Here is a 144,179-nt window from a genome sequence, read left to right on the forward strand (position 1 = left end):
GTTGCCCTGAGGAGGGGAGTGTGACCTCCTAACAAAATTTCGAATTACTGAAATTGAAACAGAGAGTGCTACTCTTGTTTAGACATAAGATTCTTGAAGCAAGTAACAGCAAATACCGTCCTAATCTTACGAAAAATCAATAGGACTCATAAACGCTTGTGGTAAAAGATTTGGTATTCATTACCGTTTTTACTTTTACTGTTGTACTTAATTGATATTGCTTCGCTTTAATTTTTTGAAAATCCTTACTGTTTCTCTGTATTGGACACCATTGTTCTGTTTTTAAGTTTCCCTAAGTGAGAAAAACAGTCAAAGATAATAATTAATTAAACGGAGAATTTTGTCGACTGCGCATCCAAAGACAGTTGATCAGCTCTCCATCCTTGTTCCGTCATCGTAATGAATACCTAAACCGTACAAAAGAATAATGCGTGCAATATGCAACAATAAAATATTCATATTAGAATAACTTGGTGTATACGTTTATTTCTTACTCTCTTTTGGGGGAATTTTGGGCTTCATAATTTAGTTCAACCAGAAGTTTAGGTAAATTTAATTGCCGATTACTAAGAGTTTTTGTAAATGTTTTTTATCCCTTCTTAATTGAATATGATGATGTTAGATAAGGGTATAATCTGTCATTTGCCATCAGAGAGAGTTATGACTGAGTTTTCGTATTAAATAAAAATAGTGCACATTTCCTATCCAGCAATGCATTTTAGACACAATTCAATGAATAGATAATGGCCATTTTATTTTTGTGTAATTCACTGACTGAACTTGATTAGTTGGTTATGATTTATTTTTGTCTTGATTTCTTCCTGCCTTTGTTCGCAAACGCTGTTTCTTTTCATTTTAGTTCATTCAATTCGAATAAAATGATATGATGATAAAGTTCAATATGACTATGCTATCACGCTCATTTTGGAGATTTAGAATAAAAGCTAATAAATTATATATATGAAATTCAAATTCTAAATTTGTTCTGGTTTTTGCACTTTATTTTGTCAAATCTTGTTTTGAGAAACGAAATGTAATGTGTTTAACTATTGTGTTTTTTCAGATAGTGTTGTAACAAAAATTGATTAAATCATAAGGGTGATTATTTTATTATTGGATATTGATGATAGCAAGTTTTCAAGTGCGCTCTGACTTTGTCTTTTAAAGAGTGCTAAACTTGTGTGAAAAGAGTTACTTCACTGGTCAAGTTAATGACCAATCAGAATGAGAGTTCGGCCGGTGGCACTGTAATTGAACAGCAGAAGGACGGAATTCTGGCCAATGGGATCAAACCGTCAGATCCCCACGAGTTGGGCGACACAAATTTGAGTGTTCTGCCTCGCGAGGAAAAACTGTCGAATGATTCAATCAAAAGAAGGGATGTTGATGTTACAGAAGATGCTCAGGCAAAACAAATTATATCGAACAACGTGGATTTTGATAGTGCACTTGATGTACCAACAAATACTCTCAATAAAGGTGAGTTATACGTTCTTTTATTGCTCTCAAGCGTTTCTTGCTATTTTGGTTCCTGCTGGCCATTTATGCAATATCTTGTCTGATCGATTTGAAATTTTTGTTTAAAAAGGGGGTAAAATGGTACGCTTTGTAGTTTTTCAGCTGCAAAGCTTTTGATGGTTTTGTTTAATAGCCGCACAGCGATAGCTGGTACTATTATTGGCCGTCTCTTGATTTTTCACAATCCCAAGAATTTGGATTGTATTGGTGTGCTGTGTTTTCTAGTATCCAAAAATTGTATTGTATTGGTGCTCTGTCTTTTTAAAGATGTTTTCACACCTTTTTTCATGACTTTGAGCTTCCAAAACGGGATAAACAGGTACAGCTCAGCGGGCATCAATTTTCATTCGATGCCCTTAGCCACGATTAGTAGTGATTCAAGTGCTTAGAGTGGTGAAGCTACTGGGAAGACCTCTTTTTAAAGGTCAGTTTAAGGAGGATTTGAGCCCAAAATGCTGCAATTATTCGCGTTTTTTCATCTTTTTTTTGTTGGACCAGTCTAAAATTGAGGTTTGTAAAAGTGAATTAAGGTCTTTTGCAAGACATAATTAATTTTTATAGCGTTTGATTATAGGATACTGCATACTTTCGGGTAGTAATGAAATGGTTTCAACTATATAACATCACGAATTTTAGCAATTTTTTGGTAAAACTTGCAATTTTTTCAAATTTATCGAAAACTTTCGTTTTTTTAAGGTTTCTCTAGCCTAAAGGGCAAAGGAACCTTCTCTAAGGGTGGGTGACAGGTTATTGCTTAGTTTCTAGTGGTAATGGAATCTTTTGTTCAAGATTTTGATAGCAGGAATTTTGGCCTGTTTTTAAAAAGAATTACAATATTTCAATGTTTCTTGAAATTATTATCTTATTCCAAGTTTATCGATCTTTGTGGGCCAGTGAAACTATTCAACGCTTGAAATAGGGAGTCTTGATAGTCTTTGGAGATAATTAAATAGTTCTGAAGGTATTAATATCACGAATTGTAGCAAGGTTTTGTTAATTTTTGGAATTACATCTAAGATGAGAGAACTCCATAGTCAAAAAATGGTTTTGAACATCTTTTCCAGCGAAATTTGGAAACTTTCTTTAAATTTTGCACGTTTCAGTTTTCTTGAAGCATTTTTCATTTTTCTCGAGTTTATCTACATTTAATGGAACGTTGACCCTTCTCAGCGCTTGTGCTTGAGTTAATGAGTATAGTGAATTGTGTCATATTCGGCCTTCTGGGTAAAAACTGAGTTTTAGCAATGATTTTTTTAGTTTGTTTGTTTCTGTTGAGTTTTGAGTTTTTATCTTTTGGGCTGGGATTGCTCAATTGATCTGCTGGTCAGGTATATTAGTTTTGGTTTTTTCATTCAATTGGTCGGATTGTATTTCAGTACTTGTCCTGCTATGTTTTTTTAAAGATGTTTTCAAACTTTTTTAATATTTAGCTTTCGAAACGGGATAAACTGGTAAAGCTCCGCGGGCCTTAGAGACCCTCAGCGGAGTTCAGTAGTCGTTTAAGTGTTTAATGTACCGAACGTAGCAGCGTATAATTTCAAGGTGAAAAGTCCCTTTTTGGAGTTTATGAACACAAAATTGTCCTGCATTTCATACTTTTTTGTCTATTTTTAAGTTTTTTTTCACAAACGATTGTTCAATTGACATTGTTTAAAGCTCCTAGTAGTCTTCTGTCAGCTGGAAATTTTCTGTTTTGGTAATCCGTTGTGATGCATCTGTTTTGGTGATGTATCTGTTTTAATTACAAAAATTTTTAGTGATTTTTGCAATTTTTACAAATTTGTCTGGAATTTTTTGGCATTCTTCATGTTTTTCGATCTTTAGGCTCCAAAGCATCTTTTTTTAAAGGTGACAACAATTTAAATTTGATGATTTCAATATGAGGATTTTTAGCAAGTTTTCATTTAAAATTGCAGTTTTCTGGATATATTTTTGTAACAATTTTTTTTGAAGATATGAATCTGAGGAATTTTAGCAGTTTTTTTATTAAAATTTGCCAATTTTGTTTTTTTTAAAAAAAAATGTTTGTCATTTTTTGAGTATGTCGGTCTCTAGGGACCAATGAAGTTTTTCATGGTTTGAATATGGTTAATGGGTATTTTTTGTGACAACTAAATTGTTTTGAAGATATTAATTTGAGGAATTTTAGCGAACTTTTATTAAAAATGCCAATTTCTGCATGTTTTTTTGAAAATGTTTCGCGTTTTTTGAGTGCTTTGGTCTCTGGCGGCCAATGAAGTTTTTCATGGATTTTAAGATGATTACTGGTTGGTTTTTGTGACAACTAAATAGTTTTGAAAATAAAGTCTTCTCGTTTGATCGCACATGAAGGCGACAGTTTTGTCAAAATTTTGGGAGTTTCCATCGAATTTTAGTCCAATAGCCAGACTTTCAAAGTTCTTGATTACATTTCAGGGCTTGTCCTGCTTTTTAATTGAGAAGTGATTTATTGCAAGGTTGAAGAGTTCGGTCTTCTGAACGTGTCATTTGAAACTATTTTTTATCTTTTGCGTTACTGTCTCCCAGTTGACTTGATCACCCCTCTTTGTAATTTTCGTATCGTCATATAGCAGTTACTGTTGCTCATGCTGTAGAGGATTGCAAATGGTATGAACCAGATGACGAAAAGATCTCTGCCTTTATTACCTCTAATTGATCAATGTCAATGTTTCACTTTGGCTGCTCATCGCCTTATTTTAGCTCTGCCATGACTCTATTCAGTTCTACGCTATGACACTTCTGAGACTAACTTTTCTTCTCAAATTTTGCGTACGATATGCACGTGCTATGTTAGACTATAGCTGAAAATTTTCTGAATATCTTAGGCAGGTTATTCCAGGTTCAGGTGCTTCTACCTTAATTTTTTTTTCGTAAATCAACTTGAAAAGTTCAGGTAAAAACGCTTGACGCTGGAGAAATTGCCTAACTGTTCATGATTTTTTCAGACATATTCAGGTTAAAGTCCGGCCGGTGAGGCGTCAAAATTTCGGGTATCATTCAGGTAGCTTCGGGTAAATTTACTTTGACTTTTATTCAGGAGTCGTGATTTATCATTTGCATGAGAAGTGGGATAATATACACATTATTTCGTGTATTTTGTCAAAAAAATAACTGTATGTAATATTCCAGCGGCGAGACCTGTATGATTAATAATTAAAACAGCTTAGATGAGGGAAAAAGTATTCGCCCCACAAGGCACTCGAAACCTCGACCGTTGGATTAAAAGTCCAACGCTCAACCAACTGAGCTAGCAGGGCTCGAGAAGCTTAATCTCCGCCGTATCGTTTTGATCCCCGGTCTTTGCATGAGGTATTGGGCATTTGATACGCTTTGGTCGCTTTAGGGATGCAACAAATTGTGCAATCAAACTTAAATGCAAACAACTCAGTGGAATCAGAGAAGGGAGATGGACTTCAAGACGACCTACAGAAGCAGAACGCAACAACTCAGCCAACCATGGGCACAACAAAAGAAGCTGAAAAGAAGGTAACAATTAAGTTGAACTTTAAACGTAAAAATGTTTCATAAGTATTCAAAAAACAATTAAGCCACATATAGCTATAGCTGTATATGCTGTACTTCGGCTAAACATAATAAAAATGGACCTATATTAGTGGTTGTTAATTGTAATGGCTTAGCCCCCTCTTATCGGGCTATACAAACATAATTAGTTCGATGGGAGGCATTCTTTTGTTCAGACACGGCCATGAGAATAATTTTGTCTTTGGTAAAAGGTAAGCAATTCCGTCTTCAATTTCATCGGCCTAAAGAAACGAAAACGGATTCTCGAGGAGCTGAAAAGTTTACTCCGTGCTAATTGTACGATACATGTAACGAAAGCATAGGAATTAATAGATCCACCAAAAATTTTAGTATGAGTCAGAATTTTTCAGTTCAACTGATTTTTATGTAATAGCTCTGAAGACGCTATTATTTGTTTTAATCATTATGCACCAAATTTTATTAGAATAGAGTAAAATGGATCAACTAGGATTTATTCACAATATAGTCAAAGTTCTGGTAGTCAGCATCGGAAACCGTTAATCTGATAATGTCAATCATAATACACATTGCTGATTGTATTAAACGAGCGATAAAATATACTCCTTGATATCCTTGATCACAGTGTTGAGAAAAAATGGCAGCAGTACTTTACGTTCAGAAAATTTTAAACTTTTTCAGCGCAGCTCAGAATAATAGCACTCATTAGACGGCTCGATACTGTGCGTATGCACATGATTTCCGAACCCTATCCACATTTTGACTTCATTGACTACTAATCAAGGAAGAGATGGGGAACGTTTCAAAATTCACATGCTGTTCGAATACAATTGGTGTATATATAAAACTAAACTCAAACCAGTAAGTGATTAAGTAATGCCGCATTAGGTATATAGCGTCAGATGTAATACCGAAACTTAAAAAAATGAACTTGTACTTCACTACAAATTAGTTGGGACCTGTCCATAATGAGACTAGGTAACAAGTCGACAAAAAGAATAACAGTAGAGGCAGAGTTCAAAAGTGCATTGAACTTGTTGAGACTAAATAACTTAGTCATAGCAACAACCAATAGAAAAATTACCAGGTAATTTTGCATATAACTCCTTAAGAATCCAATGGGAGCTGTCTGTTTTGAAATTGAGTCGAAAGATTGACTACCAAATATCAACATGTAGGCAGGAGTAAAAAAATTACAAGTGATTTACGAAAAAACGGTGCTGAAGCCGTTGAAACAGCAAGCTATTCAGTGAAAAGAAATATAGGTTTAGATGGGCCGTTTTTGAACATCAATAGTTATATGTTTCCATACTGTCTTTGTGAAAAGACAACAAAAAGTAAATATTGACCAGTATCAAAAACTCGACAATTGTCATAAAAACTCAGTGTCAAAGTTATGAACGGATCGGTCACACCACAAAAGCAGATGGAATGAATGCTTCTGTGCTAAGAAAGTGACCTGTCATTGATGGGACTAAGTTGGAAGTTGACATTAAAAGAACAAAAGGGACAGAGCTCAAAATTTAATCGGTTTTTGAATGATTTCGAAATCAATAAAAGCATTAGCTACAAACTGAACTGGTGTAAAATGAGTTAGCTGACTTCTCCATAAAAAGCCATTCGGACCTGTCTTTTTGTAGGTTATGTCTCGTGACCGCAAAGGAACTTAAGACTAAGTTAATCACTCTAAACTTTTTTATGTTCGAATTCTCTATATGTTAAATTGGGCTTGAGAACACCCTTTCACAATCCGAATCCTTTTTGATTGTACAATTCCACGATGATACCAAAACTGGCCTTCCAATCACTGCGTGTCTATTAAAAGCATCTAGCTAGTTGTTCCAATTCTTAGAAAAATCTAAAGATTTTTTTAAAAGATAAATTTGTTGGAATTTGCGAAAAGAGGTGGGTGAAATTAAAGGATTTTAACAAATCTTATTAATAGCCGCCTCAGCTTCTCAGTCGGCTATTATAGCGCTCCTAGTTTTTAACTTCGTCGAATAAAAATTTTTCGTTTACTATAGTTCACAGCTTGTTTAACATTTTGCTTGACTTCTCTCGGCTAGTTTCGTTCTTCTCTCATTCTACTATAAGTTTTTTGATTTTACTAGAAATGGTTAATCCATTTTACTCATAGTCCGTTCTAGGTCTAGTTTTTTGTTTTGTAAATGACTATTCTTTGAATTGTACGTCAGGACTTGTCCTGCTATTCTTTTATACTTCGTCGAATAAAAATTTTTCGCTTTACCTTAGTTCACAGCTTGTTCAACTTTTTGCGTGGTATCCTATTTGCGCTCTCCTCTCTTTCTGCTAAAAGTGTTTATAGACAGCGGTTGCTCGGCAAAGCAATTCAAATTGAACAGTCAGGATTAAAAAACCAAATCAGAAATAGAAACGGGATAAACCCATAAAGCGCGATTTTAGATGCACGTTACTCGAATTGTGTTCTTAGTTACCATCTCTAATGATTATTGGTATTTATACTAGCCCCTGTGTGGTCTCACTACGAAACGGGACTATGTTCAGCTCCAAAATGACATCAAAATAGTTTGCCTTTTAAAATTTTATGTGTACAAAGATCATTTTTTTCATTAAATTTTTATCTTGGTAATGGGAATCAACGGCGGCTATTTTCCGGCAATCTGCCGGGTATGTTTTGTCTTTTTCATTATCCTATAGCGGGACCACCACTTTGGTCCGTCTATCTTCGAAAACGACTGGGATGACTTGACGCCGACGTAAAAAGTCATCTTTTTGCCCGTAAGGGATTCGCTCCTCTTGGTTTTTCGCCAATGAAAACAAGCGGAAATTTTGACAATAATCGGCAAAGTTTTGATATACTAAGTGCTTCAAATTTTGCTATCTCAAAATCTGAATTTTTTTGAGATCTTATTGCTTATGTTTTCTGTTTGTGGTAAATGTGAAATGAGACGTAGTTCTCTTTGAACTTGAATGTATTTCAGAACTGATTGTATTTTAGGTAATTGAGTTGTCACCACATAATACAAAAAGATCGCAGTCACAAGATGCATCCGAAGACAACCACTCTCCTCTGATAGTTGAAATCGAGGGATCAGGAAGTGACGAGGGGGCGAATAACAATAATAACAGTCAGGGCAAGGCAGCAGTTGGACATTCGGAGGTGCCTGAACAGTCAGAAGGTGCTGCTGGAGCAGGAACTACAACTTCATTGTCATCATCATCACCAGAATTACCAGCAGACAAGCCGGTTAGATTCAACGCACTTGGGTTCGCCAGAAAAAAATCGAGCAAGTTATGATATAATTTAACGGAATAATGGAAATTATATAGTAGCTCAAATGATGTTCTTGTTGCTCTTTAATTGTTGCGGGGTCGGGGAGTTGAAAGGAGTTTTATTTGTGTTGTTAGGTTATATTCAACTGAGATTTTATGGTCAACGGCTATCGAGAGTTGTGGCTTGTTTGGGTATTGACTTCTTATTTTAATGCTAGAAATTCAGCAAGATTGGTTAACGACGGGGAAACGAGGTTTTGTTAAGATTAAGTGGGATGTCTTCTAAATTTTAGATACTTAAATGTCCTGAAAATTTATTTTGTTTTTTTTGTGGAGCTTAGAAGAATTTGAAGAAAAGAAGCTTATGATAGGATAATTATGCAGCACATTTTACATTGAGTCTCTCGGAAATGCCTTGAATTACACAGATCGCATTTGTAAATTGATTAGAAAAATTGGATCTCAAAATGTTTTTCCGCAAAATCTGGTAATGTTCTTCACTTTTTAAAACAAAAAACAGCATTTTTTAAATTTTATTTTCTCCCATTAATAGATCCGACTGCTTTTAATTTTGCAGCAACTGAACACAATTTGCGGCGGCTCACCGATAAATGTCGAATGAAAGTGCGCCAAAATTCCATTTTCATGCACTGCAGGCATCATTTTTAGATAAAATATCCATGTAACCCAGTATTTTGGAAAATTTCTGTCCCAAAATCTCATAATAAAGCCAATTAATTATACTGTGTTTATGATATGGATAGCTTATCTATTTCGTGCTTTCATTTTTGACTGTTGATTGTTGGCTGCCCCAAGTTTGACTAAATAGGACTCATTAACAGCAATGAGAAAAGATTTGCTGTTTTATTTATCGTTTGGTATACTTTAATGTAGTTTTGTGTGCGTGCGTGTTTTTGCAACCAATGTGTTCAAAAATACTGCTGACGTATCATTGTGAAAAGTATTTGCTGACGTATCGCATTATGCAATTAGATATGAACAGATTCTACGGCAAAATTGTTCGTCTTTTGTTGATCACGCTTGTCGTGTTTTTTCTGTTCTACAAATTTTTCGAGTATCAGTTTCCTGTTGAGGAACCAGAAAATGTCATGAAAGGCCCACATACGCCCGCGACGGAAAAGAAAAATGTCGTAGTAACTTTGAAGAAAGACATTTCTAAACCCAGAAACGTTACCAAAACTCAGGGTCCAGCAAAATGGGAAGAATGGGAGACTTCGGTAAAAACCAACAAAGGACTTACAATTGTTCGTGTTTTAAGCGCCGGCTTGCCGCCTTTAGAAAGCGTCTCGCAGACGAGCACGAACTTGAATGTAACTCTACAGCGTGAACTTGTGACACATCAAGGAGACAAAGAATCAACATTTTTTCCGATTCATAATTTTTGGGTTATTCAGTGCATGGAGGACAAGACCGAACTGGAAAGGATTCGCCAGATATTAAAATCAAATGACCAAAAATGGTCAGAAATTACAGATTGTAAAGAATCTGAGAAGTACGAGTTCCTGAAACGTATATTAGACGTCAACAATGCCAGACGTTTCGCAATTTCGGAAGCCATGCATGTGTTTAACAACGAATGGCTGTTTCTTATGGATGGTAATGGATATGTAGCAAAAGAAACAATCGCAACTTTGGTTGAATCGATATTCTTCAAAAATGAACACATCAAAGTTTACTTGGTGCCATTGTATAGAGTGGTTCATTGTCAGAAAAAAGTTGATGATGAGTTCAAAATTGAGGACATGTTCCGGGATCGAGTTGTGGGATATCAGGAATCGCCTCAATTATTGTTTAATGCTAGATTTCTGAATCCAGGAACATTGTTTGCAAATAGCGAGAAGCAGCTGAATGAAGACACGTTGAACCAGGAGATTGAAGCGATTAAAGTTGCGTTTCCGAATGAGGTGATGTCATTTGAAACGAGATGTCCACGTCAAGATTCGGACTCCAAGAAGAATTGCGCCTATATTTTGAGACTGCTGTACAGGCCCGACAAAGATGTATGTTATGAGAATCAAGAGAACCCTGCGTCTGATTCGCCCGTGAGGAACAAACACAGAAGGAAATATATGAAACAACAGTCAATTGAAATGTTGCAACGAAGGCTGGGATTGCAAATTGACTAAGTGCTTTAAACATCTTTCATTGTAATGTAAACCTATTTCAGCTTGTATATCGTGTGTGATGAACTAAGTGGCAATAGTTAGCAATTGTAATTTAACGCTATTCGGAAATCTGATTTTGGTGAGCAGCAAGGACAATTATGAACATCGGTCATATAGAATAATATTACAACAGTTGTTATCGCTATCGTTAAGTTATCAAACTATCGCTATCGTATGTTATCAAACTCCGAGGCGAAGCTGTGTGGTAAAACCGTGTGGTAATATTTTTAATTGCTCTTGAACGCAGTTCATAGCAATTATTGTAAACGTGTGTCTTTTTACGACTCGAAGAGGAGTATTGGTTTTCTCTCGGTTTTTACGACTCGAAGAGGAGTATTGGTTTTCTTAAGGTTTTTTTTTTACCGGAAGTACTATTCGTTCAGGCGATGTATTGACCTAAAAGCGAAAGTGAGTAAAATTGCCTTGTGAACTAATTTTTTTTGAGCGAGAGAAATTTTTTGATCATGCGCTGCGTTTAGTGAATGACTTTTTGACTTTGAAAAGTAGTTTTTGACTGAATGGCACATATAGATATCCGTTTTTAGCCGTTTTTTCGTCTAAGTTGCCCAGTTTTTTGCTTTTAATTTGGTTTTTTGTAGTAATGATTTTTATTCGATGCTGTATGGAATTTTAAACCTCGGAAATTAATACCAAAGTGTTTTGGAGAGCCTGAAAATGCGTTTGAAGTTCAAAATTGGCACATATTTCTTGATTTTTTAGTTAGTTTTTGACTTTTTTTCTAGTAATTTCTTCAATTTTGGATCTTTCAGCTGTGTTTTTGTCAAAAATCAGTTAACGTAGCAACTTCCCTTTGACAATTCATGTACTCAACGCCTCTTTCTACCTGGATGTAATTTTGTGTTCATAAAATTGTACATATGCTTATCCGATTTTGGTAGTTTTTTCCCAATTTTTCTGTTTTTTTGTAATTTTTTTGTCTTTTTGTGCAACATCAGAGACTTCAATAAAAATCTGTTTTTGGCAATTATTTTTTTGGCTTTAAGTTTTTGAAAAACAGTTACTTTTTTTATAAATTCAATCTCAAAAATTTATTGAACGTTTTAGTCTGCAAAATGTTTTAATATTTTGTTTGTTTAAATTCTGCTTTTTCTTTTTGTGTGTTTTGTTCAGGGGATGGATCTTTGTCTCGTTGTCTTTTGAACGTCTCGAATGCTGAACAATGAAATGTATTCGCTTTTCTTGATTTTTTGTAACAAACAATAACTTTTCTAACTTTCAAAAATCAAGAATTAGTCTTTTTGTTACGGTTTTCCTTACATTGTGTCCATATTCATCACATTCTTGTTTGTATCATTCTGGCTTTGTCCTAGCACCTTCATTTATATTCGTTATATTGATTTTTTCAGTTGTTAAAATTTGAATCATTTCAGCTTTTTCTTAGATTTTTCTCATTTCTTTGCTTTGCAAATGTTTTTCATTGAACTTATGGCAGTTCTGAGAGTTTGCTAAAAAAAACCTTTTCCAAATTTTCCACTTATTACTGTTTATTGCATTTTTCTTCCGGCCTTGGTATTACTTTAAAACGAATTTTGGCCTTTGATTATTATTCTTTTGCTTGTCTTTTCTATGATTAATTTACTTTTTGATTCAGTAAGAAATCATGTTGTCTAGAATATATACATAGAGGAAGAAGTATATGTTGTTTTTGTCTTAATTGCAGTGATTAGAGGTCCATAATTTGACCATCCTCATTATTTTGAACTTTTTTAACGTTACCAAACGTTTTCAGTAATATAAAATTTTGTTGCATTTTGTCTCTCGTGGTGGCAGTGGGTTAAATTTCACCAATTGTGAGATCAGACCTGAGGAGGTAATGAGTTAATGATTTAATATAAAAGGTTATGATTTCTGCTGCAATTAGGGTTTTCTGTGAACTTTTGATGCTTCGAGTCGCTTACGGAATTTTTCCGGCTATGTTTTTTTGCAGGAAGTAGTTTGTTCACGCGGCATTTTGACCTAAAAGCGAATATGAGAAAAGCTGTCTTGGCGAACAGATTTTCGCTAAGCGAGAGAAGGTTTTTGATCATGCGCTGCGTTTAGTGAATGACTTTTTGACTTTGAAAAGTAGTTTTTGACTGAATTGCACATATAGATAACCGTTTTTAGCCGTTTTTTCGTCTAAGTGGCCCAATTTTTACGACTCGAAGAGGAGTATTGGAGAAGTACTTTTTTTAATCAATTTTATTGGAGTGATTTTTGAAGCGGGAAATGAAACGCGTGAAAAAATTTGAAGTGATTTTGGCGCTGAATAAAAGTGAAGAGCGGAGCGAAATGAGAGTGGTTTTTGTTCATACCGCTGTTTTTGAGAGAGCGAGAAATTGATGTGTGAAAAAATTTTCTCTAAGCGAGCGAAATTTTTTTCACGTGCGGCATTTTTAAGCAGTCTTTTTCATTTATTTTGGCTCAGAGGTTTCGTTATGATTTTGTTTTAATTTTAAGATGCTTTCGGTAGTGGTTTGAAGGTTTCTGGAAATTATTATGAATTTTATGATAATTCGGAGGTTTTTAATGTATTTTGCTGATTTTCGGGCTAATTTTTGCGTTTTTTTGACGATTTTGTTTCTCGGGCTCAAATGGGTATTGAAGAAACCCCTCCTATTGAGTATTTTTATGATAACAATTGGTTACAGTTTTGTGGGTAAGAATCATTTTTTTGTTGAGAAATATGACAAAAAAATGGCGAAAATTGGAACTCTTTTTCTTAATTTTTGCAGTTTTTCGTGTTTTTTTCTGTTTTTAGCTAAGTTTCTTTGCCTATTATGACTTGCCTATTGTTTTGCGTGCATCTGGATACCCTATTTGTTGAAGGGAATTTTCTATGGGATTTATATGTTTTTTGAAGTATTAAAAAATTTAGTAACTTTTTCCAGTTTTTCAGTGAAAGTTGTTTTTAAGAGCTTTTTTTCATAATTTTTGCCTAAAGTATTTTTTCAAAGTTCAAATAAGTGGTTTTTGTAAGTACTAGTTGTTTTGATGAAGTTATTTTGGCGGAGATAGTTTTTTCGGGATCTCAATTTATAACAAAATTTGATCAGATTTTATATGATATTTTAACAGATTTGATATTATTGTTTTTGCTTTTTTGTTTCATCACTTTGTTTCAAGATAAGCATAAATTAGTGAAGGCACGTTTTGTTTACTGAGTAGTTGGTTGGCGTTTAAATGGATTTTTGCTTCGAGTCGTTTCCGGAATACTTCCGGCTATGTTTTGCTTTTAATTTAGTTCCTTCCTTGTAGAAATAAATTTTGTTCGTTGCTATGATGAAATGTTAACCTCGGAAATTGATGCCACAGTGTTTCGCAGAGCCTGAAAATGCGTTTCAAGTTGAACATTGGCACATAATTCTTGATTTTTTAGGTAATTTTTGGCTTTTTTCTTTTAATTTCTTCTTTTTTGGATCTTTTAACCGTCTTTTTGTCAAAAATCAATTAATATGACAATTTCTCTTTGATAATTCCTATACTCAAAGCTTCCTTAGACCTCGATGTAATTTTGTTCCATAAAATTGTACATATGCTAATCCGATTTTGGTAGTTTTTTCCGATTTTCTTCAGTTTTTGTTTGTATTATTGTTTTTATTGCTAGAAATAGTTCTTTTGTGGAACATGAGGGACTTCAATTTCGTTTCAATAAATATTCAATCATTTTTTGGCGTTAAGTTTTGAGAAAACAGTTAAAACTTTTTCATAAATGCAGTCTTAACTTAAAAGTAACCATTTTTTTTGCAAAATGTTTCTTATTTATGAATTCTGCTTTTTCCTATTTTTTTGGTCTTTTCAGGAGGATAGATCTTTGTATCGGATGACTAGTTATCTTTTCTCTGTCTTGAATGCTGAACAATGAAATGTATTCGTTTTTCTTGAATTTTTTAAATTGATTTCAAACTTTCAAAAATCAAGAAAGTCTTTTTGTTACGGTGTTCCTTACATTGTGCGCATATTCTTCACATTCTACTTAGTATCATTCGAGCTTTGTCCTGGCACCTACATTTATTTTCAGTATATTGATTTTTTCAGTTGTTAAAATTTAATGATTTCAGCTTTTTCCTAGATTTTCGTCATTTCTTTGGTGTGCAATTGATTTCATTCAACAAAACGCAGTACTGAGAGTTTGATAGCAAGCTTCTTCCAAATTTTCTTCTTATGACTATTTAATGCAGCTTTCTTCCGGCCCTGATGTTAATTTAAACGATTTTTTGACTTTGAATATTCTGCTGCTTATGTCTTTTCTATGATCAATTTTATTTTTGATTTAGTATGAAATCATGTTGTCTAGCTTTTGTAAAAGAAGGAACAGTATGGGTGTGTTGTTTTTTGTCTTAATCGCAGTGATTAGAAGTGTAATTATAGGTGTTTTCTGATTCCTATATTTGAGCTTTCTTTTTTGAAAAGATTTATCTTAGTTTCTAAGATTATTATCTGCCGTTTGCTTTCGCGATCTTTTTCAGATTAGAATCATGAATTATTTGAGGGCTATTGATAACCTTGCCAGCTTTTTCAGACCATCAGGTTTTTGATCACCTTTTTTGGCTTTTTTAACGTCATCAAACGTTTTCAATAATAATATTTTGCTGCATTTTGTTTCGCTTGTTGACAGTGGTTTAAGTTTCACCAATTTTTAGTGCAGACCTGTAGAGGTAGTGAGTTAATGGTTTAATACAAAAGGTAGTGGCTTCCGCTGCAATTACGGTTTTGTTAGCGAAGTTTTGACGCTTCGAGTCGCTTCCGGAATTCTTCCGGCTATGTTTTTTTATGAAATTCTTTCGCTTGACAATTTTGCGCTTTTCTTCTAGAACATTCTTTGACTTCTCAAGTGACTTTTTCACGCTTTCGTTCATTATTTTTGAGTGATCCCTAGTGCTCCGAAGTTGCTAATTTAAAATCGGTTGCGGCGTAGCAGAATTAACTGACTTGTAGCGCAGTGGATTTTGAGGGTGGGCATTGATCGAGAGGTCAGTGGTTCGAATCCCGGTGGGGTCAATATTTTTTGCACTCATAAAGAAAAATTGATCTAGGCTAGAGACCCTGATGAATTAAATTGCCTCGCCTGTCGTTCAGGTGCAATTCTTCCGAAATTTGTCGGTTTATGTTTAATCAACTCTCGTTGTAATTACAACAGCTGCATTGAATAGCCGCACTGCAACTTAAGCCGCACTGCATTTGAATAGACTTGAATCTTTTTCGGCCATCTTTTTTCGGCACTCTTCATCAACGGCGGAAATAGACACTCTAATAACAAAGCAGAATTTCGCCTCTATTTCAGATTTTTAATTTTTTTTGTTTGATGCTAAAAAGTTTTTATCAGTAAGTTACGCAACTGTTTTTATCGCTTAGAGAGCTGGTTGAGAGAATCAGGCGATTTGCTTGCGCTAAAGCTTTGAATCTGTGCATATGGACGTTCCCGTTCCGGCACTTAAAATCGCTGAGATGCGTCATGTTGTAGTATCAGTTTCAGAGGGCTTTCTGTAGATTCTTAATTGCTCTTAAACGAAGTTTAGCAATTATAGGGGTCGTGTTGGTCTTTTATGCGATTTTTTAGTTGATCCATTTTTCTTCTGATCGACTTTTATCTACTTTGTCCTTGTGAGCTAAACTGGTAAAATCTGAGGAAATTAATGAACTATGGAGCTATCTTAGTGCCTTATTAGGCTTTACGTGTAAGTCCGCAGACGCTGTTTAGGAGCCAGGACTTCATGTTGAAGAAAAATTTTGATAGGCTGTGAAATCCTGTCCCCAATTATATGCCCCTAGTTGTGCCTGCCTGGTCTAACACTAGCTGAAGCCCAAGCCAACCACTCGCCTGTTGTTTGGAAGCAATTCGTCCGAGGCTAGTCGTTTTTTGTTTTTCTCAACCGGAAACTGAGGCTAGAAGAATAACCAACGAAACTTAAATAAAGGTGAAAAGGTAGCATTTAATCTTAATTGATTGCTCTCAAACGAAATGTGGTATTTTACTGCTATCAGGCAAGCTAAGTTATTTAATTTGACTTTTAAATTACTCTCGAACAAAGTTTGGAGCAGTTATTGTAAATGTGTATGTCTGTCTACCACTCGAAGAGGAGTGTTGTCGATCAATAGGTTTTTTTGAGCTGGAGCAAGTTTTTTCGCAACTTGAATTTTTCTTTTCTTTTCGAACGTTGACCTCTGTATCAGAGACTTCTTTTCGAACACTTTTCGACTTTAATATTAGCTTAGTTTTTATGTATAGTAATAAGGAACTGCTTGTAAATATCATTTCAAGGTCAGAAGGTCAACCGTCCCGTCTCCTCGTCCAAATTACAGACGCCCCTCCCGCAAACTCCTCTTAACATACCTCCCTACCTACCTCCCTCCCTCCCGCATACCTACTCCCCCGAGCTACCTATCTATCAATTTACTTATCACTCGCCTACGTACCTCCTCCCCCCATCGCGAAGTCAGTCGGTTAAAATTTTTCTTTGCCCCCCCCCCCCGACAAACAGGCTGCAATAGATGTGCTAGTTGTTCGCGAGCTTCCGTTCGAGAGCAATTCATCGAAGATAAGTCGGGTTCTGTTCTGTATTTCATTTCTTCATATTCAGTTTGACGTGATCTGAATGGTTTTCAGAGTTCTAAGCACTAATCACATTGGCGGAAGTTTACTTTCATAAGTCAAGAAAAAATTGTTCCGAAATTCGTTTCTTTCTAAGAATTGAACGTGCATTCTGCATACAGATATATAAGAGCATGATTAACATTTGAAGCATAGAAATGCTTGAGGAGACAATTATTGATGGTTTGAAAGGTATTTTTGGACCAACTCCTTCCCACCCCCAGCTTTCATCTTTGCCCTCTGAGGCTAGCCTCCCTATGTTCAAGCTACTAACAACTAAAGCCACCCCCTCGACTTTTGTTCGAGAGCAATTAGTCTGACGACACTCAGTCTTTGTTCAGGCAATCACCGGATCATTTCCTTTTTAATGACTGGTAAAGCATTCGTTCAATGAAAAAATGAAAAGCATTCGAAGAACAAGTCCAGAACGAAAAATCTATTACTAAGTGCTACGAATATCTGTTCTTTCAAAATGTTCTGCACAGGCCTCTATAAAGTTTGTCAGCGCGCTAACATTTTTCTCAAGCTTGTTTTGAAAAAAGGACTATGATTTTAATAACCGCTAGAAGATAGTGTCAAGCGTATGCCTAAAAATGATTAGAAGATAGCTGATAATACGTCTGATTTTTTAAATAAAAGTCATAAAGATGTTTGTAATTGCTTTCATTTTGGCTTGAAAGTCTATCTGCAGTTTGGCGTTTTTGGTGCATAGAACGAGGGAACAAATAATAAATTTAGCACATTATTTCACATTTTTATTTAAGTCCCAGCTTTTTTACAATGTCGTAACATTTCTTGAACGGACTTATGGCCGTGTTATCTAAAATTTTGCTCCAAGTTCATTTGGTTTGTTGTTCCGATCCACATTAGTGGGGGGAGGAACTATATTCTCAACTGGGTTTTTTTGTTCAGTCAAATTTTGCCTATCGATATATCCATCGTACAGGATTGTGAGTGGTATCATTAGAAAGCTTGTCAAGCGTAGAATTTCAAATTTAATTTTTTTTTTGAATTTCACTTTTTTCCGAGGAATTACTGAGGTTTAAAGAAATGTGAACGTAAGCCTAACTTCCGTTGTTTTGTTCACAGCTTTCGTAATTTTTGCTTAAATTTTGAGCAATCTGATCAAAAATGTCTTTGTTCCACTTTGTCCAATTTGATCAGTAGTGGAGACAACAAAACTGCTGACACAATCTTTCTGTATTCCGATATGGACTGATGTTACCTCCGGTTCCAAAAAAGTTATCTGGAAATAAGATTTTTGCGGTCTTTCGCAAAATTAAACCGATATCTTTTTTAAAAAATGTGTAGTCGCAATAAAAAAAGATTGATTGTTTTTTGGCTCTGTCATTTTTTATTTATATTTGCAATCGTTTCATCCCAATTAAAAAAGTCTTTTTAAAAGGTTCTATTAAAAAGAGGTCCTTTTATGTATCAATTAAGTCTAATGAAAGAGTATTGTGTTTTATGAGTAAAGCTCGTAGATTTTATGGCTCCGTCAAATTGTTTTCTTAATTTTTAATTCTTAATTTTCTCTGCATCTGACGTGCTTATGACTGTGTCTAATGGATCAAATGACTAATGTAGCATCGATTAAGCTATTTAAAAAAACTAATGCTTTCAATTGACACAATGGTTTTTTTAGTAATATAACTTAATAATTATCCAAAATTCAGCATTTCTTTTCGATGTAAGGACTTTTTGGTCAAACTAGCTATTTCGGTAACATTTGGGAAGCTTTTGTTGTATTGAACAATCAACAATAACAGGATTTGTTTTGGTCTAGTTGTGGCATTTTATAGTTCAAAAATTAATCTAATGGTAATGGGGCCCTGCATATATTTTGAAATAGATTTCCCTTTGTTTTTTGTTAGTTACAGACAGAAATCAAAACCCAATTATTGGCCATTCAAATATACGTGCAAAGGCCGGTAAACATTTTCAGCGCACAGCTTTGGCTTCAACACTATTTGCTTAAAATTGTTCGTGAAATTTTGTGTTCTGCTGTATTCAGTGTTAATGTGTAATCTTTTGATTTAGTCTCAGTAACGACATGCACAATTCGTTTCCTTTGAGGTAGAAATTTGTTTTACCATTTCTAAGTTGAAAGCTTAAGGTTTTTTGCCTGCGCTTTTAATAACGTTTGTTTTCAAAACAATACTAATAATGGTATTTTGAGATTTGCGATTTTCAATCTTATTTCTCCAACTTTCCAGTGTAGACTGAGTAAATAGAGAAATTGCATTCTTCTTCAAGTGAATCCTATTGTAGTCCTGTCCTCATTGATGTTTTTATTTAGATAATGATTTTTTATCGTTGATACTACGAGTTTTCGTTATTTTCCATTTTTCGAGGGTATTTGGCTGCTTTGTCAGATCATCACATTAATGAAAAGTACTATATCAATTTAAGGGCGCTGAAATAAGGCGAAATTATTTATTTTCATAATTTTTGATGAATAGATTTTGATCTTATAGGCTTGGGCACCGTTTCCTTGCAAATTTGAAATGGCTTTTTGATCTTTGCCCGTATTTGCTCTTTTTGTATTATGACATTCTGAATAAATACAGCTCTCACTTGTTTTGTATAAAGGTATAAACGAAACCAATGATTGATTTCATTTGACAACTAATTGCTTTCTTGACTTTGAATTTAATTGGTTTCAAAAAGTGTAAACGTAGTTTTTAATTTTGCTCGGTTTGTCTTCTGTCGACTGGTTATTTATTCTCAATAAAGTCAGGTCCCGTATCTTTTCTGTTGCAATGCAATCGTTTGGTTTATATTACTTTTTGTGCGATGCTATTTTGACTTTTTCCTTCAGTTTATTTTAAGAAAAGTTAGGTACATTGAGTTTGGGTCGTAAGTAATGCTCCTTGTCTTTATTTGATTTTGTCGTTATTTTTTCATTTGTATAGTGGCTAGAGCTTAAAGTGATTTTTAATTGGATCAATACGTGATTTTAAAGTTTTCTTTTTCTTCCTGATTTGGTTGACAACTAAGTCAAAAACCTGGTTGAGACGGGTCGGAACATACGTGTGAATGCACATTACCTTATTTTCTTAATCTTGAAGCTTGAAACTTGAAAGGCTTATAAATCTCGGAACATGCCTAATTGTTGATTTTACTGTTTTGACCCTTTCCAGAATTCGGCTTGAATTTTTTATATTAAATTGGAGTTGAAAAAAAATGGAATTGACAGAAAATTGTAAACAAGTTATCAACCAAATTTCTCTACAGTCAGTGAATTTTATTAATTGCTCTCAGATGAAGAGCCTTTAGGAATTATATTATTCTTGCTGGTCTTTTTAATGCTATTTTTCGTACTGCCAACTTTTCGTCTGACCACTTGACTTTTGTCCCAATAGACTTTTCGTCTGGCCAATTGACTTTTGTCCCCCGGAGGGCATCAAGTTCTTTGAGAGCCTTACTGCTCACAAGTCTGTAAGCATGTGATTTACCCAAACTGTTTAATAGACATAAATTTATGTTGTGAAGGTAACCCCGGCGCTTACCCCACCCGCGCTTACCACCCAATCCCACCACAAGCTAAAGCTAACCTAAAGCTAAAGGGCATCAAGTTCTTTAAGAGCCTTACTGCTCACAAGTCTCTAAGCATGTGATTCATCGAAACTGTTTAAGACTAAATTTATGGTGTGAAGGCGCTTACCCCACCCGCGCTTACTACCCAATCCCCCCACAAGCTAAAGCTAACCTCCCTTAGCTGCAGCTAGCTACTGACGAAAACAACTGCTCGCCAGTCAGTTGAGAGCAGTTCGCCCGACGTTAGTCGGTTATATTTTGTTTCGGTATATCCATGTTATACTATTTGCAGTGTGGTGAACGCTTAATGAAACCTATAAAAGTTTAAACGATTGTTATCTTTCTTTTAAGAAACGTTTCATTGTGTTTTGCAGGTTCTGTGTCTGCGTCTAATCATTTCTTCTGGCTCAACAGCGGAGTTCACAGTAAACCCGGAGTGGACAGTGAGGGAAATCACTGCCCAGGTGCATGCTAACTGGCCTACCCACTGGGCAGAAGAGCAGAGGGAGGGCGGGGGAGTACCACAGGTGTCTGACCCCAGTATTCTCAGACTCATTTACCAAGGCAGATTTCTACATTCCAGCATGACACTCAAAGGTGGTTAAATGCCCCCAACAAAATTCGAAGCAATTATTATAGTAATGTGTCTTGTCTGTTTATGCTTAACCGTTTTTTTCTTGAATGCTATTTGCTGGCTCCAGCTATTTGACTTTCCGTGAGAGCGGGAAATTGACGTGTGAATTTTTTTAAGCAAGAAAAAATTTTTTGGTTAACGTGCGGCTTCTTAAGTAGTTTTTTTCGATGTCACTTTTTTTGGTTAAAATGTTTCAATGGGCTGTTTAGACAATTTTAAGTTTGCTTTGATTCTTTAAAATTTTATGGTTATAAATATCAGAGATTTTTTTCTACAAATTTTATGTTTTTCAGATGTCTTGTAATTCTCTTCGCATTTTTTTCTTTCCTTTTTAGTTGCTCTCAAACGAAGTTTGTAGCAATTATATTAGTCCTGTCGGTCTTTTTTACGACTAGAAGAGGAGTATTGAGATTCTACAGGTTTTTTTTAGCAGAAAGCAATTTTGTTCATGACTTGAATTTTGACTTCTTTCTGTTCGAGCATTTACCTCCGTTTTTGATTGTTGACTTCTGTTTTCGAACATTGGACTTCAACAGTAGCTTCGTTTGTAATGTATAGTAATTAGGAACTGCTGGTAATGTTCACGGTGAAGAGGTAATTTTGAGATTTTTTGTTCCTATATAAGTCACCCCTATTTATATAAACTACACCGCACAACCCCCCCATCACCACCTATCTACCCCCCCCCCCTCAACACCTACCCCCCACCTACCCCTACCCCCTACCTTCGCCTAGCTACCCCCACCTACCCCCCAACTACCCCAGCACTACCCACCTCCCCGACCTATCTACCCACCCGCCTACCTACCTACCTACTCCCCCCCCCCCCCCCCCCACCACCACCACCACCTACTTACCCCCGCCCTGCGGGCATTAAGTGTTTCAAGAGTCTTTCAGCTCTGTTTCAGCTCAAACTGTTTCGGAGACTTATACTTATGGTATGAAGGGTGGTTCTTAGAGGTTGAAGACACCCACATTTGACCCCCCATATTGACCCTCATCCCCCCGCGCGCTGTTGTCCCCTCCCACCCCACCCCCTCTCCCATCAGCGCGCTCCCCCCCCCCCCACCTACTACTGACGAACAACCGCTCGCTAAAAGCACGACCGCTCGCTTTATATTTTATCAGCCGTAGGTGTCGAGGCACCTCCTCTAGGTTTTAATAATAGATTACTGCATAGTTTCTAGTGGCAATGGAATGGTTTCAACATTTAAACATCACGAATTTTATCATTTTATTTGATAAAACGTGCAATTTTTTTCAAGTTTTTTGACATTTATTTTTCCCTATTCAAGTTTTTCCCGACCCTGGGACCAGAAAACATTCTAAGGGGTTTGATAATAAGTTACTGAAAAATTTTTATTGGCCATGGGATAGATTTTCAACTTTTTAAAGTCACAAGTTTTAGCAATTTTTTGATAAAAACTTGCTTTTCAATTTTTTTTGAAAATTTGTCGATTTTTAGGTTTTTCAGCCTCAAGAGCCAAGGAACCTCCTCTAGGGTTGAAAAAAGGTTACTGTAAATTTTCTTGATGTAATTGAATATCTTGCAAGATTTCAAAATTACGCGTTTTAGCATTTTTTGACAATTTGAGCAGTTTTTTCTCAATTTTTTGACATTTAGTCATTATTAACGTTTTTTGAGCCTCAAGGGTCAGAAAACCTCCGTTAGGGTTTGATAATAATTTACTGGAAAATTTTTGTTTGTTATGGATTTATTTTCAACTTCTTAGTGTCTCTTTTTAGCAAGTTTAAGCAATTATTTTTTTTATAAAACTTGCAATTTTTTTCAATTTTAAAAATTTTTCGTCATTTTTTAGGTTTCTCTAGCCTCAAGAGCCACGGAACTTCTTCTAGGGTTTGATATTATGTTCCATCAAACTTTAAAGATGTAATGCGATGTTTTACACGATTTTTATATTACGAATTTAAGCAGTTTTTTGCTATTTGCAATTTTTCATGTTTTTGAATTTTTTCCGGCACCATGGGTCCTGGGACTTCCTCCAAGATTTGATAATAAGCTGCTGAATAGTTTCTAGAGCTCATGGGATGGTGATCAATACCTTTTGACTCAACTTTTAGTAATTTTTATATAAAATTTAAATTTTTTAAATTTTTGGGAAATTTTTATGTTCGAAGTGTATGGATCTTTATGAGCAAGTGAATCTATTTCAGTCTTGAAGCAGGGATACTAAATAGTATCTTGAGACAGTGAATTGGTTCTTATGATATTAATAGCTTGAATTTTAGCAACATTTTGCGAAAATTTGCAATTGTTTGCAAAATTTTTAATTATTTTTTGTCCTTTTCTGAGTTTAACGACCATTACTGGCCAACGAAACTTTTAAGTCTCGGAGATGGGTTACTTGACAGAACTTTCGAGACACAAATTAGTTGTGAATTTTTTTGCGAATTTAACAATTTTCCTTAGTTTTGCCTTTTTCAGTTCTTTCTATATGATTAATTTACTGAAAAATCTAGAAAACTAGAAGTTGCAGAGTCGAATCACATCATGGAAAATATTCCTATCTCTTTCTCTCTGTCGGTTAGGGTTTCTTTCCTTCTCTTTCTCGTTCAAGTTTTATCTCTGTCTCTCTCACTCCATATCTCTCTTTCTGTTGTTGCCGCACTTCAGCTGTTGTTTTGTGGCGTAATGTCATCATCTCTGATCCTCATTAACACTGAGTTGTAGTTGAAATGTTTTTCATCATAAATGACTTAACAGGCACTTTTTAGGGAATCGTTGTTAATTGCTCTCAAAAGCAATTTTTAGGAAATATATTAATCCTGTTTGTTTCTTTTATGCATTTTTTCGCTAGGCCGGTTTTTCGTCTGACCCATTTGACTTTTGTCTTCAGAAACGGGATAAAGAGGTCAAGAGTGCCCATTTTGCATTAAATTCTCTTAGAGGCGTTCAACCCAATAGTCTTCAAGTATGCGATTAACGGAAACTGGTGTGGAGACTTATACTTATGGTGTGAAGGTGGTTCTTAGAAATTGATCCCACACCCCACCCTCCCACCGCCCCCACATCAGTCCCTCCAATCCATTTCTGCACCCCTGCTGCGCTCACCTTATACCCATTCAATTAAACTAAAGCTAGTCTCACCAAACCGTGCCTAGCTGCTGACTCGCTGGTCGTTTGAGAGCAATTCGCCCGACTTTAGTCGGTTTTGTTTCAAATAAGTTTGAGGTGTCAGTTTTTTGCGTTATTGATGGTATAAAAAATTATTTTGTTCGGAAAACTTGACAGAATTTAAAACTTTTGTCTATCTTTTTCTATCCTTTTTTGAAGTTTTTCACAAGTTTATTAATCTGTGTGAGACTAGTATGGCTTCCCTATTGTTGCTTGAGCTTTTTAATGATCTCGATTTGATTTAAGAAAGGTTTTCTTTTTCATATAAGGAATTAAATTTATTTTTCTGTTTGTTCATTTCGTTTTGGGCTAAAAGTTTTGTTAGTTGACTCCAGATTGGTTTTTGTTGTTCGTGAGTGGCTTCAATATGTCAAACTGTTCTGAAAGGTTTGTTTTATAGCAGAGACGACTCTTGAATCGTTTTTCGGCTATATTTATTTAAAATCTGTTCAAAATTTTTTGACTTTTTCATGTCTGAAAAGTCAAAAAGTTATAGTGGTGATTTTAATCACTCTGCGGTAGTACAGGAAACGGAGAAGCGAGTAGGCTTGAAGCTTAAGTTTGTTGTTGAAATTACCTTGAAATTGGAGCAAGATTTTGGTGTTCAGGCAAATATTCGTTTTTTAATGCCATATTTTTCACGTGTGGCAGTGGGACTTCTGTTTTTCCTGATTTTCTCTGATTTTTTAACTAATAGCTTGAAAAAGTTGTACATCTAATCTAATAGGGCAAAGTTGTAATTTTCGACTTCATCAAAGGTCAGTTATTGGTTTGTATGGCTTAAACTGTTTTTAACAAAATATCAGTGATTTTTGTTTTCCTCGTTTTGTACTGTTTTGTTCTGTTTTTTAGTTTCATTAACAACTGGCCTCATTGGCTCTCTAAAGAGGCGTAATAGGTCCTATGTCATAGTTTCAATTAATATCTCACGCTTTTCATTACTTTGTCACAACTTGTTTTCAGAATCTATCGGTAATTTTTTGCCCAGTTTTGTAGCTCGGTATTGTCTTCTCACGTAGTTTCATTAATGACACTAGCTGTTTGATAATGAGCTGTAAATGAGTAAATGAATCTTTTTGATGGTTTTTGGGTTAATAACTATTGTTTTTCTTGACTTGGAGTCTATTTGTTAAAACTTTAAGCGAATTTTTTTTTCGTGACATTTTTTTTCTCAAAAAAGTTCCAGTGAAGTTTTCAGTTGTGCCCATTTTTGTAGCTTTTGTTGTGATCTTGTCAGAAAACAGTTCGAATTGGTTCCCTAATAAAGCTAAGTTGTAACCAATTTTATATGCTTTAACCTTGAGCTATCGTTTTCATTGACTTGGGTACCGTTTATATTGGAAAAGTTTTCGGTGAATTTTTGACCTGGCCTTCATTCGTTGTTTGTCGTCCCTCTTTTCCCCTAATGGAGCTGATAATGGTGGTTTTATTAAGTTGTTTGCTTTGTATTGTGATTCGAGTCTGTGGTTTTGTTTACCATTTTTGACGCCCCCAATTTTTGAAAAGATTGTTTTTTTGCCAATGTTCTCAAGTTATTGCTTTGTCTGTTGATTTTCACAGGTTGTTATGTACTTATTCTAAAGGCGCGTATTGTCAAGATTTATAAACTGCGTTTGTTTTTAGTTTTTAAACAGATTCTTTAACTTGCGGAGAAGAAAGAGTGTCAGGTCTTTGTTTAATTGAATTTTCCGGATAGTAGTTCTGAACTTAACCTACCTTGTGTTTTTTCGCTTGAACAAATTTTCGGTCAGACCTGACTCGCCTCACGCATAGAAATGACCTTCCTTTTTCAAAATGACTTCTGCTTAATTTATTTGAAGGACTTATGATAACCTTTGCATACTAAATGAAGGTTATTTGAGGGCAGCTAATTGAAACAGCACAAACTATAAAGAATTTCTAAATCAAAATATGACGTCTCAGCTATTAGAAAAAAAGGAAAATTCTTTTTCGCTAATTGTCTTCCTTAGTATTTTGAGACAGCAGCTATATAGAGCTATCGTCTTGTTTTTCTGGCAATTTTCTAGCTACATTTTTTATTAAGCTCACTAGTCGTCGTTGTAAAAGCTGAATAGAGCACAATACTCTAACTAAAACATCGAACTAAATAAGATTCGTTTCTTACACTTTCAAAAAATGCCGTCCAGTTGTATCTGTGCGGCTTTTTATCTTTGTTTTCTTTAATATCCGCCCTCATCTTCTCAGCCGGCTATTATAGCGCTCCTATTTTTTTACGACTCGAAGAGGAGTATTGGAGAAGTCCTTTTTTTAATCAATTTTATTGGAGTAATTTTTGAACTGGGAAATGAAGCGCTTGAAAAAATTTGAAAAGTGAAGAGCGGAGCGAAAAAAGTGTGGTTTTTGTTCATACCGCTGTTTTTGAGAGAGCGACAAATTGATGTGTGAAAAAATTTTCGAAGCGAGCGAAATTTTTTTGTTCACGTGCGGCTTTTAAAAGCATTTTTTTTGCAACTTTTGATGGTTATGAGGTTTGGTTATGATATTGTATTAGTTTTAGGATTGTTTTGATGGGAATTGAAGGTTTCGAGTAGTTAATTTGAGTTTAGAACTAATCTGGAGGTTTTTGTTCAGTTTTGCTGATTTTTAGACAAAATTTTATGCTTTTTGCCTGTTTTTTTTCGCTTTTTATGCTTTAAGTGGGATTTCAATAGAAGCTTGTTACTTGAGGAATATTCAGATACCAATTAGCTATAGTTTTCTCTGTATAAATCATTTTTTTCTTAGGAAAATTGACAGAAAAACAGAAATTGCCGTAGGTGTCAAGGAACCTCCTCTAGGTTTTAATAATAGACTACTGCATAGTTTCTAGTGGTAATGGAATGGTTTCAACATTTAAACATCACGAATTTTATCATTTTATTTGACAAAACGTGCAATTTTTTTCAAGTTTTTTGACATTTATTTTTCCCTATTCAAGTCTTTCCCGGCCCTGGGACCAGAAAACATTCTAAGGGGTTTGATAATAAGTTACTGAAAAATTTTTATTGGCCATGGAATAGATTTTCAACTTTTTAAAGTCACAAGTTTTGGCAATTTTTTGATAAAAACTTGCTTTTCAATTTTTTTTAAAAAATTTTTGTCGATTTTTAGGTTTTTCAGCCTCAAGAGCCAAGGAACCTCCTCTAGGGTTGAAAAAAGGTTACTGTAAATTTTCTTGATGTAATTGAATATCTTGCAAGATTTCAAAATTACGCGTTTTAGCATTTTTTTGACAATTTGAGCAGTTTTTTCTCTATTTTTTGACATTTAGTCATTATTCACGTTTTTTGAGCCTCAAGGGTCAGAAAACCTCCGTTAGGGTTTGATAATAATTTACTGGAAAATTTTTGTTTGTTATGGATTTATTTTCAACTTCTTAGTGTCTCTTTTTAGCAAGTTTAAGCAATTATTTTTTTTATAAAACTTGCAATTTTTTTCAATTTTAAAAATTTACGGCATTTTTAGGTTTCTCTATCCTCAGGAGCCACGGAACTTCTTCTAGGGTTTGATAATATGTTCCAGCATACTTTAAAGATGTAATGCGATGTTTTACAAGATTTTTATATTACGAGTTTAAGCAATTTCTTGCTATTTGCAATTTTTCATGTTTTTGAATTTTTTTCCGGCACCATGAGCCCTGGGACCTCCTCCAAGATTCGATAATAAGCTGCTGAATAGTTTCTAGAGCTCATGGGATGGTGATCAATATCTTTTGACTCAACTTTTAGTAATTTTTATATAAATTTTTATGTTCGAAGTGTATGGATCTTTATGAGCAAGTGAATCTATTTCAGTCTTGAAGCAGGGATACTAAATAGTATCTTGAGACAATGAATCGGTTCTTATGATATTAATAGCTTGAATTTTAGCAACATTTTGCGAAAATTTGCAATTGTTTGCAAAATTTTTCATTATTTTTTGTCCTTTTCTGAGTTTAACGACCATTACTGGCCAACGAAACTTTTCAAGTCTCGGAGATGGGTTTCTTGACATAACTTTCGAGACACAAATTAGTTTTGAATTTTTTTGCGAATTTAAAAATTTTCCTTAATTTTGCCTTTTTCAGTTCTGTCTATATGATTAATTTACTGAAAAGGCTAGAAAACTAGAAGTTGCAGAGTCGAATCACATCATGGAAAATATTCCTATCTTTCTCTCTGTCGGTTAGGGTTTCTTTCCTTCTCTTTCTCGTTCAAGTTTTATCTCTGTCTCTCTCACTCTATATCTCTCTTTCTGTTGTTGCCGCACTTCAGCTGTTGTTTTGTGGCGTAATGTCATCATCTCTGATCCTCATTAACACTGAGTTGTAGTAGAAATATTTTTCATCATAAAAATTTTAACAGGCACTTTTTAGGGAATCGTTGTTAATTGCTCTCAAAAGCAATTTTTAGGAAATATATTAATCCTGTTTGTTCCTTTTATGCATTTTTTCGCTAGGCCGGTTTTTCGTCTGACCCATTTGACTTTTGTCTTCAGAAACGGGATAAAGAGGTCAAGAGTGCCCATTTTGCATTAAATTCTCTTAGAGCCGTTCAGCCCAATAGTCTTCAAGTATGCGATTAACGGAAACTGGTTTGGAGACTTATACTTATGGTGTGAAGGTGGTTCTTAGAAATTGATCCCACATCCCACCCACCCACCGCCCCCACATCAGTCCCCCCAATCCATTTAGTCTCACCAAACCGTGGCTAGCTGCTGATTCGCTGATCGTTTGAGAGCAATTCGCCCGACTTTAGTCGGTTTTGTTTCAAATAATTTTGAGGTGTCAGTTTTTTGCGTTATTGATGGTATAAAAAATTATTTTGTTCGAAAAATTTGACAGAATTTAAAACTTATTAATCTTTATTAATAATTTAAAACTTTATTAATCTGTGTCAGACTAGTATGGCTTCCCTATTGTTGCTTGAGCTTTTTAATGAGCTCAATTTGATTTAAGAAAGGTTTTATTTTTCATATAAGGAATTAAATTTATTTTTCTGTTAGTTCATTTCGGTTTGGGCTAAAAGTTTTGTTAGTTGACTCCAGATTGGTTTTTGTTGTTCGTGAGTGGCTTCAATATGTCAAACTGTTCTGAAAGGTTTGTTTTATAGCAGAAACGACTCTTGAATTGTTTTTCCGGCTATATTTATTTAAAATCTGTTCAAAATTTTTTGACTTTTTTATGTCTGATGATTTTAATCACTCTGCGGTAGTACAGGAAACGAAGCGAGTAGGCTTGAAGCTTAAGTTTGTTGTTGAAATTACCTTAAAATTGGAGCAAGAATTTGGTGTTCAGGCAAATATTCGTTTTTTAATGCCATATTTTTCACGTGTGGCAGTGGGACTTCTGTTTTTCCTGTTTTTCTCTGATTTTTTAACTAATAGCTTGAAAAAGTTGTACATCTAATCTAATAGGGCAAAGTTGTAATTTTCGACTTCATCAAAGGTCAGTTATTGGTTTGTATGGCTTAAACTGTTTTTAACAAAATATCAGTGATTTTTGTTTTCCTCGTTTTGTACTGTTTTGTTCTGTTTTTTAGTTTCACTAACAACTGGCCTCATTGGCTCTCTAATGAGGCGTAATAGGTCCTATGTAACAGTTTCAATTAATATCTCACGGTTTTCATTACTTTGTCCCAACTTGTTTTCAGAATCTATCGGTAATTTTTTGCCCAGTTTTGTAGCTCGGTATTGTCTTCTCACGTAGTTTCATTAATGACACTAGCCGTTTGATAATGAGCTGTAAATGAGTAAATGAATCTGTTTGATGGTTTTTGGGTTAATAACTATTGTTTTTCTTGACTTGGAGTCTATTTGTTAAAACTTTAAGCGAATTTTTTGTTTTCGTGACATTTTTTTTCTCAAAAAAGTTCCAGTGAAGTTTTCAGTTGTGCCCATTTTTGTAGCTTTTGTTGTGATCTTGTCAGAAAACAGTTCGAATTGGATCTCTAATACAGCTAAGTTGTAGCCAATTTTATATGCTTTAACCTTGAGCTATCGTTTTCATTGACTTGGGTACCGTTTATATTGGAAAAGTTTTCGGTGAATTTTTGATCTGGCCTTCATTCGTTGTTTGTCGTCCCTCTTTTCCCCTAATGGAGCTGATAATGGTGGTTTTATTAAGTTGTTTGCTTTGTATTGTGATTCGAGTCTGTGGTTTTGTTTACCATCTTTGACGCCTCCAATTTTCGAAAAGATTGTTTTTTTGCCAATGTTCTCAAGTTATTGCTTTGTCTGTTGATTTTCACAGGTTGTTATGTTTTGTACTTATTCTAAAATCGCGTATTGTCAAGATTTATCAACTGCGTTGTTTTTAGTTTTTAACCAGATTCTTTAACTTGCGGAGAAGAAAGAGTGTCAGGTCTTTATTTAATTGAATTTTCCGGATAGTAGTTCTGGACTTAACCTACCTTGTTTTTTTCGCTTGAACAAGTTTTTGGTCAGACCTGACTCGCCTCACTCTTAGAAATGACCTTCCTTTTTCAAAATGACTTCTGCTTAATTTATTTGAAGGACTTATGATAACCTTTGCATACTAAATGAAGGTTATTTGAGGGCAGCTAATTGAAACAGCACAAACTATAAAGAATTTCTAAATCAAAATATGACGTCTCAGCTATTAGAAAAAAGGAAAATTCTTTTTCGCTAATTGTCTTCCTTAGTATTTTGAGACAGCAGCTATATAGAGCTATCGTCTTGTTTTTCTGGCAATTTTCTAGCTACATTTTTTATTAAGCTCACTAGTCGTCGTTGTAAAAGCTGAATAGAGCACAATACTCTAACTAAAACATCGAACTAAATAAGATTCGTTTCTTACACTTTCAAAAAATGCCGTCCAGTTGTATCTGTGCGGCTTTTTATCTTTGTTTTCTTTAATATCCGCCCTCATCTTCTCAGCCGGCTATTATAGCGCTCCTATTTTTTTACGACTCGAAGAGGAGTATTGGAGAAGTCCTTTTTTTAATCAATTTTATTGGAGTAATTTTTGAACTGGGAAATGAAGCGCTTGAAAAAATTTGGAGTGATTTTGGTGCTGAACAAAAGTGAAGAGCGGAGCGAAAAAAGTGTGGTTTTTGTTCATACCGCTGTTTTTGAGAGAGCGACAAATTGATGTGTGAAAAAATTTTCGAAGCGAGCGAAATTTTTTTGTTCACGTGCGGCTTTTAAAAGCAGTTTTTTTTTGCAACTTTTGATGGTTATGAGGTTTGGTTATGATATTGTATTAGTTTTAGGATTGTTTTGATGGGAATTGAAGGTTTCGAGTAGTTAATTTGAGTTTAGAACTAATCTGGAGGTTTTTGTTCAGTTTTGCTGATTTTTAGACAAAATTTTATGCTTTTTGCCTGTTTTTTTTTCGCTTTTTATGCTTTAAGTGGGATTTGAATAGAAGCTTGTTACTTGAGGAATATTCAGATACCAATTAGCTATAGTTTTCTCTGTATAAATCATTTTTTTCTTAGGAAAATTGACAGAAAAACAGAAATTGCCGTAGGTGTCAAGGAACCTCCTCTAGGTTTTAATAATAGACTACTGCATAGTTTCTAGTGGTAATGGAATGGTTTCAACATTTAAACATCACGAATTTTATCATTTTATTTGACAAAACGTGCAATTTTTTTCAAGTTTTTTGACATTTATTTTTCCCTATTCAAGTCTTTTCCGACCCTGGGACCAGAAAACATTCTAAGGGGTTTGATAATAAGTTACTGAAAAATTTTTATTGGCCAGTAACTTAAAAAACAGAAATTTTAAACCATTTTTCTTATTTTTTTTGCAGTTTTTCTTTTTTTAAATCTTGGACAAGTTTCTTAGCCTACTATGAGTTGCCCATTGTTTTGCAAGCTTTTCATTGCTTTAATGGCAAAGGAACTTTGTTCGGCTTTATGTTTCCTTTATGTTTCCTTTATGTACTATTAAAAAAGTCATTCTATTTTTTTGTAGTTTTTTTGTAGTCGAACAAAAAAGTGTTTCGCTTTACCTCATTTTGCCGCTTTTTCAACATTTTATGTGAAATCTTTTTGACTTCTCTAGGCTAGTTTCACTCTTCTGTCATTCTGCTAAAAGTGAATTTGAACATCAGTTGCTAAGCAAAGCAATTCAAAATGAACAGAGTCGGTATAAAAAATTGAAGTCAGAAATAGAAACGGGATAAACCCATAAAGCCCAATTTTAGATGCCCGCTATTTGAACGTCGTTCCTAAGTCTTAGTTACTATCTCTTATGCTTATTGGTGTTGATAGTAGCCCCTGTAGCCTCTCTCTAAGAAACAGAAGTATGTTCAACTACGAAATGCCATCAAAATAAATCGGACCTAAATACTTTTGTACAAAAATCTTTTTTTGTTCCGACCCCACTTGTGGGGGGGGGGGGGGGGGAGGAACAATACACTCAAACGGTTTGTTTTTGTTCAGTCAATTTTGGCCGATCGATATATTCGTCGTAGAGAAATGTGAGTGGTATCATTAAAAAGCTGGTCCATCGTAGAATTTAAAATTAAAAAGAATTTTTTGATTTTCGTTTTCGAGGAGTTATCGAGGATTGAAGTTTTCTGTGAACACGATGTTTTGTTCACTTTTATTGTAATTTTTCTCAAAACAAAAATATCTTCTATAAAAATAGTAATTCAAAATTAAATTTCACGCCAAAAAATGGACCAATTTTGTGTTCCTAATAGACTAAAGGCGATTAAAAATACTAGTTCTGGTCTCATAGGGAAGTTCACTATCAAAAAATAATTCGAATTCTTTTTGAGAGCTTTTTTTAAAAAAAAATTTATCTTTTTTTGCTTTTTTAAGTCACCTAGAGACAAGTCGCTTTTTATATCGAGGTTCTATTAATGACAAACCTTCTTTACATTCAAATGAAGCCCAATGAACAAAAAAAACATCGTTTTCAAGGAATTGCGCATGTTTTTTTTGGCTTCGATTCTGAGTTTTCAAATTTTTAAATGAAAATTTCAATCCGTTTTTGAGGTTTTACTATTTTTTTAGTCCTATGGCATTGATTCATTGACTAACAGTGCAATATGTTCCATGATGAGCATTAAATGAACATATCTAGTGCTTTGAGGGGACAGCGAATGGCTGTTAAGACTTAAAAAATAATTTTTCGAATTTTTTAACATTAAAGAATAATGAAATTATTATCGTGAACTGTAGTTCAGTACAGGTGTGACAGGTCCTTCCTCCTGCAACCAAATTTAATCTGATGAGCGCTTTTATTTTCTAACTATTGGTTATATGACTTCAATGACACAAGATTTTTTTTGATATTTTCGTATTATTGGTTGCTTTTTAAATCTTATCACATTATCCAAATATTGATATCTCCCATTGGCTTAAAGATGTTCAGTGGATCACAGATAAAAATTTCTGAGAAATATTTATGGTTTAAATGGCTTCGACACGTTTTTCTCGCACTTTTTTTTTGAATTTTTGGTTTTTGCCCGTTTTTGTTGTTTTAATAGTCATAAGACTTATTGTGATATCTTATTGATTACCTATGCATGAGCAACATAAATGTACTGCCATGGGGGCACCTTTGAGAGTATTTATTGACTTCCGTTGAAAGCTATTGAAATTTATGGCTGTTAAGAATTTAAAATAATTTTTCGAAAATTTTTTCCAACCTTAACAAATCTTAAACTTTTTTGTGAACTGTTAGTCAGTGTCAGTACTGACAGGACCCACTTGCTTTCTATTGCAACTAAAATGAATCTGGTTAGCGGTTTTATCTTCTAACTATTGGTTATATGAGTTCAATGACACAAGATTTTCAGTTCTTTTTTTTTAAATTTTTTTGGATATTTTTGTATTATTGGTTACTTTTGAACTCTTATCACATTATCCAAACATTTTACACATTATCAAAAAATAATTCTAGTCCCATTGGCTTACAGAGGGGAAAAGCTTTCAGGGAAAAGCTAATTGTTTAATTGGTTTCGACACTTTCTTCTCGCACTTTCTACTGAATTTTTGTTTTTGCCTGTTTTTGTTATTGTTTTCACAGTCATAAGACCTATTGTGAAATCCTAATATTTATCTATGCATGACAAACAATCTTCGTCTCCCATCGGGTTATATCTGAGCGTAGTTATTAAGCTCCGTTGAAAGATTTTGAATTAACTGGCTGTTAAGAGTTTAAAAATAATTGTTCGAAATTTTTTTTTGAACATTAACCAACCTTAAACTTTTTTTTCGCGAAGTCCTGGTCAATGTCAGTACTAACAGAATCCATTTTCATTCTATTGCAGCCAAATTTAACCTGGTTAGCGGCTTTATCTTCTACCTATTAGTTTTAAAAATTTATTGCCACGAGATTTCTTAATTTTTTTTTAATTTTTCGGGTACTTTATTTTATTTTTGGATCCTTTTGAATTCTTATCCCATCATCCTACTGCTGAAAGTCCCCGTTGGTTCAGAGAAGAAGTTAAACGGATCATAGATAAAGTTTTCATAGAAGATCTTACGGTTTGAACAGCTTCGACATTTTCTTCTGGCCTTTTTCTAATGAATTTTTGGTTTTTGCCTGTCTCTGTTGTTGTTTTCATAGTCAATAACTTGTTTTAAGATTTTATTGCTGAAATATGATTGGCAAACAAACTTGTTTTCCCATCGAGGCATAATTTAGCGTTTTTACTGGCTTCCGTTCAAAGCTAATGAATTTATTGGCGTTGATAATACGTGTTTCCTCGAAAATTTCGTGGTTCTAATGTATTTGTTCATAATTGTTGAATTTTTAAAATTATATTGACAAAAAATGAGAAATGCCATTGCTCTTAAAAAATGATAGAAAATAGAAGAGTTTTTAGTGAAAAGTTCATTTTTTTAACGCCTTCGACTTTTTTCTCTCATCTTTTTCTTGAACTTGTTGTTTCCGATTGATGTTACCCGAAGCAGTCAGTTTATAGCGAATAATCTTAAAGTTTTCATAAACATTTTGAACTATTTTTCCAACTTTTCAGTTTTTGTTGTTCTTTTTGTCAAATTGTAACTTATTTTCATCAATGAGAGGTCCAATCGTATTTCTTGTATTTCATGATATAATATATCTGTTGATACTATTTTTCACTAATATTTTGTTTGTTAGGCAATATGCGTTTTTATGAACGTTTATTGAGCGGCCAATTTGTGTGTTTCTTTTTCTCGTCTTTCAGAACAATCGCGTAATAACAGATGCCAAGGGTTTTCAAATGTGGACCAAGTAAACCTATTTAATCTCTCAGTGTAAATACTTCAGCTGAATTAGTAGAAATAACAACTGAAATAAAAAAATACATAATATTTAGATGATAGCTAATGATTTTAATGGTAGCAATAGTTTGTGTTTTCGCAAATAGTTTGTATTTTTTTGAGTTTCTATTGTGTTTGTTTCTATGGCTTATTCTAACCAAAGACAGGTCTTTTTGGTTTTTTAATAACTTTTTATTAATTTATCAAGGAATATTTAGTTAAATTTCTTTCATTTCTTGGTGTAAAAAATGTTGATTAATTTCTAAGTTTCGCCTCACTGTTCGTTCTTTTTGTCGGCTTGATACCTAGTCTCATTAAGAAAACTCTCCATCTGCTGTATATTTAGGAAAAAAAACTTGTGTATTTAAGGTTTTATCTGACTGCCTTTTGACGTTGTTACCAGGTGCTTTTAAATTTAGATATTGAGTTTTTGCCGTGAAATTTTTGTTGGTGCTAATTTTGTTGTTTGTTTTTTTTTGTCTCTTAGTTTCTTTGATGTCAGATCACGTTGGCGCTGTAATGAGTCATGGCATTATGTAATTCAATTAGTAGGTAGGTTGTGTAACAATTGTTTGAAACTCCACCATCTATTTTTGTTATCTCTTCATTTGGTTGACAATTTAGTCAAAAATATAGATGAGCTCGGGTCGGAACATCATGTGCGAACGCACATTAACGAGCCGCCTTGTCAATATCTATTCTTTCAATCCCAATCATGCTTATTGGAATCAACGGTGGCTATATTCCGGCAATCTGCCGGGTATGTTTTTTAATTCCTAAGAAACTCAAGGGATTTAAGTTTCAATCGGTGCTATCATTAGGCAATCTCTCGGCTGTAGACGAGATGTCTGGTTTTGGTTTATTCGAACTTTGTCTTTTTTGGCGTAATTTTTGGCGGAAACCGTGCTGCTATTGCGTGTGTGATAGATCATATCATCTCATGCTGTTGTAAAATTTGTTTGTAAAATTTGTTTTAGCCCTCAACCTTCAAGAAGGTCACACAGTTGTTATGCACTTGGTGCCGAGAGAGTCACTGCCAGAATCCAACTTAAACGGTGAGTTGGGAATAGAACAGTTCACATATTGCAAGAAAACTCTTTTCCGAAGGATAATAGCTTAAGTTCCACGGACTTTTGTTAGCCGTGCTTGTTATGGACGTTATTTTTTCGTTGAACTCTAAATCACCAATTATGTTCCAAATTGCAGGAATGTCGTTATGCCCCCCATTCGTCTCTTCTGTCCCTGAAAATTTTTAAAGCATTTGGTAAACTTATTGGATACGATTTTTATTTTAAATGATGTGGCGGGAAATCTATTTCACATTGCAAACATTTTGCTATTGCCCTGTCAAGAATTTTTTCTCTTAAAATTTTGATGATTCCTTTGTCAAAAATTAACAATAATTTTTCTACAACACTTGGAACTGGGAAAAGAATAACAAAAAGAATAGCTCTCTGTTAAATTGGATGAGTTGTTTTGTTTAATAGCCGCCCTCATCTTCTCAGCCGGCTATTATTGCGCTCGTATTTTTTTTTTACGACTCGAAGAGGAGTATTGGTTTTCTTAAGGTTTTTTTTTTTACCGGAAGTACTATTCGTTCAGACGCTGTTTTGACCTAAAAGCGAAAGTGAGAAGAGTTGCCGTGTGAACTAATTTTTTCTGAGCGAGAGAAGTTTTTTGATCATGCGCTGCGTTCAGTGAATGACTTTTTGACTTTGAAAAGTAGTTTTTGACTGAATGGCACATATAGATAACCGTTTTTAGCCGTTTTTTCATCTAAGAGGCCCACTTTTTTTGCTTGTAATTTGGTTTTTTGTAAAAATGACTTTTATTCGATGCTATATTGAAATGTAAACCTTAGAAATTAATAGCACAGTGTTTTGCAGACCCTGAAAACGCGTTTCATGTTCAAAATTGGCATAAATTTCTTGATTTTTTAAATAATTTTTGTCTTTTTTCCTATTATTTTCTTCATTTTTGGATCTTTTAGCCGTTTTTTTGTCAAAAATCATTCAATATGACAACTTCCCGTTGACAATTCACATACTCAATGCCTCTTTTTACCTCGATGTAATTTTGTTTTATAAAATTGTACATATGCTAATCCGATTTTGGTAGTTTTTTTCCTATTTTTCTCAGGTTTTCGTCTGTTTTTTGGTTTTAATTACTAGAAATATTCTTTTTGTGCAACATGAGGGGCTTTAATTTCGTTTCAATGAAAACTTCAATAGTTTTTTGGCTTTAAATTTTTGAAAAACAGTTAAATTTTTTGTATAAATGCTCTCCTAAAAATTTTTTGACCTTTTTTTGTAAAATGTTTCGTATGTTTGATTTCTGCTTTTTCTTTTTTGATCTGTTCAGGAGGATAGATTTTTGTTTCGGATGAATTGTTGTCTTTTCTATGTCTCGAATGCGGAAAAATGAAATGGTGTTAGTTTTTCTTGTTTTTTAATTTTGATTTTTAAATTTTCAAAAATTTAAACTTTGCTTTGAACTTTCAAAAATCAAGAATTAGTTTTTGCTACGGTGTTCCTTACATTGTGTCAATATTGTTCAAATTCTAGATTGTATCATTCTAGCTCTGTCCTGGAAACTACATTTATATTGGTTATATTGATTTTTCAGTTATTAACAAATTGAATGATTTCGGCTTTTTCTTAGATTTTCGTCATTTCTTTGGGTTGCAATTGATTTCATTCAACATAAGGCAGTACTAAGACTTTACTAGAAAGCCTTTTTCAGAATTTCCACTTTTTACTCCTTATTGTATTTTTCCGACCTTGGTTTTGTTCTTAAACATTTTTTGCCTTTAAATATTACTCTGTTGCTTTTCTTTAATTTAATTTTTGAATTAGTTTGAAATCATGTTGTCAAGCATATATACAAGAAGAAAAAAGTTTATGTTGTTTTTGTCTTAATTGCAGTGATGAGAGATCTAACTGTAGTAGTTTTCTGATTAATAACTTTGAGCATTATTTTTTGAAAAATTTAATTTTGTTTCTAAGTTATTATTATCTGCCGGTTGTTTTAGTGATCTTTTTGAGATTCGAATCATGAGTTCTTTGAGGGAATTTGATAGCACTGTCAGCTTTTTCAGACTATCAGTGTTTTGACTATCCTAATTACTTTGCACTTATCCTTACCAAACGTTTTCAATAATAAATATTTTTGCGGCATTTTGTTTCTCTTGGTGACAGTGGTTTAAATTTCACCAATTTTTAGATCAGACCGGGGGGGGGGGGGGGGGGGGGGTAATTAGTATATGGTCTGTTCAAAAATGTAATGGTTTCAGCTGCATTTAGGGTTTTTGTCAAGTTTTTACGCTTCGAGTCGCTTCCGGAAGTCTTCCGGAAGTCTTCCGGCTATGTTTTTTACTTCGTCAAACTTTTTTTCGCTTTACCATTTTGCCGCTTTTTCGACATTTTGCGTGAAATCTTTTTGACTTCTCTAGGCTAGTTTCTCTCTTCTCTCATTCTGCTAAAAGTGAATTTGAACATCAGTTGCTAAGCAAAGCAATTCAAAATGAACAGAGTCGGTATAAAAAATTGAAGTCAGAAATAGAAACGGGATAAACCCATAAAGCCCAATTTTAGATGCCCGCTATTTGAACGTCGCTCCTAAGTCTTAGTTACTATCTCTAATGCTTATTGGTGTTGATAGTAGCCCCTGTAGCCTCTCTCTAAGAAACAGAAGTATGTTCAACTACGAAATTCCATCAAAATAAATCGGACTTAAAAAATATTTTTGTACAAAAATCTTTTTTTTTTCAATATATTCTATTCGTTCAATCCCAATCATGCTTATTGAAATCAACGGCGGCTTTTTTCTGGCAATCTGCCGGGTATGTTTCTGTAATGCAAATTAAAAATCAGAAAAAAGAAAAGGTAGTGTATATCAAACATATTTATTGATTGAAAAGACTAGACAAGAGTTACCATATTCATCAGTATTTTGGTAGTGGCGTTACTTGAAAAGAACTGTTTTCAGAAGATGGTAAGAAGTCAAAGCGAGAGCGAGAAGGCCATTGCTGCATCATCATGTGAGATGGTGGTTCAACTACCATGCACACCAATTAGGGTCACCCTTCACAAAAGTTGCCCCTTACAACGTTATCAACTCTTTGAACGAGCTCAACTTACTATTCCCAGACCACGTAATCAAAAATACTGTTGTCGTCAGCTTTTTGAAGCTCGTTACATAAGAGTTTTAGTTTTGATTATAATGAGAACAATATTGATATATGTGAGTCCATTAGCTCATTCTTTCGCAGTATTTTTGTTCTATTTGGCTCCATCCAATTTTGTTGCAACTTCGTTCGTATCATAAACTCCTTTTCGTTTGAAACTTGAAACCTAACTTGCCCGGTCAAACGAATGCTAACTATCTTGTATTATTGATGTTCACAGCTACTCCGATAAATGTATTAATAATTGGTCTCAAACAAAGTTGCACCATTAATAATAATATTAATAATAAAGACTTAGAGCAACAACCTCAGGGGTTCTCAGACCCTCAGTTTTAGGAGTTCACTGAGTTAATAAAAACTGAGTTTTTCACTTCTTTGTAATTAGTACATCCGCAAACAATTCTCCAGGTACATGACATTCTCGTTGCATTCTTTGTTGAAATACAGAAAGTAGAGATCCAAAAGTTTATTTTAGTGGTCTTCTTCAAAGAGAATTTCATTATTGAGAAAATCGTTTAATACGTTTGCCCGGTCACAAGATCGCATCAAAAATTCGGACTCGCTTTTCTTTAAACGGAATTTAGAGTAATGCAAATAGCTCTTGGAGTTATGAAAATTGTCTGCACTCTTGTATTCCCGATATCCGTAAGTGAGACATTTGTACCATTCGATGTCAAATTCTCCAGTTCGTATGTTATCAAACAGTAAGACGACGTGTAAGTCTTGATAAAGAGCTAGTGGTAAAATCCTGAGTATGGCTAAACTGCATTTGTACGTTTGCTGTATTTTCGAGCCAAAAATCCATGCTACTGTTTTCCTCTACACGCTTTGATTTGTCAAATCCGCTTTGCTTTGGTTCCTTAGCTGTGAGTCATAACTGACAATAGGCATAATGTAGCTCTTATAGGCATTTTTAATTGCTCTTGTAGAGAAGCAATTATTGTAAACGTGTGTGTCTTTTTATGCGAAATTTTTGCTTGACCGTTTAGACTTTTCGAGTGACTTTTACGCCCTTGACTTTATGCGTTTGGCGTGATCTAAAATTCTCTCTCAATCACAATTTCAAGCAGCTGAGCTCAATGGGTAGCAATTAATTACTAAAAGTCAAATGAAAAGTGTGCCAAAGCTGGTGCCAATTTTCACTTTGAATCTTAATAGTTGTATATGTTAACCTCTGTGGATATTTGAAGCCCACTTTTGAACTTCTGAGTCCCATTTAGACTCCCCCGACTGATGCAGGCTGCAATTGATTAAAGCTCCCAGTTGCTCGAGAGCAATTCTTCAGACGTTTAGTCGGCTATGTTTTTTGTTAAGGGTGTGTTAACCAGGTTTCTCTTGATTGCATGAAAGGCTTTTAATGGCTTTTCCACCCTTTTTTGCTCTGATCAGGTTAGTTTTTGAGACAAAAAGACTCAAGTCGCACAAGAAAAATGTGCTCAAATAAAAAGTTTTTTACCTTCTGAATTGTATTTGTTTTCAACTGGATGTTTTGTTTTCGCAAAAATTACGGCCTCACATCAGTTGCCATCAGATCATTTGAAAATTTTTCTTAGTTTTAGTCCAGTAGTAATGAGATCAGTTCCAATCAGTTTCAAATTTTCCGCATATCCGTAGTTATCTGAGATCACACAGCTTTGCAGACCATTGATAAACTTTGTAAACAGAAGGGGCGCTTAAGTCGAACCTTGTGGCTCTCCCTTTATACCGGAAGTCTTTGTGATAGTGTCTTGAATTCTGATTGTTTGTCTTCTGTTGTGCTCATAACTTCCAATTCCATTTCCTCCAATTCAGTCGCCTCCAATTCCATTCAGAGTTAATATCTGCAATAGTAAGGAATGACTAACTTTATCAATAGCCTTTTGAAATTCAACATAGAAAGCTATCGGGTATTGCGTGTCAGGACTGTTAAGCTGATGTATAACTGATGGAGATACTAATTTAAATTAGCGACTGTTGATCGTCTTCTGCACGAAAACCTTCTGCGCGTGTTATCGAAGAGAGAAACGTGGGTTTATAGCGGGATATAATTTTTTTCAAAGGTCTATTTCTCTAGAACTCTTGATACCGAATTGGTCGGTAATTTGATACTATCTGCTTGTCCTCATTTTTGTGCATGCGGATAACCTCAGCTTCCATGCTTCAGAGAAAATTCCTTTGTTTTTATTGGTCTTAAAAAACAGATGTAAGGAATCTGTTTAAAACCTAGCACAATGTTGTAGTATGAGGTTGCCAATCCTATCTGTTCCTTTGGCTTTGTTTGTCGATATTTTTCAGGATTTTGAATTCTTTGCGAACTCTTAATTTCGCACAGTACTTCAATCGTTGCCTCATTATGACTCTGACGTGAGAAGAGAGACTGAAAGTTGCACATCTGAGAAACTCCCATGCGAAAAAAGGCTCTTTGGGATTCTTTCTTATCAGCCTGTAAATCCAAAATTAACTCAGTTTGTGCTTTCTCCAGTTTCGAGTTGTTTAATTGTCCGCGTGATTTGTCGGCTTCAAGTGTTTTAAGTTTCTTGATAAGTTGCGCTGTCCCAGTTTTCACACACGGTGCACTTTTTTTCAGGGATAAAGTTTTGAAGGATATCGAATACCAGTTATACCGCAGATTCAGCATGAGGTTAACATTTGTGTAGCACTATTGGTCGGTTGTATCAGTTTCAGTGAACTGATTTTTCACATCCCAGTTCGCATTTTTAAACAAAAACCTCGGAAAATGGTTGATCTGACGTTTAACGGTTGGTCTGACGGGTTGATCAACCGAATGGTTGACTATTTATAATAGCCGCCCTGGGCCGCCACTATGCTGGCTATTACAGCGCTCCTATTTTCAATTCGATAAATTTGGGTGTCCTAGTATCAAATTAGGCTGGGCTGCTACAGATCACACGATACGGGATCTCTTTATGTATGCCAGTCTAACTTGTCAAAATATATAACAAATCGAAGGCAAAGATATATGCCTAAGACCTGTCTGTGCTATAAGTCTCAATTTAAAATTTTTGGGGGGCTGAAAGTGTTTAATTTATCAAAGAGTAATTATAAAATTACAGCTTACTATTTACCAGTTGCGTCGTTGTGATATCGAGATGAGCTGCCTAGCGATCGATCAGTTCCTCTGGTTAGTCGGTTGGTAGTTCAGTTCAGACGAAAAAAAACTTATAAAATTCAATGAAGGAATTGTTGGTTAGGTTGTTTATTTTTTAGTCGAATATTTTCCTGTTGAAAGTTATATGCCATCTCTTTTTGAATTTAGAGGAGTTAGTTATCAAAAAATGGAAGCAGTTGTCTGCTGCTGATTTCTGGTTGTAGTTTCTGTTTTTCTTATTTTTATCCGTCCCACTTCGCTGAGGGAAACAATAAATTCTTCTCAGCTCAGTTTGGGCCGATAGGGAGCGAATCAGAAACGCACATTCATAGTGAGGTGCTTCTTAATTTTCCTATTGGCCGAGAAGGCAAGAGAATTAACTCTTTTTTATCTCACGGAAAAATTTTTGAAACTCCGAATAATAAAAATCTAAAAAGCTGAGAGCATCAATTATTGATCTCGTCGGCGCTTGTTTTCTGCTTTTGCCCTCTTCTAAAACCGCAACAATTATGGTTTTCTTGGGGGCTTTTTATGAGACTATATTGTATTTTCCCCTGAAGCAATCTGCTTCATCTTTATTGAACTTGGGGGAAAAGATCTGCATTGCAACTGTCAAAAGCAGAAGTAATTTAAATTAAAAGTAAGTGTTTTTAAGTTGCGCTGTCCCAGTTTTCACACACGGTGCACTTTTTTTCAGGGATAAAGTTTTGAAGGATATCGAAAAACAGTTATACCGCAGATTCAGCATGAGATTAACATTTGTGTAGCACTATTGGTCGGTTGTATCAGTTTCAGTGATCTGGTTTTTTTACATCCCAGTTCGCATTTTAAAACAAAAACTTCGGAAAATGGTTGATCTGCCGTTTAACGGTTGATCTGACGGGTTGATCAACTGAATGGTTGACTATTTATAATAGCCGCCCTGGGCCGCCACTACGCTGGCTATTACAGCGCTCCTATTTTCAATTCGATAAATTTGGGTGTCCTAGTATCAAATTAGGCTGGGCTGCTACAGATCACACGATACGGGATCTCTTTATGTATGCCAGTCTAACTTGTCAAAATATATAACAAATCGAAGGCAAAGATATATGCCTAAGACCTGTCTGTGCTATAGGTCTCAATTTAAAATTGTTGGGGGGCTGAAAGTGTTTAATTTATTAAAGAGTAATTATAAAATTACAGCTTACTAATTACCAGTTGCGTCGTTGTGATATCGAGATGAGCTGCCTAGCGATCGATCAGTTCCTCTGGTTAGTCGGTTGGTAGTTCAGTTCAGACGAAAAAAAACTTATAAAATTCAGTGAAGGAATTGTTAGTTAGGTTGTTTTTTAGTCGAATATTTTCCAGTTGAAAGTTATATGCAATCTCTTTTTGAATTTAGAGGAGTTAGTTATCAAAAAATGGAATCAGTTGTCTGCTGCTGATTTCTGGTTGTAATTTCTGTTTTTCTTATTTTTATCCGTCCCACTTCGCTGAGGGAAACAATATATTCTTCTCAGCTCAGTTTGGGCCGATAGGGAGCGAATCACAAACCCACGTTCATAGTGAGGTGCTTCTTAATTTTCCTATAGGCCGAGAAGGCAAGAGAATTAACTCTTTTTTATCTCACGGAAAAATTATTGAAACTCCGAAAAATAATAAAACTCTAAAAAGATGAGAGCATCAATTATTCATCTCGTAGGCGCTTGTTTTCTGCTTTCGCCCTCTTCTAAAACCGCAACAATTATGGTTTTCTTGGGGGCTTTTTATGAGACTATATTGTATTTTCCCCTTAAGCAATCTCCTTCATCTTTATTGAACTTGGGGGAAAAGATCTGCATTGCAACTGTCAAAAGCAGAAGTAATTTAAATTAAAAGTAAGTGTTTTTAAGTTGCGCTGTCCCAGTTTTCACACACGGTGCACTTTTTATCAGGGATAAAGTTTTGAAGGATATCGAAAAACAGTTATACCGCAGATTCAGCATGAGATTAACATTTGTGTAGCACTATTGGTCGGTTGTATCAGTTTCAGTGATCTGGTTTTTTTACATCCCAGTTCGCATTTTAAAACAAAAACTTCGGAAAATGGTTGATCTGCCGTTTAACGGTTGATCTGACGGGTTGATCAACCGAATGGTTGACTATTTATAATAGCCGCCCTGGGCCGCCACTACGCTGGCTATTACAGCGCTCCTATTTTCAATACGATAAATTTGGGTGTCCTAGTATCAAATTAGGCTGGGCTGCTACAGATCACACGATACGGGATCTCTTTATGTATGCCAGTCTAACTTGTCAAAATATATAACAAATCGAAGGCAAAGATATATGCCTAAGACCTGTCTGTGCTATAGGTCTCAATTTAAAATTGTTGAGGGGCTGAAAGTGTTTAATTTATTAAAGAGTAATTATAAAATTACAGCTTACTAATTACCAGTTGCGTCGTTGTGATATCGAGATGAGCTGCCTAGCGATCGATCAGTTCCTCTGGTTAGTCGGTTGGTAGTTCAGTTCAGACGAAAAAAAACTTATAAAATTCAATGAAGGAATTGTTAGTTAGGTTGTTTTTTAGTCGAATATTTTCCAGTTGAAAGTTATATGCAATCTCTTTTTGAATTTAGAGGAGTTAGTTATCAAAAAATGGAATCAGTTGTCTGCTGCTGATTTCTGGTTGTAATTTCTGTTTTTCTTATTTTTATCCGTCCCACTTCGCTGAGGGAAACAATAAATTCTTCTCAGCTCAGTTTGGGCCGATAGGGAGCGAATCACAAACCCACGTTCATAGTGAGGTGCTTCTTAATTTTCCTATAGGCCGAGAAGGCAAGAGAATTAACTCTTTTTTATCTCACGGAAAAATTATTGAAACTCCGAAAAATAATAAAACTCTAAAAAGCTGAGAGCATCAATTATTGATCTCGTAGGCGCTTGTTTTCTGCTTTCGCCCTCTTCTAAAACCGCAACAATTATGGTTTTCTTGGGGGCTTTTTATGAGACTATATTGTATTTTCCCCTGAAGCAATCTGCTTCATCTTTATTGAACTTGGGGGAAAAGATCTGCATTGCAACTGTCAAAAGCAGAAGTAATTTAAGTTAAAAGTAAGTGTTTTTACAGGCCGCCTACGCTCAACAAAGTGCATTTTCTATCCTGGATATAAGCGAGGAGATCCAGGCCTAAAGTTGTTATTTAAATAAATCGAAATGAGTGGTTTTAATACTTGTGTACTGGTAGTCTTAACGAGCGTTAATTTGTTTAGCGTGTAGTGAAAGAATGGTTAATTAACGCCTAAATACGTTCGCTCTAATGCGGGATTAATTATCCGTTCATTTGTAACGGCTCTCGTAATACTACAGCTCACCCCGATTTTATGATAGAAGAGAAAATGATTAAAAGAAAAGAAATATACTGCATCATATATAATTTAACTTCGCTTGGGTCATATGAGTAAGTTATTACAATGTCAGTGAGCCTTGTGTCAAGACAAGTTCCGACAGCTATAAAGAAACAAGATCGCAAAAGGCGATACTGTCATTCGTGTATAAAGTTGATCGCAAATGGCGATAATGTTGTTTGTATATAAAGTTGATCGCAAATGGCGATAATGTCGTTTGTATATAAATGTGATCGCAAAAGGCGATTTGCAAGTCGGAGTATAAAATTTTAAGTTTCTATATTGAAAATGGATCGGCTTCATGATAGATGATTTTTAGCAGTTGAAGGTTCACGTTAGCTTCATCTGACTAAGGTTACTTTTGATCCACATTTATTCATTGTCAAGGATATGGACTTCCTGGACATCTTGACTGTCATCGTCTGACTCTGCGGTCTTCTCGTGCTTAGAGATCAGTGACTTTATTAGCTTTTTTTGTTTCTGCCTCTTCTTTTTTTCGTTCACCTAATTCCTTGTTTGCCTTTCCTAACTTTTTGTTAGCCGTCGTTATTTCAAGATGCTTCTGAGCAAATGCTTTGTTAATTTGCTTCAGGTTGCTTTCTTCTGTTTTCTGTAACTGTTTTGTTAGAACGTACTGCCTTCTCCATTAGTCATCAGTTGTTGTTTTTCCTTTCTCTGTATTGTTCATTTGCAAACTTTCGAATTTTATTTGCAGTTCCTGCAATTCCGTCTCTTTGATGAACAATTCCTGTCTGAATCTCGTATTTTCCGAAATTAAGGATTCTCTCGTGATTTCGTTCTGTTCATTAGTTAAAGGGAAAGCAGTTATAGCCGCATATGGTACATCAGCGTAAATGTCCAGCTGATTGTTCCTAATATTATACATTTTTGTGGTCGGATTTTGATTTTTTAATCCTCCATACATTTTGGTTGTTGCTCAGGGAGAAGTCTTTTAGAATTGGTAGTTCGCTTGCTTTCATGAGGAGGTCCTCTCCTGTAATGATATTGCTCACTTTAACTCTTTCGGATACGGCGAATTTATTATACTCAATTTTTAGCGCATATTTGAGGTTTGTAACAAACCTGGGGTTCTCAGTGTTCATTTTCGCTTCTCTTGTTTTCTGTATGTCTAGGCAATGAGGGATGTTATTTCTATAATCCTCTGATAACAGATCGTCAATATTTGACATTTTCTTGACTTTTTCAGCGTGACCGGTTCGATGATTTCCTAGAGCTGGTCTCTTTCGATTGACTATCCAATTGTTTTGCGGATCATATTGACTGGAAGTTGATGGAGGTGCAATGGGTGTAGTAACTTGTTGTGTGTTCTGAAATTTAAATGGAGGCGTTGAGAAAATAGGAGGCTGAGAAGAATGGATTTGTGTTTGTTCCTGTTGTGTTGTCATTTGTTGGTGTTGACTGGGGATTACCACGCTTGCGAGTGTGGGTCTGGCAGTCATTGTGAGTGTTTCCTTGTTAATGATCTAAAATGTTTTGATTTTGGTTAGCCTGTGTCATCAATATCACACATTATGGCTTCTCTTCATGTTCGCAAATGTATTGCTAATATAAAAGGTATTATATTGTAAAAATGTTTTTGTAAGGTTTTGTTGCTAACTGCTGTATTTTAAAAATTATAATGCTAAATGCATTTATTATTAAAGTTTGGTAGAAAAGTTTTTTTGTTTTGCTAACTGCTAAGTTTATTTAATGAAGGAGGGGGAATATTAAAAATATATATATACTTATGCCAGGCGGGCAGCCCTGGCACAAGTACGCATTTCTCCGCTGCCCGGAGGTGTGAGTCTTGGGGCGTGTGTCACACTAACACGGCTGCAACAAACCGTGCAGCTGGGGAGACAACCTTGCTGAGCTGAAAATTTCAATTATCGTGCTAGTGTTCCACCCTAAATATAGGCCCATAAGATAAATTTTATTCATTCTTCAAGGAAGGGAAGCAGAATTTGAAATATGGCGCATAAGATTAGGATGGTTATGGAAATAGCCATAAAGGAGCTTATTAAATGGATGAAATTTTGGCTAGACATTCCAAATTATTCAGATTCAAAAGCTAAGGAGGGCAAGCTGGAGAAAGCTGAGGTAACCCCTTCCCGAGGAAATAGTGAAAAAGGTGAAAAAAGATCTTTTGAACTTGAGTTGTTTTTAGTTTATTAGACAACGTCATCTAAAAAATTTTTGCAAATGGGACATTTTGTCTGCTTATTTAAACATACTCGACAGAATTGATGATCCTCATGTTGGGAAAAATGTGCGTGTTTTGTTACTCCTAATTCTGTTTTCATTTCTTTTTTTAGCATAAATTGCATCGGAAGTAGGATGTGATCAAGACGGGAAGACAAGGTCGATGACAGACGGGAAATTTAGGGTTTGGGTATCTTTTAAAAAGGGCCTTTCTGCAAGGAATACATACATAGTGAGGATTTTCTTTGGGGAATTGTTTGTGTAGTTTTTCTACGTTTTGCGCAAAGATATTGGGCAAATATTGTCCTTATTGGGATAGAGCCAACGAAAACTGTCAAGGAGGGATTGTGAGAGACCCATTGAATGACTGTTTTTTATTTTTCTTAGACAAAAACAGGAAAACCTTTGAGAAATTGAAGTAGGAGATTAATGAGGAACGATATGGCAAGTAAGGTAATTAAGATTATAATAAATATTTTTGGTGTGAGATCTAGATCGGTCATCTTCCGTATCTGGAAAAAATTTGGCCGATTGCAGAAAGGAGATAATAGTTGATAAAAAATGATATTGCCAATGCGCTTAGCAGAACAAATAAAAGAAACAATATTATGGGGTGCATTTTGTTATATCAATGAGTAGTGTAGAACTAGTGTGAAGAAGGTGACTTGTTCCTGGTAAAAAGTGAATTGAACTAGGGATATCGAGTGCATAAAAGTAAAACCAGAAAAGGAATTAAAATTTTGGAAGTTTTTGGACGCATTTTAGAATATGTGATATTTTTTTCGCAAAGAGGGCATAAATTAATCTTTTACGCAAAATTTACAAAAGTTGAGGGGCTTATGATCACTGTGATGAAACGTTTTTGCAACCGAGTATTGAAATCTTGTTTGTTTGCAAATATCACATTGAAACCAGTTTAAGATTGAAAAGATAACATTAAATCTAGAACATTTAGGGCAAAAATCATAACCCATATTTTTTATATCATATTGATAACAGAGCAGACACATCACGTGGGGTAGTTCGTCTGGGAAATTTTCATGTAATTTTTTGAAAACAATCGTTTCGCGTTTGCAGCACAGGCAAATTAATGTGACTGGTTTGGATTCTTCAGTATTGGTTTCTTTGTCAAGAGTATTCAGTTTCGAAAGAGTGTCATTGGAGGGGATTATTGTTAAGCTGGTACGGTTTGGGGAGTTCGTTGTTGAATGATTTGGGATTTTATTGTTTGGTCTATTACTAATATAACTATGAACATCAAGAAGTTCAAAGGAATACTAACAACTACGAGGAAGACAGTTAAAACGAAAGAAAAAGCTGCTGCAATAATCATGAGGGCCATTAATAAAAAATCAAGTAATGTAGGTGTAAACATTTTGAATAGTTTGCGAACGTAGTTTTGAATCGAGGATTTTACCACGGGTTGTTTGGATTAATTGTTTGTTTACATAAACGGCATTTTGTAGTTGTGAAGGTCATACACTGCAAACAAATTGATTTTTTAGGGTGTAAGTCTTTGAAGTGGCTGTGGCAGGTGATTTTTTAGGGTGTAAGTCTTTGAAGTGGCTGTGGCTGTGGCAGGTGGCAACTTCTTGATTTCTTGACAAGAGTCACACTGGAAATAATGGCAGTTACTGATTGTATAAATGGGAATTACGCAAATGGGGCAATTAGGTTGGTTCCAATATTTAAATAGCTCATTTCGACAGTGGATGCAAGCAAAATGGGAAGGTTGACCATCTGGGTTTTTGTGCAATTTTTTGAATTGACGGCAAGGGAGGTAACAAATAGGGCATTCGATTTTTGGGGTTGAGTCAATTTGTGGTTGCTGAGAGAATATTTTCAAAATGTTTCCCATTATATGGATAAATCAGAAAAATTTGGGTATGAGACTTCTAATCCATGGTGTTCAAGTTCATTGGGGATAGTTACATTTAAATCTGCAATAGCAAAAAAGAAGTTCCAGTGTTTCTCGTTTGGATAAATGTAATAATGATTAATGGTGCCTGTGCTTAGGAACATATAAGTTATTTTGATTTTATACTGTATGTAACAAATAGTAAACCATCTTTCTACGTTAACAATTTTAACTTTTTCCTTACCAACGAACAAAATCATTGTTTTTAACAACTCAAAAAAAACGATGAAGAAGTAACAAAGTTATTTGAATATAGATGAATTAACAGAAAGGGAGATGGAAAGGAAGCAGAAAAAAATGAGCTGGCAAAAAAATGAAAGGTAAAAAAGTTTTTTCTGTAAACTGAATTACTTTACTGAAGAGCGCCCAAGTTGACTGGGAAGTTTTCTTCGATATCAATGAGTGCTTGAAAGAATTCCCAGGGCATCATTCCCATGGTGACTCGCATCCACGTTCGTAGTCTGTATAATGAATTATTATACAGGGTTTAATCTCTGCGGTGGAAGTTTCAGTGAACGATCTCTCGGGGGACTTTACTTTGACTACGCGCTCACCAAAATGGAACAGCATTACAGAGATTAAAAGGGATTTTAGAGCCATTCAAAGCTTCGGATATATTTATAAAAAAAAATGTCCAATAGGGGGAAGATGGTGTTAAGGTAATACTGCCATCAGTCCAAGTGTTTTAATATTCAAAATAGAGTATTAGTTGTGGGATTACTCTCATCAGTCCAAGTGTTTTAATATTCAAAATGGAGTATTAGTTGTGGGATTACTCTGTTACATTTTGTCGTGACAAATGATTTTTCAAAAAATTGAATTTGTACAAGGAAATTTTGGTATGAGAATATCATTGCTGTTTTTAATTGTTAATAGTTTCCAAATTGTTAGTGATTGAATCGTTTTGGCAAGAATCAGTTTTTGGTAGATCAAAATAAATATTGTGAGGTACACAGTTTGGATTTTCTAGAATAAAGAGGGAGAATTTCAAATGGACTGAGAGAGGGTTAATACTTATTAAACAAAATTTTACAATAGTGTTACTAGCATGGTAGGTACAGGAGTTGGGTATGCATCGAAAGATCGTTGAATTTTGTGCAATTCTACAAATTTATTGTTAACTGCAAATATCATAGTTTGGAATAGTACTTAAGCAATGTAGATTGGATGTTGAACTTTGAATACCGAGTTGTTTTTAAGCTAGAAAAATGGTGAATTCTGCGAACTGAGGATGGGTAATGAAGGTAGTTAAAAGTGTAAATATTCGTCATAGCTTTTTCACGAAAGTCATTATACTTATAGCAGAAACATTGTATACGGCTAAAAGCTCAAAATTTTGATTTCCGATTTTGAATTGTAAGTTTCTATTAGTTAAATGGATCATGTTTGCTGGTCTAGTTCATTAGGCAGACTATTAGGATCAAATTGTGCTAAGTACACGAAATAGTTCCAATACAACGAATGAGGAGTTAAAATGAGACTGTCGTTTTCCCATGTGTCCCAAAACTCAAATTTTATAACAATTTGAGGGAAAATGTATCCGTGATTTTGTTCAATTGTTTTCTTTATTTGATAGATTGTAACAAGTCGATCTTGAAATAGAAAGTACATTAATGGAGGCGTTTTAGTTAAAATTTAGTTTATTTTTCTTTTCAGAGCTGTGTATGGACGTATGCTTATTTGTAAAAATAGATGATATAAAGGTGCCAATTATTTCTGAAAGTAGGATTATTGACAACGATTACTATTTATAGATCATCTATCAATCGGATTCCCTGTAGCAAAATCGGTGTAGGAGAAGAGTGCAGGCAATAGCTAGCTAGACATAATTGCGATTAAACAGTTGAAATTGGATTATAAGAAATAAAAAGAAGGAAAGGATTCCGCACATTTCTCTCAATGTTGAACTAACAAGGGAATTCAAAATCTACTAAGATTTTTCTTCAGGCGCTTTGAAGCAATTTTGTATTCGATTCCAATGTTTAAAAAAGAAAGAGTGTTATCAATCAGGGCTCTTAACGAGAAATCTTGAAAATTCGAATGTGGTACGTCCAGATCAATAATGTCACTGAAATCGAAAGATGCAACTCTAATAGTTATAGTAGTTCCTAAAGTAGAAATACTTGATGATAAGATTTCTCCGGTGTATTGTCCAAATCGAATAAATTATTAGTTTGTTTAATGAATTTGGGCTGCATAACATAGCATTCTTGAGGTGTATCTAAAGAAGATGTTAATTAGTTTACAGGGTCTAATACCAATAATTTTTATGATTTTTAAGAAAAATTATTTTTATTTATAAAAGGATGATTTTTTTGTCTTAGTCACAGCTTTAAGGGGGTGCCACCACACTTCGAAGGGTAGCCTCATTTTGTGGTTGTGGTTGATGTGACTCGAGACTCGGGTATGTTATTTTATTATTTTCAGTATGACAATGGTCATCAATTTTAGTTTCTCTTGGTTGATCCTCAACGCATTTGTTATTTTTTTCTATTGTGCTGTAGGGTTGATAATTACTAAGCGGTAAAAAATGATTGTTGTTTTGTGGGGCCGACGGTGTGGTTTCGTTAGAAATTACCGGTGTAAAGAACGATAAGATACAAAGATTATAAGTTGCTCCTAATAAAATTTTCCAAAAACCCATTGTTTTGTTGATATTTTTTTGGATTTCGAACGCTCTGATGATAGTTACAATTACATCAGTAAGGAATTTTATGCACAAAAGACAAGCAAAATAAACTCAATTTTCAAATAGAAAGTGATAATTCCAAAAGTGCCTTTGAACTGCTCGGTAAAAAATGTAGGTGAGAGTAGAGAGTCTAGATAAATTTGTCTATTTATGCCCATCGCGGACGCATAAATATCTTTTTGAGAGTATTCTATACTTCTTCCTTCTAGAACTTCTCTTGAAATTTTTGTCAAAACTGATTTTGGTGCTTCCGAATGCAAGATAATGACCCAAAAAGATTTTAGTTGATTTGGTGTGTAAATTCCGGCACGTTGTGATTCGTAAACGGTAAATTTTGGAACAGAATTAACAACTCTTGATGAGAATATTTTTGGCGGTTGTAAAGGAACAGGTGCTGGCATCAAATGGTACCATGAATTATCATTATCAATATCTAATTGGTAATCATTTTTGTAGCCGAGTAATTGGATCGACGAACATTGTCCTATCATCATAGTGAATAGGGATCCTATCAAAACACTGATCAAGAACCTTAAGTGGTGAGTTTCGTTTTGGACAGTGGTACAGCCAACCTATGCTACCATCTGTGTCTAAGAACATAGAGCGGTTACAAGTTAACATATATCCAGCTAAACGATTATTTTGGATAGCCTGCGTAAGTATCATTGTTTTTTGAGTTCGATCAAGTTCGCATTGCTCTATGACCAAACCGTTCCATGCTTGTTTCATTTGCATGTAATTATGATATATGACAAAATCCATTTTTACCGCAAGGTTAAGATCATAGTCTAACTTGTCTTTGTCTAAGTGTTCCCATGCAACAAAACCATTGTCGGATGTTCGAATAAACCCATTTACACTTCGGCTGTTGTCAGAATCAATACGAAGTTTATGAAAAAATTGTTAATTTTTTGACTAATAAGGTTTGCCAGTCTTCATATTAAATCCGCCTGTTTAAGAAACATATAAAGAATCTAAATTTGTTCTGTAAATAAACTCAGGTTTTCCACACACCTTTTCTTTTTCATCAACTACTCTAACTTTTAAATCCATTTCAGCAGGAGAATACGTTCCTGGTCCATCATAGGGCGTCTCCGGTTTTTCATCACTCACTATGAAATACTGTACGTTACCAAGTTCGTTTTCATGTTTAAGCTTTTTAGCATTTTGTGAAAATCTTTTAGTATCTATCCAATTTTCCGGTGCCTCCCAATTGTATGCAAAGGGGTCGAGTTATGTCGAATGACAACCTCCTTCTGAGAGAGGACAAGGAAGTTTTAGTCCTTGACTGTTATAGACAATTCTGTCATTAAGATCAATATCGAGTACGGTTTCTTGCATCAGGGTTTCAAAAGAAAAATGTTTAATTTGACCACGATTATCACAAGATGTTGATGAATCACCTTCAAGATCAACTCCCTAGTTTTTATACGAGACAGTTTTAATTCCATTGTTTATGTCAATTTCCATATCATCATCAAACTCTGTAACAGTAATTTTTCCAGTTTTGTTAGCATTTAAACATTGTTCAGGCGAAATAATAATATCGTATGTTATTATTGGAGCGTTGTGTACAATTGATGAATGGGAAAACATACCACAATTATAACGAGTGAGCATTGCAGTGACTTTGCACATAAGAGCTTTGACAAAGGTCCGATAAGACCGCTGATAAAGTGTTACATGTGTATCAACCATCTGAATGTTTTCGGGTGTGATTTTGCAAGGAGAAACTTGTGTTAGAGCATACATTTTGTTTTCTTTCAGTTTAGAACAGTCATAATGAATGGCCCTAAGTTTGTTAGATACATCATTAATATCGTCAAGGAGGGGTTCAGTAGAGTTAATAACTATAAAAGGAGTACAAAAGACTTAAAAGTAACTAAGAAAAATTGAGTTTTTCAAAACAAGGATATCTTTTCATCCTGTTCTTTTTTAGCGTTTCAAGCCGGGGGTTAAGGCTAAGAGTTGTAGTAATAAGCACGTCCAGTAAATGTTGACTGGGTTTTGGTACCTGAAACAAAGTTTGGTAAATCCGGCTTGATAACGTGATGGCGGCTTAGTCGAGCGACTAGAAGTTCGCCTATTACTATTATTATTTTCTGAATTTTGTAAATTAGAAGGTCCTTGTTCCGATCTATTAGGGCGGAGAGGACTTAAATTCGGGTCTAGAGGTATTCTACAATTGTTCAGCGGGCAAGGAGTTGAGCTCCTTGTTCTACTGTCATTGGGCAAAATTAATGGATCTGGGGGGTGGTTGTTACGGCCAGCTGAACTTTCTTCGTTAAATCCAGAGTCAAAATTGGTAGGAGTTCGATCAGGGTCAAGGTTCTGCACAGGTGGATCTCTTCTTATGAAGTTTTCCACTGGGAAATATTCGGTGTTAGTTGGGCCTTGAAAAGAGAATTTCGTCAAAGGACTGTTGAGTTTATTCATTTGGCTAGTCATCTAGTTATTATAAAATGTGTCGCAATTATTTTTACCTATACCATATTCTAGGGTTAACTCTGGTATAGTTTCAGTAGCTGGGTAGTACTCAACTAGGTGATTTCTATGAGCAACCTTTCTGGTAGCCGGGTTGTTATCTAAAGTCATTTCATAGTTGACATTGGTTAATTTTTTAGCTACAGTGTAGGGGCCTGATCTTAGCTCGTGTAGTTTTTTTGACGTTCCTAACTCAATTTGATGATTTTCCATTAAAACTTTTTTGTCCAATTTTCAGTGGCTTACCTAACTTGTGTTTGTTTCTGTTTTTATGTGAGCGGTTATTATTTTCTAAGCTCTTTTTATAGGCGTTATTGTATATTTGTTTAAATTGGTTCTCTCGCATGAGCAATAAATTGTTTATAGTTGGTTTTAGGGGTTTGTCAAATTATGCGTTTTTCGAAGTTTGCAAGGTATGCCTGTGAAGAGGCAGGTCCTTACAAAACTCGGAGGAGCATGTGAGTTGTGAATTTCGTGGGAATCCTAACTTAAGTGACAGAGTTATCTGTGGTTTTTGCCCGAACACAATTTCATAAGGTGAGTTTCCAGTACTATTATTTGGAACCGTGTTATGAGAAAAAGCAAATTTTGGTGCCAATTCATTCCATTTACCTCGAGCTTGTTCAAGAAAATTTCTGAAATGTGCTCCTAGATGTTTGTTTTGGATCTCGACTTTACCATTAGTCCAAGGCGAATAAGCAGTTCGCGGTGCAGGTGTTATAACTAGTTCATGAATATAACTCGTAAAATCTTGGTTCATGAATGCCGAACCCTTATCATACACAAGTTTTTGTGGTATTCCAAAAGACAAGATAAATTTTTCTAAAGCTTTTATGTTATCTACAGCATTTGTGGATTGTACAGGGTATACCTGAATGAAACGTGAAAATGAATCGACAATGACTAGGCAATGATGTTTACCGTTCGATGAAGTTTACCGTTCGATTTAAAGGTCCCTTGTGACCAATGTGGACCGTATGAAAGGGGAATGGGACTGTATCAGTCCATTTTTCAAGAGGTGCTTCGTGGATGTCTCTCCGTTTTTGTTAATTTTTTTGGCAATCAAGGCAATCAGCAATCAGGTTTTCAATCCATTTATACATTCCGGGCCAATAGAAGAATCTTTTCACGTTAGCAAGTGTTTTATCTAATCCTACATGACCTGACAGTTAACAATGAGCTAACTGAAAAGCCTTGAAGAACAATGACAGAGGTACACAAATTTTTAATTATTCAATATCTGGTTCGTCTGTTTGTTGTTCAATACATAAGATGTTCCCTACAAAACTCAACTTTTCAAAATTATTAATGTACGACATTATGGTTGTAGATTGTCGGAATTCATCTTTCTTTTCATCTTTGGTATTGTTAGTCCTTAATTGGCGAATTTGTTGGCGAATTTGTTCTTGACTGGCTGTATTCCATCTTTACCTACTACGTGTCCTAAGAACTTTACTTTTCTAAGGAAAAATTTGGTCTTTTCAGGTTGAGCTTTTAACCCTGATATCCTTAAGAGTTCATGGTACTTGTCTATTATTTCAAACATTTCTATTTTATCTTGTGCTTGCATGATGGTGTCATCAATGTAGGTTATAGCTTGTTTTTTTCTGATTAATGGTGCAAAGTGAATAGTCATTATACGGCTGAAGAAATTAGGTAGACCACATAGTCCTTAAAATCCGCTTTCAAATGTGTATTGCTTTGGACCAAATTAGATCAACTTCTTTAGAGAAGGCTGTAGTTAATTTTTGGGCAAATTTTTTAGCTAATTCGGTTTTATCTATACATGTACTATTTTTCACGACAAAAACTTTATCGTATTCTAATGGGAACCTATACTCCGAGTCAGTTGTATTATTTTGATCGATGTAGAGTTCATCAGAATTTAAATCCGGCAGCTGGTTCTTATTGAACAACTCAAACTCCGAAATTGGGTCAAAATATTGTTCCGACGTCTCCTCTTCCTGGTAGGAAGGGATTTCTGTGTAGTGGTCAGACATTTCGTCCTCCTCCTATTCTGATACAGGGCTTATTTCAAGTTCGCGGTGACGTCTGTAGTGGTTAATTGATGAACCATACGAGAAATATTCCGAAATATTATTTATTGAACAGAGTCTGTTTTGATGGTTGTCGTACTTTTGCTTTACCATTTTTTCGTTTTTGAAAATAAATTTGTCGATACCTGTTATGCTTTGTTTTAAGATTGGAAAAAAATCATCTGATGGTCCCTTTTCATTATCACGCAAAATGAAGTATTTTTCCTCGTTACCATGCTTGTCGTAAAAACTGATGTCTTTTGGTATCTTTTTGTGTTTAAGTTGATAATTGTCAAGGTCTTTAATTTTTACATTACGACTTAGGATGTCGGGAAAAGCAAAGTTTTTTCCTTCGGTCCAGATAATTTTCAAGTTCTGAAATTGAGAAATTACTAACTGGTATCTGAAAAACCTGTGAGAGAGTTTTCCTCTTCTATCCCATAGGTACGTTAAAGGCTTATGGTCTGTGTACACGTATACGGGATGGGGAGAACCAATTAAGTAATGCTCATACGTTTGTTATGCAGATATTACACCGCAAAGTTCGCGTGCTGTGGTGCTCATTTTTTGTTCCTCTTTAATGTAAATTCTAGAGTTAAAAGACACTATTCGTTTCACTTCTGGAAATTCCTGGACGAGAATTGAGCCTACTCCTATGGAAGAAGCGTCTACATGCACGTGGAAATGGTGTTTATTATCAGGTATTGCTATTATAATATCTTTGCTAATCCTGTCTTTAATGTCATTGTACAGTTTTTCTTGTTCCGTTGTCCAGACAAACTTAGTTTCTGTGTGGGTTAGGTCATAGAATGGTTTGCAGTCAACGTGCAAATTTTTGATGTACATGCTGTAGAATCCTAAGCAACCTAGAACTCTCATGACATCACGTTTGTTTTCAGGCGACTTGAGGGCTTTTAAATCTGCTACTCGCTTCTTGACTGGCTGTATTCCATCTTTACCTACTACGTGTCCTAAGAACTGTACTTTTCTAAGGAAAAATTTGGTCTTTTCAGGTTGAGCTTTTAACCCTGATATCCTTAAGAGTTCATGGTACTTGTCTATTATTTCAAACATTTCTATTTTATCTTGTGCTTGCATGATGGTCTCATCAATGTAGGTTATAGCTTGTTTTTTTCTGATTAATGGTGCAAAGTGAATAGTCATTATACGGCTGAAGAAATTAGGTAGACCACATAGTCCTTAAAATCCGCTTTCAAATGTGTATTGCTTTGGACCAATTACAAAACTTACCAGCTGTTTGGTTCCCTCAGTTAGAGTAACTTGGTTATAAGCTGAACAAAGATCACTGGTTGTGAAGAAAATACCTTCAAGTCTGGTTAATAGGCATCCTATTGGCTCGAGTGGCCATGAATATCGGCTAAGATGTGTTATTGAATTCAAATATCGGGCGTCTATGACCAGTTTTACTGTGTTCCCCTTGGGTAGGATTATAATTGGATTAATAAATTCTGAACCCATTTCTTTATCATTACCCATTTCCCGAATTATACCTGTTTTACACAGTTGTTCTAAAAGGTTTTCTAGTTTTTCTTGATAATGTAATGGTACTTTGGAAGGTCTCTGTTTTGTTAAAGTTGAATTTGGTAAAAGTTTGACATGAAATTTTTGCTTTATCTTTCCAACATCGTATTTGTGTTCAGAATAAACGTCCTTATTTTTAGTCAGAGTTTTCAATAATTTGTCTAAGTTTTCGTTATTGATGTCAGCTTGACTGAAATCAAATTTTTTGAGAAACGTTTGATCGGTTTTGTCAAATCTGTAAAGTTTTTCTTTGGGAAGCTCAACGGGTCTGATGTTCTCATCAGTTGTTTCTAATTGTGGCTTAAGATCCTTAAGGTCGTCGCTAAAGTCTGTTTCCAATTCGTAGTTGTTGGTAAAATCTTGCTGTCTTTTGCTCTTTTCTGTTTTCTTTTGTTTCTCAGGGGTTTTGTTGGTTTCAAAAAAATTTTGAATTTTTGAAATTTTTGGACCTTTTTTTGACTAACATGGAATATTTGATCCCAATTAGTGTCACTGTTCATTAGGTGGTTTATGAATGCAACGTTGTCAATTACAGAATATTCTGTGTCTTGTTTAATTTCAATGTCTTCCATAGTGTGCCCAATAGGACCGTTTTTAATGACAACCTTGGTATTTTCAGGATTGTTTAGCTTTATTGGTAGTTCTTTTTCTTTTCTAAAACATTGAACATTATAAGTATAAATACCTTGAGCTTGCAGTTCACTTCCAATTACAAAGGAGGTTCCTTTTCTGAAAAATTCGTTTGGTGGTCTAATTGATATTACGCGAGTTGATTTTGGTGCTAATGGTAGCTGCTGATCAAGAGTTACAATTTTGTAGGAACTAACATACGGATAGCTTTTGGTTTGGTATCTAGATAGTTTGACGGCTACTTCAGGGTAAGTTTTTAAATCAATTTTTGGAGTGCTTATGTCAATGGATTTTACAGTGGATTCAAGGAAGTCCATTCCCACCAAGTTCGGCTTGCAACCATCTTTGGCTGAAACCCATGCGGTAACTTCCACTTGATACTTTCCTTCAATGTCGAAAGAAATTTTAAAAGTCATTTGACCTAGCAGTTTTAGTTTCTCACCATTAACCGCTAAAGTATGATTTTTTGAAGCTTTCATCTCAATGTGTTGTGTTTTGCACAATTCAATGTAAGTGTGGTAATTAATTATAGAGCTTGATGCTCCTGTGTCCAACAAAAACTGTGTTTCTAAACCGTTATTTTTTATTTTTGTCTCCGACGGATTGATATAAATTAATATAAATATGTGAATAACTTGCTTTGCTATTAGTAGTGTTTATGAACGGAGACCTGTCTAGTTTAAATTCTCGTCGTTGTAGTTTTCCTCATTGTAATAGCCTCCGGGAGTTTCGCTGGTAAAGTGGACTCGAGGGCTTCGCCCATCACTGCTATCTCTTGAATGATTAGCATTGCTTTGTCTAGTAGGTGTCCTATCACGATCCTGCTCTCTACTCCTATCACGATATCGGTTATCTGATCTTGGGGGAGCGTTGCTCTGTCTATCCCTACTATTTTGCCTATTGCTATCTCTGTAAGAGTTGTTTCTATAGTTACTTTGTCGTTCCTGTGACCGGCCATCATTGGATGATGATCGATAATTGGTTGAAGAGTTTGAAGGGTACGGTGATCGATGTCGGTATTCAGACCTAGAGTTGTTTTGGTAATTTAATTGATATTGGTTATAATTATTTCTGTGTTGGTCCCTAGAATTTTGATTGTCATAGTTGTTTGATCTGTAGTTTTGTTGACCTGGTGAATGGCTCCGACTACGTTTATAATTATCTGTGAACTTTTCTCGATGTTGAGGCGGGTTCCGAGTTTCGTTTTTGAAATCGTTGTACTTAAAGCAATATGCTATTGTGTGACCTGAACGTTTGCAAAACTTGCAAAATCTAGTCTGGTTTTGTTTAAATCTTGGATTGTTATTGTTGTAGGTAGCGTTTATTTTTTGATCTTTCATGAGATTTGCAATTTCTGTGAGTTGGTTCTTTAACCCTTCTTTTTCTATTTTATTGTCGATACTACTTGAGGCGGTACCCGTGAATTCGCTCCTAACGGAAAAGCTTAAGTCCTTAGTTGCTACATGGTCCTTTAATTGTTGCCATATTGTAGTTGGATCTTCTATTAACAACTGATGTGCCTTTTGTTTGAGTGCGGGAGGTGTTAGTCCTCTTACAAAGTACTCCATACACTTAGCGGTACGCTGGTCGTTGTTAAAATCAGGGTCTGGCCAACCTTTTTAAACTGCTTTTGTTACTTGGTGATTTTAACTTTTTATCAATTCTTCTGGCTGTCTTTTAATACTCTCTACTTCAATCCTTTTTCTGTACTTATCCTTTGCATCAGTGAAACGAGTAATGAACTGATTTCTAACTTCGTTCCATGCTAATGCTGAGGCTAAGGTTTCAAACCATTGGGCTGCTGGTCCACGTAAAACCGAACCGAATAACGCTTTTTGTCTATCGTTGTATGCTGCTTGCAGGCCAGCATCCGCAGGATCTCTTGTTCCTAGCGCGAATTGGATTTTTCTTTGTACTAAACTGAAGAATTCCTGGGCATCTTCAGATGGATCTAAACCTGTAAATTTCTCTAATGCTATGTCAGGGTACGCAACAACGTTCGCTGCCATGTTTTGTTTTAGTATATGAAAAGAATATTTTATACGAAAGTACTATTAGTTTGGGTAATTAGTGTAGAAAATGTTTTTGTTATAACAATTAAGTAAATAAACACTAATACTAAAGTAGAAAATTGAACTGTTTGTTTTGTGTTATGAATTTTATTTGTTTAGGACCATTAAATGATTGTATTTTAAATTCAAAGTTTTTGCCGTTATCAGTGCTAAAAATTTCAACCCAAGAGTAAATATCAGTTTGCTCAACGGTAAAATTTAATAACCAAGGATAAATATTTTCAGAATGTTTAAATTCAACAGAGTATTGGTGAAATCTGTTTATTTTTGAAAATCTAATTTGTGTGACTAATTCTGTTTTTTATAAGTATTTTAACTCTATTTGGTAAACTCGGATCGTCAGGAGAAACGTTGATGTATTTGGGTTTAATGATTTTAAAAATTTGTAAACCAAGCGGGGAAGTTATATTTTGGTGGCTCACCCACACGCCAGATGATAACGTTTATGCTAATTCTATCGCACTGTTTTGATTTCTTAGAGCAACCAAAATTCCATTAAAGTTTTGGTTAGTCCACTTATAAGTTATATAGATTTCTGTCTGTGTTTCGTTAGGAAAATGAAGGTAAATGCATAAAAAGTTTCTGCTCTGATCAGTTGAATAGTATGAAACTTTGCCTATTTTGTTATGTGCTTTATTACTTATATTTAAATTCTGAAAATTTACTTTAATTTATGACATATAAATAACATAGAACAGTTGTTTTTGTTGTTTTATTATTGTATTTTTGTATAAAATTACACGGAAGACAGTATAAAAACGTTTAATACGGGATGTTTAGTACATCAGTAGTAGTATTTTAGTAGCTATTATTATGTAGAAATGTGTATATATAATGTTTCTAAAGTGCTTGAGTCTGTTAATGACCGTATTTTAGCGTGAAACAACAACTTTTTTATGATAAATTTATGTACAAATTGGGTTAAAAAGGCTAATTTACGCTCTTTTAATTATTTATTGGCTAAATTTTCTGCAGGATTCTCGATCACACTGTTTTTAGTTTTTAACAAAGTTAGTAAATTCTGAAAGTTAGGGTTCTCAGGTGCATAAGTTATATAAAAATTAGCGGGGGAATTATGTTCAAACACGTAGAAAATAGCTACAAAGGTAATTCCGTCAGTAATAAATCGTGTTATTTTACCCCTTCTAGTGTTTTCTATTGCTGTTAGATTATGATGTTCTACAATAACTATTCCAGTCTGGTCCATGTACTGTTTAAAATCTCTATTGGTGAAAATATACTTGTGAAAGCGGCTAAAATGGGGAAGTTCTCATCAATTTATGCTGTTTTCAGGCTATAAATCTATGTTGGGGGGGGGATAAAATTTAGTTTAAAATTGGTTATTCTTTGTTAAATTAGGGCCAAATTGAGATTTATATGGTCGGGATTTGGTTAGTATTTACTAATATAATGTAAAAATGACGCTAAATTGGCTAAATCTTGTGTAAAATTGATTAAAATTGGATAAGAATGATGTTTATATGGCTTAAATCTGATTAGTTTCTGTTAAATTAGGATAAACATGACGTTAATTTTGTTAAAATTTGTTAAACATTTGAGAAATTAGGACAAAATGATGTTTATTTGGTTGAAATTTGATTAGTATTACCCCACCCGGGTCAAAAATGGATAAAACAGTGTGAATAATCAACTGAAGAAGGCTTATATTTAACCAAAATTAGTTTAGTTAATGTGAAAATGCAACAATGTGTGCTTAAATTTGTAGTAATTTACGTATAAATTACACTAAACACGCATTGGGGGGATGAATTCTAGTTAAATTTAATTTAATACGTTCGGTTTGAAAATGCTTTATTTTGGCCAAAAATTCAGTAAAAACTAGACATATATTACTCTAAATATGATTTGGGGGATGAATTTTGGTTAAAATTCGGCTATTTAGTGTTAAAATACTAAAATTCAACTGTGAATTTGGTGAAAATCGGTTAAAATTAATGCTAACTAGGTGTTGGGGGGGACGAAATTTGGATAATTTTTGGTTAATTGGGTTGTAAATACTAATTTTTAACCATTAATTTGGTTAAAATTGGGTCAGAAATACACTAAACAGGTTTGGGGGGATGAATTCTTTATAAATTTCGATAATTCAAAGTGAAAATACTAAAATTCAACCATAAATTTGGTGAAAATTGGGTAAAAATTAGATTAAACCGGGTTTGGGGGGATGAAATCTGGTTGAATTTTGGCTATTTAAAGTGTAAATACTAAAATTTAACCTTAAATTTGATGAAAATTGGGTGAAAATTAGGCTAAATAGGTTTTGGGGGGAAGATTTTTGGTTAAATTTCGACTATAAAATGTGAAAGTTCTTCAATTGTTATATAAGTAAACTAAAAATCGGACATAGATTACCCCCACCCGGGTCAGAACAATTTTACAAGAGCAAAGAATCAGTTGCCTGTTACTATTTTAATGTAAATTTACTGTATTTCGGCCGTAAATTTGTTATAAATTACTCTGTTTGTCTATTAGTGTGCTTTCACTTCTGTGGTAGTGTTTTTTTTTACTATTTTAATCCGATCGGATAGAAAAAAAAATTCAGGCGTGATTCTTTCCTCTGGGCGCACCAGTTATCAAATTTGACTGGGCTGCTACAGATCTCACAATACGGGATCTCTTTATGTATGCCAGTCAAACTTGACAAAAGATATAACAAATCGAAGGCAAAGATATATGCCTAAGACCTGTCGGTGCTATGTCTCAATTTAAAATTGTTAGGGGGGCTGAAAGTGTTTAATTTATCAAAGAGTAATTATAAAATTACAGCTTACTAATTACCAGTTGCGTCGCTGTGATATCGAGATGAGCTGCCTTGCGATCGTTCAGTTCCTCTGGTTAGTCGGGTGGTAGTTCAGTTCAGACGAAAAAAAAGCTTATCAAATTTAATGAAGGAATTGTTAGTTAGGTTGTTTATTTTTCAGTCGAATATTTTCTAGTTGAAAGTTATATGCAATCTCTTTTTGAGTTTAGAGTTATATATCAAAAAATGGAAGCAGTTGTCTGCTGCTGAGTTCTGGTTGTAGTTTCTGTCTCTCTAATTTTTATCCGTCCCACTTCGGTGAGAGAAACAATAAATTCTTCTCAGCTCAGTTTGGGCCGATAGGGAGCGAATCACAAACCCACGTTCATAGTGAGGTGCTTCTTTATTTTCCTATAGGCCGAGAAGGCAAGAGAATTAACTCTTTGTTATCTCACGGAAAAATTATTGAAACTCCGAAAAATAATAAAAATCTAAAAAGCTGAGAGCATCAATTATTGATCTCGTAGGCGCTTGTTTTCTGCTTTCGCCCTCTTCTAAAACCGCAACAATTATGGTTTTCTTGGGGGCTTTTTATGAGACTATATTGTATTTTCCCCTGAAGCAATCTGTCTGTTTCATCTTTATTGAACTTGGGGGAAAAGATCTGCATTGCAACTGTCAAAAGCAGAAGTAATTTAAATTAAAAGTAAGTGTTTTTACAGGCCGCCTACGCTCAACAAAGTACATTTTCTATCCTGGATATAAGCGAGGAGATCCAGGCCTAAAGTTGTGTTATTTAAATAAGTCGAACTGAGTAGTTTTAATACTTGTGTACTGGTAGTCTTAACCAGCGTTAATTTGTTTAGCGCGTAGTGAAAGAATGGTTAATTAACGACTAATTACGTTCGCTCTAATGCGGGATTAATTATCCGTTCATTTGTAACGGCTCTCGTAATACTACACTAGCGAAAAAGCAAGTGATTTTGCGGCTTGAAATTGTTTGCTCGCTAGTGGTGTTGTTCTCATGCGGCTTTTTGACATTGATTTGCAATGTTTTTCGATTTTCGGGTTTAGCTTTACCTTTAGTTTGCGTGAAAACTTTTTGAATTTTCTGATCTAGTTACATTGTTCGCTCATTGTCTCAAGTCTTTTAAACCGTAGTGGCTCAGCAAAGCAGTCTGAAATGAACAGAATCAGTGTCAAAATTCAAAAACGGAATCAATAATGGAAACGGGATAAATCCATAATACCAAATTTTAGAAGCCCGCTACTTAGAATTTGTTCTTATAAGTCTTAGTTACCATCTCTATTGCTTATTGGTAATGATACTACCCCCGTATCCTCTCATTAAGTAACAGGAGTATGTCACAACAACATGAAATCAAAATAGTTTGCACTTTAAAAAGTTTTCTTGAATCGATCAGTATTTATTTCTTTCTGTTCTTTCAATCCCAATCGGGGTTAAGGGAATCAGTGGTGGATATTTTCCGGCAATTTGCCGGGTATGTTTTAGTTTTTGCTACGATCTATATGTGTTTTGTTTTGTAAAACTTGAACGTCGATTATCGTTAATGCCGGGAGTGACTCATTTTCCCCCTAAATTAAACTCAATTGTTCGCCATGGTTCAAAAGTTAGACCAATTTCTTGCCAAATTTTTCTTTCAACAAAACTTTATTTAACAAAATTTAATTTAAAATTTTGTCTTTTACTTGATCATTAAGAGGCAGAATAATCCTAAAACAATTATAATATCTTAATTGTATTTCCTATGTATTTATATCTATTTTAATTCATTTTCTTCAAGTTAATTAAGAGTCGCTTTTAGGTGTAAAGTAAACTGTTGTTTGAGATCAGTTCATCCGATGTTAATCGGATATGTTTAATCCATTTAGATATCTGATGCTTAAAGTTGCTGCATTGAAAATAGCAGAAGTTTTAGTAGTTTACTTATTAATTATTCATTAATAAATTTAGATGTCAAATAAATACATTTTATGTCCTCTCTTTCTCAAAAGTTAAAACTATAAATATCATGACGCATAGCAGGTTAGTTCATCTACTGCTCCGTATACAATTAAACATTTATTTGGAAGCAAGTTTTTAAAACAATGAAACCTCTAACGACACAAATGATCCGAGTTCTATCGTGGAGGATTGTATGCGAAATCTTAGACAATTTAATTTAAATCGTGCAATACCTGATAATGTATCTCTCAAACTGGTATTCGGGCGATGCCAAGAAATTTTTAACTATAGAAAACCTTGAATCCTCTTATTAATAGGCTACGGTTACGGGCTGAGTTTCAAAGAAGTTTTGCTTCTCCAAATTGTAGTAACTTAGTCACCAAAAAAGAGCATTCATGCTCGCAAAATGGACAGTCTGAGATATGGGGAATAATAGAAAAGGACTGCTGAGAGCATGCTGCTGTTAATGCACTGCCGACTGAAAGCCTAATGCTGCTCCGCTGCGATTACGCAGAAACAAAATTGTTATCATTATAAAGACGCGTGGTTGTTGCTTTAGATGATTTTATTTTTGATACGAGATTTATTTGGTTCAAGCATGTGCTTTTAAAAACAGAACGAACAATACGCTCTCGAACGGCGTTGTCCTGAAAAGCTACTGAAGCTACTTGTTTAATTCGTGTTAAGTAAATGAGTAACTTGTTTGGAGCGAACAGAAGTAATTAATTTTCAACTGTTTTTGAGGGTTATTTTAGTTCTCTTGACGTCTGATTAAGTTCAATTGACAGTCAGTTCCAGATGTCTAGAATAAACTAGTAAACATAAACCGAAATTACTTTTGTACGATAGATGAAAGAATGAAGGCTGATGGAAACTGGTACACACAAATGGTAAGAGTAAATTTTGACGAATTCCATAAACATTTTATAGTAAATTAGTTATTTTCTAGTATTTATTTGTAAACTAGTAAGCTCCATAAATTTTATAGCAAACTAGAATGACGTATCTTTTAAATTGGCTTGTATCGAAATCAGACGTTGATTCGTTTCTGTGTTACCTTTTTGGCTACACTCTGGAAACCTCAAAGATAATTTAATTTTCTCATTCATGCCGTTTTCAGGGTTTGAATCTGTTGACCTTTTTTTCTGCTCTAATTGTTGCCCATGTGTACTGTGTATATGTGACAATTTTCTGACGGGATATGATTGATTGGGTTACATGACAATTTACCCAATTCCATTTTACCCAATGCCATTCTACCCTACGCCAATTTACCCAACCTGCCATTTTACCCAATGCCATTTTACCCAATACCAATTTACCCAATGCTCTTTGATCTTTTCGTTCAATTATCCGAATACAAATTAGCAGTCGCTATTAGAAGGATGATTTAAAATATTTGTGGACAATATAATCCCATGTTCGGTTGTGATAGTTTCATATCAAGTCACACGGGGCATTTATTTTATAGTCGGCTAAATAGTCGTTCTGGTTAATTTAGCAATGGGATAAATTGGGTAAGTTGGCATTGGGTAAAATGGCATTGGGTATCATGGCATTGGGTAAAATGGAATTGGGTAAATTGTCCTGACACCGATTGATTGATTCATCTGCCCCTTAAATGACTGTTTGCTTTAAATGGAAGACTTAACTTCAACATGACAGGAAATAGCTCTAATTAAAATTGTGACAATCCTGTTAAATTCGGACTGATGGAAACTTTTCATTTTATAAACAATTGTAAAGGATTATTTCCTTTTATCATTGTGGATGGATAGATGCTCAACTGTGAATTTTTGTTCTGTCAATTTTGGTTGATCGAATTGTGAATGGTACCATTAACAGACAATCCTTCAAGTGTTGACTGTCAAATTAAAATTTTGAATATCGTTTTTTCGACAGTTTCAATTTTTTGTGAACTTTGTTCTTACTTGGCAAGTTTTGTTCACGTTTACTGTCATTTTCGTCCAATTTAAGATTTTTTTAGTAAATTTGTTGTCTGAATTATGTGTTACCCTAAGATTTGGACCAGATATGTCTTTTAATAGCCACACAGCGATGGCTGGAGCTATTATTGGCCTTCTCTTGGTTTTTTTATTTGGTCGTCAAGATTTTTGTTACGACCATATGACGACACAATCACTTTAAATCTGCTTTTTGTTCAATCGTTCATGCAATTTCTACTGAATTGGGTGCTCGGCGTCTTTTCCGTTTTTCACTTTTATTGGTGCGAGTTTTTTGTTAATTCGCGTGATATTTTTGGAGATGAGTGACTTACCTCGCTCTCAAAAATGACTTCCTGACTCTGAATCTGAATTTTCGTATTCAATTTGACAAGGTCAAGTAAATGCGTTTCATTTTGAATAAAGGTTATTGGACAGCTGCTAATAGAAGGAGCAGTAACTTTAACAGATTCGTTGTCAAAATATAACATCTCAGTTTAACAAAAAGAAATTTCTCTTTGGTCTATTTCTGTTATCCTTTCGAGACTGTAGATCTACGAAGCTACTACGGCTGTTTTCTGACAATCTGCCAGCTATGTTCACAACCTGGTCAATGTCTCTAAGATCGAGTATACATGCTAGATTTTGTCGGGCATTTACACGGCTCATGTTTTAAGATTAATGTTGTTAGCTTACGAGGATACGAGTTACACTAGAATAATATAGGCACATTTTCCCCAAAAATTGGATATATGTGCACTCATTTTTCAGGCTCATTTTTCAAAGCGTGTTTCGGGCTAGCCTGAAAACTTGGGACAACATTTTGTCACTAACTTTTCCCCCAGCAGGCACTAGTTTCCACACTGGGGACAGGGCTTTCTCACTCGATTTTATCAGACGCAAAGTTTATTGAATTTTGCTGTTTTGGACCTTGACCACGTGATGTTTTATAGCTGCTCAGCGATAGAAAGGGTAGTATTGCTCTCATCGGTGATTTTGAAACTCAAGAGGATTCGGTTTTTATTGGGGAGCTGTCTTTTTCTAATCAGTTCTTGTTTTTTTCGTAGCATTAAGTCATATACAGACAAGTCTTCTTCACTTAACGGTTCTTTTATTGACAGATCCTATTCACGTTCAAATGAGGCCATATGAACATGTATGCTGTTTTCAGAGCAAAGCTAATTTTTTAATATTTTATACAATAAACTTTGATTTTTTGAGTTTCACCTGCACCTGTCGCACTTCGTGTTATGACACTCTCCGTAAAGGAATTTTCATTTGGCTTCCTAAAGAAGAAAAAATGAACGGGTGTGATGCTTTTATTTGTGACCTAATAGCCGTTGTGACTTTGAAAATGTCTCTTCAAAAAATTGAGTTTTGCCATCTTTTTTTTTGTCAACTTTCTGGCTCGGTTTCATTTAAGAAAGGACCGCTGTTCTCTAGAACAAAGTTTAATGCTTCGAGTTTCCGTTTTAACTAATGGTTTTATGAGTTTCAAACTACGATTTTTAACCTCACAGTTAATTTAATTTATTAATCCATGCCGTTTGCAGGGTTTCAATCCCTTGTGACCAATTTTCTGACGAGATATGATTGATTGAATGATCTTCTCCTAATATGGCTTGTTTGCCTTAAATGTAAACCTAAAACTTCAACTTGACAAGAACTAACTCTTATTAAAATTGTGAAATTCCTGTTAAATTCGGACTGATGGAATCTTCGTTTTGAATTGTAAAGGATTATTTCCTTTATCATTCTGGATAGATATATGCTCAACTCTGGCCCTTTCTTCTGTCAGCTTTGGTTGATCGAATTGTAAATGGTACCATTAAAAGACAATCTTTCAACTGTTGACTGTCAATTTGAAAAATTTTTTGAATATCGCTTTTTCGACAGTTTCAATTTTTTGTGAACTTTGTTCTTACTTGGCAAGTTTTGTTCACTTTTACTGTCATTTTCGTCCAATTTAAGATTTTTTTAGTAAATTGGTTATCTGAAATTTGTGTTACCCTAAGATTTGGATCAGATATGTCTCTTTAATAGCCGCATAGCGGTGGTTGGAGCTATTATTGGCCTTCTCTTGGTTTTATTTCGTCGTCAAGATTTTTTTTTACGACCATATGACGAGACGATCACTTTAAATCTGCGTTTTGTTCAATCGCTCATGCAATTTCAACTGAATTGAGTTTGTGGCGTCTTTTCCATTTTTCACTCTTATTGGAGCGAGTTTTTTGTTAATTTGCGTGAATTTTTTGGACACGAGTGACTCACCTCGCTCTCAAAAACTACTTCCTGGTTCTGAATCTGACTTTCCTTATTCATTTTGATAAGGTCAAGTGAGTGCGTGTCATTTTGAATAAAGGTTTTTGGAGAGCAGCTAATAGAAGGAGCAATAACTTTAACAGTTCTGTTATCAAAATAAAACATCAAATTTAACAAAAAGAAATTTCTCTTTGGTCTATTTCAGTTATTATCTTTTCGAGACTATTTACAAAACTATTGCAGAAATATGCTATTGCGGCTATGTCCTGGCAATCTGCCAGCTATGTTCATTACCTGACCAATGTTTGTAAGATCGAGTATACATGCTAGATTTTGTCGGGTATTTGCGCGGCCCATGTTTTGAGATTAGTGTGGTTAGTGTACGAGCATACGAGTTACACTAGAATAATTTAGGGAAATTTGCCTCAAAAATTGGATATGTGTGGACTCAATTTTCACAAAGCGTGTTTTCGGCTAGCTTGAAAACTTGGGACAACATTTCGTCGCTAATTTCCTGAACTAGTTTCCACACTGTGGACAGAGCTTTGTCACTCGATTTTACAAGACGTTAAATTTATTGATTTTTGCGTTTTTGGGCCTTGATCACGTGGTGTTTATTGGCTTCGCAGCGATAGAAGGGTTAGTCTTGCTCTCATTGGAGTTTTTGACAAAAGGAATCGGATTGTTTTGGGGCGCTGTCCTTAAATATTATTCTTTTCATATCACTAAGTCAACTACAGACAAGCCATTTTCATATCACGCTTCTATTAATGACAGATCCCATTCACGTTCAAATTGGGCCACATAAACATATATTTTGCTTTCAGAGCACAGCTCATTTTTTATACTGTATACACTAATTTGTGTATTTTTTGTTTTGACGTTCAAAATGTGTTTTTTAAAAAAAAAAAATTTGAACGTGGTCACCTTTTAATCTTTTTTCTTCCAACTTTCTGAGTGAGTTTCGCTAATGAAATGAAGGCTATGCTCGTGAAAAAAAAAGTTTAATACTTTTATTTTTTGTTTTAACTAACGGTTTTATTACTTTCAAACTACGGGTTTTTACTAAATTTTCGTAATTTTTGTATAATGAATTCTTTTTTGAAGTCGTGATACATTATCGCAATAATGACGAGTCTCCATGGTATTGCAAAGAAATTTAAATTGAACATACAAAACCTCGAGTCAATAGGTTGTAGTTTTAATAGGTTCGACACCTTTTCTCGCACTTTGCATGATGTTTTTGTTTGCATGATGTTTTTGTTTCTCGTTTTTGTATTCTTGAGACTTATTCTGATGATTGAAATGTGGACGCATTTAAGGCCTCTGTTTACTGCTATTGTTTTTAGCTTCTTTGATACTATTAGTTTTTCAAAATGTGGGTTTTTGGATATTTGTTGTATTTGGAATTTTTTTTGAAGTCTTCTCACATTATCACAAGAATGACAGGTCCCATGGGCCTTGAAAAGGGTCTCAATCAAGCTTAGAGACAGTTTTGAAAAAATAGCTTTTATTATAAGTGCCTTCAAAAAACATACTCTCGTCTTTTTTGAATTTTTTGCGTTTTCATTGTATTTGTTTTTTAGTTGTAACTCTGAGAGTAACTTCTAATTTAATCTCACCAATGGCAGGTCCTGTACTCTATATTATGAAGGAAACGCTAAAATCTGTGTTGGTTTTATGTTTGAACGGATATTTCTATCATCTGGACACTACGCAAATGTGAGTTTTTGATGCTGAACAATGTTTGCGGTTATTTTGGATGCTTTTTCATGTAGTCCCTTTAGTTACAATTTCCATTGTTGTTCAACTGAGACCCAAATGAATAGTTATATTTGGTTACTACTTAGCACGGAGCTAATTTATATGCCAAAGAATTTTGGAGCCATGATATACTGATGCCATGATGAGCTAATGCCACTCTGCAACTAAATGAAAACTTTTCAGGCAACTTGGAACATAGTGAAGATACTACAAGAGTGTTTCTATATTCCGCATGTATTTTGTGTGAAAATGATTTTTAAAGATAAAATCTTATGGTTTCTCCGATAAGTCCGTAACTATGTTCAAATGGTTTCTGTTATATAGTTGTGTTGTATGGTTTTTAATTAACCAAATAACCAAGATTAATTCTTCTTATCAGAATATTTTACTTGTGCTAATTTTGACTGCAGTAATAATGCTTTAAATGAGTGAAATAAATCTCCATCCAAACTGTTTTCCTGCTTTTCTATATCATAGTCATTGAATGCGGAGTGGTCTGGCTACTAGAATTTTAACCTTAGCAATCAACGGGGGTTCGCTGCTTAACTTGTCAGATATTTGAGCGAGGTTTCAAAACTGGTTTTTTGGAGATAGAGTGAATTTGATTTAACAATATCAAACCAACTGTTTGCCAATGGAAACCATTTTTGTGTCCTTTTCCTCTTTCAATTCTTTGCCCTTTTCTTCTTGTTGTTCCTTTTTTTATCCCCTTTCTTTCCGTGCTGTTCTCTCTTGTCCGTTTTTATCTGCACTGCTTTCCCTTCCTTTTCAGTCCAATCAAATTGCTCAATGGAAATCCATTACACTGACTAACTCGTTGAAACTGCCACGTCCTTCTTGTAAGCAAGTGCAGTTTCTTTTATTATAAAATTTACAATATTACTGCTTCATACCAAATTACTGCAATAATCATGCCTTGAGGAGAATCATGCGGTGAAAAATAGGGAAAGAATGATATGAACCGTTCTATGATGAACATTTTTTTTCTTTTAAAAACCACGGAACTTTTTCTTGTCTTGCTGCAAAGCCAACCACAACTTTACAGCTTGCCCTTTTTTATTAATAAAATATTTGAAGAACATGCAAAAGATAAATGAGATTATCTATGAAATTTATATATATATATATATATATATATATACATATATATGTATATATATATGTGTATATTATATATATATATATATATATATATATATATATATTTTAATGAATCAAAAATTTAAGCCATTCCAATATGCGAGTACACGTTTGGAACCTCTGGATAGAGTTCGTTATGACGAGTTTGTAGAATTCTTGACTCTGCTTCTGGAACTGTTATCTGAAATTGTCGCTCGGGAATAACGACACTTTTTTTGTGAATGCGGTGATCTGGATGTGACATTAAATAGTTGTAGTCTTCTTCAGAGACTGCAGCAACTGGTCTGTTCTTGATTGCTTGTCCTTCCAGCATTATGCGGAACGGAAATTTGTTATGTTTGGGGAGCTTCTTGTGGGCCAGGTATGTCCAAAGGATATGGAGGGCTTGTGATGTTAAGAATGAAAGTAGTCCAACTGTGAGTGAAAGCTTGATCGTGGTGAAGCCTGACATATGTTCCGTCAGCTTTGTTCTCAATTGTTTCATCTCAAACGTAATCGGTTCCTTCAACGCTCTGATCCTCACTGGGTTGTTCTTCTGTTCTTCGGGAAGTCGAATTAGCTGTTTTTGTACCTCCTGAAATAAGGTGATGCGGGCTGTCGCTATATCGGGTAAATGAGGAAACTCATCGAGTTCTGGGAAGTCTTTAAACAAGTCGTGTAAGGGGCTTGGTGCTCCACATTGACTCGTGCAGCTGATACCTTTGAACACGTTTCCAGGTCTGACTTCAGGTGTATATTTGGTCCCTGGATTTCGTGTCCGCATTGTATAGCAATAATGCAAACATTGCAGCCTTGGTGTATTTTAATAGGCATTGGTAGGCTTGAATTCATTCTTCTTTCCTGTAGCTTATATTTGGAGTGTGCACACGTTACCAGCCACCTACCAAAACCTAGATTCCTGGCTTTCTCTTTAAGTGGCAGTTTTACTGGTTTGAGATTGCAGTTTTTCATTGAACGGTACTGGTCTTGAAGTAAGAGTGCCGCCAGACATGTTGAGCTAGTCTTTTCCATTGCGAAAGTCTGTTCACAAATAGTGTAAACTTTTGAGCCCACTCATTTTTCCAGATCGTTTTTTGATACCGCCGCGGTCTCACTTTGATCGTCTGTTGTCGCAATGTATTGCTCCTCGAGATCCCATAGATTTGCTGTACCATCTTGCAATGGCATTGGGATTGGTATCGCTTCGTAAACTGTGAGTATGGTTGACTTAGATGCAAACGGTACAGAGAACGTAAAAATAACACCGGCTTCATCTGATTCTACCTTCAGCAGCAGTTTGCTCTCATTGTAGGTGAGTATCTCATTCAGAGGTATTGCCAAGGTTAGTCTGCTTCCATTTTGAATTGCATTTGTCATGACTGCAATGAGAATTTCGTGCAATATTTCCTTTGAAATAATGGACAGCGGCAGGAAACCATTGAACATAGCCGATAAGTTCTGTAGCAAATTAGCCCGAAAGTTTGCTAATGCTAATCTATAAGATCTTATAATTGTCTACAACGTATTGAAGATCGACGATATGCTAGCTAGGTGTTGGTTCATTTGCTGTCTGGAGAAAAATTGATCGCAGTTTCTTAATGTGTGCACATTTTTCTCAATTGCCAACATCTGCCCATGGATAGTTTAGAAATTTGCGTTTTGAGCAGTTGTAATATCTTGTTGTTGTTGTTTTCATATCGTTGATTTCTTCTCCAAGTACAAAGAATTTGTTATCTATTGTTCCGGCTGCTTCTTTCAATCTCGCATTCATTTCGTTGACGTAGTGGACTGTTGAGAGGATTGCATTTCTGTTTTGACTCCCGAGCTCATTGCAACCACCAAGCATTCCAAGGAAACAAGAATCACCCGATGCGAGTACTAGACCAAGGCCCATTATATCCGCACCAACAGCTAAAGCCATTTCCTTTGCTCGTTTTTCTCTTTTTGAGCACTGCTTGGGTAACAGAAGATTTCTGATTTCGCTGATCAAGTTTCTGAGGTCGCTTCTGGCTCTATTATGTTCAGTCTCGATTAGTCCGGTTACGTCTCTCAGCTCATGGCCATTGAGACAGCTGACAACAACTAAATGAAATGCGCAAGGAGCCAAAATAACAGTGCCTTGGAGAACTAAGGGGAACTTACTTTTGGCTCTTCTCAATTTTTAAGTCAGAAGTATCATTTTAAAGAGAATGGATAAAAAATTTGAAGTCCGAGAATTTTAGCAGTCTGCGTTTGCAATCTACTACAACATTGTTTTTGTCTAAAAAGGGAAGGCCTAATAAAATGTCGTTCATATCGGGTAAAATTAAAAAGCGTTCAGTAAATTTTTTGTTTCCAAGATTGAATTTGATATCGGCTTGAAAGAGGACTTCGGCTTTAGATCGGGAAGCAACCAAGACTTTGTATGATGGGGGGGTCAAGTTTTTGACAAATTGTGGAATAACTGGATTCTGAGATAGACTCAAACATTGATTTTGACATGGCGCTGCAAAATGCTCCGGTGTCAATAAGTGATCTTTGCTTACATTGAGGAGAAAAGATGAGGTTAACAAAGAAAGGGCGTGTGACATACATATTTAAGTCATTAGAGGATAAAGAGTCCTCATCTAAAATTGTAGAAAAGGATGCAAACTTGTTTGTGGTTGATTGATTGAGGTTTGTTTTGTTCCGTGGTTTGTTTAGTTTTTTGGTTGACGCGGAAATGGAATGCTTTCTCCAACACTCGGGGCTGGTCTTTGCCAACATTGTCCCTGAGTATCACCTCTGCGTCCGCAGTTACGGCATATATCCCTTGCTGGCGTTGGACTGTGTGGATATCTTCTGTCCGGCTGTGAATTTTGTTTTGCATACGAACGCGGGTTCCTATACGAATTTTGATATTGGTTTCCGTATTCAAGCGGTGGTGAACTTTGCATTGCAAGAGTACGCCAATTTGCTGCATATGTAGGCTGTTGCTTTCTTTGTGGCTGTGAAATCACTGTCGCGGCAATGGATGCAGAAGCTTCGTTGATTCTTGAACTAATTTTGGTCATATTGTCTACAAATCTGTCGAGCTTTTTGAAGATCGCGTCTTCCCTTTGCTTGGTGTCCGATTGCAAAGCATTGAAGGAAGCAGGGTAGCTAGTTTCGGGATATGTGTCAGAGACCCAAATTTCTGTTTTGATTCTGTCGCATAACTGGTCTACCGTTTCAGCAGCTGGTGTTTTCAAAAGCTTGCGTTTATATTTTAGCGGCATTCCTTGTATAAACTTCTCTTTTATTCGATCGGGCCTCTCCTGAGCTCTATTAACTCCTGCGGCAGCATTGTCCGGAAATGCTAAGTCCGCCAGTCTTTGAATTGCAACTAAGAAATCCTCAGCTGGTTCTTTGCTTGGATCAAAAGTTTTCTCGTTGAATCTCAAAACATGGAAAGCTCCATTATCGGTGTTGTTGTATCGGCGGCCCAATCTTTCCATGAATTGATCATAGTCGTTTCTCACTGCTTCCGAAAGGCCGTTAAAAATCGAAGAGCGCTCTCAGCTAGATTCATTCTCACAAATTGTGGTCTCAGAGCATCTTCAATTCCTGCTAGTGCTACTGCAGATTCGATGGAGGAACGGAAATCGTCAAACGATTCTCCTAATTTTCCAATAGATTTGTCAACTTTAATGTATGGCTGTATAATCGCTGCAATTCTGATTTTTTTAAAAAAAAAGTCGTGTAATTAAAACCATGCAATGAAAAAAGAGTCTACGACTAATAATGAAGGATTATAAATTTCACTGCTTTTCACAAAATAAAATAGAACATTGTTGTAACTTATCTGCTGAAGAATTTTGTAGGGGCTCCTGGTTGTGTCCGCATTTCCTGTTCAACGAGTTGTCACTGTCAACTCCTTGATGTGAGGTGAGTAGTTCGTGAGAGATGTCATCTTGCATGAACTGCTTGCATTTGTCATCCTTGGGCTCAATCTGAGATGTCCGAGTGTGAGATTTTGAAGTCCACTGTTTGTTCTTCTTTTTCTAGTTGAGAAACAATTCGTGGATGTTGACCAAATGTGCTATCAATCGTAACCAATACATTTTCGCAAGTCTCTTCGATCAAGTAAGCTTCAAAGTTTTTGAAAGTTAGTCAAAGTGTAAGATAGCAGTTTGGCTTGCTTGTCATTTGTGATTATTTTTATATCTCGTAGTTCTGTATTAACCGTGAAACTGTATCTGTTGTAATCGATTTGTATAAAGTAAGTAAGAAAAGAAATAAAATACGCAGTAAAAATTATTCAGAAATTGGCAAAGTAAATGAATATTGTGCGGTAAAACTCAACACTGTGTTCGAAATCTGAAGTTTTGCTTTAGTTTGGTTGAAGTGAGGTGACATGTTGTCGGTAATAAAAACACATAGAATATTGGAATTTTGTTTATTGAAGATTAAACGCAATTGGTTGAAACAAGTTGAAAAACTATAAAACAGAATTTGACCTTCTGTGTTGTCTACTTTTATTCGAAGATTTTTATTTTGAACGTCGATAAAAGTCATAATTGAACCAAACTTTCAATTGTAAAGACGTGGTGATTGACAAGAGTTATTGGTAACTTTAGGCATAAACCTTGTCACCATGTTATATAGTTGTGTTGTATGATTTTTAATTAACCAAATAGACAAGATTAATTCTTATCAGAATATTTTACTTGTGCTAATTTTGACTGTAGTATTAATGCTTTAAATGAGTGAAATAAATCTCCATCCAAATTTTCTTCCTGTTTTTCTATATCATCATAGTCATTGAATGCGGAGTGGTCTGGCTACTAGAATTTTAACCTTAGCGATCAACGGGGGTTCGCTGCCTAACTTGTCAGATATTTGAGCGAGGTTTCAAAACTGGTTTTTTGGAGATAGAGTGAATTTGATTTAACAATATCAAACCAACTGTTTGCCAATGGAAACAAATTGTGTGTCCCTTTTTCCTCTTTCAATTCTTCGCCTTTTTCTTCTTGTTGTTCCTTTTTTTTATCCCCTTTCTTTCCGTGCTGTTCTCTCTTCTCCGTTTTTATCTGCACTGCTTTCACTTCCTTTTCAGTCCAATCAAATTGCTCAATGGAAATCCATTACAGTTTCTTACCGAGAATAGCTAGAAAATTAAATGGTATGTTTTGCGAAACTGCATTAATTAATCCTGATGTGCATCAAGGAACAGCTCTAGCGTCTCTAGTTTCTCGATATGCGAGCTTATTAAAATTGAAGAATGCGGCTTCCGCAATTTGGTCATTTTTTTGATCCATTATCAAATTCTTTTGAATACGAGAATGTTTATTTTTAAGCCTTCGGCGCTATTACATTGGTTTTTTGCAGCTGTTTTTTCAAAATTGACCGAAAAAAATTCATCTTTAAATCGGCCATTTAATTCGGGAATAAAAACATGTTTTGCGAAAAAAAGTACGATGAAGCAAGAGACAAAGCTAATTCCAGCGGAGCTTTTTCTAACAAGACACCCACGATAAAATTTTGTCATGATGTATTTCAACTTTGAAATGTTTCACGGTTTTTTTGAGTGCAGCAGTACTCGAATTTAACACTTCAAAATTTGACATAGCAAAACAAGCTAGCATATGAGTTCAATTGTTTGTCGGTATATGAAAAATGGAAAACGTTGCCAAAAAATTTTCGGTGAGCAAGAAACGATAAATCTTTTAGGGAACAATAATATTCTTTTAAGTCTTCAGCATAAAAATTTTCCCTTAAAACTAAGATCGGAGCTCTAAAATGTCTTTTTTATAGGAAGCAAGAAACATAAATTTATGTTTCAAGAAAAATATGATTCCAAATTACAGCAGAGAATCGAATTAAAGTGATGTATATGATTTTAACAGGAGAGAGAAATAGATTGTTTGATTTGTTTTGTTTTTAACGTATTTGGTTATATACTGAATTTACTTGTTTCAAAAGCAAGTGATGTTGTGATTATTCTTTAGAATTGTTTGTCTGCTTTCTTTGAACTATTTCTTGGACGTTTTCTATCGGGAAAGATTTTTGTATTTTGGCACTGTTTGGTCAGGATACTTGCAGAGCTTTGTAACATGGACATTGTCCCTGTTTTAAATCCAGAGAGTATGTTATACACTGTTTTCCAATAGCTGTTATCGTGTTTTAGTTAGATACTGTTTTGTTCTTTATCTACAAAAATCGTCTTTATCGTATGTTATAGTTTGTTGGTCTTGGTTCAAAGTTGTACAATAACCAGTAAATGTTCGTCGGTGCACAATAATGAATTGTCGATGTCACAGTTTTCATGAAAATGATTAGAAGAATATCTGTTAACGGATGAGCTCATTGGATTTTAATTTTTTTGATGCTCTGCTGCCTTTTGCAATCGCGGAGATCATTTTTCAATTATATAGCATCCTATTGTAGATACTTTTGTCGGGGTTTGTTACAAAAAATAGGGTACGTGATTATATCGAATTGATTAACACTTCACCTCATTAGTACAAAAGTTTCTAGTGATTCATGGTAACGCAGTAATAGATATTGCAATTGTGCTATTGCTACAGGCTTTTGTTTTTTTAGTTCTGAGTTATGATTAAATATAAACATGGAGCGGGAAGATTTTATGTACACTGCAAAATACTGCGAGGAAAATGTTTGGAAATTTTTTGAAACAGCAAAGAAGAAATTGAAAGAAAGAGAACCAGAGGCAAAACTGACCGAATCATGGGCCATATTCATTTCGAATCCTATGAAAGCAGTTCCCATTTGGCTTCAAACTGCTTCAGGTACGCTCAGACACTTCAGTTAGTTACGCGCTGCATAAAGTTACTAATTTTTGCATTTGTGACTCCTAATAAGTCTTTTCAAATGGAATGTCATTTGACAATTAAAATATTAATATAGCGATCAGACAAAAAGTGGTGATCTCAATTAAGGAAAGTTTTTTAAAAATGAGACGATAAAAATTCTGCATTCGAGTGAACAATTCCTACATTAACAATACGGCTCGTGCGAGACGGTGTAGCATACGTCGCAACATCTGTCAACATTTGTTAGTTCTGAGAGTAAAAACTTTTTTGACTATAAGTATGCAAATCTGAAGAAAGCTTTCGGAGCAACCATGAGTACATTCTTTTAACATGAAAACTGAAAAAAATATCTCAAACCTCATTTTAATATAATTTTAACAAAATTAAATCACATATTTTGTCACTTATTTTGCAGCATAAAGCAGCTCCTCGGAAAGTTAAAGTTCGACAAGATCAACCAACAAGTCGCAAAGACAATTTATCTTAAACAAACACAGACAAAAATTGAAAAGAAAAATGAAGATATGACTTTACGCACTAGAAGCAGCAATTATATGACTGATTTTCTTGTAATCTAACTTTTTTGTAATTGAAAATTGATGAAATCTTGTTGCTCATCAGCAAGCTCATCTGATGAAATACTGTTGCCTTTCCTGATGTTATGTTTCTGAATGTCCCCTAACGAAACAAATCTGTTTTTTTTATGTCATAAAATCACCTAAATTGATGGAGAATTTTAATGTACAGATTCACAATGTATGGGATCAGTTTGCGTAAAAATTTATTTCAAAAATATTGTTTTCTACTTTACCAAAAGTTGTTCTTAATTTGAAGAAGCAATTATATAATTGAATTTTTTCTAATCTAAATTTGTTTCTAATTGAAATTATGCCAAACTGATGAAATCTTTATCAATAACTTCATTTCAATATCCACATGGAAATTTTTCTCAACAAAATGTTACCGAATATCCAGATTCATCAATAAGTTGATTTTTTGATTTTGCCAACACTTGTCTTTTTGATGGGAACTCTGTCTTAAGTTAGATCCAATTCAGATGTCTTTATTTCGACATTTTCTGATTTTCAACTATTTAAATCAAGTCAAAATTATGTTTGCATTTGTCGTACTGAAGTGTACTTTTAATTGAACAAATTCGTCAGATGTCATCAAATTGGTTTATCATAATCATATGGAAACCTTAGTTAAATGGTGGACTTGCTTTTAGCAATTTGGGAAAAAAAACATTTTCTACCTTTTTACCTCTTTCATTTTTTTCAAGTGGAAACACAAAAGATTCCTATAGAATTGCCATTCAACCGGATTGCTAATCAGATTGATACCATTTTAATATCATATGAATTATCTAGTTTAAGTCCAAAGAAGAGACGTCGAAAATTACTGTCTTTTCATGCTTTCAAGTGTTGTCTTTCCTGTTTTGTTTCTGAATACCCCTTGCCAAACTATTTCTCTTATTTTATGTCAAGTGAGCGCCTAATATGATTGAGGATTTCAATGCGCAGAGTTTTCTTCACCTGTTTTCATTTTTATTTGTCTGAAATGGGTGGTCAACGGAGACAGAGAACTTAATTTTTAAGGTCCGTGGAGCATCAGGAACGATCAACAGAATATAGATTTGAAAAAAAAAACTGGTTTTTCCTTTTTTTCCACCACATTGCTTTCCTTCGTCTTCGTCTGAAATGTCCCATATGTGAACATTAATGTAAATTTTTGATCAAATAAGTTTTCAGATGAAATATATGTGCTTAACTCTGTATTTAGGATAGCTCCCTTCCTTTTTCCTCGTAATTTGAAATCGTAAAAAAACTTTTACTCTTTCTTAATCCAAAAATTTTGAATAATGTTCCGGTACCTTTGCCTTTGAATCAAAAAGTCTGTATAAAGAAACCCAATTCGCCAGCTAATTAGTCTGCTTGAGAGGCCCGAGATTCAAGAAAGAGATAAAAGAAAATTGTCAACTTTGTTTTTTCCTCTTTCTCTAGAAAAATTTTGTTGTAGTTTTTGTATGTAAGGTGTTTAGTTGTATCTGAGTTATTCACTTGGATACGGGGTCTGGCATTAAACGGATTAGATTGCTTTAGAGGCCCGTTTAGTTTGATTGATTCGCATGCCAATTAGTTTGTTTGAGAGGCCCGAGATTCACGAAAGAGATAAAAAGAAAATTGTCAACTTTGTTTTTTCCTCTTTCTCTAGAAAATTTTTTGATTGTTCTATCCAGACGCTGTTTCGCAAGCCAATTAGTTTGCTTGGGAAACCCGAGATTCAGGAAAAAGATAAAAGAAAATTGTCAACTTTGTTTTTTCCTCTTTCTCTAGAAAAATTTTGTTGTAGTTTTTGTATGTAAGGTGTTTAGTTGTATCTGAGTTATTCACTTGGATACGGGGTCTGGCATTAAACGGATTAGTTTGCTTTAGAGGCCCGTTTAGTTTGATTGATTCGCATGCCAATTAGTTTGTTTGAGAGGCCCGAGATTCACGAAAGAGATAAAAAGAAAATTGTCAACTTTGTTTTTTCCTCTTTCTCTAGAAAATTTTTTGATTGTTGTATCCAGACGCCGTTTCGCAAGCCAATTAGTTTGCTTGGGAAACCCGAGATTCAGGAAAAAGATAAAAGAAAATTGTCAACTTTGTTTTTTTCCTCTTTCTCTAGAAAAATTTTTGATTGTAGTTTTTGTATGTAAGGTGTTAAGGTGTATCTGAGTTATTCACTTGGATACGTTTTCTGGTAATTGAAATCAGTCGAAATAAATATCAGGCAAAAATAGTATTAGAATTTCATTTAATTTTAAAAAGCCAAATGAGATTAGATGTTTCTTTGTTTCTTATCAAATTTGTCGTGTTCATTTATTCGATTACCGGGGTCTATAAAGGTTTCTGTTTTAGTTAAATCGAAAAGCCATTGAAAGAACTACAGAAAAAGGAAAGCCTAAATTGGGGACTAATGAGAAAATAAAGAGCTCGCGAAAAGTAAAAAGAAAACTTTTTTTCATTTTTGTGATTTGAATTCAGTTTTAAAATTTTCTCATTGTATTTAATGACAATTGTTCTAGCAATTACATTAAGATAATTAATATATTTTCTTCCTAAAACCCCACCTCTCATCAAAAACTTATCTTGCTTTCCTATACTAGTCGCTTTAATTGAACTTAAAAAAACAGCACTTTGAGCTTATTTTCGCAATTGTAACGAAATCTATTTGGTGCGTTTTGTGTTTTTCTTTGCGTTTGATTACTTATTAAGCATGTCAAAATGTTTTAATAAGGTTTAAAATTTCAACGAGTTTTACGCAAATTTGTTGGGCCAATATCGAGGGAAAATTTTTTAGTAAAAAGATGAAGTTTTTGATGATAATTGGTTAGTTTCTGCTAATGTGACAGGAAAGTAATAACTAATAATCTGAATCATTAATACATAAACTATCTATTAGGAAAAGCATCATTTGATCCCGGGAATGATGAGTCAAAATTTGTGTTGTTATTTCTCATTATTTCATATTGGACGATAAAGTTCGTTTTGCTTCTTTTTCAAATGTGGTTATCCAATTCAAAATCAACAGCCACCCTGAAACAACAATTAAGAACCAGAAAAATGTTCACTTAGAGATACTGAAAATTTTGGACGATTTAAAACCCGAATCTTGCTCCCAATTTTGCTAAGCTGTTCAAAAAAATCAGTAGCTACTAGATAAGCCATATTTTTAATCACCAGGACCTAAATGGACAAAAATATTGGTAGAAAATGCAGCAATAGCTCTTGATTTTATTATTGCTGTCCGTTGATTTAAATTAAAACAACTAAAGTAAAGCGCAGTGAAAATGAAAAGATTTTTTTCCCTAACGGCCAAAAGGAGACAAAGTACAATACGGGAGCCAAAACTGGAACATCGAATTTTATTCTTGCTTTTAGGAAATTTCAACTATGTATAGTTAATAAAATGTACTAAAAAATGCGTAAAGATAGGCTCCATTAATCATTAGGAACCGAACAGACACAAATAAAACTAATTTTTCGAACAAAGTAAACGAAATAGTTTTCTTTTAAGGTTTTTTGTTATTTTTTGATAATTTCGATAGAATTATCTGTTTAAGTAAGTAATACCTTAATTGAATAATCTATAACAAATCGTTTTTCCGCAGAAACATACATGAACAAGTTTTCAAAGCAACTTGATGTTCTTTTTTGTTAAAAAAAGCTCCAACTGCCAACGCTAAACGTGACGAATCATTTTGGAACTATTCAACTATCTCTGATTTCAATTGCGCAAATGGTATCACCAAACGAACGAAAGGTAGCAACTTCTCATTAAAGATTGTGAAAGGAACTCAACAATCTCGCTGTTTGGTTGATCAAAAATTTTTTTGGACGAGAAAGGTATTACAAAAAAGTAAATACACAAAAATGCGAATATTTGACAGCTTTGACTGGTTTAAGTGCCAGGAGCTGCTTGAGCAGCCGTCCTGTGTAGTTGAAAAATTTTTCATTTTAAAGAAAAGAAATGCCCGTATAGCGAGTTAGCACATCAGGACCGTCATTTGGTTAGCTTTTGGCAATGAGCTGAATGGAACGGTGGTGATTATTGTATGCATTCCGTGCAGTCTTTCTATTTAGGCGCGATTTTGGGGAATTAATATATTTGAAGCTGGCAAATTGAGTCATCATTAGCATTTGGAATTTTCGTTTTCGTTTAAAATTTTCGTTTAATTGCTCTCAGAGTTTAATTATGAGTTATACATATCTTACACTCAAAAGTTATAATTAAATCATTTACAACTAGCTATTTGGGGAGGCAGCAAGTTTGTATCAATTATAAGCGATTGTTTGTTCTACGGTTTCTCTCTGACTGAAATATTTTTGTCTTCAGAAACTGGTTGAAACCAAGAGCATTTATTTGCTGAGCAATTCTCTAAGAGACCTTTTAAAACATCGTTAATTTCCTCTAATACGCATAAGTATGATATGCAAATGGTAAAGGCAAAGTACAGTTAAGAATAAATCATTGTGAAATTTAAAAAAAATGTAATTAGTTATTTAAAGAACTTTGACCTTACATCAGTAAAAGCGAGAGTTTTAACTTAGTGAATTTTATGCACAATTTTCTATGTACAGCGTGAAGATTTACATTGTGATTAAAATTAAAATTTTTTTTTCAATGATATCATGCATATCAGTTACGTTTGGTTCCTTCGAAAATTCTTTGCAAAACTGTTCTTGCAACTCCTTTTTCAGGTAACTCTCGGTGTTGCTTTAAGCCTGATGTTAGGAGGCAATTAATTGTAATGGATAGCGCAACAAAAGAATCAGGTAAAAACTTATTGTTTTTTTTATACCCAACTGAGTTTTTTCATCTGGTATGCTGTTTTATTCTCATAGCAGAGAGAAATTAGTTTTTATTGTTACCGGAAAATTGTTGCCGAGCGAGTGACAAGAATAATTCGAAGATACTTTAAGAGAAAAAAGTGATAAAATTTTGTTACGAAGTTCGAGATCTGTGGGCTGATCGTACTTTCCCCTATTAAAATGTTTTATTTCCCCAATGTAATTGTTTTTTCAAAGTTGGGATCAACATTTTTTGCAAACCCGCCAAAATTAAAGCTGAATAGTGTATGTGGCTTATTACAGTTGCATTGAGTAATAAAATTTCAGTATTATCGGGTGAGCTTTTACGTTGTGTACTCAAAACGTTTATTCCACAAGCCATTATTATTCCACAATTATCTTTTCCACTTCATCAAATTTTATAAGGTTTAAGTCTCTGATGTACGTGATTCGCCAAAACTGCTGAGAATCTGCTCGCGATTCTGTTCCCTCCCCAGTACCCAGTCAGGCAGGCCTAGGCTTAAGGTATCTGTAGCAACCAAAGCCATCCCGATGTCAGTCATTTCACAGTTCGCGTTCTGCTGAATGCGATTAAAAGGGGCATTGCATTTTGTAACTACTACAGCTGATATCTATCAACTATGGCTTGTTAGCAGTTAGCAACAGATAACAATGGAGGAATTTTTTAACCAAATTTTTTGGTTTTGCTGATCATTGACATTAAACCAAAAGAAGGGTCACCAAAATGGGTCGGGACCTCAAAGAATAGTTTCCTATCATGGAGTCACTTGAGATGTCCTTTTATTTGGTCTTTTGCTGGCTGTTATTAGGAAACGATGAGCGTCCGGTTGTTTGGGATTATCATGTCATTGCTATATTATCAACTTCTTCCGCAATTCGATCATCAGTGCTTGAGCTTTCACCTACTAATTCGAACAAAAAGTTGGTTTTCGACTTTGATACCAGGTTAAACTTCCCCTGTACTCTATCAGAGTACATATCAAAAGCAATACGAGACGATGATATGGTTAAAGAAGAGTTTCGTCGACTTTTTCGAGTTATTCCGGCCGAAGAGTATTTAGCCGAATTCGCATCTGACCGAAGTCATATGAAGGAAACTAACTATGACGGTTCAGTTAAATGGGTGGCACCTCCGCCTAGTTATAAGCCAATCAAAAACGAGAAAAGCAGCAATAATATATCCAAATTTTGGGACATGGATAATTCAACTTTTGGATCAGTGTTGAATTTTGAACAGCTGGTACACTTTTGCAATGCTTGAGAGATTGTGAAATGAGACAAAGCATAATCAAATTGGCCCAACAGAATAATTTGGTCAGCCTTTTAATTTGTAAAATTATCTATATGAATTTATTGAACTATGATGTCTTGCCGTAAACAAAATGTATACATCCAGTTTGTTAAAGTCCGACAATTTATTATTCTTTCTATACCCTAGACAAAAATTAATGGAAAGTTTATAGAAATATAAAAAAATTGTAAATGTTTCCAAAAAAGATCCATTATTTTTACAAAGTTTTACAAAAAATGCGGAAACTTTAGCATTAAATTGGAAAAATTTGTAAACTCTTGTCTTAATTTAGAAACAGTTTGCAAACGTTTCCATTAGTTTACAAAAAGTTTATAAGTTTATGCATTATTTTATAAACAAGATTTACAAATTAATGCAAATTGTTGCATTTAAAAAAAACGCTAAACAATAGCTGTTGAGACTCCAAAAAAAGCAATAGAGCCTAGAAACCTATCTAATGGAGCCTAAAAACTTATCCTAAGCAAAAACGAAAAGCTCTTAAACCTAAAATATAAAAAGAAAGAGCATCACCAAGAAGAGCAACAAAAAAGCATCAGAGTTATCAATTTAGGGCATAAAGAAAGCTGTACTTCTTTTTCCGTTTTTTTCATTTTTTCAAACAATTTTCTTAAAAACATTTCCTGTTTTCTATCTGTTGACTGGTTTCGCTTACATATCCGTTCCCGGGTGTCCTCTCCTCGTCCTCGGCTGTCGTCAGATCCTGAACAAAAACGAAAACCTAACACAACAGAACATCCGCAAAAACCATGCACTTACCCCCTCCCCCCACACCGAGCCAAAGCACACCGGGCAAAAGCAAAGCCCAAATAACCAAAACCTAATTCACGTATCGAGCACCTAAGGGACAGGGAAGCAAAAAGGGGTACGAAAAAACGGCACTTGCAAAAGCGAGCACTCCAAACCTAATCACCTAAAGCCACAAGCAAAGCAACACCTAGAGCCTGCGCCACAAGCCTAATGGGAGGGGATAACGTAAAACAAGCTCTAAAAACGTAGTCCTAAGAAGGCGCAGCCAAACGCGTGGGCAACGTAAAAGCCCAAGCAAAATACCTAAGAGAACAAGGCGCCGAAAAGGGGAGATGGAAGGGGAGAAGGCGAGAGAGAGAGAGAGAGAGAGAGAGAGAGAGAGAGAGAGAGCGAGAGAGAGGGAGGGGGAGAAGGCGAGAGAAAGAGAGAGAGGGAGGGGAGAAGGCGAGAAAGAGAGAGAGAGAGCAGGTGGAGAGCAAATGGCAGGGGGGAGAGACGACTGGAGCAAAGAGAAAGGGGGAGCAGAGAGGGAAAGAGCGGAGCAAAGGGCAGGGGAGGAAGGAGAGAGAGATGGGGAAGGGGAGAGGGACGAAAAGAGAAGACGGGGAAAGGCGCAAAAGACCAATCCCGCCGGGTTGAAGAAGCCAGAAGACCCTCCAGCCACCTGCGGCGCTCCAGATCCACCTCGTTTCTAGCTAGGGATGGAGGGGAGGGCAGAGAGGGGGTTAGGGATGGAGGGAGGGTGGGCGTGGAGTTGGAGGGAGTAGAGAGAGAGAGAGAGAGAGAGAGAGAGAGAGAGGAGGGTGTTAGTGAAGGGAAGGGAGAGAGGGGGAAAGGGCAGGCGAGAGATAGGGGCGGAGAGGGTGGGAGCGAAGGGAGATAGAAAGAGGGAGGGAGAAAGAGGGGAATGGAGGGAAGAGGGGGAGATAAGGATGGAGGGGAGACATTGGAGAGGATTGGAGTGGAGAGTGAGGCCGGAGAGAAAGAGGTGCAGGGAGGAGAACGTGGTGGAGAGAGAGAGAGAGAGAGAGAGAGGGTGGAGTGGAGTGGAGGAGAGGGGCATGGAGAGATAGGGACAGGGGAGGGGAAGGTTTAGGCAGAAGATAGGTGAAGGGAGAGAGAAGAGAGTGAGAGTGGAGGAGGGAAGGCAGAGAGAGAAAGAGAGAGAGAGAGAGAGAGAGAGAGAGAGAGAGAGAGAGAGAGGCAGACAAACAAACACAAACAGAGAGAGAATGAGAGAGGGGGGAGAGGTGGGTGGGAGCGAAGGGAGGATCGGAGAGCAGGGATAGGGATGGAGGGGAGAGAGAGAGGAAGAGAGAGTGTAGGGTGAGTGCGGAGTTGGAGGTAGGAGAGAGAAAGAGATGGAGGGTGAGAGGGGAGGGAGAGAGAGAGGTGGAGAAAGGGAGAGGATAGAAAGAGATGGAGAGGAGCGGAGGGGGATAGGGATAGGGATAGAGAGGAGAGTGCGGAAGGGAAGGCGGGAAAGGGAGGGAGAAAAAGAGTGAGAGAGATATGTGAGGGTTGGAGCGGTGGTTCTGGGAGGGAGAGAGAGACAGAGAAGGCAGGGTTGTAGTGAAGGAGAAGCGAGAAAGAGGAGCGAGAGTGGGGAGAAGGGGAGTGAGGGTGGAGATAGAGGGAAGTGAGAGAGGGCGGACAGAGGAAAGGGAGAGAAGAGGAGGAGGGAGAGAGATGGCGGGGAGAGGGAGAGGGCGGAGAAAAGGGGCAGAGGGAGAAAGACAGAAGAAGAGAGGGCGAAACTATTGATTAAATTCTTGTTTTTTTTTTAAAGTTTTGCCCTTAAGAAATTGTCTCACGCTATTTTTTATAGGAGCATTTTTGAAATCTCTTTGAATTTATCTTCAATGGTTTTTCATTATTATGAGAGTAACAGTGAAACAAATAATGAGACATTGAAACTTTGAGGGGAACAATAATTATCAAATTGGTTCAAGTTAGCAATTTATCAGAAATTTGAAGTTATCTCATTTTCATTGTTTTTGAGTTATCGACTGCGTCCTTGGTTCTCTGACGTCTGTTCGTAAACTCAGAGAATTATTTGCGAAAGTTTGGTAAATGCTTTGCCGTTGAGATTAAAAGCTGGAAGTAATTCATTGTAGAAAGCTGGAGATGAAATTGAAACAAAGTAATTGCCGGGGCTTGCAGTGTGTTACAGGTGGAGATTAGGCAGGCACAGTTAGTGCGGTCAGATAGTAGCTTGCCATCATCTGCAGGTGGTAGCAGGCAAGTTTGGGAAGATTTGACAAAGTACCGCCTAAACAACTGAGAGCAACAGCAGATGTGACACGACGTAGGAAATCGCTAATAGTGTCCTATATTATAAAGTTTCCGCTGAACCTCAGTTGCAGCATTATGAAGACAAGTTAACAAAAGCAAAAGCATTATGACAAAGTGTGGAGTTAATATTCAGAACAGATCTAGAGATAGCACTGTCAAGTTTTAGAAGGGCTAACTTGTTATATTAGCACTGATTATAGGAGCACAAATTTGTTTTAGGAGCACAATTGGTTATAGGTTATTGGAGCACAAATACTGGTTTTAAGAAGCACAATTGCAAATAAATGAAGAAAAAACTGTTTCCCTTTTTCTCAAGTAATTGTCTTTTTAAAAAAGTTCTGTGAAGATATAAATTTAAAACTCATGAATTTACTAAAACGGACTATCAAAACAAATGAAAATTTTGAGGAACAACGAGAACTTTGGGAAACAGTTTCTTTCAACACTTTAACCAAACATAATTTTCTTAGAATATGCAAGAATGAGCGAACAGCAAGTATCTCAGATTTTTGTTCGAAACTGTTAAACCATTGCATAAAACTTATCACGTAATAAATCCAATCTAAAATGTTGTTTGGTTTTAGTGTATGATACAAAAGATCCTTTTTACATATTGTAAGCTTAGTCGTTATTATTCTTCAAAATTTTGTCAACTTCATTGCCTTTGAGGTTAAAAGGTCGAATTAATGCATTGTAGAAAACTGGAGATTAAATTGAAAGAAAACTAATTGCCTAGGCTTGCAGTGTGTTGCAGGTAGAGATTAAGCAGAAACAGATGGTGTGGTCAGATAGTAGCTTGACACTATATGCTGAAAGTAACAAGCCACGGTTGGGAATTATCAACTAAATAACAGCGCAGCAAAAGGTATGGGACAACAGGTAAGAAATCGATAGTAGTGTCCTATATTATAAAAATTCCGCTCTACCTCAGTTGCCGCGTTATAAAGACAAGTCAACAAATTGAAATTGAAAGCTTTATGACAAAGTTTCGGGCTAATTTTCAGAACAGATCTAGACATTGCACAGTAAAGTTTTAGATGGGCTCAAACTTGTTTTAGGATCACTGGTTATTGGAGCAAATTGCTGGTGATAGGAGTTTGAATATGCTAAACCATTCTATAAAACTAATGAAATAAAAAAATCAAATCTAAATTGTTTTATGCCTTAGTGAAGGTTGCAAAAAAATCATTTTTGTCGATTGTAAATTTATTCGTTAACATTGTTCGAAAGTTTGTCAACCTCATTGCCGTTAAGCTCAAAATAATGCATTGTAGACAGGTGGAGATGAAATTGAAATCAAAGTAATTGCCCAGGCTTGCAGTGTTGCAGGCGGAGATTAAGCAGAAACAGTTAGTGTTGTTAGATACTAGCTTGGCGCTGTACGCAGATAGTATCAACGCAAGGTTGGGAAATTCTCACAAATTGTCATCTAAGTAACTGAGCACATCAAAAGGTATGGGACAGGACCTAAGAAATTGTTTACAGTGCCCTATATTATAAAGTGTCCGCTGTACCTCAGTTGCAGAGTTATAAAGACAAGTCAACAAAATGTAAGCAAAAGCAGTATGACAAAGTTTGGAGCTAATATTCAAAACAGATCTAGATATAGCACAGTAAAGCTTTCGAAGGGCTCAAACTTGTTATCCTAGCACTGGTTTTAGTTGCACAAATTGTTTATAGGTTATCGGAGCACAAACACTGGTTTCAGGGGCACAATTGCAAATAAATAAACGAAGTAAAAACTTTCTTTTTTTCTTGAGTAATTTTTTGAAATTAAGTTCTTTTCAGATATAAGAATAAAGTTCACAGAATTGGCTAAAAAGGACTCAAAACAAATAAAAATTTTTGGAAGAAAATTGAAAACTTTGGAAAAAGTTTTCTTCAACAAACAAAATGTTTCGTGAAATCTGTAAAAAAAAGAGGCAACAGCAAGCGTTTCAGATTTGTTAGTTCAAAACTGTTAAACCATTTTATAAAACACATCAAACAATCAACATCACAAATAATAAATCAAATCTAAATTTTTTTATGTTTTTGTGAATGTTGCAAATGTCTTTTTTTGTAGATTGTAAACTTAGTCGTTAATGCGGCAAATTAAACACTTTTCCTGGAACAATGGAGAAATTTTGTCGTTTCTTCTTAAGCTTGTTTTCTTCGCCGCATGTACTCAATTTACAAGCCGAATAAGTTGTTTATTATGCTCCAGAGGATTGTCCTCATAGATTTGCAGCCCTTAGCATTCAAGTGAGCTGGATTGTCCCAATTAATGATATGAAACTGGACATGGCGGGGTCCTGCATAAGAATTAAGTGTTGGTAAGCAACAACTGCTTCAGATAATCGTTTGTTTCTACAGTCAGATGTTTTTTCAACAAAATCTGACCTCAACATAGGTCCAACTACTGGCACCTTTATATTGGCCTCGGGTAGGACATTATGGAAAGCTATGATCCTGCAGGCCGTATCATACTGAGTTAATATAGGAAAACGGTATCTTGGATAAACACCAATATCGTTGTTTCCACGCATAAATATAACATGAGTATATTATTTTGCAATTAATATTTTGTTTGCCCATGGAAACAAAGCCCTATAAACAGGCCTTGCCAGATAATCTATAATATAACGATTTAAATTTTCATCCAAGCCGATTTCGGGTTCTTACCGGACAGTATTGCTGTCTCCGATAATTAAAATTCGAGGCCTAAAACATTCATAGATAAACTTTAACTCATTTGACGGCGATGTAAAATATTTTTAGATGAAGGTTAACACTGGGTGGAGGTGGGAGTAAGTAGGACATTTTGCTAATTTAAGTTATGTCTGAAACCTTCTTTAACAACACGAACACGATAACTGCTTGATTTTTCGACACAACACATTTTAATTGGAGCTCGCTTACACTTAAAAACTCCTGATCTCCTGTATGACAAATATTGTAGAGTAAACCGTACGAAGTTTCTTTATTGGAACGAAGTACTTCAACTTGCTCGAAAAATCTTATTTACATCCAAGTTTCGTTTTCCCAATTTGTACGCATACATGAACAAAGTTTTTATTCGATGTTTGAAGAATCCACTCTCGGTAGTTGACGCCTAATTTTGTGTACGCTTATGAACCTAATGGATTACCACAAGGGTCAGCGTTTCTTCCGAAAACATTTTTTTCGTCCTTATTGAGGAAGCTTTAACTTACTTTGCTTAATCGAGTAAATTTTTGAATAACAGGGCCCAATGAAATGTCCGATTGTTTTTGATGCTCGGAAAACTTAATCGATCTAGTCTTTTCAAAAATTCCTCAATCATAACAAAGATAGTAAATCAGCTAGTATCAGATAGTAAATTTATATCAAAACTTCTTACAAATGATTCGAAGAGGCTATCAATAATGCACTCACATTTATGAATATCCGACGCCGTAAAAACTCCAGAAATCAGTCTAATAGCAAAGTAAAGTAACCAAAAACTGTTTTAATTTTCTCCTATATCAGCACAAAATAAATCACTTGAAAGCAACAACGGTCCAACATAAAAAAACAGTTTAAAGTCTGCCGCTTTCCACAATTGTTTTTCATCTAAACTTTTTGTTCGATGCTGGAAAGCAATTGGAACTGAGCACTTTTTTTAAACCCAGACATGACTTTAGGCCTGTCAATTTGATAACAATAGCTATTAATTTTTTTGTTAGAAGTTTTCCTCTTCCCATGAAAACCTGACGCCTTGCATCACTTGGCGCATCATTCAAAAAACATAAATTGTCATTGAAAGGGAAATTGCACTTTATACCTTAAATTGGTCTGTTTCGACGCACTGCTTGCTCAGCACACCAGGTGGAGGATGCTTTAGTGCGATTAAGAAAATGGGCTTTCAGCGAGAAAAGAGTACAATTGTTATGGCTAATCTCTTTCATTAAGCAAAATGTACAACTAAAGAAACCCAAGTGTTGGTGCATTCAAAGTGAATAAGCAGTATCCGGCATATCACAAACTACACACCGAGCTACCAATCTGATTCCTCCAATTTGCTCAAACCCAAGTGACTGATGTACAATTGTTTTCATCTCATGCACAAATTCGATTAGAAAACTTTTAAAATCAGTTTTACCTTGTCCATGCCATGCAGCAAGCATTGCCATGTTTTTTACAGATCTAATTAGAGGGGATACATGAAAAACTTGAACACAAACGGGCCAGATAGATACATTTCTAGACTTAAAAATGGACGCGCCATCTAGGTTCAACACTAACTGCAATTCTTACCTCCTAATATTATCCACTGGGTCCGCCCAGTTACAGTATAAAAGCCACGAAAATTTTGTATATTCTTGAGTTTCTTTCAATTATCTTATGCAGTTGGGTCTCGAAATCAATGCAAACAATTGACACAGTTTCGCCTTCAGCAACAGTTGTATTAGGAAGAAAGGTGATGTTTTGACAGCTATTGAAAAGTTAGGACGGGGAAACGAATCTGAAAACAACTTAAGAAAGTCAACTTTAGCAACCTCTGAAAGTTTATGCTTGTCTCGTAGGAAATCAAATACAAAAAATTTTTCAGTTTAAAGATGTGAACCAGTGAAAAGTACATCATGGCAATCATCATGTTCCATCAATTCACCAATGCTGTAAAACTTAATATCTGAAACCAAAAATCATAAATTTCATGCAATGAAACTAGAGTAGATTCAAAGTTAGGGGGCGATACATGCATTCTGTCCGCGACATGCGACAAAAACTTCAATAAGGGAAGCGTTTGCAGGTGGGCTATCAAGTGCAATACGATTTTCCAATTCATTAGTATCTGACGCTAAATTTTTAAAAGACGTTTCTAACGCCTCGTCAGCTGCTGTTTCTTTTAATTCAAACTGACCGTATAAACTATCATAATCGAGAAAATCAGTTTCACTTTCATCTGAGGTATCACTACAAAACTTTTCTCTTTAATTTAAACGAGAACAAATTTCACTATTAAAAAGCTGTATTCGTTTCGGAAAAGCACGCTGTTGAGGTTGCGGAGTCGCCAGTTCTATTATTTTTCTTCTTTTTGCATTAGAGAGAGGAGGGTGTTAGTGAAGGGAAGCGAGAGAGGGGGGAAAGGGGCAGGCGAGAGATAGGGGTGGAGGGGGTGGGAGCGAAGGGAGAGAGATAGAGAGATAGAGGGAGGGAGAGAGAGGGGAGCGGAGGGGAGAGGGAGAGATAGGGATGGAGGGGAGAGATTGCGGAGGATTGGAGTCGAGAGGGAGGCGGGAGAGAAAGAGGTTGAGAGAGGAGAAAGTGGCGGAGAGAGAGAGAGAGAGGGTGGAGTGGAGGAGGAGAGGGGCATGGAGAGATAAGGATAGGAGAGGGGAAGGTTTAGGGAGAAGAGAGGTGAAGGGAGAGAGAGGAGAGGGTGAGAGTGGAGGAGGGAGGTCAGAGAGAGAAAGAGACAGACAATCAAACACAAACACAGAGAGAGAGAGGAGAGTTGGGTGAGAGCGAAGGGATGAGCGGAGAGCAGGGATAGGGATGGAGGGGAGAGAGGGAGATGGTAGGGTGAGTGCGGAGTTGGAGGTAGGAGAGAGAAAGAGGTGGAGGGTGAGAGGGGAGGGAGAGAGAGAGAGGTGGAGAAATGGACAGGTGGAGGAATTGAGAGGATAGAAAGAGATGGAGAGGAGCGGAGGGGGGATATGGATAGAGAGGAGAGTGCGGAAGGGAGGGCGGGAAAGAGAGGGAGAGAGATATGTGAGGGTTGGAGCAGTGGTGCTGGGAGGGAGAGAGAGACAGAGAAGGCAGGGTTGTAGTGAAGGAGAAGCGAGAAAGAGGAGCGAGAGTGGGGAGAAGGGGAGTGAGGGTGGAGAAAGAGGGACGTGAGAGAGGGCGGAAAGAGGAACAGCAGAGAAGGGGAGAAGGGAGAGAGAGCGAGAGGGCGGAGAAAAGGGGCAGAGGGAGAGAGACAGAGGAAGAGAGGGCGCCACTATTTATTAAATTCTTGTTTTTTAAAAAAAATTTTTCCCTGACGAAATTGTCCCACCCTATGTGTTATAAGAACATTTTTGAAATCTCTCTTTGAATTTATCTTCAATGGTTTTTCATTATTATGAGAGTAACAGTGGAAAAAATAGTGAGACATATAAACTTTGAGGGGAACAATAATTATCAAAATGGTTCAAGTTAACAATTTATCAGAAATTTGAAGTTTCATCTCATTTTCATTGTTTTTGAGCTATTGACTGCGTACTTGGTTTTCTGACTTCTATTCGTAAACTCAGAGAATTTTTTGCGAAAGTTTAGTAAATTCTTTGCCGTTGAGATTAAAAGCTGAAAGTAATTCATTGTAGAAAGCTGGAGATGTAATTGAAACAAAGTAATTGCCGGGGCTTGCAGTGTGTTACAGGTGGAGATTAGGCAGACACCGTTAGTGCGGTCAGATAGTAGCTTGCCATAATCTTCAGGTGGTAGCAGGCAAGTTTGGAAGGATCCACCTAAACAACTGGACAAAGTACAGTCAGAACTCCACCACTTTGGACAAAGTACCACCTAAACAACTGAGAGCAACAGGAGGTTTGTGACACAACGTAGGAAATCGCTAATAGTGTCCTATATTATAAAGTTTCCGCTGAACCTCAGTTGCAGCATTATGAAGACAAGTTAACAAAAGCAAAAGCATTATGACAAAGTGTGGAGTTAATATTCAGAACAGATCTAGAGATAGCACTGTCAAGTTTTAGAAGGGCTAACTTGTTATATTAGCACTGATTATAGGAGCACAAATTTGTTTTAGGAGCATAATTAGTTATAGGTTATTGGAGCACAAATACTGGTTTTAAGAAGCACAATTGCAAATAAATAAATGAAGTAGACTGTTTTCCTTTTTCTCAAGTAATTGTTTTTTTAAAATTTCTGCTGAGATATAAATTTACAACTCACGATTTTACTAAAACGGACTATCAAAACAAATGAAAATTTTGAGGAACAACGAGAACTTTGGGAAACAGTTTCTTTCAACACTTTAACCAAACATAATTTACTTAGAATATGCAAGAATGAGCGAACAGCAATAGTCTCAGATTGTTTTGTTCGAAACTGTTAAACCATTGCATAAAACTTATCACGTAATAAATCCAATCTAAAATGTTGTTTGGTTTAGTGTATGATACAAAAGATCCTTTTTGCATATTGTAAGCTTAGTCGTTATTATTCTTCAAAATTTTGTCAACTTCATTGCCTTTGAGGTTAAAAGATTAAAATTAATGCATTGTAGAAAACTGGAGATTAAATTGAAAGAAAACTAATTGCCTAGGCTTGCAGTGTGTTGCAGGTAGAGATTAAGCAGAAACAGATGGTGTGGTCAGATAGTAGCTTGACACTATATGCTGAAAGTAACAAGCCACGGTCGGGAATTATCAACTAAATAACAGCGCAGCAAAAGGTATGGGACAACAGGTAAGAAATCGATAATAGTGTCCTATATTATAAAAATTCCGCTCTACCTCAGTTGCCGCGTTATAAAGACAAGTCAACAAATTGAAATTGAAAGCTTTATGACAAAGTTTCGGGCTAATATTCAGAACAGATCTAGACATTGCACAGTAAAGTTTTAGATGGGCTCCAAATTGTTTTAGGATAACTGGTTATAGGAGCTTATTTAGTTGTAGGTTATCGGAGCACAATTGCTGGTTATAGGAGTACAACTGCAAGTAAAAAAACGAAGTAGAAGTAAACACTGTTTCCTTTTCTCTCGAGTAAATTTTTAACGAAAGTTCTGTCGAGATAAAAATATGAAACTCACAGAAATGACTAAAAAAGACTATCGAAACTAATAAAAATTTTGGAAATCGAGAACTTTGGGTAACAGTTTCCTTCAACACTTTAACCAAACAATTTTTCTTAGGCTATGCAAAAAGGAGCTGACAGGAAGCGTTTCTGATTTGTTTAGTTTGAATCTGCTAAACCATTTTATGAAACTCATGAAATAAAAAAATCAAATCTAAATTGTTTTATGCTTTAGTGAATGTTGCAAAAAAAAATTCTTTTTGCCGATTGTTAATTTATTCGTTAATATTGTTCGAAAGTTTGTCAACCTCATTGCCGTTAAGGTTAAAAGCTCAACTTAATGCATTGTAGATAGGTGGAGATGAAATTGAAATATAATTAATAGCCTAGTCTTGCAGTGTGTTGCAGGCGGAGATTAAGCAGAAACAGTTAGTGCGGTTAGATACTAGCTTGGCGCTGTACGCAGATAGTATCAACGCAAGCTTGGGAAGTTCTGACAAATTGTCATCTAGATAACTGAGCGCATGAAAAGGTATGGGACAAGACCTAAGAAATTGCTAACAGTGTCCTATATTATAAGGTGTCGGCTGTACCTCAGTTGCGAGTTATAAAGACAAGTCAGCAAATTGAAAGCAAAAGCAGTATGACAAAGTTTGGAGCTAATATTCAAAACAGATCAAGACATAGCACAGTAAAGCTTTCGAAGGGCTCAAACTTGTTATCCTAGCACTGGTTTTATGCGCACAAATTGTTTATAGGTTATCGGAGCACAAATACTGGTTTCAGGAGTACAATTGCAAACAAATTAACCATGTAAAAGGTTTTTTTTCGAGTGATTTTTGAAATTAAGTTCTTTTCAGATATAAGAATAAAGCTCACAGAAATGGCTAAAAACGACTCGCAAAACAAATAAAAATTTTTCGGAGAAAATTGAGAACTTTGGGAAAGTTTTCTTCAACAAACAAAATTTTTCTTGAAATCTGTAAAAAAGAGGTAACAGCAAGCGTTTCAGATTTGTTAGTTCAAAACTGTTAAACCATTTTATAAAACACATAAAATATTAAATCAAATCTTAAATTCTTTTATGCTTTTGTGAATGTTGCAAATGTCTTTTTGTAGATTGTTAACATAGTCCTTTATGCGGCAAATTAAACACTTTCCTGAAAAATGTCTCGGTTCTTCTTAAGCTTGTTTTCTTCCCCGCATCTACTCAATTTACAAGCCGAATATGTTGTTTATTATGCTCCAGAGGATTGTCCTCATAGATTTGCAGCCCTTAGCATTCAAGTGAGCTGGATTGTCACAATTAATGATATGAAACTGGACATGGCGGGGTCCTGCATAAGAATTAAGTGTTGGTAAGCAACAACTGCTTCAGATAATCGTTTGTTTCTATGAATATCCGACGCTGTAACAACTGCTCCGGAAATCAGTCTAATAGCAAAGTAAAGTAAACAAAAACTGTTTAAATTTTCTCCTATATCTGCACAAAATAAATCACTTGAAAGCACCAACGGTCCAACATTAAAAAAAAAACAGTTTAAAGTCTGCCGCTTTCCACAGTTGTATTTCATCTAAACTTTTTGTTCGATGCTGAAAAGCAAGTGGAACTGAGCACTTTTTTAACCCTAGACATGACTTTAGGCCGGTCTTTCTGATAACAATAGCTAATAACATTTTTGTTAGAAGTTTTCCTCTTCCCATGAAAACCTGACTCATTGCATCACTTGGCGCATCATTCAACAAACATAAATTGTCATTGAAAGGGAAATTGCACTTTATACCTTAAGTTGGTCTGTTTCGACGCACTGCTTGCTCAGCACACCAGGTGGAGGATGCTTTAGTGCGATTAAGAAAATGGGCTTTCAGCGAGAAAAGAGTACAATTGTTATGGCTAATCCCTTTCATTAAACAAAATGTTCAACTAAAGAAACCCAAGTGTTGGTGCATTCAAAGTGAATAAGCAGTATCCGGCATATCACAAACTACACACCGAGCTACCAATCTGATTCCTTCAACTTTCTCAAACCCAATTGACTTATGCACGATTGTTTTCATCTCATGCACAAATTTGATTAGAAAACTTCTAAAATCAGGTTTACCTTGTCCATGCCATACAGCAAGCATTGCCATGTTTTTTACAGGTCTAAATAGAAGGGATAAATGAAAAACTTGAACACAAACGGGCCAGATAGATACATTCCTAGACTTAAAAACGGACGCGCCATCTAGGTTCAACACTAACTGCAATTCTTACCTCCTAAAATTATCCGCTGGGTCCGCCCAATTACAGCATAAAAGCCACGAAAATTTTGTATATTCTTGAGTTTCTTTCAATTATCTTATGCAGTTGGGTCTATAAATCAATGCAAACAATTGAACCAGTTTCGCCTTGAGCAACAGTTATATTAGGAAGAAAAGTGATGTATTGACAGCTATTGAAAAAGTTAGGACCAGGGAACGAGTCTGAAAACAACTTAAGAAAGTCAACTTTACCAACCTCTGAAAGTTTATGCTTGTCTCGTAGGAAATCGAATACAAAAAAATATTCAGTTTAAAGATGTGAACCAGTGAAAAGTACATCATCGCAATCATCATGTTCCATAAATTCACTAATGCTGTAAAACTTAATATCTGATACCAAAAATCATAAGTTTCATGCAATGAAACTAGAGTACATTCAAAGTTAGGGGGCGATAAATGCATTCTGTCCGCGACATGCGACAAAAACTTCAATAAGGGAAGCGTTTGCAGGTGGGCTATCAAGTGCAATACGATTTTCCAATTCATTAGTATCTGACGCCAAATTTTTAAAAGACGTTTCTAAGGCCTCGGCAGCTGCTGTTTCTATTAATTCAAACTGACCGTAAAAACTATCATAACCGAAAAAATCAGTTTCACTTTCATCTGAGGTATCACTAAAAAACCTTTCTCTTTAATTTAAAGGAGAACAAATTTCACTATTAGAAAGCTGTATTCGTTTCGGAATAGCACGCTGTTGAGGTTGCGCAATCTCCAGTTTTATTAATTTTCTTCTTTTTGCATGGCTCTGGCGAAGGAGGACAAAGGTTACTATGAAGGGTTAATACTTTCAATTAGCAAATCGTAGTTTACCCTCAGTTTGCTGCTTTCAATAGTACTCGAAAATCCACTCAGAACAGGAATGCATGTACCTTTCTCAATTTTTGTCATCAGACAAATTCCAAGTGGGCTAAACGAGAAAGCCGACAGATAAGAAACAATACGCAATTCGCATTTTTCTAAACAAATTATACTGACCGTCAAGAAAGTTTTTCAGTACATTTGACTCGCTGGTGACATCTGCAGAGTCAACATCAATTTTGTATCCTCTGATTTTTCCTGTACCCACGTGCGTCTCAACCAACAGTTTGTCATTATACGCGAAGCACTGCCAACTTACTTCGACTTACTCTTTTCTCAAAGCTTGCGTTTGTTTTCATCTTGAAAATTTTTTCAAGATATCACTGTCATATTAAACTCTGATCCCAAAAATGGAAAACAAAAACCCAGAGTGCACAGTTCTTTTTACGTTCAAAAGCTCACTGATTACCTGAGGATGCCCATCTTTCGTGGAAACCCAAATTGTTTGCAGCGCCTCTTGCTCTTCGAAACACAATCTATTTTGCCAGATATTTGTGTCACTGCCTCTCAATTCAAAAACCATGGAGAAAGGTTTGTAGGAATTTCCCTGACCAAGTACCTCAGTTTGTTGCAAACAAAACTACTTATTTTTCTATTCAATTATTTCATAGTTATCGACTATTAAATTAACCTTTGAAACAAAACTCGGCGTCTTCAGGCACCCTGCGTCGACAAAATTGCCTGAATTGTCGTTTTCCGGGAAGCCAAAAAATAGATTTTTTTCCCTCCAAAGTCGATATCTTGCGCGCTATGAACCGACCCACTTCTTGGTTGTTATCAGGATCATCCCTGTACTCCTGTAAATTGAAGCTTTTCCAAATAATCTTTCTTTCGTTTTCATTCACAGTCAGTTTTTGAACTTTTGATGTTATTTCGAGACAGTGCGTGCCATTAGAACAAAAAAATAAAAATTTGAAAAAATTGTTTGAAACGCTTTAGTTAGTTTTACACATTTAAAAAAGGACAGCTAGAAAGACTTCACTTCCAAAATCCAAGGTAAAAATTTTTAAAAGATCATTTGATTTTGAATGTTTCGCGTGCAGAAGAGCAGTCTGTTATGTAGAAAAAAAAGGGTTTTACTGTTTTCCAGCCCCTGACACTCAATATTAGGTAGAGACCCATAGGCATTTTTAATCACTTGGTCATCAGTTTCTTCCCCTCTGTTGCTTAGAACATCAGTCATACATACAGTTCAAATCAAAACCTCTGAAATATTGTAAAAAGTATCTTTGGTAGGGATAAAATGGCATTTAAAAACAACGAAAACATTAGGCAGCGTCAATGTTAAATTCGAACCTCAGAAAATACAAAAATTTCAAAATTCGAACCTCAAAAAATACAAAAATTTCAAAAAACGGAGATAGGCGAGAATGAAAGGTCTACAAAGATTATCGGTCTTTTCTCAATCTGCCAGACCGAGTTGGTGGTAGTTTTTTAAATGAACTTTGGTTGCGTTGTATCTTTTTTAAGTACGGGGAAGCGACTCAGGATGATCAGTACTCAAGGTTTCTTGTCGACTCGTGTGAGTCTCATTCTCCTTACTTCTATCCACATCTTCCCTCGTGTTCAACACGATTTGATTAACCAGTTTTAAAATATCTATACCTTGACTCCGAGTATCTCAAACCCAATATTGCCGTCACCGCTTTTCTGAACAAATCCGTTCTCTCCTGGTCTGCTTTTTCAGTAGACATTGCAGCTCTTCTTGGATCAAAAACGTACTTTTTGAGTTCCTCCGGCTGAAATTGTTCAATTGCAACGAACTCGCTTGCATTTGTCAGAGTCATTAATGCCGCCGATTTCAATCAATTTTAGGCCATTATATTTAACCACCGGTGCTTTCAGAACTCTGAGCCGTTTCAACGTCCGAAACATCTCGACCAATCCCTTGGTCTGTTATTTGATTCTGCTGAACCGTCGTATTTTTGGTGAGTACCTGATTTTCTTAACAACTGCGCGTCTGCTGCCAATCGACCTTCAATTCGGCGAGTTATTCATTCTCCTTAGGCGAGTTTTTTTGAAAGCGTACCTCAGTTGCGCTCTCAACCAGAAACAAACTTTTTCCTAATCGTAAAATCTTCATTAGAGACAGGATGCTAGAACGAGCGTAAATTATTTACGCTCTTTTACGCTGCACTCAGACCGGTTGCACTACTCAAAATGTTAAATTGAGACAGAATTAAAAATGGACCAAAAATATCAACATAGGTTTCAAAAAAGGACTTTCTAATGTGGCTCGCTTGTTTTGCTACCTGGTAAATCAACTCTTTCCTCATTATCGAAATCTTTTTTTCCAATATTGGACGTCAATTGTTCGCCGCTTTTTTGAAGCGATGCCATTTTTTATTGGAAACTTTAAGTTTTTGCGACGATGATTGCGTTGTCTGTTGACTATGCGCTTTTTATCCTTTTTTGAAATCTTTTCTGTATCATGAATCTCTCTGCATTGGGCAATGAAAGCTTGACTCAAATTCATCGCTCTGAAGACTTTTCATTTTCTAAAATCATGGAAATACGTTTACGACGGTAAAAATTGATATAAAATTTTCCGTTTAGGCCCAGGAGAAAAATTGATTTTAGGCAAGAACTTTTCGATACCCATTTTTCAATTACCTTTTTCTGGTAACCTCAGTAGTATAGCCGTTCTGCTATTGAACGACTTTGAAAAGGTTGAAAGTCTAACAAAAAGTGACCACTTACGAGGTTCGCTTAGTACATAATTAATCAGTGATTAACATATTATTGCAACTGAAAACGTCAGATTGACTATTTTGCAGTTGCTTTGTGTTTTCTTACCTCAATTGATTATCTAAATTTAGTTTCTGTGTGATATGTTGTCTAATAAGTTCCATTATCATCTTCCATCAATTCACTAATGCTGTAAAACTTAATATCTGATACCAAAAGTCCTCAATTTCATGCACTGAAACTAGAGTAAGTTCAAAGTATTAAATACATGCATTCCATCCGCGACATGCGACAAAAACTTCAATAAGGGAAGCGTTTGCAGGTGGGTTATCAAGTGCAATAATATTTTCCAATTCATTAGTATCTGACGCTAAATTTTTACAAGACGTTTCTAAGGCCTCGTCAGCTGCTGTTTCTATTAATTCAAACTGACCGTAAAAACTATCATAACCGAAAAAATCAGTTTCACTTTCATCTGAGGTATCACTAAAAAACCTTTCTCTTTAATTTAAAGGAGAACAAACTTCACTATTAGAAAGCTGTATTCGTTTCGGAATAGCACGCTGTTGAGGTTGCGCAATCTCCAGTTTTATTAATTTTCTTCTTTTTGCATGGCTCTGGCGAAGGAGGACAAAGGTTACTATGAAGGGTTAGTACTTTCAATTAGCAACTCGTAGTTTACCTGCAGTTTGCTGCTTTCAATAGTACTCGAAAATCCACTCAGAACAGGATTGCATGTACCTTTCTCAATTTTTGTCATCAGACAAATTCCAAGTGGACTAAACGAGAAAGCCGACGGATAAGAAACAATACGCAATTCGCATTTTTCTAAACACATTATACTGACCGTCAGGAAAGTTTTTCAGTACTTTTGATTCGCTGGTGACATCTGCAGAGAATCAACATCACATCATTTTTGTATCCTCTGATTTTTTCTGTACCCACGTGCGTCTCAACCAACAGTTTGTCAACATACGCGAAACACTGCCAACTTACTTTGACTTACTCTTTTCTCAAGGCTTGCGTTTGTTTTCATCTTGAAAATTTTTTCATGATGTTATTAAAATTATTGTCATATTAAACTCTGATCCCAAAAATGGAAAACAAAAACCCAGAGTGAACAGTTCTTTTTACGTTCAAAAGTTCACTGATTACCTGCGGATGCCCATCTTTCATGGAAACCCAATTTGTTTGCAGCGTCTCTTGCTCCTCGAAACACTTGCGTCACTGCCTTTGAATTCAAAAACCATGGAGAAAGGTTTGTAGGAATTTCTCTGACAAGTACCTCAGTTTGTTGCCAACAAAACTACTTCTTTTTCAATTCAATTTATTTCTTAGTTGTTCGACTATTAAATTAACCTTTGAAAAAACTCGGCGTCTTCAGATACCCTACGTCGACAAAATTGCCTGAAATGTCGTTTTCCGGGAAGCCAAAAAATAGTTTTTTTCCTCCAAATTCAGTATCTTGCGCACTAAGAACCGACCCACTTCTGGGTTGTTATCAGGATCATCACTGTACTCCTGTAAATTGAATCTTTTCCAAATAACCTGTTTTTTTGTTTGGATTCACAGTCAGTTTTTGAACATTTTTGATGTTCTTAATGCGAGACAGTGCGTGCCATTAAAACAAAAAAGAAAAATTTGAGAAATTGCTTGCAACGCTTTTGTTAGTTTTACTCATTTAAGAAAAGGAAAGCTAGAAAAACTTCACTTCAAAATCCAAGGTGAAATTTTTAAAAGATCACTTGATTTTGAATGTTTCGCGTGCTGAAGAGCAGTATGTTGTGTAAAGAAAAAAGGGTTTTACTGTTTTGCACCCCCGTGACACTCAGTATTAGGTAGAGACGCATAGGCATTTTTAATCACTTGGTCATCAGATTCTTCCCCTCTGTTGCCTAGAAAATCAGTCATACATGCAGTTCAAATCAAATCCTCTGAAATTTTGTAAAAAAATGTCTTTGGAAGGGATAAAATGGCATTTAAAAACAACGAAAACATTAGGCAGCGTCAATATTAAATTCGAACCTCAGAAAATACAAAAATTTCAAAATTCGAACCTCAAAAAATACAAATTTTTCAAATAACGGAGATAAGCGAGAATGCATGGTCTACAAAGATTATCGGTCTTTTCTCAATCTGCCAGACCGAGTTGGTGGTAGTTTTTTAAATGAACTTTGGTTGCGTTGTATCTTCTTTAAGTACTGGGAAGTGACTCAGGATGATACTCAAGGCTTCTTGTTGACTCTCATGAGTCTCATTCTCCTTACTTCTATCGACATCTTCCCTCATGTTCAACTCGATTTGATTAACCAGTTTTAGATGATATCTATATCTTGACTCCGAGTATCTCAAACCCAATATTGCCGTCACCGCTTTTCTGAACAAATCCGTTCTCTCCTGGTCTGCTTTTTCGCTAGACATTGCAGCTCTTCGTGGATCAATAACGTACTTTTTGAGTATCTCCGGCTGAAAATATTCAAGTGTAGCGACCTCGCTTGCATTTGTCAGAGTCCTTAATGCCGCCGATTTCAATCAAATTTAGGCCATTATATTCAACCACCGGTGCTTTCAGAACTCTGATCCGCTTCAACGTCCGAATATCTCAACCAGTTCCTTGGTCTGTTATTTGATTCTGCTGAACCGTCGCCTTTTTGGTGAGTACCTGATTCTCTTAACAACTGCGCGTCTGCTGCCAATCGACCATCAATTCGACGAGTTATTCATTCTCCTTAGGCGAGTTTTTTTGAAAGCGTACCTCAGTTGCGCTCTCAACCAGAAACAAACTTTTTCCTAATCGTAAAATCTTCATTAGAGACAGGATGCTAGAACGAGCGTAAATTATTTACGCTCTTTTACGCTGCACTCAGACCGGTTGCACTACTCAAAATGTTAAATTGAGACAGAATTAAAAATGGACCAAAAATATCAACATAGGTTTCAAAAAAGGACTTTCTAATGTGGCTCGCTTGTTTTGCTACCTGGTAAATCAACTCTTTCCTCATTATCGAAATCTTTTTTTCCAATATTGGACGTCAATTGTTCGCCGCTTTTTTGAAGCGATGCCATTTTTTATTGGAAACTTTAAGTTTTTGCGACGATGATTGCGTTGTCTGTTGACTATGCGCTTTTTATCCTTTTTTGAAATCTTTTCTGTATCATGAATCTCTCTGCATTGGGCAATGAAAGCTTGACTCAAATTCATCGCTCTGAAGACTTTTCATTTTCTAAAATCATGGAAATACGTTTACGACGGTAAAAATTGATATAAAATTTTCCGTTTAGGCCGAGGAGAAAAATTGATTTTAGGCAAGAACTTTTCGATACCCATTTTTCAATTACCTTTTTCTGGTAACCTCAGTAGTATAGCCGTTCTGCTATTGAACGACTTTGAAAAGGTTGAAAGTCTAACAAAAAGTGACCACTTACGAGGTTCGCTTAGTACATAATTAATCAGTGATTAACATATTATTGCAACTGAAAACGTCAGATTGACTATTTTGCAGTTGCTTTGTGTTTTCTTACCTCAATTGATTATCTAAATTTAGTTTCTGTGTGATATGTTGTCTAATAAGTTCCATTATCATCTTCCATCAATTCACTAATGCTGTAAAACTTAATATCTGATACCAAAAGTCCTCAATTTCATGCACTGAAACTAGAGTAAGTTCAAAGTATTAAATACATGCATTCCATCCGCGACATGCGACAAAAACTTCAATAAGGGAAGCGTTTGCAGGTGGGTTATCAAGTGCAATAATATTTTCCAATTCATTAGTATCTGACGCTAAATTTTTACAAGACGTTTCTAAGGCCTCGTCAGCTGCTGTTTCTATTAATTCAAACTGACCGTAAAAACTATCATAACCGAAAAAATCAGTTTCACTTTCATCTGAGGTATCACTAAAAAACCTTTCTCTTTAATTTAAAGCAGAACAAACTTCACTATTAGAAAGCTGTATTCGTTTCGGAATAGCACGCTGTTGAGGTTGCGCAATCTCCAGTTTTATTAATTTTCTTCTTTTTGCATGGCTCTGGCGAAGGAGGACAAAGGTTACTATGAAGGGTTAGTACTTTCAATTAGCAACTCGTAGTTTACCTGCAGTTTGCTGCTTTCAATAGTACTCGAAAATCCACTCAGAACAGGATTGCATGTACCTTTCTCAATTTTTGTCATCAGACAAATTCCAAGTGGACTAAACGAGAAAGCCGACGGATAAGAAACAATACGCAATTCGCATTTTTCTAAACACATTATACTGACCGTCAGGAAAGTTTTTCAGTACTTTTGATTCGCTGGTGACATCTGCAGAGAATCAACATCACATCATTTTTGTATCCTCTGATTTTTTCTGTACCCACGTGCGTCTCAACCAACAGTTTGTCAACATACGCGAAACACTGCCAACTTACTTTGACTTACTCTTTTCTCAAGGCTTGCGTTTGTTTTCATCTTGAAAATTTTTTCATGATGTTATTAAAATTATTGTCATATTAAACTCTGATCCCAAAAATGGAAAACAAAAACCCAGAGTGAACAGTTCTTTTTACGTTCAAAAGTTCACTGATTACCTGCGGATGCCCATCTTTCATGGAAACCAATTTGTTTGCAGCGTCTCTTGCTCCTCGAAACACTTGCGTCACTGCCTTTGAATTCAAAAACCATGGAGAAAGGTTTGTAGGAATTTCTCTGACAAGTACCTCAGTTTGTTGCCAACAAAACTACTTCTTTTTCAATTCAATTTATTTCTTAGTTGTTCGACTATTAAATTAACCTTTGAAAAAACTCGGCGTCTTCAGATACCCTACGTCGACAAAATTGCCTGAAATGTCGTTTTCCGGGAAGCCAAAAAATAGTTTTTTTCCTCCAAATTCAGTATCTTGCGCACTAAGAACCGACCCACTTCTGGGTTGTTATCAGGATCATCACTGTACTCCTGTAAATTGAATCTTTTCCAAATAACCTGTTTTTTTGTTTGGATTCACAGTCAGTTTTTGAACATTTTTGATGTTCTTAATGCGAGACAGTGCGTGCCATTAAAACAAAAAAGAAAAATTTGAGAAATTGCTTGCAACGCTTTTGTTAGTTTTACTCATTTAAGAAAAGGAAAGCTAGAAAAACTTCACTTCAAAATCCAAGGTGAAATTTTTAAAAGATCACTTGATTTTGAATGTTTCGCGTGCTGAAGAGCAGTATGTTGTGTAAAGAAAAAAGGGTTTTACTGTTTTGCACCCCCGTGACACTCAGTATTAGGTAGAGACGCATAGGCATTTTTAATCACTTGGTCATCAGATTCTTCCCCTCTGTTGCCTAGAAAATCAGTCATACATGCAGTTCAAATCAAATCCTCTGAAATTTTGTAAAAAAATGTCTTTGGAAGGGATAAAATGGCATTTAAAAACAACGAAAACATTAGGCAGCGTCAATATTAAATTCGAACCTCAGAAAATACAAAAATTTCAAAATTCGAACCTCAAAAAATACAAATTTTTCAAATAACGGAGATAAGCGAGATTGCATGGTCTACAAAGATTATCGGTCTTTTCTCAATCTGCCAGACCGAGTTGGTGGTAGTTTTTTAAATGAACTTTGGTTGCGTTGTATCTTCTTTAAGTACTGGGAAGTGACTCAGGATGATACTCAAGGCTTCTTGTTGACTCTCATGAGTCATTCTCCTTACTTCTATCGACATCTTCCCTCATGTTCAACTCGATTTGATTAACCAGTTTTAGATGATATCTATATCTTGACTCCGAGTATCTCAAACCCAATATTGCCGTCACCGCTTTTCTGAACAAATCCGTTCTCTCCTGGTCTGCTTTTTCGCTAGACATTGCAGCTCTTCGTGGATCAATAACGTACTTTTTGAGTATCTCCGGCTGAAAATATTCAAGTGTAGCGACCTCGCTTGCATTTGTCAGAGTCCTTAATGCCGCCGATTTCAATCAAATTTAGGCCATTATATTCAACCACCGGTGCTTTCAGAACTCTGATCCGCTTCAACGTCCGAATATCTCAACCAGTTCCTTGGTCTGTTATTTGATTCTGCTGAACCGTCGCCTTTTTGGTGAGTACCTGATTCTCTTAACAACTGCGCGTCTGCTGCCAATCGACCATCAATTCGACGAGTTATTCTCCTTAGGCGAGTTTTTTTTTGAAAGCATACCTCAATTGCGCTCTCAACCAGAAACAAACTTTTTCCTAATCGTAAAAGCTTAATTAGACACGAGATGCTAGAACGAGCTTAAATTATTTACGCTCTTTTACGCTACACTCAGACCGGTTGCACTATTCAAATTTTCAAATTGAGACAGACTTAAAAAAAAACAAAAATATGAACATAATTTTCAAAAAAGGACTTTCTAATGTCGCTCGCTTGTTTTGCCCCCAGTTCAATTTCAATCAATTCTTTTTCCTAATTATCAAAATCTTTGTTTCCAATATTGAACTTAATCAGAATCGTTAAGTGTTCGCCGCTTTTTTTAAGCATTGCCATTTTGCTTGTAAGTTTTTGCGACGATGGTTGCGTTGTCTGTTGACTATGCGCTTTTGATCCCTTATTTGAAAGCTTTTTCTGTATCTTGAATCTCTCTGCATTGCTCAATGAAATCTTGACTCAAAGTCATCGCTCTGAAGACTTTTCATTTTCTTAAATCATGCAAATACGTTTACGGCGGTAAAAATTGATATAAAATTTTCTGTTTAGGCCCAGGAGGAAAATTGATTTTAGGCAAAAACTTTTTGATACCCATTTTTCAATTGCCTCTTTCTGATAATCTCAGTAGAAGTGGCGTTCTGCTATTGAACGACTTTAAAAAGATTGAAAGTCCAACAAAAAGTGACCATTTACGAGGTTCGCTTAGTACATAATTGATCAGTGATTAATATTATTGCAACGGAAAACGTCTGATAGACTATTTTGCAGTTGCCATACCTCAATTGATTACCTAAATTTAGTTTCTGTGTGATATGTTGTCTAATAAGTTTTCAAGAAAATGGAGTCAAAGAAAAGTCTCATTCCAGGAGGAAAATTCCAAATAAAACAATATATCTTAAACTGGAAGGCACTAGAAGCTTTTGTATAACGGTTTTAGTGCTTATCAACCTATTCACATTAGATGCGAGCATAATTAACTGTTCAAATCATAATTGAAGAATTGTTTCTTGAAACGAGTAATTGAAATACGTTATCGACGGTAAAGTTGATATAAAAATTTCCGGTTAGGCCCAGGAGAAAGATTGATTTTAGGCAAAACATTTTGGACAAACATTTTTCAGTTTACTCTGAAATAACCTCAGTAGGAGAGCCGCTTTGCTAGAGAACGACTTTCAAAATATTAAAAGTCTAACAAAAATTACCATTTACGAGGTTCGCCAGTACATATTTAATCAGTGATAAACATATTTTTGCTACGGAAAACGTTATATTGACTATTTTGCAGTTGCTATGTGTTTTTTTTACCTCAAATGACTATCTGAAGTTAGTTTCTGTGTTACATGTTTCCTAATAAGGTTTCAAAATGAAAGGAGTAACAAAAAAGTCTCTTTCAATGAGGAAAATTTCAAGTAAAGCACAATATATCAAACGGGAAGGCACGGGAGGAAGGCTTTTGTTTGAAATTTTAAGGGCTTGCCAATCTATTCTTATCTAATGCGGACAGAATGAACCGTTAAAACCATCGTCGATTTTTTTTATTGAAATGAGTTATTGAAATACGTTATCGACGGTAAACAATATCAAAAGGTTGAAGGCACTGGAAGCTTATGAATGACTTTTTTTATAGTACTTACCAACCTATTCCCAGTTTTTGTCGACAAAATGAACCAATGGTTAGTTTTGTATTATTTTCCAGAGATTTATAAATTTTTATGAATAATCCATTATCCAAAATTTATAAATTTTTTAAAATTATTATCAAAAGGCTTCATATTTAGGTTTCAAGTAAAATGTCGTACAGCTTTAGCGTGAATTTAAGACAAACTTTTAAAAACATTAAAAAACAGTTCGATTAAAAATTTATAAATTTTGCATTATTTTCTGGAAGTTTATAATTAATCCATTAATTTCAAAAATTTTTATAAATTTTTATAAATTTTCCATTAATTTTCGATTAGGGTGGTCCGAATAAAGTTATAGTTTTGCAGTATGATAAAGCCAGCTTTGGAAATTTAAGTTATATTCACACAATGGGTTTGAAATGGAAAGTGTTGTCGCTTTAATTGATTTGCGGATTACATTCAGAATTACCCTCAGTATATTTACGTATGAACCTATGCTGAAAAATCCTGAATGCTTGTTTCAGAGCAGAAATGAGGATATTCAACCTTTCTCTTTATCAGCCAAACTGAGTGAATGTGAGCAAACACCAATGAAGGCACTGACCACGTTGAACTTGACTCGTATAAATTAGTTTGATAACTGCTGCTGTGCTGCCATATGCTTGAAATGTCCTGACATGTGCTCGCGTCGATTTATCTTGCCAACTTTGCTCAGGTATGTGAGAGTAATGACTGATTCAGGTATTTCTATAGAAGGAATTTCTGAAGTAAGTCTCGCGCTAACCGCAAGCCTGACCTATTCTCCGACCCAAATTGCTTGTACCCGTTTTTAGTACATCCTAGATCAATGATTATCTTATTTAGGTTAATTGAGCCGAAATTTAAATTCCAAATTTAATATTTGAGATTTCGTGTTTTATATGCTCATATTACTTTTTTTTATTGTGCGGTAGTTAAAACGTAGTTACAATATTTCATTTCAATTAGTTTGTGATTGAAGCGTCCAGCATTTTTTCTTTGTCTATATACTCCTCTCACCGTGTGGCTGAGTGCAATGGAAAAAGGTCCGTTGATTTTTGACTCCTCTCTTTTTGTGCGAGATAAAATCTAGCTTTTGTGACTCCCGTCTTATTGGGAGAGAGAACTAATTTTCGGGAGTGATAGTGCCTCTCATTGGTCGACTGATTTATCAGAAGGCTCCCTTCATTTGTCTGAGCAAGATGATCATTCGTCTTTATCATTTGCATAGAACTTTGATTTTCGATGCGATTGCTAAAATTCACACTGAAGTGAGGTTCCTAAGTTTTAGGTTGGGTCAGTTGTGAAGCAGCTTAACGGCTTGGCTTCTCGACCATGTCCGTATGGTTGCTTTCTTTTGTTGGGTCACCGCCCGCAATGAATTATACCAAGGGTGAGCTACCCGGCATGAGGTGTTGCCTAGTATAATACCTAGCCAGTTGTTGTCATGTAAGTTGAAAAACTATGAAATAGGACGTAACTGCCTTAATTGGTCCAAGTCTTATTTAAATGACCGATTACAACGTTTAAAACTAAATAACGTGTCATTTGATTGGGAGGAAATCATTTGTGGTGTTCCACAAGGCTCAATAATAGGTCCTCCACTGTTTATTATATAAGTAAACGACATGCCTCTAGTTTGTTGTAGACATTTAGAAGCTATACTTTTTGCACATTATGCAAATATTACCGCAAAAGGAGTGCAATGCGCTGATATCAAGGAAAATATTTAAAAAGTTACCGACTGGCGAAATTTCAATAAATTAGTTGTGAATGTGTCAATTCAATTGAATATACGATCTAATATTAAGACAATCGAATCGGCCCGATTATTCGCTCTCAACTCAGCATTCATCGAAATTAAACCCATATGTAAATACCTAGGTGTTAGCATTGACTCGAATTTGTCTTTCACTAGTCACACACAATCAGTGTGGGAAAAAAGTGAGCTAGCAGTCCGGTCTCGTGTTCGTAGGGTTCAATAATTTGCTTACTACGAAGCTTGCATCAATCCTTTATTCAATACTTGTTGATGCATGCAGCAGTTATTCGTCACAACTACCCTTCTTCACCCTGCAAAAAGATCTTGATGTTCATGAAGTTCTGAAGGAAAGCCAATAAATTTGAAGATTTTATTATGAAGCATTCAATTCTTTCAGCGTATGAATTACATCTTTTTAAACTATTAAGATTTGTTTTGAACAGCTTTGAATGAAATTCACATTGAAGTTTTTTTTAATGACATATTTTCTTATCACAATTCAGAAATTCATAATCAGAATCAAATCAGAAATTCATAATCAGAGGTTATCAGAATCAGATCTAATATCTCAACCAAGCTGTAAAAAGAAACTTGAGAGCTTAGCAATAAAATTACGAGCCAGTAAATTGTACAATAGGTCAAAAACGAAATTCCGTCTAATAGGGATCTAAACTCAGCCCAAAAAGTAACAGACTTCTGCCATCACCTCTAAATTTCTTACGTTGTCTGTAACAATGAACTATCTACATTCGCATTAGTAACCTCGCGTTTGTAACTTGTATAAACAGGAACTCTTATCAGCTTGCATCGGTCAACGTGAATTAATTTGCAAAGTATTTTTTTAAAGGAACAAATTTGTTAATCTTCCTACTGTTCGCAAGACTGGTAAGAAGTCAGCGTACAGGAGTGAGCATGCGAGTGCACGGCAGACTGCTGTAGTGAATGGGCCAAATTGGTCTGAACATGGACAGTTGCAGCTAGAGTTGAATATGGAGCAGAGTGTAAAGAAAGGAGTCCCTATTCCAAATGTTAGTCCTATCAATCTAATCGTATGTATGTTTAAGATTTCAGTGGTTCTCGTGCAAAATTAACTTTCTCTGGAATATAATTTACTTAACCCACCGTATGCTTCCTTGTGTATAGTTATGTGGAAAAGTATTTCTCAAAATTTTTAAATTATTGGGAAAATCGTGCTAATCTTTGGGTAATAATTGAATAATTTATTCTGTATAACTACCTTTTTTCGAAAGATCGTGAAGATTTTAATTGGTAACGACGTTAGATGTCAGGAAAACATGAATTTCCAATTTTACTCGGTGATTAATTCCATGGTCAATAATAATAGCAAGTTTATGGAATTACTTGACAACGGTGCACCTGATAATACCCACTTAATTGAGAGGTCAAGCTCAGCTTAAAATTGGCGCTCACTAATTGATGACTCAATTTGTGAGCGCCCATGTTAAGCTTCACATCTCAATTAAGTGGTATTATCATGTGAACCATTGTCAAATTCTTGTGCAAATTGTTTTCTGCGATTCGAGATCATCGTCAATTTATTCCACTTTCGAAGGATTCTCATTAGTTGAGTTTTAGATCACAGAAGACCTGGCCTGTTGGCACAGTGTGCTCGGCCGAAGAGTAGTAAACGAAGACAGAGTGAGTGTGAACACTCTCGAAGACAACTGTCTCTACTTCGCGGTGTTCGACGGACATGGGTCTTCAGATGCAGCTGACTTCATGCACGGCAAGATCCCTTCACACTTGGAGTCCTGGTTAAAATACAGCCACAATATACAAGTGTGTCTAAAGCAGACTTTTGTGGATGTGAACAATCTCTACAGCAGGAGTATCTGGTCATCAATGGTCGAGAGTAAAGATGAACAGATCCTTGAGAAACGTAAGTTAGCTTATAGGGTAGAGTTGATCTTTAAGATAAACGATGCTGCGTAAATACTTGGATTTTTATTGAAGGATGGGGAAATGCAAACTAGTATTTCGGCATTAAGTTGATTTAGAGGCAAGGCAGAATAGTGATATACGCTTGTTTGTTCATATGAGCTTTGGGAAAAGAAATTCGCTGTTAAGAAAAAGTATTATTCCTTGTGAGGTGGCACTTTACCACAAAAAAGGGTAACTGGTTTGTACAAGTGTTGCAATCTCCTTTCACCACCACCTCTTAGATCAGGTATATTGGAAGTTAAGATATGTAAACATATGATTTGTAAACTAAGATATGGAAGCTAAGATATGTAAACATATAATATGTAAACTAAGATATGGAAGCTAAGATATGTAAACATAAGATATGTAAATTTAAGATATGTAAGTGAAGACATTGGAATTGGAAGTTAAGATATGTAAACATAAGATATGTAAACTTAGGTATGTAAAGTTAAGATATGTAAACATAAGATATGTAAAGTTAAGATATGTAAACATAAGATATGTAAAGTTAAGATATGTAAAGATATTGGAAGTCAAGATATATTGGAAGTAAGATATGTAAACGTTTAACTCGACCTGTAGGACTCCGATCGGGAACTACGGCAGTAGTGGCGGTACTGCGCAACAGTCAAGAACTGGTAGTGGCATCGGTGGGCGATTCATCAGCTATTCTGTGCAGGAGTGGAGTGGCATATCCTCTAAATACTCACCACATACCATCTATGCAGGCGGAACAAGACAGGATACAGGCACGAGGGGGATTCATAGCATCCAACAGTATAGGTTCGACCGCATAATCCTTTCCAGAGTCTAAATATTGACCGTTTTAAAGAGTATATTATTCGAAACAATTATTAACCCTGTATGCACAAGCTACATACTGTAAAATAATTTTCAACCTTTTAATTAACAGGCACTGCAGAATGAATCTATTATCAAACTGAATTGTCAACCCGGCTGGATTAGATGGAAAGTTTGTTGCATATCAAGTTGATGGATAAAATTTGTACTGGGTTTTCCTCGTATTTTATCGAATGACCGGCTCGACAAAGTGCTTCATTTTTTGCTCACCATTGAATAAAAATCTAACTGAAGATTACTTTTAGTATACCAGGAAGGTTTTGTTTCAAAGGTTGATTAACAACAATCTGTTTTGAATTTATTGATATTAAAAAAAACTAACAACTGGTGTTTTAACAAGAAGTCTACCTGCTCTCATGGTGTTCACTCTAGAAACGGTACACCATATCTGTAAAAAAAAGCGGAAAAATGTTTTGGATGCATTGTGGAGACAAGCGGGAACAGAAAATAGCATCGCTTGATCAATTCTTTTGTTTTGTCGGGCGTTATCTGCATTAGTTGAAAAAGACGCGAGCCGTTATTTGAAGTAGTAATAGTAAGGCAGACGATGATGATCAATTTAATCTCTGCAATGTTTGGTCTGAGGGACGAAACCCATATTAGTCGTTTCGTGAGCGATTGAAAAGAACACATTGAATGCCCATTAAGTTTTTAACAGAAACAATTTAGGTCAAGCAAAAACGCAGAATTTAGCTTAATCAAGTACTACTATGAAAAACTTAGCTTTTCCGTGATGCCTTTCCGGGAGGCGCATTATTCAGTCTTGTTTAAATAAATGAAAGAAAACCATTTTTATGATGCTTCTTAAGAACTAATATTCTGTAATCCTTTTCGATTGTTTTCAAAAAGCTTATGTTAAGCAGTTCATTATGAAAGATTGAGCCAATATTTTTTATAGTTTTCTAGTACAGTTTAGTTTGTTTTTTTGATTTTCTGTATTTTATGGTTCGCTGGCTGTAGCGGAGAGTAGATATTGTTAAGTGTAGTTTTTGGAAAACTATAAGTTGGCTTCTGGTAAATTTCATAAAATAATGTAGCAGTTTGTATAAGAAAAACATTACCAGATTTTTTTGTTTTTGCTGTTTCAAATCAGAACTGCTGTATTTTTGCGATTGAAGCACGTCTTTACAGCCCATCTTACCTTTTTCTCAAACATAATGGAGAATCTGTTTTTCGAGCTTGCAAATAAATGGTCATCAATGGTCGAGAGTAAAGATGAATAGATCCTTGAGAAACGGTAGTTAGCTTATAGGGTAGAGACGATCTTCAAGATAAATGGTGCTGCGTAAATACTTATTATTTTTGAAGGATGTGGAAATGCGAACTAGTATTTTGGCATTCAGTTGATTTAGAGGCAAGGCAGAATAGTGATATACGCTTTTTTGTTCATATAAACTTGGGGAAAAGAAATTCGTTGAATGTGTTGTTCCTTCTGAGGTGGAACTTACCACAACAGATGTAACTGTTTTTTTACAAGTGTTGCAATCCTCTTTTCACCACCACCTCTTAGATCAGGTATATTGGAAATTAAGATATGTCAACATAAGATATGCAAAATAAGATATGTAAAGTTAAGATATGTAAGTGAAGATATTTGAATTGCAAGTTGAGATATTTAAACATAAAATATGTAAACTAAGATATGTAAAGATTTTAGAAGTTAAGATTTTTTGGAAGTAAGATATTTAAACTTTAAACTCGACCTGTAGGACTCCGATCGAGAACTACTGCAGTAGTGGTGGTACTTCGCAATAGTCAAGAACTGGTTGTGGCCTCGTTGGGCGATTCTTCTGCTATTCTGAGCACGAGTGGAGTAGCATATGTTCTAAATACTCACCATATACCAGCTTTGCTGGCGGAACAAGACAGGATACAGGCACGAGGGGGATTCTTATCATCCAACAGTATTGGTTCGACCGCATAATCAATTCCAGTCTAAATATTGACGCTTTTAAAGAGTATATTATCCGAAACAATGTTTACCCTGTATGCACAAGCTACATACTGGTAAAATAATTTTCAAGTTTTTATTTAACACGCACCGACACATCAAAGCATTGGATGCATTGTGGAAACAAGCGGGAACAGAAAATAGCATTGCTGGCTCAATTCTTTTGTTTTGTCGGACGTTATCTGCATTAGTTGAAAAAGACGCGAGCCGTTATTTGAAGTAGTAATAGTAAGGCAGACGATGATGATCAATTTAATCTCTGCAATGTTTGGTCTGAGGGACGAAACCCATGTTAGTCGTGTCATGAGCGATTGAAAAGAACACCTTGAATTACCATTAAGTTTTTAACAGAAACAATATTAATATGCAGTGTAGGTCAAGCAAAAACGCAGAAATTAGTTTTATCAAGTAGTACTATGAAAAACTTAGCTTTTCCGTGATGCCTTTCCGGGAGGCGCATTGTTCAGGTCTTGATTAAATAAATGAAAGAAAACCATGTTTATGATGCTTTTTAAGAACTAATATTCTGTGATCCTTTTCGATTGTTTTCAAAAAAAGCTTATGTTAAGCAGTTCGTTATGAATGATTGAGCCAATATTCTTTATAGTTTTCTAGTACAGTTTAGCTGCTTTTATGGTTTTCTGTATTTTATGGTTCACTGGCTATAGCGGAGAGTAGATATTGTTAAGTGTAGTTTTTGGAAAACTGTAAGTTAGTTTCTGGTAAGTTTCTTAAAATAATGTAGCAGTTTGTACAAGAAAAACATTACCAGGAGAATTTTTTGTTTTTGCTGTTTCAAATCAGAACTGCTGTATTTTTGCGATTGAAGCACATCTTTACAGCCCATCTTACCTTTTTCTCAAACATAATGGAGAATCTGTTTTTCGAGCTAATGTAAGTGAAGACATTGGAATTGGAAGTTAAGGTATGTCAACATAAGATATGTAAAATAAGATATGTAAAGTTAAGATATGTAAGTGAAGATATTTGAATTGCAATTTGAGATGTTTAAACATAAAATATGTAAACTAAGATATGCAAAGAATTTAGAAGTTAAGATATTTTGGAAGTAAGATATTTAAATTTCAAATTCGACCTGTTTGACTCCGATCGGGAACTACGGCAGTAGTGGGGGTACTTCGCAATAGTCAAGAACTAGTTGTGGCCTCGTTGGGCAATTATTCTGCTATTCTGTGCAGGAGTGGAGTAGTATATCCTCTTAATACTCACCATATACCAGCTTTGCTGGCGGAACAAGACAGGATACAGGCACGAGGGGGATTCATAGCATCCAACAGTATAGGTTCGACCGCATAATCCTTTCCAGAGTCTAAATTTTGACCGTTTTAAAGAGTATATTATCCGAAACAACGTTTACCCTGTATGCACAAGCTACATACTGTAAAATATTTTTCAAGTTTTTATTTAACACGCACTGACAAATCAATCTATTATCAAACAAAATTGTCAAGCCGGCTTGATTAGATAGAAACTTTGTTGCATATCAAGTTGATGGATAAAATTTCTACTGGATTTTCCTCGTAATTTACTGAATGACCGGCTCGACAATGGGCTTCTTTTTTTGCTCACCATTGAATAAAAATCTAACTGAAGATTACTTTTAGTATACCAGGAAGGTTTTTTAAAGGTTGATTAACAACACTCTGTATTGAATTTTTTGATATTAAAAAAAGACTAACAATTGGTTTTTTAAAAAGGAATCTATCTGCTCTCATGGCGTTCACTGTAGAAACGATACACCATATCTGTAAAAAAGCGGGAAAATTTTTTGGATGCATTGTGGAGACAAGCGGGAACAGAAAATAGCATTGCTGGCTCAATTCTTTTGTTTTGTCGGACGTTATCTGCATTAGTTGAAAAAGACGCGAGCCGTTATTTGAAGTAGTAATAGTAAGGCCGACGATGATGATCAATTTAATCTCTGCAATGTTTGGTCTGAGGGACGAAACCCATATTATTCGTGTCGTGAGCGATTGAAAAGAACACATTGAATTCCCATTAAGTTTTTAACAGAAACAATTTTAATAGGCAGTGTAGGTCAAGCAAAATTGCAGAATTTAGCTTAATCAAGTAGAACTATGAAAAACTTAGCTTTTCCGTGATGCCTTTCCGGGAGGCGGTTTATTCAGTCTTGTTTAAATAAATGTAAGAAAACCATTTTTATGATGCTTCTTAAGAATTAATATTCTGTAATCTTTTTCGATTGTTTTCAAAAAAAAGCTTATGTTAAGCAGTTCATTATGAAGGATTGAGCCAATATCCTTTATAAGTTTCTAGTACAGGTTAGTTTGTTTTATGATTTTCGGTGTTTTATGGTTCGCTGGCTACAGCGGAGAGTAGATATTGTTAAGTGTAGTTTTTGTAAAACTGTAAAATGCTTTTTGGTAAGTTTCATAAAATAATGTAGCAGTTTGTACAAGAAGAACATTATCAGAAGAATTTTTTTGTTTTTGCTCTTTCAAATCAGAAGTGCTGTATTTTTGCGATTGAAGCACGTCTTTACAGCCCATCTTTCTTATTTCTCAAACGTAATGGAGAATCTGTTTTTCGAGCTCGCAAATAAAAGGCCTGCAATTAAAAGCATATAGTAGTGTAATTGATTTACCACTAAGGCAATCAGATTTAGTTGTCTTGTTTGCTCACGGAACAGTTCAGATATACGTTTTAATGTGTTCGTAACCGCAGCCATTTTCATAATATGCCTGTCAATGCTTTTTGAAAAGTAGAGTGGAATTGGAGATACACAAAGATTTTTTTCTAAGTTTACATTTGCTATTTCATAATTACCAATCAACAATTTGTTTTTTTTTCGTTTCATCTAATTTTGATTTTTTAAGAATGTAATAAATTCCATGCGTGAATAATTGAGTGCTAGACAGTGCCTTTCGTAGTTTTCAGAAATCTTCTTCAAGGATTGTTCAAGACTGTGCGTTGGTCTGTAGTGTATGCAAGAGTATAGTATCCTCGGCGCATTGAATTCTTTTTTGCATTTAGAAGGCACCTGTTGATTCAACTTAATATCAAGGTTAAAAAGAATTGGTACCAAATTTTTACCCTGTAGAGCTTCCTGATATTGAATTGGTTTCGACATGATTCACTGTTTCTTGGCCTGTATGATAATCAAGTATTGATTAAGTTTGTTGCTTTTGGAGAGGCTTGAATCTTGTGCACAAGGATCTTGCGATTTATCAAATCGAAAGCTCTAGCTAAATCTAGTACAGCTACATCGATGATATTTTTGGTGTATGTGGTCTTTTAGTTCTGGTACTGTAAGCAAGTCGTTCATTTGTTGAGACCTTGATGCTCAAACCAAATTCAGCATGAGAAATCAATCAAGCTTTCCAATATATTCTAACTTTTGCTCACAAAGCACACACGCTCAAAGACTTGCGATTAAACGTGTGATGAAACAGTGGCTTTTTAAATTCATCAGTCTAAACATTGGTTAAAATCAATTTAATTGGCTGCGTTAAAAAGACGAAACTGTCTTTAAGAGTGCATGACGGTATATCTGAGGGACCTGACGGCTTGTTTGAGCTGATTTTCTTCACAGTCAGTATGAATTCGTTCGTGTTTACTAGTCAGAAATCAAAGTGTTTTGATGTTCTATGAAATGTGGAGGAAAACTGCAAAAAATTTTGAGAAACTGGGCTATTTTGTAGTTGTCAGTAGTGATATCATCTTCTCACTCAAAAAGTTTTTGAGACAGAAGATATTTGTGAGAATTTTATGGAGTTTATTTTGTCTTTCATGATATTCCATTTTTCTTTTTTTTACTCTGCTTTTTTAAATACTCTCTTAAATTCGTTTTTTAGTTTAGTTGTGATTTTTCCGGCCTCAAGAAGACCGTTTATAGAGGGGGCATGATAGCAAGTAACATTAGTTGAAATTTTCGTAAAGACGCGATATATGTGTGCAGAAATGTGAAAAGAAAAACGTGTCTGTTTTTGATTTTTCAGGGTGATATGAGACATTCACAAGCAGTGGAGGAAAATTTTTATAGGATAGAGTGAGCTCAATTTAAGAATTTCCGAAGTGTTTGCTCATTTTTGTAAAACCATTGCAATTTTATTAGCTAAAAATTTTGGTTATTAGTAGCATTGCTCCGCCACCTTAGATTTTGCATACATATGGTCACATCTGAAGCAAGAAATGACAATTGCCATCTACACATCGTATATTAATATCATCTTGATTGGTTAACCATGATTCCGTAAAGGCAAATAGATTAGTGCTTGAGCATTATGTAAGCATTTTTTGTTGTTCCGTTGTGTGGACTAAACTTCCGCAATTTAGATGAAAAAAGCATAATGGATCTTTTTTTAGTTTTTGGAGAACGCTTTCATGACCATTACGTTTTGATAACCAATTCGTTTCTGACGTTTTTTTTTAATTCCTGAGAACCATCATAAGAGTCATGCAATACTTGGCATCCAGAGCAGCAGACAGTCTTCGATCTTATAGGAGGCCTCAACCAAAATTAGCTTTCACCAGAGGAGAGGATGCGCAATCAGGAATTCGTTTGTTCTACTCTTTTGTGACTTTACAATACACCGTTGTTTAGTAGTTTGTTACAACTATTCATTTAAATTCGCTTTCTTAAATTCACTCTTAGCGTTTCAAATCACTCAAGATGAAAACGTTTTGTATGTAAGCTATGCTTGTTTGTCTGTTTCCAGGCCAGCTACTGGTTAATGCCCGACTGTCCATGACTCGTAGTTTGGGGGATTTACAACTTCACTTCAACGGAGTCACTGCAACTCCATCCACCAAGTCCATTGAGGTCAGTGAACAAAAATGAAGCGTAATGTGTCGGCAATGGTTTTTTCGCATGATTTTAAAATTTCAGCAAATTGTTTCCGTACAGTAAATGTATATTATTATCACGAAAATGATGCATCGATATCTCAAATCTATTGGCAGTTAAATTTTAACCTATTAAGTTTGTATGCCCTTTTCTGGTCTTAGAAGCTGTTCTAATATTATTCTGGTCTTAGATTATTAATAGCCGCCCTCATCTTCTCAGCCGGCTATTATAGCGCTCCTATTTTTTTTTTTACAATTCAAAGAATTTGAATTGTATTGGGGCGCTGTCTTTTTTTTTTTTAAGATCTGTTCACACATTTTCATGATTTTTGAAGTCAAATTGGAGTAGTGATTTTGGTCACGCCGAAACAGGAAGTGGAGCGAAAAAGCGAGTGGTTTTGCGGCGTGAAATTTTTTCGCTCTAAATTTAAAGTAGAGTGAGAAAACGGGGTTTGAACAAAAATTCGCTTTCTCGCTAGTGTTTTTTTGTTCACATGCGGCAATTTCACTTTGATTTTTTACAGTTTTTTCGGTTTTTTTGATCGGATTTTTTTCTAAATGGTTTCCCAATCCATTCATAGTCCGTTCTTGGTCTAGTTTTCTGTTTAGTCAATGAAAATTCTTTGAATTGTACGTCAGGACTTGTCCTGCTATGTTTTTTACTTCGTCGAATAAAAAAATGTTTCGCTTTACCTCATTTTGCCGCCTTTTCAACATTTTGCGTGAAATCTTTTTGACTTCTCTAGGCTAGTTTCTCTCTTCTCTCATTCTGCTAAAAGTGATTTTAAACATCAGTTGCTCAGCAAAGCAATTCAAAATGAACAGAGTCAGTAGAAAAAATTGAAGTCAGAAATAGAAACGGGATAAACCCATAAAGCCCAATTTTAGATGCCCGCTATTTGAACGTCGTTCCTATAAGTATTAGTTACCTCTCTCTAATGCTTATTGTTATTGATAGTAGCCCCTGTAGCCTCTCTCTAAGAAACAGAAGTATAATCAAATACGAAATGCCATCAAAATAAATCGGACTTAAAAAAATGTGTTTGTACAAAAATCTCTGTTTTCAATATCTTCTGTTATTTCAATCCCAATCATGCTTATTGGAATCAACGGCGGCTATTTTCCGGCAATCTGCCGGGTATGTTTCTGTTTCTATATACTGTTCTTAGATTGTACTGTTCTTTTTACAGTGTGGTGTGTTAAAGCAAAATTTTACTTAACATAGCAAAGTTATCCCCAAAGTTTTCAGGTACCAGTTTTACCTGAAAACTACATTAAATGATCTTGAAACAACTTTCGCGTCGTCCGTCATACATGAAAATGACATTCATTTTTCAGATTAAACACCACAAAGACCAATTTCTGCTGCTGGTGACAGATGGCATATCACAAGTGCTCTCAGAACAGGAAATGGCTAACATAGTCCTCAGTTGTTCACACCCTCAGCACGCCTGTAATCTGCTCACGGAAATTGCTCTTCAATACGGATCGGACGACAACTCCACTGCCCTAGTAGTTCCTTTAGGAGCGTGGGGAAAAAGTGACGCTTCCTTGAAAAGTAGTAGTAAATTATCCAAAACTCACTGGGTTAATGTTGGCGGTTTCTTAAATAGAAGAGACTAATTTGAGATTCCCTCGTGATATATGGTGCTTTATTCTCGAATTATTTTGTGCAGTTGCGTGTAGTTAGATTAGCTTAATAATTTAATTTTTTCATTTTTAGTTCTTTATAGCGTTCCCGAGAGCATTTGCTCCTTTCCACATCTTAGCGTTTGCTGTTAGATCACTTCCCCCATCAATGGTCATATTTGGTTCAAAACCCGATCGTGTGGAAGCAAATTTTCATCAGCCAGAGTGTTTTTTTTTGGCTTACCTAATCAACTTCTCTGTAGTCTCTTTTAAGTTAGCGTAAGTAGTCTGCTTTGAATTATTAATGTTGGCTCTCTCCCATTCTCTCTCCCATTCTTTGTCATTCCGTTTTTAAGATACTTTATTTGATTGAAAAACATTTTTTATGAATTCCTTTTTGCCATGCTAAGCGCTTGTGTCAATTGAGCGTCAGCAAATATTAAGTGACTATTGTATTAAAAATTGTCAAGATCTATTTGGCAAGCATTTAATGGTGCAGACAGTCTACTAGAACTACGCTTTTGTTCTCAAAACTTATCGTTCTTGTTCTCAAAACTTGAGACTTTTCGTTCTCAAAACGGGATAAACAGGTAGCAATTTTAGGCAAGCACCTGCCACTGAATCTTGCCAGATAACCAACCGCTAATCACCTGACGATCACATTTTGAGACGCACTTTTCTTTTTCTTGTGAAACTTGGATTCTCTCTGGATTTCATCAGCTTTACATTCGGGATTCTGCTGTTACCATAAATTATCATCTCAATTTTGGTCGGTGGGAAAGACCACTAGTGTAGGGAATCAAGAATGAAAGTTTTTCTCGAAATTTAATTACAATCTGGAGTATACTTTAAAGTAAAATGTCGGGTGAGATGTCTCGAATTTTTTCCAGTCTGATGAACTATTTTTTGTTTGGAAAATTTATCATATATGAGAAAAAGTATCTTGTGGTGAATAATTTACACAAATTTTTGCGGGAATGAGCCGATCAGGAAAATGACCGGTTGAAATCGGAATTTCTGTTTGCAAAGTGTTTCTTCAGTTGTTAATCTGGCGTCAAAACTGAACTTTTACGTCGTAAAACTAGGAGTTGCCTACTTACTTCTGCTATTCGTTCAGTAAACGAGATTTTCATCGAAATGTTAATCACTCTACTTTCAAATAATGTGAAAACCTACCCCCTCAGCAGTTCCAAGAACTGTTTGCGCAGTAAATGTTTGGTAAGCAGAAAATGCGAATAATATAAATTTCAGTATCTAAATCTGAGCTTTTACAAACAGCATGTTTGACACGAAATCTAAGCTGTTAATGAAATATGCAGCATTTCAACGTACTGCACAATGTTCGCATACTTCTCTTTATGGGTTATGTAAAAAAAAGACGGTCGGATTACTCGTTCTTGTAGTGCATGCATTCCCATTTCTCAGAAATAGCGCTTACATGTAACGGCAATATTTTTACAGGAGCGAACTACACACATAGAAAATAAATTTTCCAGGTCAGTCACAATGAAGGTGTCAGGAATATTAGCCGACGTAAACATTAGTCGAAAAAATTAAAAAGTGGGAAAAGTGGAACTAATTGCTCAGATTATTGCTATGATCAAACATTAGTCGGACGCGCAATTATCCTGCTAGCTGTTATTGATCAAACTATAGTCTTAAACTTAGTGAGAATTAGAAAAAAAGGTCTAACGTACCAGATTAGAACGACAAAAGCAAATTGATTTTGATCAGAGATTTTATATAAATGAATCGTCAAGAAATGGTGCTTAGAATCAATATTCGGTTCAAATTGGTGGATCTAGATAACTAATTTTGGAGTGAGATTATTTGATGTAAAATCTTCCCAGCATGCAATGAATGATTATGATACCACCGGAAATGTGAACGAAATCTTAGAAAAGTGTAAAGGCATATCATCTATGGTACCCCCTGCGACTGATTTCTGGGAAATTTGCAGAAGCAAACCATATTGTGTAACCCTTGCGACCCCCACTGTAAATCATGGTGCTAAGAATAGTTTTGTATCTTGACTTTCTCGTAATGATAATGGGTATATATACAGCTGATTTTTGAGCATTTTTTCATCCCCAAAATCAAATCACCACCTTGAGCTAATAATCAGATCTCTCCTGTAAATCTCTAAATTCTACTGTAAAATATCATTCTTGATATTCTCTCATTTGAGAAACTAATTTTTCTACTTAGTTAAAAACGCTTTTTATTCCGCTTGCGAAAACCCATAACCAACCAGGTTATGGGCCCAGCAATTTTCTAAGTCATAAAACTAATTTCCAAAGCAAAACTAATTTGTTGTTGGCAGTCATAATCCTTTTCTGCTTACTCGCCTTTTCTTTTCACAACTGTTTTGCCTGCTCAAACTACGATGGATCAACAGACAGTGAAGCTGCTGATCTACACAGGAAAGGCACAGGATTTTCCAATCTGGAGCACAAGATTTGTGGCAATAATGCAGACGAAGGGACTCTACAAATCACTACTTGGGACAGAGGAGCAACCCAATGAGCCTGCACCACTAGCAAATGGGGCGAGCAATGATGAAAAGAAGAACCACAAGGTGCTAAAGGATGCATATGAGAAGGAAGTTGCAGACATCAAGGAGAAACAGAACAATGTGTGGTGCCATCTGGCACTGAATATAGATGCAACAACCCTCATGCTGATGAGACATGACTGTGTGGGAGATGATGGCATCGGAGATGGAGCAAAGGCTTAGAAGCTTTTGCAAGAGAGATTTCAGAGTGTGGAGACGCCGATAGTGGTGACTTTGGTGGCACAGCTTGCTCGATTGTAGCTCGAGGATGCTAAGGATTTGGATAGTTTCTTCATCAGAGGACAGGAGTTGCTCACAAGGCTACAAGAAGCAGTCTCAGAGAGACCCTCTTCAACGCCTTGGTCCTCAATGGTCTGCCAATGAGGTATGAAAGTTTTGTTATACAGGAAAGCTTTAACCCGGCAACGAACTTCACAGAGTTGAGGAAAAGGCTGTAGAACTTTCATGAGAGCACAGTACAGTGGCACAAGGACAAAGTGGTTCTGTGACACTGGCAGTGAAGCGTGACTTCAAGAAGGGACCCAAGAAAGGAAACTACTTTGTGTGGGATCCACGGACTTTTTGCCAAGGACTGTAGGAGACAGCACAATGCAGCAAGTGTGATGAAAATGGTCACCTAGACAGGGCTTGCAAGAGACAAAGAGATGGAGGCAAACATGAGTCGGTGGCAATGGGTCCAACATTGGCTTCAACAAACGAGGAATCCTGGGCAGCTCTTACCCAGTGGAAGACAGCAGGCATGCTCGTGGACAGTGGTTGTACAAATCACATAGTGACGGACATCGATGAGTTCCTGGACTTTGTGCCCATTCAAACAGTGGTCAGAAATCCTAACGGAGAGGCTTCCAGAGTGGCGGGCAGAGAATGTGTGAGGATCAGCATACCCTCAAACAAATGGGAATTCCAATGCGAACTCAAAATTGTTTTGTGTGCAGGACTATTCTTCAAACCTTTTATCAGTCTCATTATGCACGGAGTGGGGACATAGCCTTCACTTTCGAGAAAGGAAATAGCTGTATGAAACTCCAAAAGGGAACTCGCGTAAAACTAACACAAGAAAATATTTTGTTTTACTTTCCCTGCAGCGTTCTAAAATTCAAGATGAGTTCCAACAGCGAGAAACTTGACAGTGCAAGGAAGTGGCACAGACGATTGGGTCATTTGAATCAAGCGGATGTGGTCACGAATGCACCAAAGACAGTGGGGGAACTCAATTATGTATGCAATGTGTGCGCATTGGCCAAGATAACAAAGACTCCAGTACCAAGAGTGGTAGAAATCCAAGCAGAAGATATGCTGGAGAGGGTGTTCACAGACGTGATGTAAACTTTCAGAGTAGAGTCACTGTCAGGGTTCCAGTTCTGCATTGTGTTTGCAGACCAGTACACAAAGTTTGTGTTTGTGGACTTGCTTAAGGTGAAACAAAAGAGTGAAGCACTGGCCAGCCTGAAGAAGTTTGTTCTCAGTGTGGGGACGCCAAAGAATCTGAGACAAGACAATGTGAAGGAGTTTCTCTCAGAGCAGTTAAAGTTGTACTGTTTAGATGCAGGCAATCTACAGGAGAAGACCATACCAGAGACGCCATAACAGAATGGGTTAGCTGAGAGGTGTAACAGGACACTGCTGGAGATGGCAAGATGCTTGCTAATTGATTCGGGTCATCCCAATATGATGTGGGGAGCAGCAATTCTCCATGCAACAAGGATCAGGAACCTGGTTGTGAGACAAGGAGAAGCAAAATGCCCAGCAGAGCTGATATGAGGTATAAAACCTAAGCTTTCAATTAGTAAATTATTTTTGGTTGCACAGTCTTCACGAGGAAGCGGGACAGATGTCAGCAAAGTTAAACCCAAGGCACTCGAAGGAAAGTTTGTGGGTTACACTGAAGGAGACAACGGATACCTGGTGTACGTAGCCAACACACGCAAGGATGTGGCAGTTCGAGCTGTGATCATCAAGGAGTCCGAAGTGCGCTCAATCCCTGACAACACAGAGACGCTCGACCTACTAGATGGGGGGTCACAGCAACTGGGGATCTGGCACCCAGATGATGGTCATCAAGACGATGGCAACAAAGAGGCGCAGGGCACATCCACTGCAGTAAAGGAGGAGTGGCATGACGTAGAGAGCGTGAACACTCAAGAAACGACACTGAAACGAGATGCCTCAGATGTTGAGGAAGCAGCACTGGATGAAGAATCTACTCCAACAAGAGGGATTCTCAGAGACTCGGAGTCACTGGAGGACAGTGAAACGGATGACTTCTCACAGACAGTTGGCTTCTTTGAAGAGGCAATGGAGCAAGCGGACAGGGCAGAGTCCAGACAAGGGACACGAGCAAGGAATGTTCCGCAGTTTTTTTGGAGAAGTTAGGACCCATCTTGCTGTGACTGAGGGTGACTATGGGGAACACAAAACCGTCTACGAAGCCAAGCAAGGTGACGATTGGGACCAGTGTTACCGGGCAAAGAAGGACGGTGTCAGGGCACTCCAAGACAACGAGACTTGGAACCTAGTGAGACCACCCACAGATAGGGACGTCATACCGGGAAAATGCGTCTACAAGGTGAAATTGGGACCCAGCGGTCAAGTGAACAAATACAAAGCACGCTATGTGGCAAAAGGCTTCAAACAGTTGGAAGGACTGGACTACTTTGAGACTTTTGCGCCTACCTGTAAGCCAGAGAAATTCAGGATTCTACTTCAACTATCAGCGAAGCAGGGCAATGTGATGCACCAGATTGATGTCAAGACGGCTTTCCTGCACTCACCAATAGAGGGCGAAGTGTATCTGGAACAGCCACAGGATTTTGTAAAACAAGGATCAGATGGAGAGAAAGCAGACAGAGGGTCACACCTTCATGTTGGTCTGGGTTGATGACATCATAGTGGCATCAAGAAGCATGACAGTGATCTCCGATGTCAAAAAGGCACTCGAAGCAATATTTCACATGGAAGACAGAGGGTGATTACACTGGTTTCTGGGTCTAAGAATAAGACGAGAAGAGGGCAAAGTCACAATTGACCAAAAACGCTACATAGAAACAATGTTTGAGCGGTTTCAAATGGATCAATGCAAACCCTCAATAACTGCAGCTGATTTGAAATGTAATTTTCAAACAGCACAGAACAGAAACGAAGAAGTGGACCAGAGGATCTACAGAAGCTTGGTTGGATCACTTCTGTATCTGGCCAAACATCATGTTCACAGTCAAAATTCTGTCCGGACACATGAGTGCACATACCAATCAACACTGGATGTGCGGAAAAAGACTTCTGCGATATCTGCAAGGTTCAAAAGGTTTAAAACTTACTTACACAAAAGAAGCTAGTTATGATTTAGTGGGGTAAAGTGATGCAGACTGGTCTGGTGACGTGAAAGACAGAAAATCAACGACGGGCTACTACTTCAAGCTCAACGGACGTGGCGGAGCACTCAGCTTGGGTGTCAAGAAGCAGGCCACAGTTGCTCTTTTTTCATCAGAAGCAGAATATCAGGGCATGGCAGCAGCAGTTCAAGAACCATTGTATCTGAAACAACTTCTAGAGGAATTCGGCATCGAACAGAAACATCCAATAGCAATTGGAGAGGACAAACAGAGTTGTATTAAATTGTTACAAAACCCAGTCATGCACAAGAGAAGCAAATACATTGAGAAAAAATTTCACTTCATTCGGGACTAGACGGAAGTTGGGACTATTTTAATTCATTAAGTTCCTACTGACAAAATGGCAGCCGATATCTTGACAAAATCTTTACCCGTATCGAAGTTGGAAACATTAATAACTGTTTTGATGGGAACAGACTCTACGCAATCAGCTCAAGTCTGAGTGGGGGTGTTAAAATATTGATCAAACTTTAGTCTTAAACTTAGTGAGAATTAGAAAGAAAGTTTAACTTACCAGATTGGAAAGACAAAAGCAAATTGCTTTTGATCAGAGAATTTATATAAATGAATCGTCAAGAAATGGTGCTTAGAATCAATATTCTGTTCAAATTGGTGGATCTAGATAACTAATTTTGGATTGAGATTATTGGATGTAAAATCTTCCCAGCATGTAATGAATGATTATGATACCACCGGAAATGTGAACGAAATCTTAGAAAAGTGTAAAGGCATATCATCTATGGTACCCCCTGCGACTGATTTCCGGGAAATTTGCAGAAGCAAACCATATTGTGTAACCCTTGCGACCCCCACTGTAAATCATGGTGCTAAGAATAGTTTTGTATCTTGACTTCCTCGCACTGATAATGGGTATATATACAGCTGATTTTTGAGCCTTTTTTCATCCCCAAAATCAAATCACCATCTTGAGCTAATAATCAGATCTCTCCTGTAAAACTCTAAATTCTACTGTAAAATATCATTCTTGTTATTCTCTCATTTTGAGAACTTAATTTTTCTACTTAGTTAATAGCGCTTTTTATTCCGCTTGCGAAGACCTATAACCCAACACTAGCTAGATAAGATTTGCCTTTGGTCTCGCAGACAATGGGACTTCATATGAATCTATCACAACCGCACAAAAAATCACGACCCAGCGTACTATTTTGCAAATAGCAATAATGCGATTATCTAGCGATCAATCTAATTGGATAATTCAAAATAATTCTATTCGGCTTATGTAATGCCATTCGGCTAGTTTATCTTTCGGATAATAGTCACGGCACCCCCAATAAGTATACTAGGAACTAAAAGGAACAGGCTAATTTATTTGATCACGTGGTTATACCTCTAGACAGCATAACATTAGATGACAGCAAAGGTAGCCGAAGAACATGAGTTCGACCTTCTTGTCCCGATAAGTTTTCAAATATTGATTTTCCGTTTTTAACCTGTCTCCTGCATCATTTGCAGGAAAATATCAAAGCATGATTATCAAAACAAAATTCGATTTGGGCCAGAAATTGGGAGATGGATGTTCCTCCTAAAAAAGATTTGTATCGACCCGAATGATATGCGTACATTTCGGTACGATTATGTTGATTATTTCTGGCAGCACTTATCCTAGGTCAAGGTGGCCAGACCGAAGTGACCTCTGATCAGACCATCTTCGAGCGCACACATGTTCTCTCTGCGCTCGAATTACATGGGCTGGAAAAGGCTTCGAGCGCAATTTTGTCTGGAAAATGGTCTGGAACAGTGCCGAGCCAACACTAGTCTGATCAAAGGCGGATTAAAGCAAAGTTTTTTTTACTGAAAGATGTTGTCTCTGCCAAGACTCAACAATACAGCAGCATTTTGTCATAGACTCATCGAGAGTCTGATGGAATGATCAGAAACAAGGTGTCCAGCTGATCCCAACTACATGTCCTCTTTTGAAAAGCGTTTTGTAGATCAAGACGTCATTAGGCAAAGATGTTCATCTATTTAGTCAAAAACAGTAATTAATGGCGTTCTCAATAATTTTTTCGACACTTGGATTTTCTTTACATTCGCAAAACTTTTAGAATTGGTTTTTCCTTAGTTGAATATATTACTGAAAACACAATTTTTCATAAACTTTTTATAAACAATACTTAGAGATTTGAGATTTGTTCAATTCAAATTCATTCTCTGATCATACTATTTTAAACGCACTTCAGTCTGATCAGAGGCTACCTCGAACGCACATCAGAGCGCACTTCGAGCGCACTTAAGTCTGATCGGAGTCAATTTCGAGTGCACTTCAGTATTATTAGAGGTGGATTCGAGCGCAAAATACCTTGATCAGAGGCGGTATTCGAGCGCACACTGAGCTTCGAGCGCACTATAGTCTGATCAGAGGACAAATTAGTCTGGGTCGGTCTGATCAGAGGTCTTTTTTTGTCTGTGAGGGTATGATCAGAAGACATTTCAGTCTGGATCTCAACCTGCGATTTCGGCTCAGTTTACGTTTTGAAAACCACATGCAAATGCAAAACACAAACAAACTTTTTGGAGAAAGACTTTCCAGCCGAGTTATTTTGGAAAGAACAATATTGCTGATTATCCAATTATACGAAAAAGCTCAAGCGGAAGTCAAAAGTCTGCTGCGTGGCAATTTCGGAAAAATTTGAGTTTCTTCTGCGCACAATTTTTTTTGCTCTACTATTTTTTCAAAAGCAACAAGGAGAGACAATTCTGCTGCTTTATCGGGTATCATATTTTGTAATCCGAAGAAATTTCTTTAACAACTTTCATTCTGTTTTTTCAAACATTCCTGAAACCAACCATTTTGTTTTTCCTTTTGGAAATATGAAGAAAAATACATAACTGAGGATTCAAATTTGTCATCGGCGAGGTCATTCCAGTCTTTTAAATCTGAACTAAATTCAACGTTAGAGCAAATACTTGATTTTGAAAAAAAAAACATTTGTTAAAGTTGTATTTCTGGAACAACAATGAATGAAAGATGTGAAAATCGTGTAAGATTGAGTATCCGGTAACTAGGGACTATCAAATTTTATAAGAACAGTTGACAAGTGTATGCAGAAATTTCAATGCCGTCCACTTATGGATGGCTGCTTTGAATGAAATTTTGAGTCTCCACATGCGCTTTTAGTTACGTATAAGTAGTTTCCACATGGCAAATAAATAGTCGAAAATGGATATTACTACCGAGGGAGTATGATTAAAATTACGTTCGGCAATAAGGGTGTTCCACAAAATTTTAATCATTTTACGATTTAAGCCTATGGGATACAAAAATGAGGGACCATACTGCAATCAACCTGCCGCATAATTTTTGTTTTTTGTTTGCGGAATGTGCTTCCACAAAAGTATTTTGCGCTAAAAAGTAGATTCATTCCACCCTTTCAACTTTGACTGACTGAAAATTCCATATAGGCATTTTCTTTTGATCCTCGAAGTAAAGATTGGAATCGTGAGATGTGGTTACAATTGTGAGTAAGCTTACTCGCAAAAACTGGTACCGGAAAGCGTTTGTAAAGTCACAAAAAACCTCATCTTAAACGGCTCCCATTCGGTCGTTTTGCCAAATTTTTCTTTTAATAAACATGTTATGGAAATATTTTATTGCCCGTTGTAAACAACAAAAGCTCTTCAATAGACGAAAACAACTGTTCGTCAGTCTTTTTCTTGCAAATTCTGGAAAATGGTCCTTTCTTACGTTCTATTTGAAAAAAGGGACAAAAATTTTAAATGCTCATTCGCTTTTAAAAGCACATGATAGAAATTAAATCACGCGTTCAATTCAATAAACAAAAGGAAGCTTTTTAAAGTTTTTATTGAAATACTAATAAAACAAACAGTAGTTTATTGACTTCCTATAGGTTTACAAGGCTTTTTTCCAATGTAGCTTTTTGAGATTCAAAAGTGGCATTTTTGTAGCGCGAGCATCAGTTTTTACATTTCAACGACAACGCAACTTTTTCATTCAGCAAGTAAAGTCTAATAGTTTAGAGTCTAAGTTTTTACATAAAAACAGAAACTTTGAGCCTCATAGAATTTGATACAAGTATTATATTTTAAACAAAGTGAACTGTGTGTGTTATATCGTCGTTGGTAATAATTTTTGAAACAATTTTGTTCTCTTGTTTTCCTTGATTTGTCTTCACACTCTCTCAAAACTCTTAAAATCTAATGACTGAGCAAAACCGACTAAATTACAAATCGGCCTTTCTAAAGTGTGTCACTTTGTGTCGCTGTTAGAACGCTGTTTTCAAATTTTAGTTTATGTTCGATTTTTTTTAAAAACGACCATAATGGCCTGTTGTTTTATGTAGCTTTGCTTTTGCTTTTAGTTTTCATGCTTTTTGTTAAAAAGCTAAACTACTGTCATAGTTCGGTATTCTAAAAGTACGTTAAAATTGACGAAGTCAGTCAAATTAACACTGACTTTCGTAAAAGTACATTTTTCAAAAAATACGCCCCGTTTTTATTTGAGTTACAATTTTCCTTTAATTTATTTTGACTCGATGAGTAATTAATTTATACTCAAGCTGTTTTTTGTTTCAGAAAAAATTTTCTTCTCTAGGGTTTTTGAAAAATATCCTCAAAATGACAATTTTTCTGTAAAAATTTTGTCTTTCATCGGTTCAAAGAGTTTTTAGCAGAATGTAAATCGCTCTTTTTTTGTTGCTTGTGGCTCTTAATTGATTTTTCTAAGTTAGTTTTGTCAGCATGATTCTTTTTGTTAGCCCCTTTTTGCGCTAGTGTTTTTAGAATTGAGAAGCAACTGAAACTAATATCAAAACTTGATATCATGACGTCTCAAGTTTAATCTAGTCTACTATCAGCGAACCAAACTTATTGATTATTTTGCTCCATATTTCGTTGCTGGGGAGAGCGGTAAAATAGTTCGTAACAATGTTTTCTTGCAAAACTTAGCAAAATAGGCGATGATAATGTTTATTTGGTGCTCAAATGGATTGTTTAAACGATTAAATATGATTCTTTCGAGCCAAAATTTTGGCATCATTTCAATTCATTTTTCTTCTTCAACAACAACTCCATTTGAGGCACAAACTTTTTTAGTTCTGGACTTGCATTTACCAGAGACCACTGAGCACATTCAGTCAATATTTTTCTGCAGTAACAATCATGGCTGATGTTATGAACAAATATAGATTTTCTAAAATAGTAGCACAAACAAAAGTCACTGATTTATAAATTCATCACAGTTTCTGCAGTTTATGTTCAGTTTTTATATTGTGTTCGATATTTAAAAATGGCCGAAATGGGTCAAAAACTTTCTTTTTAGGAACAAAAAATTAACAGAAGAGATTACCTTTTCAGGTTTCAGTTGCCTTTGACTTCTTGATCGAACTTGCAGAAAATAGTTAAAACCATAGAAGACTTTTTGAGGAAATTTTAACCTCTTTTTTTGTATGTAGTTTCGCTTTTGTTTAATGTTTTCTTGCTTTTTGCGAAACAAGCTAGAGTACTTTATTGTTTTGGTTTTCTAAAAATTCTTTAAAAATGAAGAGTAAAATTATCAATGATTTTCGTAAAAGTAATTTATAAAAAAATACGCCCACTTTTTGGTTTGAATTCGACTTTTCCTTTATCTTATGTTTAATCGATGAGTCGAGAATTTGTGGTCAGTCCGTTTTTTGTTCCAGAAAAAGTTCAGTTCTCTAGCGTTTTTAAAATATGTCCTCAAAATGACAATTTTTCTGTTAAAAAATTGTGTTTCTTCGTTAAGTTCTTAGCAGAATTCAAATCGCTGTTTATGTTTTTAGGACTGCTTTTCAAAAAACGTTGCTTTTGGCTCTTATTTGATGTTTCTAAATTAACTTCTTCAGCTTGATTCTTTTTCTTACCCCTTTTTGCGTTCGTGTTTTTAGAATAAAGAAGCAACTGAAACTACCATCAATTTTGATATCATAACCTCTCAAGGGTAATCCAGTCTAAAATCAGTGAACTAAACTTGTTGAGTGTTTTGTTCTAGAATTCGTGGCTGTGGAGAGCGGTAAAATAGTTTGTAACAGTGTTTTTTCGCAAAATTTAACAAAATGGGCGATGATAAAGTTGATTTGGTGCCCAAAAGGATTGCCTTAACGATTAAATATGATTCTTTTTCAGCCAAAATTTTAGCATCATTTCAATACATTTTTCTACTTTTTCACCACCAACTCTATTTCAAGCACAAATTCTTTTTAGCATTGGACCTGCTTTCACCAGAGAATACTGAGCACATTCAGTCAATATTTTTTCCGCAGTAACAATCATGGTTGATGTTATGAACAAATATAGATTTACTAAAATAGTGGCACAAACAAAAGTCACTGATTTATAAATTTATCACAGTTTCTGCAGTTTATGTTCAGTTTTTATATTGTGTTCGATATTTAAAAATGGCCGAAATGGGTCATAAACTTTCTTTATAGGAACAAAAATTATAAGAAAAGATGACCTCTTCAAGTTTCAGTTGCCTTTGACTTCTTGATCGAACTTGCCGAATATAGTTAAAACCATAGAAGACTTTTTGTGGAAGTTTTCAGCTGTTTTTTTTTGTAGTGTTGCTTTTGTTTATAGTTTTCTTGCTTTTTGCGAAATCAGCTAAACTACTATAATGTTTTAGTTTTCCAAAAATTCTTTAAAAATGAGGAGGTCATTCAAATTAACAATGACTTTCGTAAAAGTAACTTTTTAAAAAAAAATACGCCCTTTTTTTGGTTTAAATTCAACTTTTACTTTATCTTATTCTTACTCGATGAGTCGAGAATTTATGGTCAGTCCGTTTTTTGTTCCAGAAAAAGTTTAGTTCTCTAGCGTTTTTAAAATATGTCCTCAAAATGACAATTTTTCTTTTTAAAAATTGTGTTTCTTCGTTAAGTTTTTAGCAGAATTCAAATCGCTGTTCATATTTTTACTGCTTTTCAAAAAACGTTGCTTGCGGCTCTTATTTGATGTTTCTAAATTAGCTTCTTCAGCTTGATTCTTTTTGTTACCCCTTTTTGCGTTAGTGTTTTTAGAATTGAGAAGCATCTGAAACTACCATCAATTTTGATATCATATCTTCTCAAATTTAATCCATTCTACTAACAGTGAACTAAAGTTGTTGAGTTTTTTGCTCTATGTTTTGCGGCTATGGAGAGCAGTAAAATTGTGTGTAACAGTATTTTGCAAAACTTCGCAAAGGAAGCGATGATGATGTTGATTTAGCGCTCAAAAGGATTGTTTTAACGATTAAATTTGTTTCTTTTTCTAGCCAAAATTTTAGCATCATTTCAATACATTTTTCTACTTTTTCACCACCAACTCTATTTCAAGCACAAATTCTTTTTAGCATTGGACCTGCGTTCACCAGAGAATACTGAGCACATTCAGTCAATATTTTTTGCGCAGTAACAATCATGGTTGATGTTATAAACAAATATACATTTACCAAAATGGTGGCTTTAACAAAAGTCACTGATTTAGAAATTCGTCACAGTTTCTGCAGATTACGTTCCTTTTATACTGTGTTCCATATTTAAAAATGGCCGCAATTGGTCAAAAGCTTTCTACTTAGGAACAAAAATTTAACAGAAAAGCTGAACTTTTCAGGTTTCAGTTGTCTGTGACTTCATGATAGAACTTGCCGAATATAGTTAAAACCATAAAAGCCTTTTGGGGATATTTTAAGCTGTTTTTTTGTATGTTTTTTTGCTTTTGCTTATAGTTTTCTTGTTTTTTGAAAACAAGCTAAACTATTATAAAGTTTTGGTTTTCCAAAAATTCTTTAAAAATTAGGAGGTCAGTCAAATTAAAAATGGCTTTCTAAAAGTAATTTTTAAAAAAAATACGCCCACTTTTTGGTTTAAATTCGACTTTTCCTTTATCTTATGATTACTCGATGAGTCGAGAATTTATGGTCAGTCTGTTTTTTGTTTCAGAAAAAGTTTAGTTCTCTGGCGTTTTAAAATATTTCCTCAAATGACATTTTTTTTAAAAAAATGTGTTTCTTCGTTAAGTTTTTAGCAGAATTCAATTTGCTGTTCATATTTTTAAGACTGCTTTTCAAAAAACGTTGCTTGTGGCTCTTATTTGATGTTTCTAAATTAGCTTCTTCAGCTGGATTCTTTTTGATACCCCTTTTTGCGTTAGTGTTTTTAGAATTGAGAAGCAACTGAAACTACTATCAATTTTGTTATCATAACTTCTCAAGTTTAATCCATTCTACTATCAACGAACTAAACTTGTTGAGTTTTTTGCTATGTTTTGCGGCAGGGGAGAGCAGTAAAATTGTTTGTAACAGTATTTTGCAAAATTTCGCAAAAGAAGCGATGATAATGTTGATTTAGCGCTCAAAAGGATTGTTTTAACCATTAAATATGTTTCTTTTCTAGCCAAAATTTTAGCATCATTTCAATATATTTTTCTACTTTTTTGCCACCAACTCAATTTGAAGCACAAATTCTTTTTAGCATTGGACAAGCGTTCACCAGGGAATACTGAGCACATTCAATCAATATTTCTTCTGCAGTAACAATAATGGTTGATGTTATAAACAAATATACATTTACCAAAATAGTGTCTTGAACAAAAGTCACTGATTCAAAAATTCATCACAGTTATTGCAGATTACGTTCCTTTTTATACTGTGTTCGATATTTAAAAATGGCCGAAATGGGTCACAAGCTTTCTTTTTAGGATTAAAAGTTTGACAGAAAAGCTGAGCTTTTCAGGTTTCAGTTGCCTTTGACTTCTTGATAGAACTTGCCGAATATAGTTAAAACCATAGAAGCCTTTTGGGGAAATTTTAAGCTGTTTTTTTTGTACGTTTTTTTGGTTTTGCTTATAGTTTTCTTGTTTTTTGAAAACAAGCTAAACTACTATAAAGTTTTGGTTTTCCAAAAATTTTTTAACAATTAGGTCAGTCAAATTAACAATGACTTTCGAAAAATAATTTTTTAAAAAAAATACGCACACTTTTTGGTTTAAATTCGACTTTTCCTTTATCTTATGTTTACTCGATGAGTCGAGAATTTATGGTCAGTCTGTTTTTTGTTTCAGAAAAAGTTTAGTTCTCTGGCATTTTTAAAATATTTCCTCAAATGACATTTTTTTTAAAAAAATTGTGTTTCTTCGTTATGTTTTTAGCAGAATTCAGTTTGCTGTTCATATTTTTACGACTGCTTTTCAAAAAACGTTGCTTGTGGCTCTTATTTGATGTCTCTAAATTAGCTTCTTTAACTTGATTCTTTTTCTTACCCCTTTTTGCGTTAGTGTTTTTAGAATTGAGAAGCAACTGAAACTACCATCAATTTTGTTATCATAACTTCTCAAGTTTAATCCATTCTACTATCAGCGAACTAAACTAGTTGAGTTTTTTGCTCTATGTTTTGCGGCTGGGGAGAGCAGTAAAATTGTTCGTAACAGTATTTTGCAAAATTTCGCAAAAGAAGCGATGATAATGTTGATTTAGCGCTCATAAAGGGTTGTTTTAACCATTAAATATGTTTCTTTTTCTGGCCAAAATTTTAGCATCATTTCAATACATTTTTCTACTTTCTTGCCACCAACTCAATTTGAAGCACAAAATCTTTTTAGCATTGGACATGCGTTCTCCAGAGAATACTGAGCACATTCAATCAATATTTCTTCTGCAGTAACAATAATGGTTGATGTTATAAACAAATATACATTTACCAAAATAGTGTCCTGAACAAAAGTCACTGATTTAAAAATTCATCACAGTTTCTGCAGATTACGTTCCTTTTTATACTGTGTTCGATATTTAAAAATGGCCGAAATGGGTCAAAAGCTTTCTTTTTAGGATTAAAAGTTTAACAGAAAAGTCGAGCTTTTCAGGTTTCAGTTGCCTTTGACTTCTTGATAGAACTTGCCGAATATAGTTAAAACCATAGAAGCCTTTTGGGGAAATTTTAAGCTTTTTTTGTACGTTTTTTGATTTTGCTTATAGTTTTCTTGTTTTTTGAAAACAAGCTAAACTACTATAAATTTTGGTTTTCCAAAAATTCTTTAAAAATTAGGAGGTCAGTCAAATTAACAATGACTTTCGAAAAATAATTTTTTTAAAAAAATACGCCCACTTTTTGGTTTAAATTCGACTTTTCCTTTATCTTATGTTTACTCGATGAGTCGAGAATTTATGGTCAGTCTGTTTTTTGTTTCAGAAAAAGTTTAGTTCTCAGGCGTCTTTAAAATATTTCCTCAAATGACATTTTTTTTTAAAAAAATGTGTTTCTTCGTTAAGTTTTTAGCAGAATTCAATTTGCTGTTCATATTTTTAAGACTGCTTTTCAAAAAACGTTGCTTGTGGCTCTTATTTGATGTTTCTAAATTAGCTTCTTCAGCTTGATTCTTTTTGATACCCCTTTTTGCGTTAGTGTTTTTAGAATTGAGAAGCAACTGAAACTACTATCAATTTTGTTATCATAACTTCTCAAGTTTAATCCATTCTACTATCAGTGAACTAAACTTGTTGAGTTTTTTGCTCTATGTTTTGCGGCTGGGGAGAGCAGTAAAATTGTTCGTAACAGTATTTTGCAAAATTTCGCAAAAGAAGCGATGATAATGTTGATTTAGCGCTCAGAAGGATTGTTTTATCCATTAAATATGTTTCTTTTTCTAGCCAAAATTTTAGCATCATTTCAATACAATTTTCTACTTTTTTGCCACCAACTCAATTTGAAGCACAAATTCTTTTAGCATTGGACATGCGTTCACCAGAGAATCCTGAGCACATTCAATCAATATTTCTTCTGCAGTAACAATAATGGTTGATGTTATAAACAAATATACATTTACCAAAATAGTGTCTTGAACAAAAGTCACTGATTTAAAAATTTTCACAGTTTCTGCAGATTACGTTCCTTTTTAAACTGTGTTCAATATTTCAAAATGGACGAAATGGGTCAAAAGCTTTCTTTTTAGGATTAAAAGTTTCACAGAAAAGCTGAGCTTTTCAGGTTTCAGTTGCCTTTGACTTCTTGATAGAACTTGCCGAATATAGTTAAAACCATAGAAGACGTTTGGGGAAATTTAAAGCTGTTTTTTGTATGTTTTTATGCTTTTGCTTTTAATTTTCTTGTTTTTTGAAAACAAGCTAAACTACTATAAAGTTTTGGTTTTCTAAAAATTCTTTAAAAAATAGGAGGTCAGTCAAATTAACAATGACTTTCGAAAAATAATTTTTTAAAAAAAATACGCCCACTTTTTGGTTTAAATTCTACTTTTCCTTCATCTTATTGTTACTCGATGAGTCGAGAATTTATGGTCAGTCCGTTTTTTGTTTTAAAAAAAGTTTAGTTCTCTAGCATTTTTAAAATATGTCCTCAAAATGACAATTTTTCTTTTTAAAAATTGCGTTTCTTCGTTAAGTTTTTAGCAGAATTCAAATCGCTGTTTATATTTTTAGGACTGCTTTTCAAAAAACGTTGCTTGAGGCTCTTATTTGATGTTTCTTAATTAAATCTTCAGCTCGATTCTTTTTGTTACCCCTTTTTGCGTTAGTGTTTTTAGAATTGAGAAGCAACTGAAACTACCATCAATTTTGATATCATATCTTCTCAAGTTTAATCCATTCTACTATCAGTGAACTAAACTTGTTGAGTTTTTTGCTCTATGTTTTGCGGCTGGGGAGAGCAGTAAAATTGTGCGCAACAGTATTTTGCAAAACTTCGCAAAGGAAGCGACGATGATGTTGATTTAGCGCTCAAAAGTATTGTTTTAACGATTAATTATGTTTCTTTTTCTAGCCAATATTTTAGCATCATTTCAATACATTTTTCTACTATTCACCACCAACTCCATTTGAAGCACAAACTCTTGTTAGCATTGGACCTGCGTTCACCAGAGAATACTGAGTACTTTCAGTCAGTATTTCTTCTGCAGTAACAAACATGGTTGATGTTATGAACAAATATACATTTCACAAAATAGTGGCTTAAACAAAAGTCATTAATATAAAAGTTCATCACATTTTCTGCAGTTTATGTTCAGTTTTTCTATTGTGTTCGGTTTTTAAAAATATGCAAAATTGGCAACAAGTCTTCTTTTTAGGAACAAAATGTTAACAGAAAAGATGTCATTTTTAGGTTGCAGTTGCCTTTGACTTGTTGATCGAACTTGCCGAATATATTTGAAACCATAGAAGAGTTTTTGGGAAGTTTAAACCTTTTTTAATATTGTTTTGCTTTTTCTTATAGTTTTCTTGCTTTTTGCTAAACAAGCTAAACTACTATAATGCTTTAGTATTCCAAAATAAAATAAAAAATTAGTAGGTCAGTCAAATTAACATTGACTTCCGTCAAATTAATTTTTAAAAAAATACGCCCATTTTTTGTTTTAAATTCGACTTTTCCTTTATCTTATGTTTACTCGATGAGTCGAGAATTTATGGTTAGTCTGTTTTTTTCAGAAAAAGTTCAGTTCTCTAGCGTTTTTAAAATATGTCCTCGAAATGACTATTTTTCTTTTAAAAAATTGTGTTTTTCGTTAAATTTTCAGCAGAATTCAAATTGCTGCTTACATATTTACGACTGCATATCAAAAAACGTTGCTTGGGGCTCTTATTTGATGTTTCTAATTTAGTTTCGTCAGAATGATTCTTTTTGTTAGCCTTTTTTTGCATTAGTGGTTTGAGAATTGGGAAGCAACTGAAGCTAACATTAAAATTTTATATCAAACATCCCAAGTTTAATTCAGTCTACTATCAGTGAACCAAATTTGTTGAGTGTTTTGCTGTAGGTTTCGTGGCTGGGGAGAGCGTTAAAATAGTTTGTAACAGTGTTTTTTGCAAAAGTTTGCAAAATAGGCGAAGATAATGTTGATTTAGCACTCAAAAAGATTGTTTTAACGCTAAAATATGTTTTTTTTTCTAGCCAAAATTTTAGCATCATTTCAATACATTTTTCTACTTTTTCACCACCAACTCCATTTGAAGCACAAACTCTTGTTAGCATTGGACCTGCGTTCACCAGAGAATACTGAGTACTTTCAGTCAATATTTCTTCTGCAGTAACAAACATGGTTGATGTTATGAACAAATATACATTTAACAAAATAGTGGCTGAAACAAAAGGCTTTAATTTAAAAGTTCATCACAGTTTCTGCAGCTTATGTTCAGTTTTTCTATTGTGTTCGTTGTTAAAAAATGTCCGAAATTGGCAACAAGTTTTCCTTTTTTATTAACAAAAAGTTAACAGAAAAGATGTCATTTTTAGGTTTCAGTTGCCTTTGACTTGTTGAGCGAACTTGCCGAATATAGTTGAAACCATAGAAGATTTTTTGGGAAGTTTAAACTTTTTTTAATGTAGCTTTGCTTTTGCTTATAGTTTTCTTGCTTTTTGCTAAACAAGCTAAACTACTATAATCTTTTGGTATTCCAAAAAAAATACTAGGTCAGTCAAATTAACATTAACTTCCCTCAAATTAATTTTAAAAAAAAATACGCCCATTTTTTGTTTTAAATTCGACTTTTCCTTTATCTTATGTTTACTCGATGAGTCGAGAATTTATGGTTAGTCTGTTTTTTTCAGAAAAAATTTAGTGATCTAGCGTTTTTAAAATATGTTCTCAAAATGACTATTTTTCTTTTAAAAAATTGTGCTTTTCGTTAAGTTTTCAGCAGAATTCGAATCGCTGCGACTTCATATCAAAAAACGTTGCTTGGGGCTCTTATTTGATGTTTCTAAATTAGTTTTGTCAGCAGGATTCTTTTTGTTAGCCTTTTTTTGCGTTAGGGTTTTGAGAATTGGGAAGCAACTG

At 35.3% G+C, this 144,179-nt stretch overlaps 3 protein-coding genes and 1 non-coding gene across 5 annotated transcripts; 3 read left to right on the plus strand and 1 right to left on the minus strand.

Annotated features, from left to right (window-relative positions):
* Positions 1 to 1,067: 1,067 nt before the first annotated feature.
* LOC142338425 (uncharacterized) lies at positions 1,068 to 40,038 on the plus strand. Of its 2 annotated transcripts, none has more exons than XM_075388183.1 (6): positions 1,068 to 1,479; positions 4,862 to 5,004; positions 8,000 to 8,248; positions 20,967 to 21,189; positions 36,550 to 36,627; positions 39,560 to 40,038. In XM_075388183.1, exons 1-6 carry the CDS (start codon positions 1,212 to 1,214, stop codon positions 39,613 to 39,615), a joined length of 1,017 nt encoding a protein of 338 aa, XP_075244298.1. In that variant the 5' UTR covers positions 1,068 to 1,211; the 3' UTR covers positions 39,616 to 40,038. The 2 variants fall into 2 exon arrangements, with proteins under 2 accessions (XP_075244298.1, XP_075244299.1); XM_075388184.1 differs by having other exon boundaries at positions 39,563 to 40,038.
* On the minus strand, positions 4,703 to 4,775 carry Trnak-uuu (transfer RNA lysine (anticodon UUU)). The gene has a single exon. It is a non-coding gene; the product is annotated as a tRNA-Lys (tRNA).
* Positions 40,039 to 80,121: 40,083 nt separating the features above from the next.
* Positions 80,122 to 87,165, plus strand: LOC142337660 (protein N-terminal glutamine amidohydrolase-like). Its single transcript, XM_075387068.1, has 2 exons — positions 80,122 to 80,354; positions 86,545 to 87,165. The coding sequence occupies exons 1-2, from the start codon at positions 80,174 to 80,176 to the stop codon at positions 86,994 to 86,996; spliced, it is 633 nt and encodes a 210-aa protein (XP_075243183.1). The 5' UTR covers positions 80,122 to 80,173; the 3' UTR covers positions 86,997 to 87,165.
* Positions 87,166 to 111,986: 24,821 nt separating this feature from the next.
* Positions 111,987 to 124,550, plus strand: LOC142337659 (protein phosphatase Mn(2+)-dependent 1K-like). The gene is made up of 6 exons (XM_075387066.1): positions 111,987 to 112,177; positions 114,090 to 114,270; positions 114,839 to 115,142; positions 115,772 to 115,972; positions 122,702 to 122,805; positions 124,167 to 124,550. Exons 1-6 carry the CDS (start codon positions 112,140 to 112,142, stop codon positions 124,449 to 124,451), a joined length of 1,113 nt encoding a protein of 370 aa, XP_075243181.1. The 5' UTR covers positions 111,987 to 112,139; the 3' UTR covers positions 124,452 to 124,550.
* Positions 124,551 to 144,179: the final 19,629 nt, after the last annotated feature.

Source organism: Convolutriloba macropyga, chromosome 4, assembly GCF_964194025.1.
Source record: "Convolutriloba macropyga chromosome 4, txConMacr16.3, whole genome shotgun sequence".
In the NCBI taxonomy this organism is placed as follows: domain Eukaryota; kingdom Metazoa; phylum Xenacoelomorpha; order Acoela; family Convolutidae; genus Convolutriloba; species Convolutriloba macropyga.

Excerpts from the sequence above, each read along its gene's own strand:
- LOC142338425 (XM_075388183.1), top strand. The coding sequence starts at position 1,212 with ATGACCAATCAGAATGAGAGTTCGGCCGGTGGCACTGTAATTGAACAG. Across the intron at positions 8,249-20,966 it reads AATTACCAGCAGACAAGCCG|GTTCTGTGTCTGCGTCTAAT; the intron begins GTTAGATTCAAC and ends TGTGTTTTGCAG. Across the intron at positions 21,190-36,549 it reads TTCCAGCATGACACTCAAAG|CCCTCAACCTTCAAGAAGGT; the intron begins GTGGTTAAATGC and ends AATTTGTTTTAG.
- LOC142337660 (XM_075387068.1), top strand. The coding sequence starts at position 80,174 with ATGGAGCGGGAAGATTTTATGTACACTGCAAAATACTGCGAGGAAAAT. Across the intron at positions 80,355-86,544 it reads TTGGCTTCAAACTGCTTCAG|GAAACGATGAGCGTCCGGTT; the intron begins GTACGCTCAGAC and ends GGCTGTTATTAG.
- LOC142337659 (XM_075387066.1), top strand. The coding sequence starts at position 112,140 with ATGTGCTCGCGTCGATTTATCTTGCCAACTTTGCTCAG. Across the intron at positions 112,178-114,089 it reads ATCTTGCCAACTTTGCTCAG|GAACAAATTTGTTAATCTTC; the intron begins GTATGTGAGAGT and ends ATTTTTTTAAAG. Across the intron at positions 122,806-124,166 it reads CATCCACCAAGTCCATTGAG|ATTAAACACCACAAAGACCA; the intron begins GTCAGTGAACAA and ends TTCATTTTTCAG.